Source organism: Triturus cristatus, chromosome 6 (genome assembly GCF_964204655.1).
Source record: "Triturus cristatus chromosome 6, aTriCri1.1, whole genome shotgun sequence".
Classification (NCBI taxonomy): domain Eukaryota; kingdom Metazoa; phylum Chordata; class Amphibia; order Caudata; family Salamandridae; genus Triturus; species Triturus cristatus.
This window is the reverse complement of record NC_140589.1, coordinates 1,759,352,176-1,759,496,354: the sequence shown is the minus strand read 5'-3', so window position 1 is coordinate 1,759,496,354 and position 144,179 is coordinate 1,759,352,176.

Below are 144,179 nucleotides of genomic sequence, written 5' to 3'. Positions count from 1 at the left end.
TCAATGGCGGTCAACATGTTTCTGCCTAAATGAATGTTCAACAGGCTTTCGTCAGGACCAGAGTGGGGGGGTGCAAAGTCCCGGTGGTGTGAGCGCGCTAAGGTTCACCCTACCGTGGACTACAGTGTGAAAAATATATACAGTGAAAAAGTCCGCCAAATATTATCGTGGTGGAGAGAAACGAGTTTATTTAAGAGGCATATCCATTTGAAGCCTCAGGGATCCCGGGAGGGGGGTGGGAGCAATATGGCACACCGCCCTCGCTGCTCGGCACCCGTTCAGAACCTAGAGCGCCTCTTGCAACCGGGTCCCCCCTTCGACCACGTTCCTCAGAGAATGAATCACTTTAAATTATGATATTTATAAAGTGCTACATCATATATATAAGCTTGTAGCAAGAGTATTGATCGCGTCAAGCTTGTAATACCTAACTCTAACAGAGAGTTCTTGATTAAAAAACCTCTAACATGTAACACCATGTACTGCGTGTATGCTCTGATCTGCCCCTCTAATAAGTTATATATAGGGAGCACAATACATCTTGTGAAGAAGAGAGTGTTAGAGCATATTCGTGCTATAAGACATAACAATAGACAGTATCCCATAACACGTCACGTTTACGTATTCCATTTCCAGGATGAGAAATTGCTGAGAATGGTTGTAATTGATGCAGTATCAACCAATGTTTTGGGTGGCAACCGCAAACTCTCATTATGTAAACCAGAATCTGGTATATGATTGATTTTGAGACCTCGATACCAAATGGTTTAAATTTTAGTGAAGAACTGGCTATCCATTTGAATACTTGAAGTATTTGACATATGTAATAATTTGTGCAGAATTCTGTTTTTAAGTAATTTTAATATTTGGTATTTTCTATTTTTCGTAGGTGTGGGCACTTTTTTCTTCAACTGTGGCAGCAACGTATGTGGAATTATTTTCTCTTAGTGTGTTTATATGAACTTGTGGGTTTGGCAATATTGACCGTTCAGTACATTTTGATTATTTATGCCCACTGGGGCAAGATTCAGGTCGAAATTGACTCAATATGTGCAATTGAAACCAACGCCTTGTATTAACTAAATCAGTGCATAGGCAGTTTGCCAACTAGGGTGGTATACTCTCAGAAGTTAGCCAAATATTATTTGTCTTCTGCATCTAGGAGCACGGATATATCCGGTGCTTAGCGCATGGGTCAAACAGCTGCTGCAGAACTGTTAATATCTGAATAATAAATTTACAATGTATTGGGGGTATATGATTATTATATGCTTTGGATCATGATATATTATGGCCACCCACAGGTCTAACAACATGACATGTAATATTGGTAAAGCATATTAAGGATTTTACATCGTCTTAAAATAGCCGCCGCAGTTAACACTGTTTTGTATATACCATATGGGTGTAGTCCCTCTTCTACTTTTAAAGGAAGTGGATATAATCGCAAATGATGAATCTGTGTAACTAAAAGCGTGAGCAAGGCGCAAGCCGAAACGCGTCATTTTTGAAGCCATTAAAACTTTATTAAGCATGCGGGAGTGTCCGAGTACTTTCTGCCAATAGCGGAGGATTTGGAGTACAAATTGGGGCCCCCAGTTGCCCGAACTCGGACCGCCCGTGTGACAGCCTCGCAAACCCAACTGGGACTGCAGTGGTGCTATCATATATATAATGTAGGTATTTTACATAAGTACATTTCATACCCTACATAATATAGGTAATTACATTTTATGTACTATATTATGTATAATTAAAATGGACATACCAGGGACCCTTAAGGCTGAACATCAGCCTTTCCATCCAAACTTGGGAAGGCACATTTAGGGTGTGAACTATACAGAAGTTAAAGAATTCAATAAGCTAGGAAGACAGCAAACTACCCCACTTTGTGCAATCTTAACATCTTTTGTAGCAATGCTGAGGGGAGTAAGTTGTGGTTCATTATATCAAGGGTCGTCTAAAAAGAAAACAGACTTTACAACACTGCTTTTACCACAAAATGACTTTACAAGCATCCTTTACCACGCATACCTTTGCCGCATAGGTAAGCTTTTGTCCCTTTATCACACATGCCCTTTACCACGCATGGTAAGTATTGATAAGGTAAAGTATATTTATGGGATGGGTAGTTGTAAAGGGTGGTAAGGGTATTTTTAGGGTTTAGATGTGGGTAGTGATAAAGGATGGAAGGATTGACAGTATGAGCAGTGGACAGGCCTGGATTATGTCTCTGGAAAAAAAGACACTCTTTGTGCATATTCCGAGTGATGGACACAGTCCAGCGTTCGGATAGAAGTTCAACTGGAAGTCATAGACAAGCTTGTGGAATTCCAGTTCTGTGAATAGTTGCTTGGTGATGACTGTCAAAAGGACCATGGTCAAACAAGCCAAGCCTTATATAGGTCTACAATTGCCTAGGAATGACCGGAACTGCAAAGGATTTCTTGGCAATCTCCGGAGGAAATGGTATTTCCAGGTTCTGGTCCAGTTACAAAGGAGGCATTTATGAGTGAGGTGATGAGCAGGTTAGAGTTAGCAGAACCAAAATGACAATCCTGGCATTATAGAAGTCAGAGGGGGGAGGTTGTTTAAAGGAAGGACACAATCGTGGTAACACTTGGCCTTGAATGGAAGAGGATCAGCAAACTGGCAATGAGGAGCCTTAAGGTTTCACTTCCATGCAATATTAGGTCACTCCACATTTTTGAAACAGGACAGATGGTCAAGCACATTGGGGGATGTCACCAGTTCAGTTATTTACTCTTCTTTCCAAAACAAGCATATGTGTGGCAGTTCTGAAAATCAGAGTTATATGTTGCATCACTAAAAGAGCATTATAGCCTGAGCTCCATCATTTTTCACCCTCAAGGTCATGTGTGCAGTCCCAGTAGGTCCTCATTTAAGTAAGCTTGAGGTTTCACCGCAGGACAAATGTAGGTCGTTCCTTGTCAAATAAATTGTTGGGTTCATGAAATGGCTCCATTCAGTCCAAATAAATCTTTGAGTTCATGAAATGGCAGTTCTTTATTTTCCAGTCTATACAAGAGATGTGGTGGCCCTTTAAATGGCTTCACCAATGACCCCAAAAGGGGTGGTTGTTCCTCCCTGCAGACCAGGCCTCCAGGAATGCTAAGAACCAGGGCAGCAATCTAAGACTTCCATCTTCCCTATGAATGTACATACTTACTTACTGCCTGCTATGCCAACTGGCATGTAGGGCAGCAATGAAGGACCTCCACTTCTGTCTGTCTTGGGCAAGTTTTTCTACTCTGTACGGTGCCCAGCTGAGGTTTAGGGTCCTCATTTCTGTTTCGACAGGTCGCCTCCAGACTTTTATTGGCCTTCCTCTCCTCTGTTTCTCTAATGGGGTCAGAGAGCTATTTTTGTGTTCTCTTCTGGTGTGTCCTATCCATCTCCATTTTCATCTACTAATGTTGGTGTTCATGCTCTCTTGCTGGCACCTGGTGAGTAGTTCCTGTTTGGAGATGGTTGGTGGACAGAAAATGCGCAAGATTCATCTCAGGTTACTGGTGTGGAGGGCTGACAATTTGGTGATGTCACTTTTCATTATCCACCAGCGTTCTGACCCACACAAGAGTGTTGACAGAACACAGCTCTGGTAATGCCTCAGCTTGGTGTTAGTGTTGTACTGAGATGACCTCCACACATTGTTCAGCAACCTGAAGGCATTCCTGGACTTGTTCAGTCTGCTTTTGAAGTCACTGCCTGCCCCTCCATCATGTCTGATACTACTGTACGTAGTGTGAACTCTTCAGTCATGGCTAGGCTCTCTCCCTCCACCTTGATTGGTGAAGGGTTTGGGATGTTGAGTGGCATGGCTTCTGATTTCTTCGTATTGATCTTTAGGCCTCCTTGCTGTGCATAAATATGGAGGCATATGCTGGTATGTGTGAGAGAGCAAGGCTAGGTCATCTACATAGTCAAGGTCCTTACAGTGTAGAGAATAAGGTTCATCTGATGCCTCTGGTTTGGTCATCAGTTGTCTGTTGCATCACCCAGTCGATGACTAGGTTAAAAAGCAACACTGACATCACATGTCCCTGTTTCACACTGGTCTTTGAAGCTATACTCACTATTTCCCACCTTCCAGGTAAAATTATCGTAGAAGCTCTTGAAGAAGAGAGCTACTTGCTGCTGCCATAGGCTCTCAGTATACTCCAGAGACTGTCACTGTAGATACTGTCAAAGGCTTTCTCAAAATCAATGAAGTTTATGTATACTTGTCTCTCACTCTCCGTGCACTGCTCTATGATGTTGCATAGAGTAATGATCTGATCAACACACCCTCTGCTTTGTGGAACCCAGTCTGTTCTCTTTTTAACGGCTTGTCCACGGCATCAGAAATGCACTGTATAAACATTTTCACTAGAATTTTATCCAGGATTGACAGAAGGGTGATTCCACTCTAGCTGTTACAGTTGGTTAAAATTCCCTTCCTTGGAATCATGATGATGATGCCTTGGTTCCAGTGATCTGATGCTTTTTCCTTCCCTCCCAAATCAATGTAAATAGTGGTTGGAGAATCGTGGCTGATGTTTCACGGTCTGCCTTGAATATTTCTGTATTCAAGTTGTTTTGCCCAGGAGCTTTTCTGTTCTTGAGCGATTGGGTGGTAGTGATGATTTCTCTTTTCTTTGGTGGAGCGGTGTTCACATCAAAGTCTGTCTCTCCTCCTTGGATGTTTACTTGCTTGTTTTTGTCTGCTCAAGACTTCTTTGAAGTGCTCGGCCAAGCGTGCTTCCTGATCTTTCTCTCTTGTAAGTAGGCTGCCTTGCTTTTCCATGATAGGGGTGTTGTTTGTTGCACCTGATTTACTACTGACTATCTTGCTGATCTTGAACACCTTCCCCGTTCTCCCCTACCGGCTGCCTCCTCTGCTTGGCTGATAAGGTCATCCATGTAGGCCTGTTTGTCTGCTCTTGACATTCTTTTGTCTCCTCTGTTTGCCTCTATGTACTGTTGCTCCTGCAGCCTCTTAGATTTGTCTACATGAGTTTCATTTTTGCTGACCTCCTGTCTTCGATACCTTGTCATGTGTCTCGTCTCATCCATTCTTTCCTCTTCCTTGTCTTTATCCCCAGGCATGTTTCACTGCTCTTCACATATATTGAAGAGACCTGTTCCTATTTCTTTTTGACTGTGTCTACAGTTGGCTTATTTTCCGTGCCTGCCAGAAGTTGGAATCTGTTTTTGATTTGTAAGACGAATGCCTTTTTAGTCTTGGGGTCCTATAATTTTGCCACATCAAAGTGATGTTTTCCTGATGTTTTGATGGTTGACTGGCTTCCCCTCAACAAGGCATTCCTCTGTCCTGTTGCTCAGGATCATGGCTTCTCCTTTCTGATGCTGGTCATCGTCCCTTTTCGAGTAAAGTACCATCTCTCCTGTGGTGTTTTCAATCTGCCAGGTCTGGTCTATGAACTTTGACTGACCCCCAAAATGTGTAGGTTGTAGTGCCTCATCTCAGATATTACTTAAGCCAGCTTTTCTGTGTCATACATAGTCCATACATTCTAAACTCAGATTTTTGTCTTGCACTTGGCACTCTGAACTTCCATCATTCTGTCAGTAGTTTCCTTGCAGCTTTGACTACTGTCAATCATGCAGAGACTCTGGCAGTCCCTTGTGCCTGTAATATTTAGTGGTTTTTTTGCTGCTGTTTCTGTAACAAAGACTTTTTATGGGACAAGGTTGTTAGCCTTGTGCCCAATCCCCACACTGGAGACCAGTGGCTCACACTTCATCTGGTCTCTACCCTTTGGCCTGCCTGGCTTGGGCGACCCCGCCGGGAGACTAAATCCCCACCAGCATAGCTATCCAGGTCACTGAGATGCGCAAGCCCCTCAACCAGTTCACGGTGGCGATCCACCGAGGAGTGCAGGCCTAGAGGCTGGAGTAAATGAGTTGTTTGTGTAGTAGTGGGTAATAATTTTAAACATAGCAGTTCTGCTTGTATTTTCTTAAAAAAGCCATTTAATGGTTATTCCATACAACACAGGCTTGCTTTTGTCCAGTTGTATATGGTATGTGTTATTTTAGCGTATATTTGAACTGAGACATTTCTTGCTTTTTCTGTTATATTTACCTGTCTTACCACGGCAACATCAGCCAGGCCAATATAATTTCAGTCAGGTGGCAACTCTAGTACCAACATGTGCCCAGGCTGAATAACAGAGAACAGTTTGCAACCCTGGGTGGGTAAGGCACAGGTTATGGCTGTTTTGGTGCATGTTGGGATCAATGCCATTCTCAGGGAGTGGCAGCATGTGCAGAAGGTGCGGCAATGTTTCACAGCACCATACACATTTAGAATTAGAGGTACAAGAGCAGGAACGGCTGGGCATAAGGCCAGTGCACCTCCCTTAACCCTTAAAGGAACCAGGAAGTGGAGTGACATGAGGATAACAGAACCCTGTAGGGAAGTGCTGGGGTCAACAGACAAGGAGCCCTGACTAGGGTTTAAGTAGGAAAACATTTACAGAGCCGCTGTCTCCCAACTCCAGAAACCAAAACATTCAGCTAGCTTCATCAGGCTGGTAAATGGAATTGAGGGCAGAGTAAGATGGTGCACCACCTGCCTCAAGAAGACAGTTGGGATGGGATACAATGGCACATGGAAGGGGTAGCAGAGATGGGTGCGGTGGATCCTGGGGCCTGGCGTTGGTAGGGAGAGTGTGCTTCTCCGAAAGGAAATGGGGGGCAAGAAGTCCAATATCTTGTGCCTGAAAAAGGAAGGAGGCGGACAAGACAAGAGCCTGAGGATCTATACACAAAAAAATGGCAGCAAGAAGGCTAGAGGTTTTCTGTGACAAGATGCATAAGAGATGTGGTGGAGAGGGAGCTAGCAAGGTAAATGAGCATACCCGACTGACATGGGTTATGGCATCTAATCCAGGGCCACCGTGTGTGGTGGGAAGTTCCTGGTTGGTAAAGTAGCTCTGTTCCAATAGTGAGAGTTAAGACAGCAAGAACAGTTGAATTTTGATGGCATGGCATGATAACGGGATGGTGAGGGATTTAGAATTCCACTTGGTGAAAAAATGTATTTGGCTCCCACTTTACAAAAAGGACCCATTCCTTCGGGCCATGGCGCTGCATCTGAGCACACATTCTGGATGAGCAGATCCTCCGCCTTGGACCCTGCTCGCTGGGGAATAGTTATGCTCCCATTTGACATTGCCAGAGGTAAGTCCAGTGGCCATTGCACCTGTTTTTGTTTTTCTTATTTATACTCAATATTTTGTCCTTTAAATAGTTCTTGATTGTATTGTTACTCAGCAAAGAAACCCAGATAGGTTCCCTGAGAGTGTGCCTTATATTTCCTTATATTTTCTCTCACACAAATTGGTGTCACACATGGGTGTCTCCAATTGTGGATTGTTTTCATAGTTGTAGCCATGGCTAAATAATAAGGTATGTTGTTTCCTTACCCATCGCTTAGTAGGACACTTGGCCATCGCTCCTTGACTCTAAAATTAGTATTATACCTGTTTGTTTTTTAGGACGTCCCCTTAGCATCTTGTCCTGATGAGACCCTTCATCTAACACGGGGTCGAAACGTCGTTGACATCAAACATACAAACAAGCCTAACCAAGCCTTACTCAGGAACAGGCTCAGAACTTAAAAGAATATTTTTGGGTTGCTTGTTGTCAGTGGAACACTCTTTTTGTTGTTTTGTTTTTATAATTGTCTTAAGGAGGTTCCGTTTCAAATGGGACACAATGCACTTCTTCGGTGTTGTTCTTTATGTAAACTGTATTTACTGCACAAAATGGTATTAAATCTGCAATCTGGAGTGATGGTCACATAGTTTGTAAAGAACATTAATTGTTTACAACCATTGTTGCTGGTCAGATCGATAATCTTGTAGTTAATGATGCCAATGAGAACTGCTGTTTTTTATATATTGTATACAAGGATTCCCATGGGAGTAAGGGTTACCCTTGTATGGTCAAGATACACAAGGAGCTAAGGCAACAGCATATGTTTAGGTGTAGGACTGTGTGTATTGTATTGTCTGGTTGCCGTTACTAAACACGCCCCCTATTGGAGCCGAGAGACTGAGCCATGTTGCCCCTTGCCCACCCCCTTCCACTCTTCACAGACCTCCACTGCAAGAATATTGCCAACGGTTATTGTTTGGGATCCGGTCATGGACTCAGATTGACATACTTTTCTCTGGTCCTCATCAGGTGGAGATTGGTCAACGGCGGCATGGACCAAGGCGTGTGAGCTTGACATTAAATTCATGTTTTCGCCGAGCGCAGGGTGCTGAGCTGGGGATGGAATAATTCTGTCAGTGACTAATAGACACAGAAGATTGCAATTATTGAGTTTGGATGTTGTATCTACATCACCAGGATCATGTTTGCCATGTGCGGGTTGCTTTTACGATTGGGAGCTATCTAAAATGTGTGGGTCGTATATAGGTACTGCACTACAATGTTGTTTTTCTGAGGGCAACATATAGGTGCCGATCACGATCCTGTAAAAACCGGGTACGAACCGTCGGTCGGAGCGTATTCTCCGTCCGACGCGTACCCGGTCGTCAAATTTTACAAACATGGAATTACGATTCGCACGGGAACACCATTTCCGTATGAATCGTAAAAAAGCCCGACCAAACAAAATAAACCTACAAATGCGATCCGGGAAAGCGCCGACGTGACGTCGGGACGCTCGCAGCCTGCCATTCACGAACCAGGAATTACGATTCGCACCGACGTCATCCCGCACGGTGAATATTTTCCGGCTGCCAAAAACTGCCGGGAAATCAGGACGACGCGAACAAGGACCACCAGTACGCGACGGACAGACAGGACGACGCGATCAAGGAGGACCAGTACGCGACGGACAGACAGGACGACGCGAACAAGGAGGACCAGTACGCGACAGGACGACGCAAACAAGGAGTACCAGTATGCGACGGACAGACAGGACGACGCGAACAAGGAGGACCCGTACGCGACGGACAGACATGGACCCGAACCTAAGTGTCATCCCGGCCCTCATAGCAGTCGACCTCCTCCACAGGTTCGGACGCAGACGCTGCAGAAGGTCAGAACAACTAAGGGAGGGGGGAAAGTGGGGTGGGGTGGGGGTGGCAGGACCAGGGCAGGCCACAAACCCCCCACCAAAGTCACACAGCACACATGCCCTGGACATGCCTGACTCCCATGCCCTGGTCACTACGAGGGGGTGGGGGCGTGTCCAGCTAAGCCAGCGACCGCCACAACGGAAGTCCGTCACGACGCGAACCGGCAACACATCCAGACAGGTACGTCCCGTACCCACGCCTGAAGAGCGTGGGTACGAGTCGTACCACGCCCACACCCACGTCACCCCAACAATGGCGGGACGGCTCGTACCCACGTGGCAAAGGCCTGGGTACGGCCCGCACAAGCATCACATAGCGTGGGGACGGATATGTACGGACCCTACCCCCACCCCGTATGCATGGAGCGTACCCCCACCCCAACAGTGTAAGTACGACCCGTACCCCCACCCGCGTACGTATGGAGCGTACCCCCACCCCAACAGTGTAAGTATGACCCGTACCCACACCCGCGTACGTATGGAGCGTACCCCCACACCAACAGTGTAAGTACGACCCGTACCCACACCCGCGTACGTATGGAGCGTACCCCCACCCCAACAGTGTAAGTACGACCCGTACCCCCACCCGCGTACGTATGGAGCGTACCCCCACCCCAACAGTGTAAGTACAACCCGTACCCACACACGCGTACGTATGGAGCGTACCCCCACCCCAACAGTGTAAGTACGACCCGTACCCACACCCACGTACGTATGGAGCGTACCCCCACCCCAACAGTGTAAGTACGACACGTACCCCCACCCGCGTACGTATGGAGCGTACCCCCACCCCAACAGTGTAAGTACGACCCGTACCCACACCTGCGTACGTATGGAGCGTACCCCCACCCCAACAGTGTAAGTACGACACGTACCCCCACCTCGAATGCATGGAGCGTACCCACATCCGTGTATGTCATGAGCGTACATATTGTGAAATTGGAGAGGTGGGTGCAGAGTCCTCCCAGCAGTGCCCTGAGACAGGAGGGGTGGGTGCAGAGTCCTCCCAGCAGTGCCCAGACACAGGAGGGGTGGGGGCCTATCACTCCCAGCAGTGCCCAGACACAGGAGGGGTGTGTGCAGAGTCCTCCCAGCAGTGCCCATAGGCAGGAGGGGTGTGTGCAGAGTCCTCCCAGCAGTGCCCAGAGGCAGGAGGGGTGTGTGCAGAGTCCTCCCAGCAGTGCCCAGACACAGGAGGGGTGTGTGCAGGGTCCTCCCAGCAGTGCCCAGAGGCAGGAGGGGTGGGTGCAGAGTCCTCCCAGCAGTGCCCAGACACAGGAGGGGTGTGTGCAGAGTCCTCCCAGCAGTGCCCAGAGGCAGGAGGGGTGGGTGCAGAGTCCTCCCAGCAGTGCCCAGACACAGGAGGGGTGTGTGCAGAGTCCTCCCAGCAGTGCCCAGAGGCAGGAGGGGTGGGTGCAGAGTCCTCCCAGCAGTGCCCTGAGACAGGAGGGGTGGGGGCCTATCACTCCCAGCAGTGCCCTGAGACAGGAGGGGTGGGTGCCTATCACTCCCAGCAGTGCCCTGAGACAGTAGGGGTGGGGGCCTATCACTCCCAGCAGTGCCCAGAGGCAGGAGGGGTGTGTGCAGAGTCCTCCCAGCAGTGCCCAGACACAGGAGGGGTGTGTGCAGAGTCCTCCCAGCAGTGCCCAGAGGCAGGAGGGGTGGGTGCAGAGTCCTCCCAGCAGTGCCCTGAGACAGGAGGGGTGGGTGCAGAGTCCTCCCAGCAGTGCCCAGACACAGGAGGGGTGGGTGCCTATCACTTCCAGCAGTGCCCTGAGACAGGAGGGGTGGGTGCAGAGTCCTCCCAGCAGTGCCCAGACACAGGAGGGGTGGGTGCCTATCACTTCCAGCAGTGCCCTGAGACAGGAGGGGTGGGTGCAGAGTCCTCCCAGCAGTGCCCAGACACAGGAGGGGTGGGTGCCTATCACTCCCAGCAGTGCCCAGAGACAGGAGGGGTGTGTGCAGAGTCCTCCCAGCAGTGCCCAGAGGCAGGAGGGGTGTGTGCAGAGTCCTCCCAGCAGTGCCCAGACACAGGAGGGGTGTGTGCAGAGTCCTCCCAGCAGTGCCCAGAGGCAGGAGGGGTGGGTGCAGAGTCCTCCCAGCAGTGCCCAGACACAGGAGGGGTGTGTGCAGAGTCCTCCCAGCAGTGCCCAGAGGCAGGAGGGGTGGGTGCAGAGTCCTCCCAGCAGTGCCCAGACACAGGAGGGGTGGGTGCAGAGTCCTCCCAGCAGTGCCCTGAGACAGGAGGGGTGGGTGCCTATCACTCCCAGCAGTGCCCAGAGGCAGGAGGGGTGTGTGCAGAGTCCTCCCAGCAGTGCCCAGACACAGGAGGGGTGGGTGCCTATCACTCCCAGCAGTGCCCAGAGCCAGGAGGGGTGTGTGCAGAGTCCTCCCAGCAGTGCCCAGACACAGGAGGGGTGGGTGCCTATCACTCCCAGCAGTGCCCTGAGACAGGAGGGGTGGGGGCCTATCACTCCCAGCAGTGCCCTGAGACAGGAGGGGTGTGTGCAGAGTCCTCCCAGCAGTGCCCAGAGGCAGGAGGGGTGGGTGCAGAGTCCTCCCAGCAGTGCCCCGCCGCAGGAGGGGTGGGTGCCCATCACTCCCAGCAGTGTCCATGGAACGCAAAGGGTGGAGTAGTCACAGATACCATGCCCACAAATGTCAGTCAGGTGCACAAAGACCCTGCAGTACATGTACCACATGTGTGCGAGGCTGGGAGTATACGCATGCATAGCGCAGAAAAGAAAACATGTCCACATGAAGTCATGTCAATAGGCCACATACACAAGTACAATGACTACCAAGGATGCCACGAATGATGCAGGTGGAGACATCGCTCAGCATGCATGTGCAAAGGTGAAGGACTACGTCACACACCCAGCTAATGGACACACAGCTCTGTGCTAAAGTCAGGGGACACCCTGCAGGGAAGAAGTCAGGGTACACAGAGGAAGGAATACACCTTGGGACAATTGCAACATGCAGCAACTGCTTAAATGAATGGAGAAAGGTAGCTAACACCGTGTGATGGCACACAGATCCCAGGGTCCCCCCATGAGCAGCACACCACTACATTACCCACACACCCAACACATGACCAACACCCACAACCATGTAGCAGCCCCACCAACAGCAATGCCAGCAATGCAGGAGTGTTCCAAGGCCAAAAAATAAATAGCTTTATTCAGCATGAGCAAAAAACTAGTATGACGTAAGTCCAAGATTAACAAAGGCCATAGGGCAGTCCAGGAGTCCCAGCTGGATGGGGGACACAGTGGGATGCGTGTCCCCTAGCTTGCCTGCACAGTTACAATCCGTTGTCTTCCACAGGGGTCAGGGCATCATGTGGGGGGGAAGAAACAGGCACCGCAGGGACAGGAGGGTGAAGGGTAGGCGTCGTGGGTGCAGGGATGGAGGACTCCACCACAGGGGGTGGGGCAGGGCCAAAGGTGGATTCTAGGAGCGCGCTGCAGACCTCGGCAAGGTCCTCCAGGGACTCCCCTGCACCCGAAGGAACCACAGGCCCCAAGGAGGGGGGGGGTCAGAGGGATGGGTCGCAGCACCACTGGGGGAGGGTGTGGACAGGGGGGGGGACTCAAGCACCCTGACCGGGGACCTCCTTGACCGCTTGCGGGGTGGTGTCACTGTGGGGCTCAGGGACAGAGCGGCCATGAAGGAGTCTTTGGGGGAGATGTGGCCAGGAGAGCTGAGGGGAGGGGATTTGGAGGGAGTGGATTGGGTGGAATGCGGACTCCCACTCTGGCTGCGTGTCACACGTTTGCCCCCCGACCCAGTGGGTGTGCCTACTGCACCCTGTGTGTGCGTGTCAGGAGGTGTGCGGCGGACCTTCCCTGCTGGTGTGGTGCCTGTGTCTGTTGTGGTGGGTGCATGCTTACGTCTGGGTGTATGTGGGACAGGCATGGGAGTGGGAATTGTGGAAGGAGCAGGGGTAGGGGGTGGGACGTAGCACTGCAGGAGACCCACTGCTGCAGTCAGTGTGGAGTCTATGGACCTCAGCAAGTTGCGTTGGTCAGCCTGCGATGAATGAATGCCCTCCAAGTATGCCTCCATGTTGTTGAGGACCTGGCTGTGGCCATGGAGGACATTAAGGATCGCAGGGGTTGCCCCTGCCCTGACCTACGGGACTCTGTTACACTTGCCGCTGGCCTTACCTGGTGCTCCTTGTGTTTTGTGCGCTTCGCTCTCCTGATCTTTCCGTCCCCCGCCGCCGCCCTTTACAACAGCGGCCGCTGTGTGGGGACGCTACAACCTGCACTGCACTACAACTCCCAGCAGCCCGAGAGGGGGAGAGTCCAGCCATCAGCGTTTCCCGCGCCAGGAGGCGCTTAAAGAACAGGCACCTCCTCGGCAGAGCGGGTTGCTCCTGCCCTGACCTACGGGACTCTGTTACACTTGCCGCTGGCCTTACCTGGTGCTCCTTGTGTTTTGTGCGCTTCGCTCTCCTGAGCTTTCCGTCCCCCGCCGCCGCCCTTTACAACAGCGGCCGCTGTGTGGGGACGCTACCACCTGCACTGCACTACAACTCCCAGCAGCCCGAGAGAGGGAGAGTCCAGCCATCAGCGTTTCCCGCGCCAGGAGGCGCTTAAAGAACAGGCACCTCCTTGGCAGAGCGGGTTCCTCCTGCCCTGACCTACGGGACTCTGTTACACTTGCCGCTGGCCTTACCTGGTGCTCCTTGTGTTTTGTGCGCTTCGCTCTCCTGAGCTTTCCGTCCCCCGCCGCCGCCCTTTACAACAGCGGACGCTGTGTGGGGACGCTACCACCTGCACTGCACTACAACTCCCAGCAGCCCGAGAGGGGGAGAGTCCAGCCATCAGCGTTTCCCGCGCCAGGAGGCGCTTAAAGCTTAAAGAACAGGCACCTCCTTGGCAGAGCGGGTTGCTCCTGCCCTGACCTACGGGACTCTGTTACACTTGCCGCTGGCCTTACCTGGTGATCCTTGTGTTTTGTGCGCTTCGCTCTCCTGAGCTTTCCGTCCCCCGCCACCGCCCTTTACAACAGCGGCCGCTGTGTGGGGACGCTACCACCTGCACTGCACTACAACTCCCAGCAGCCCGAGAGGGGGAGAGTCCAGCCATCAGCGTTTCCCGCGCCAGGAGGCGCTTAAAGAACAGGCACCTCCTCCGCGTCGCGGGACGCGCGCGGGCGGCGCCGGGCTAAGCCCGGGCAAAGGGCGGGCCGTCTGTGGCCGTCCGGGGCCGCAGGAGGCCGGGCTGGGCCGCACCTCTTAGCTGTGGATTTCGGGTCAGTCTGGACTAACCTTTAATGGTCATTGACATTTTTTTATGTATTTCTCAGTCTTAAGCCGTGCATAGAGTGTGTATTCTTTTATCCTATACTGTGTGGATTTTAGGTATTTGTGTTAGGGGTTCCCTATTGCAACATACTAGCTGCTAGGTCTCATTGGAACTATGGGGAAACATTCTAAAACTACAGCAAGTCGCCCTATGACTAGACAGCTAGCCAATTCCAACCCGCCGATCCCCAGTCTTACAACGATAGATAAAATGCTGTAGAAGACAATTGGGGTGGTGGCTACAGCCATAGAAAATACCGAAAGACGGTTGTCCATCACCCCGGCATTTACTATGGCCCCCCCTTCTGATGGATTGGCTGATTTATCTTCATACCAGGTGGATCCGGAAGCTATGTCTTCTATGTTGCCCTCGTTTACTCAATTACCGTGTGCTCAGGCACTATTAGATGAGCCTGAACAAGAGGAAGTTGGCCCATCATCATCTTCTTTCGTTTCTATAGTGGCCCCCATGAAGCAGGCAAAGCCAAGGAAAAAAAAACAGAAACCTAGAAAAAGGAGTTTTTTTCCAGCCCCCCCTGCAGACGGTCCTGCTCCATCGGCCTTGACCCATCACCCTCCTATTTCTAACCCTCCGACTTGGGTTACTATTTTATTAACAGACCTACAGTCACATATAGATCAGTCCCTAAACCTCCTTTTAAAAACCCTGTCATCCAAAATCGACAGGCTGGTATCTTTAGTTAATACCAAAGGTATTGGGAAGAAGCAGATAAATCATGATCTATTGCATAACTCGGGTAGCACGGAGGGTGCTGGTATCCAAGTAACGTCTAACAACCCTACCCCTCTAGGCCAGACAAATTTACCCTCGAACCATACTGCTCCGGTCACAGCCCAGCCTCCATTGGTGCAGCTAACTGCCCCGTCCCTCCCTGCTGGTCCCCATATGCCCCCGACTTTTCCCCGAGCCCCTATTGTGGTTTCATCACGGGAACAGTCCCATAGCTGCAGGGACTTAGCTCTACGGAGTCCTGACGGGGGTAGGACCCTTCCTTCTGGGGGGGGGAACAGAGCCCCACGGAGCCCGGACGGTTCCCTTCCTCTTGTACAGCTTCCCCCCGAGGCAGCACCTTATGTGACCGTGCTCACTGGAGTTCCCCCACTAACAAATGGTAAGGGGGAATCTTACTATGAATTAAAAAATAAAGTCATCCACTGGTTGTCCAAAAATAGACCACTGGAGGGAGCAGGGAGAGGGGAGATCCTCTTTGTTCGGAGGGTTAGCTGGCTAGGGACTCGCCCAAAGGACATTGGTGGGGATTGTGTCCTGATCAATTTTAGGGACCCTAGAGTAGTAGGTCATATTCTGGAGCTGGGTGGGCACCATAAACCAGGAGCTATTGACACATCGCATTTGGGGTATTTCTACTCCCTCCCCAATGTTTTGAATCCGGTGGAACTACCGTATTTTCATCAAGCCTCTCACAACACTTACTTTAATATTCCGGTCGAAAACCGTTTCGATGTGCTCAACTCCGTGGATTGACCATCACCCCTGAGGCTCAACAAGGGAAGGCATACGCTAATGGGGGGGAACCTGGGTAGGGACGATCCCGGTGCGGAGACGGGTCTCCCCATGGCCGCACTTGGTACGGAGAGTGGTCCTGAGCCCACCCCTTTTTCACCCTTGAACTCCAGCGACATGGAGGGACGTCCCGTGTTGGGCCCCCTTGAGCATTCTGCTTCCCACCGCTCCCCCTCCTCTCTACCTCTGGCCGTTAGTCCTCCCCGCACACTTACTCGAAGACCTCTAGTAGGGTCTTGGAATGTGGCTGGTTTGGAGTCCAAACTCTCTGACCCCGAGTGGGGAGAGCTAATGGACAATTACGACATCTGCATATTCCAAGAAACATGGTTACGGTCCATACCACGGAGGGTGGGCTATGCATCGTTTTCGGTCCCTGCAGTCCAAGGGGTGAGAGGCAGACCATCGGGGGGATTAGTAGTATGGGTTGCAACTCACTTGGGTTGCTCTGTAAAGTTATTAGACTCAAAGTCCTCCGACATTTTGTGTCTGATACTTACTTTCCCTGCTAGTTATTAGCTGGTAGTAATAAATGTCTACCTGCGTCCCCACCCGGTACAGTTGGGCCTGTCGATTTTGGGCGCCTTGGATGATGTTTTACATTCTCTTCCACCTGCGTCCCATAAATTAATAGGTGCAGATTTTAACTGTCATTTCGAACCCCTTCCTGGGATCCCCTCCCCCACCTGTGACGAGGATGAAAATTATGTAATCCCAGACCCTATTATCTATCCTGCCAAACGTCTCTCCCCTCTAGCCCTTGAGATCAATAAGCTTACCTTTGCACATTCCTTGAGGGCTTGCAATGGCAGACTCTGCCCGGACGTGCCGGGGTCTTTTACTTTTAATAGACCCGGGAGCTGTTCGACTATCGACTACCTTTTGGTGAACGTGGAATTTTGGGGCCATTTGGCAGCCTTCTCTGTTATTCCGCGGGTCGATAGTGATCACAACCTACTGTCACTGGAATTGGTAAACAAGATTGGTGGCAGTGGAATCCATAAGCACCTATCACTATTAAATAGCGAGAATCTGGTGCTAGCGGCAGGTGGTAGACGGATTAGGTGGGCAAGGGTTGCGACCGATGATCTAAAGCTTGCAGCTATATACAGCAGTGTGACCGCCTCTCTGGAGGCAGTCTCCCACCTTCTGAGCCCCAATGGGGACATTTCGCAGATCCGCCTCCTAGATTTCCAGAACATCCATGAGGATCTCCTTGACAGCCTGGCTGGCTTTTTTTATAGTCCTACTGCCTCAAAACCAAGGCCTCCTAGGCCTGAGCACTGGTTTAATGGTTCTTGTAGGCGGGCTAAGACTGCCCTGATAAAAGAGGTAAAAGAGGGCACCCAGTCTAGTATCCGGGCGGCGAGGGCCTCCTACAAAAATCTGATTAAGGAGGCAAAATCCGAGTGGGAGGATCAAAGGTGGCAAAATTTAATGCAAGCAATAGCAGACCGTGACTCGAGGGCGTTTTGGAACATTGTTCGAACGGGTACGGTAGCCAGCAGCCCTGCAATTATTCCTAATCTCAGCGAGGAGGTCTGGCTTGCCCACTTCCAACCCCTCTTTTCTGTCAGTAATTCCAGGGGAGGTCCCGATCCGGGCACCCCGCTGAATGATATTGCAATGGACCAGTTGGGCCAGGAAGAACCTGAGAGCCGATCCTTTTCCCTTTCAGAAATAGAATTGGCCCTCAACACCCTATCAGTAGGGAAAGCCCCGGGGCTTGACAGGATCCCTGGTGACCTGTACAGAAGTGATCCAAAAATTTGGGCCCCTTATATTTGTGTATATTTTAACGCCATTCTGCAGGGCCTTAGAATCCCGGAGACCTGGTTGGGTGCAGAAATTATACCCATTTATAAAAAATCTTCCCCTTTGGATCCAGCCAATTACCGCCCCATAAGCTTGATTGATGTTTTACAGAAGCTCTTTGCCCGTGTCCTTTTAACCAGATTGCAGTCCTGGATGGAGGATCACCAAATTCTAACCTCCCTCCAGGCGGGGTTCCGTGCAAAGGTTTCTACCATTGATCAATTATTTAGATTACAGCTGATTTACTGGAAGTCAGTCAGCATGGGTGCTGGTAATCTTTACTTGATTTTTGTGGACCTTCGGTCCGCTTTTGACATGGTCCAAAGGGAAAAATTATGGGCCCTTTTGTTAGAGATGGGTGTTCCCCCCTATCTTTGCCACTTATTCAAACGCCTCCATTCAGGCACCTATGCAAGGGTGAGATATGGGAGATGTGGGGAAATATCTGGGCCATTTCCGGTTGAAAAGGGTGTGAGGCAGGGCTGTGTCCTGGCCCCCACTCTTTTCTCCCTTTTCATCAATGGGTTGATTGAGTATCTCCTGTGCACCGCTAATTTGGACTCCCCTGTCCTGGCGGGGCGTAAGGTACCGGCCCTAATGTTCGCGGATGACACGCTTTTGTTGTCTAAATCTTACATGGGCATCCAGCGTACATTAGAGGCCTTCTGCTCCTTCTGTAAAAACAGGGATTTGGAACTGAATCTATCCAAAACAAAATTTATGGTTTTCGGCTCCAATTCATTTAACTGCCCCCACCCTAAGATGGGAGATGTAGAGCTGGATAGGGTTGCCACTTTTGAGTATCTGGGGGTGACCCTTAATGATAAAATGAAATGGGGGTCCCATTTGGCGAAGGCTAATTTGAAACTAGCTCAATCAGTGGGGGGTATCCTGAAGGTGTATAATAACACCTCTCTTAAACCTTTGGGCCCCCCCATGGAAATCTATAAATCTCAAGCTAGAGGAGGGGCGCTCTATGGCGCTGAACTATGGGGATATTCCATTCCCGCTTCCCTTTCTTCAATTGAGAATTCCTTTATTAGGAGACTGCTGAAACTACCTGTTAGCACTCCTTTAACTCCTTTGAGATGGGATCTGGGTCTGGTTCCCATAGAAGAGATTGCCCTGAATCGCCCTCTCCAGTTCTGGAGACGTCTTTGGTCAACGCCCGAGCTGGTAAGCTATAGGTATGATCTTGGTGATATATTGGCAAGGGGAAATTCGGATAAGATCCCTTGGCTTACCTATGTAAAGAACCTCTGCTACTCCATTGGGATGGGGAACCTATGGTCCGCCCCGGAAGAGACATGCCGTGCACTTTCGAAGAAATCATTGCGGGAGGTCTTGAAATCATATCGGAAGGGAATGTTATTCCACTCCTCTCTGGGTAGGCTTACCGACACCTTTTTGGATATTAAGTTTAGTCCCCAGTTTGAAGTTTTTCTGGACGTCATCCAACCACCTTTGGCAAAGAAACTCTACATACAGCTCAGACACGGCTCGCTACCGCTGAGGGATCTTACACATAGATGGTCCAATGTTTCGGATCCCGTAAGCACGTGTCCTTTATGTACTGCCACCTGCGAAACAGAGTTGCATGTTGTCCTTTTCTGCCCTTTATATATCACAGCAAGGAAAAAGTGGATCGTCCAGTTATGCAAGTCTAGGGGTCTCAGGGACCACAAGGAGGTGTTTAGAATTTTGAAATACGATACTACCCCAGTGATAGTGTTTGCAATGGCCAAATTTCTTCTCTCCATGTGGTTTACAAGGTCCAAATTTATGATTCCTGTCACACAACTCCCCTGATTTTAGTATTGCCATCATTGCTACCACAGAACTCTGAGGTGTAGCGAGTACATTTTTGGCCCCGGATACAATTTTTAATAATTTTGTTTTTGTGGAAAAACTCTGTTTCTTCATTGTGTAATTTCTTTTATGTAATAGTTTTAATGTTTTAATGGATTACACTCTATACAATGTCTATCTAATCATGTTTTAACGTAAATTACTATTTATGTCTTTTTATGGTATTTTACCGAAATAAAAGCTTTGACTGACTGGATCGCAGTCTGACCAATCTGCAACTGCCGCTGGATGTCCACAGACTCAGCATTGGCGGCAGCAGTGGAGACAGGGGCAGGGGGTGCGGTGCCTGGCAGGAAGGAGACATGTGGTGACCGGGCACGTTGGGAAGGGACACGAGCACGTGGGAGGCGGCTGATGCCAATGGAGGGGGCGGTGCCAGATGTAGGGCTGCTGTCAGATGGTGGTGCAGCCACCGCCCACTCGGAGAGATCATCCTCGGACCCGTCAGCTTCATACTCTGTTGTGCCAGTCGACAGGTCCCTGGGTTCACTCTCCTCCGCATCTGTCCCACTCGAAGTGCCAGCCCCGATGTCACCGCTGGCACTGGTGCTCAGTCCCTCCGCGCCGTCTGGGTCCATGTCTCCCTCCGTGTCCCCCGACGATGCTGTGGGCAGGGTGAAGAGACAGAAATTAATCATACACCTGTATACATATGTCACATGAGTACAATCTACGTAGGTTACAGTGCATAGCCTGAAACAAAGGATGAGTTACAACTACAAAACAAGGTACATACGTAGGCCCTGCAAGACACAGTTGTGTGACCCACCATGCCATGGAAAAACTATGGAGAGCATGACACAATTGCAAATGAGATGACATGCAATTCTGACTGAGGAGCAAGGCCCTGGGGACAATACAGCACTGCATCTGCACCACACAGCGTGGCAGGAAATTGGGATGAGCAGGGACCAAATCCAGGAACTAGAGGCACATGCAGCATAGCTAATACTGAGAACATGCCCACCCTGACTGGCACGCTGCACCTTGAGTGTATGTCCAGACAAACATCACACACTGGCCAGTCCGAGCAAGGAGATGACAGGTCTTGACATGTAGGCCATGGCCGCCCCACCCACCCCCTACATGAGACAAATCTGTGGAGACACAGGAAGCACTTACATCTCTTAGTCTGGGTGAAATACACATGGGATGCAATAATTCAAGATTGCACACCAAATACCCAAGGTGCGCCTGTCCAAAGAATCATGTACAAATGGGCATCATCAGATGATTGCTACAAGACACACAGGCAATGGCCACCGTGAGTATGTACTTGGAAAATCAGGTCAGGCTGGACAGTGGACACTTGTAATACATCTCACGTCAAGAAACATGGTGCCAGGGGACAATGGCACAGAGCACAACCTATGCTGTAGACACAGAGATTGTCGACATTCTCGGATTACACACATGATACCTAGGAAAAGATGCCCCTGGGGACAGTAGTGGCCACACAACTCCATGCTCCTGAATGGAAATGACTGCAACACACGCTAATATCCCTGCACTATGCGTAACGCACACTCATGCACATCATGTCACAGGCCACCACATGGCACATGCCTGATGGAAGGCCTCGCACTCAAGAGATTAACTCCCATGTCTGAAATCAGCATTAGTGCCAACTGACATGGAACCCACAAGTCCAGAACTGGACAGGGCACAGGCAAGGTCACTAAACCTGTTACACACCACACCCACACATGATGCTGCAGGCATTGTACACTTGGAGAAGGTGTCAGGCTACATAACTTTGTGATGGAGTGACTACACAGAGACCAGGGAACACATTGCAAGGTGGGGAAGGGAGGCAGGAGAGGCCTGCAACACTGTGGGTAACAGGATCTGCACAGCACCATAAACCCTGGAAGTGTATCCATGGAACAGTGCACTTACAAATGCTGGTGAAACACAACAAACACACACATGTACCTACCCCCTTCCGGCTGCTGCATGGCCTGTAGACGCCTGTCCAAGTCAGGAAAGACCACCGCCAGCACACGTTTCTGGATGTGGGAGAGACGGCGGCGCCCGCGGTTCTTGTGGCTCTCAGGTGAGTCCCCCAGCAGGAGCCGTGCGATCCTCCGCGTCCAGCACCGGATATCCTGCCAGCGTTTCCTCACCTGGGACAGGTGCCGCCTCCGACCATCCGCACTCCTCACGGCGCTGACGGCGTCCAGCCATATCTGCTCCTTGGCAGAGGCGTCTACCTGTGAGGATGAACAAGTGACACTACATCAATACACCTTGCACATGTCACGGGGACACAGATTAGGACACATTTGCTGTTTACAACAAGGCATAGTATGCATCCAACGCATTGCACCTTTGTCATAGGGACATGATCCTGTGGGGGAAGGCCAAAAGCAGTACGTGCCATTGAAAGGACACAGGTGGAATGAGGGCAACTACACAATCAATGATCCAGGCTCACACTGTGCATCACACCCACCCCTCCTGTCTCAGGGCACTGCTGGGAGTGATAGGCCCCCACCCCTCCTGTCTCAGGGCACTGCCGGGAGACATCAGGCATTCCCCCCCTTGGCTCCCCCCTACAATACATAGCATGTGTGTCACACCTGGACACAATGGCAGAAGTCACAGTCACTAAAAAGGGACACAGTCTGTGCCAGTGGACACTGAACTCACCTGATAACCTGGTCGGCCATACAGCATGGGGTACCGTGGGAGGATCACATCCACCAAAGCCATGTTCTCCTCCAGGGTGAATGGCTGTGACCTCTCCACAGCCCTTGACATGGTTCCAGGGAATCAGTAGCAGCAGCTGGGTCGTGGAATACAAAGATGTGCAGGCAAGTGCTCCCTCATGGGACCTGGCTGCCTTATATCTGCCTTGCTGGCCCATCTCATGCACAGGAGTACAGAGTGATTGGTCACTCACATTTGCATCCTATGTTTCCTCCAATCCCTTCAAACCTAGCAGTCTGTGTGTTCTCTATCGGTTTCATTCTCCTGCATGATGTCAGCCCCACAAACACATTGCAACAAAGTAGAATAATTCCAACTGACTTCTGCTGTGCACCTTCCAGGACAAATTCAAATTTTGAACTTGGTCTCCATGCCAACCAGCATGCATGTAGGCCTTAATACTTGTCCCTCATGTGTCCCCTATGGAATTTGGAGCTTCACACACAGGTACGGTGCGTTCCGGGGCCCTAGGGCACCCCAAATGCATTGCAACGGCCCGTACACGCGTGCCTACGTTCACTATCACTATGGGTGGCCTCGCGTATGCGTACTCGTAGTGGTACGGGCCGTACGCACGCCTGTACGCTCCCTATCACTATGGGTGTCCTCGCGTATGCGTACTCGTAGTGGTACGGGCCGTACGCACGCCTGTACGCTCCCTATCACTATGGGTGTCCTCGCGTATGCGTACTCGTAGTGGTACGGGCCGTACGCACGCCTGTACGCTCCCTATCACTATGGGTGTCCTCGCGTATGCGTACTCGTAGTGGTACGGGCCGTACGCACACCTGTACGCTCCCTATCACTATGGGTGTCCTGGCGTATGCGTACACGTTGTGATAGGGAGCGTACAGGCGTGCGTACGGCCCGTACCACTACGAGTACGCATACGCGAGGACACCCATAGTGATAGGGAGCGTACAGGCGTGCGTACGGCCCGTACCACTACGAGTACGCATACGCGAGGACACCCATAGTGATAGGGAGCGTACAGGCGTGCGTACGGCCCGTACCACTACGAGTACGCATACGCGAGGACACCCATAGTGATAGGGAGCGTACAGGCGTGCGTACGGCCCTACCACTATGGGTGTTGTTGCGTATGCCTACTCGTAGTGGTACGGGCCGTACACATGCCTGTACGCTCGCCATCACGATGGGTACACATCCGTAAGCACTCCCATAGTGATATGGGAACGTACACAGGCCCTCTTCGCAGCAGTACAGCGGTTTTCACACATCACAGTGGTGACAGGCGGCACACAGGTAGGGATAGGGCGGACATACTTGTCCATGGATGGACATACTTGTCCATGGATAGACATACTTGTCCATGGATGGACATACTTGTCCATGGATGGACATACTTGTCCATGGATGGACATACTTGTCCATGGATGGACATACTTGTCCATTAATTGACATCAAGGCATCGTCTGTGCATTACTACATGTGTGGGGCACAGGTGTGACGGCCTGTGATGTGGAACATTACTCCTGAGTAGAGAAGGCACCAGATGTATGATGAGATGTATACAGATGTACTGTGTGATGGTGCAATGTGTGCCAGGCATGCCCTTGACTCCTTTGACATGAGTGCATGTCGTACTCCACACTTGGGGTGAGCGTCACTGGCATGGCACGGACACCAACACACGGAAGTGTCCCCTGATGCCCGGTACAGGGGTTACCACACCTGACTTGTCACTACCCACGGTGCACAATGTGACTATGTCATGTATGTGTGGGGGCTTCCCATCAGGTTGATGTTGGAGCACCCTCAAAAGCTGCAGCCGTTGCAGCAACCAACATGTGTCTGTGTGTAGATTGTCATTGCACACTGTTCCGCACACCATGCCACATGTGGTATCGGATGTGAGGTGCACATGTATGCATGGGACACGGAGTACCGTGACAAGGACATGTCTGCATCCTCACAATGAATGTGTGGTGAGTCATGACATGTGCACCTTCATGGCAAGGTGTGTGGGCTGTCCTAGTGTAATGTCATGTGACCTGTGGCTCTAGTGTACCGCTACCAGTCTCTGCAATCGGCATCCTACTTCTGCTGATGTGTGGGCGTATGTCACTCCTGTCTTGCGTCTGGCTGTTCACTTGCACTGGGACACAGCTATTCCCATGGCATGGCATGGGGAGGTTCTCAATCTCCGTGTGTAGCTGGGTCTTGGTAGGAGTGTCACCTTGCATCCATACGTGTCCTGGGCATGTAGCACATACCTGACTCCCTATGTAGCATATGTGTATTGACAGATTAACATGTGCTCAGTACATATGAATAGTTGTCGTAGTGCACTCACTCTTCCTTGTCACTTCCAAATTACTGCAGAGCGCCGCCTCTTGCCCGACCAATTCCGGACTTGGCTGCCATGCGGGAGAATGACAGCATCCGGCTATACCGCTTCACCCAACCGTTGATTCTGGAGTTGACGGCGACACTGGCACCACACCTGCAACCGCAGCACAGGTATCCTATGGCACTGACACCCCAGCTGAAGGTAATGGCTGCCCTACATTTTCTTGCCACGGGTACCTTTCAAAATACCATAGCTCATGTTGGTGGCATGTCCCAGAGCATGTTCTGCCGTGTGCTGCATGATTTCTTAGAGGCCATGTTGATTCACCTGGATGACTTCATCAAGTTCCCCACCCCTGAACAGTTGACTGCGGTCAAGCGTGGATTCTATGCCCTGGGAGGGATGCCCCATGTCATTGGGTCCATAGATGGGACACATGTAGCTTTGGTACCACCACACGCACTGGAGGTGGCGTACCGCAATCGGAAGCACTACCACTCCATCAATGCCCTTGTGGTGTGTCAGTCCAACATGGTGATTTCACATGTCTGTGCTCGTTTTCCAGGATCAGCACACGATGCCTACATCATGAGGCGTAGCAGGATGCCTGAAATGATGATGCAGCTGCGCAACGAAAGAGCATGTGTTGTTGGTGGGTACAGTCTGTCTGTCCTGTAATTTGCATAGCCTACCAGCATGACCGCTTCACCAGTTCTAACGATGTCCATGTGCTTCCCATGTAGGGGACGCTGGCTATCCCAACATGTCATGGCTGCTCACACCTCTCCGCAACCCCATCACGCCGGCCCAGCTCCGCTACAACACCGCCCATGGCCGGACAAGGCGAGTGATAGAGAGGACGTTTGGCCTGCTGAAGAGCCGATTTAGGTGCCTACACAAGACCGGCGGCGCGCTCCCATATGCCCCTGCGAAGGTCTGCAAAATCTTCATGGTCTGCTGCATGCTGCACAACATGGCAGTTGAGAGAGCTGTGCCACTCATCCTGGATCAACATGACGAGGACCATCCACCCGTGGAGGACGAAGGGCTTGGCAATGGGGCTAGTGATGTGGAGGATGTGGAGCCGCAAGAGGACATCCGGACTCGGCTCATACGCGACTTCTTTGCTTAGTGGTGAGTACCAGTGTCTGAGTGTGCACGCATTGGTCCCCGTGTGGCATGTGTTGTGATGTGTGTCTCCACCTGAATGTATGGCACGTGAGTCAGAGGTGTGTGTGGGTGTGTCACTGGAGTGATGGTGGCAGTGATGGTTGTATTTCCCCAGTCATAATTGTGACCTAGCATGTTGTCATCCATACATGTGTCGAGTAAATGCACATGCAAGTGGCTGTGCTTTTTGTGGCTGACTTCTTGTGTGTCTCTCTTCCCCAGGTACTTGCGCATGCCGTCTGCTGGTTGCATTGTTGTGGCACTGCTATTCCTCATGGACACGTCATCGTGGGCTGACTCAGCGTTACAGGCACGGACACGTTTGGAAGTCTCCATAGGGTAAGGGATGCATCAGGGGTGTCTTGAGTGTGGCAGTTGTTCACGATGTATGCACACTGCCCCTGTCGATGTTTGGTTCCTCTGCAGCCATGTAGCATCACCATGGGACACGACATGCAGCTGTGTACACCTGAATAGATGGTCAGACTTGTTGACAGTCATCAGTGATGGGATAGTGGATTGTGATGATGGCATCAATGTGTGTAACACTGCCCTCGGACACATGTGGTTAGCATTGGCTTGACATGGTGTGGGACTTCCACATCAGCGGATCAATGGTGTGTGGCAGGCTCTCCGTGAGCAGCTGTGGGTGTTTAGCTGTTAGCCGACAATTGTGTGCCAGTTCAAAGGCTAACACGCATTTGTGCTGCAGAAGGGGGGTGCCAGTGTTGGACCCACATGTTACTCCACAAGATGTGTTCATGTGTACTTCAAGTTGCCTCTGCAATCCCGAAAACATGACTAATAAAGGTGTCCCTATGCCTCCAAGGTGCCTGGTGTGTTGCCACGGTGCATCCAGCATGTCTGGCATGGTTCTCCCTGATAGTGGCTATGTGTCGATGTGTCGAGTAGCAAGATGCAAGCTGTGTGTGTGGGCTGAGACTGTGTATTGGGCATGATGTCCATGACTGTGTGGGTATTGTGACATGTGCCATCCCCATGCATCCAACGTTGGCCAGGCCCCCATTCTCTGCATCCACCGGACTCAAGCTTGCAGGACATGGTTCTGCCACCTGTCTACACATACCTGGGTGCCCCCCAGGACACTGGACATGATCCCTGACCTCTGCGCATGACTGTTGCTGTACTCAATGTGTCTGTCAGCACGGTTGTGCGGCCACCCCCTCAGCTGGTTGGGCCCATCACGGGTGTGTATGGTGCTCCATGTCTGTCTTGACTAATACACTGTGACCCGTGTGTCCTGTGCCAGACTCAGGCCCCAGGGTGTGGATGGTTGGAGTCAAAAGAGAGCTCAGGCATGTTTAGACTTTACAACACACATGTAAGGTAATAATGCAACCAGCAGGCATCTTCTCTTCATGGTGTGAATTTTTATTTTGGGGGGGGGGGGATAAAGTGAGGGGCTTTCCGGGAGTTTGGAATCCAAAGTTCAGTAGGGGAGTTGGTGTCCTTGCCATTTGAAATCCTCAGAGTCCATGCCACAGTCTTTGTCAACATTGGTCAGACAGTGACCAGCAGGGCCATGTGGCAGAGAATGTCTCTTGATGCTGTGATGCTGTTGCTCCAGTGGGCTAGGTGCCAGGCCAGGTGTCCTGGGAGATGGTGATGTTGCGCCGACCCTCACGGTCTTTTACGTGGACGATCCGCCCTCCTGCGGGGACCCTCAGAAGCAGGCCGTGACGACGTCTGGGATGCTCCATCGGATGTTTCCTCCTCTTCCTCCTGCTCCCTCCCTGTGGGTGGTGATGTTCTCCGCCTTCTGGCACAGGGAGGGTCGGCCATGTTGTCGGCCATCCGATGGAGTGTATCGTGAATCCCCTTGAACACCGTCACTTGCTCAGCCTGTCTGTACTCCATCCTCCGTTGGTTTTGCAGTAGACAGGCATGTTGCTGGGCCTGCTGGGTCTTGATCCCCTCGAGGATGGACACAACCTGGGCCATGCCCGTGGTGTCCTGCCGGTATGTGTCCATGATGTTACGGACATGGGCAAATACCGGTTCCCCAGCCAACTGGTCAGGCTCGCGCCTCCGCCGTCCTCCACTCCCACCACCCCTGCCCACTTGCACCTGGCCTGCCCTTGTGGGTACATCGGGTCTCCGGGACCCCTGAGGGGTGGCATTGGCGTAGTCGCCTGCCTCCTCCTGGGTGCCCGGGACACCGTGTCCCTCCTGGCCGGCCTGGCTGCATTGTGGTGGTGGGGCAGGGATCCTGGGTGTCTCCTGGGATGTGGCAGGAGTGGGGGTGGTGGTTGGCACAGTTGTACCTGACGCAGGTGCTGCAGGTGGTTGGACACCAGAGGGGCCAGGTCGGTCGTGGTCGTCCACAGAGTGGTGAGAGTCTTCGCTGCCGGTGGGATCGGGCTCCCGCAGATCCGGGTCCTGTGAGTCTTCCCCCCCAGTGTTGGGGGGTGAACCACGTCGTTGACCTGTGTGTGAGAGAGACAATGTTAATTTTGGTCCATGCAACATCCATGTTTCATCAGTTTCAAAGTTGGCACTTTTCCTCTTGGAATTAGGATCTGTCTTGCATTCCACTCACAGTGCACTTGTGCATGGGTGTGTACCTTGGACACCACTTTGGCCCCTTTAAATATGTGTGGCACAGTCTAACTTGCTGCGTCAAGTGTGACTGCAGTCAGCAGTGGAGTGGGCAGGTGTGGCGAGCCATGCATTGGCGCCTTCCGTCTAGCACTGTACATGTGCACATGGAGTGGATCCACACACTTATATAATGCAGGTAGCTGTCGTTGTGCTCGTGACCAGGTTGTGACATGGGCCTGTGTTTTGCCATGGGGAAGAGGGGGGGTTCTGGCACTGGCCACCCTTGGCTACATGCACGCAGTCTACCTGCTGACGAGCAGACATTCCCACACACCACACGGCTGATTTGCTCTCCCTGTGTCTCCCTCCCTCTCTGTCCCCCTCTACCTCCCTCTGTGTGTCATCCTCCTCCCTCTGTCCGTGTCCCTGTGTCTCCCTCCCTCTCTGTCCCCCTCTCCCTCCCTCCGTGTGTCTGCCTCCTCCCTCTGTCCGTGTCCCTGTGTCTCCCTCCCTCTCTGTCCCCCTCTCCCTCCCTCTCTGTCCCCCTCTCCCTCCCTCCGTGGGTCTGCCTCCTCCCTCTGTCCGTGTCCCTGTGTCTCCCTCCCTCTCTGTCCCCCTCTCCCTCCCTCTCTGTCCCCCTCTCCCTCCCTCCATGGGTCTGCCTCCTCCCTCTGTCCGTGTCCCTGTGTCTCCCTCCCTCTCTGTCCCCCTCTCCCTCCCTCTCTGTCCCCCTCTCCCTCCCTCCGTGTGTCTGCCTCCTCCCTCTGTCCGTGTCCCTGTGTCTCCCTCCCTCTCTGTCCCCCTCTCCCTCCCTCTCTGTCCCCCTCTCCCTCCCTCCGTGGGTCTGCCTCCTCCCTCTGTCCGTGTCCCTGTGTCTCCCTCCCTCTCTGTCCCCCTCTCCCTCCCTCTCTGTCCCCCTCTCCCTCCCTCCATGGGTCTGCCTCCTCCCTCTGTCCGTGTCCCTGTGTCTCCCTCCCTCTCTGTCCCCCTCTCCCTCCCTCCGTGTGTCTGCCTCCTCCCTCTGTCCGTGTCCCTGTGTCTCGTGATTCCTCGGTCGGACTTCACCTTTCACATTTGTACGGTAAATCGTCCGAGGACGTGTCGGACACATTTTCCGACCCGTGGACGTGTGGGTAATCATTCCCGATGCGGTTCGTATGGACTTTTTACCATGCGAATCGTGATTGCCAGTTCGTAAGGCACTTGTACGATTCGTACGGTAAAAAGACCGGATACGAGTCGTACGGGAATTTTTTTTACCGGATCGTAATTGGCACCATAATGTCCCAGTGAATGTGGGGGACCGGTGACAATGTTTGAAATGCACTGTAGAAAAGTTGGGGGTGCTTTTTGCACTGGTTAGAGTGTGAAGCCCAATGTCTGCAAGACACTTGGCTTTGAGCTATGGTTGATCCGTTGGTGTCTGGGCTGGCAAGGATGTGCACAGCAAGCTCAATTACTTATCACATGTAGTGCTTGGGGAGTGAATGCTGCGAATAGCAGAACTGCAACAGAAGGGTGGCATGCTAACCTTGCATGCAAATGGAGGATGGGGAGAGAGTGGGGAGATTGGACATAGCAATGGAGTGAGGGGAGAGATTAACAGGCACATAGTATTTAGTGTAAGTGCATGGAGGACTTCTTTGTGGGACGATGAGGTTATTGTGGACTTGGTAGGACCATTTGTGCGGGGAATGGTGGGTTTGGGGTGGTGGCATGGCGCTGCAGTTTTGGAACTCTCTCTGGTCACCTGGACAATAGAATCTGTATGAGAGGGCTGGGTGACCTGAGGGCAACTTTAAGATGGATGAAACTCTAAGGGTAGAAGTGATCAGCAGTTCATAAACTATCTGAGTAGGATGCTATGATTCGGATGTAGTTGGTGGTCCTCTTCTTGCCAATGGTGGTTTTGTTTCAAGAAAGGTGCACACCATCCTGCATGTGCTGTTTTACAGTGCCTGAATAGCATAGTTTGGCCCTAACGGCAGGTTGGTGGGCAACCTATACCCGTAAAATAGGAGAGGAGTTGGGATTGAGAAGTCAATGGAATTGGCTGGCAAGGGAAATTTGGGGAGAAGAGGGTAGGAAGAATGGAAACAGGTGATAAAGATGCAGGAGAGTTTGAGGCAGTGGGACTTGCGGATGACTGTTGTTGCTAGCGATAGTGCAGATACATGGCTACAAGTTGGTGGCCATTGATGGGCTTGAAATAAAAGGGAACAAGTAAGTTACAGGTTTTTATGAGGCCACAGTTATCCAACTTAATGGTGACCTAGGCAATTAACTTATTAGGATGGGATGGAGTATCTTTGGGGCTTTTGCGGAATAGGCGATATATGCTGTGTTTGAATAATGTCTTGGGGTTTTGCTTTGGGGGACAGAGAGGGAAGAAAGAGCATCTCAGTGGAGGGTTTTCTGGTGATAAGGAGGGAGGAGCTCAGAATATGCAATATGTCAGGATAGGGGAAAGTTGAAGGCTAGAAAAAGGGAAGTTAGAACAGAGTTAGGAAGAAAATCAGAAGGCGGCCCTGGCGGAGGCAGGCTGCCATGAATTTTAGAAAAGTCTCAGAGCGGCGAGGATGCGTCAATCAAATTGAGCCATTAGGGCCAGTTGGGTTTGGTTGGTCTGGAGTACTAAGACAAAAGGAGTGGGTTGAAACCTATTGCTAAAACCGGAAGGGGTGGGTGTTAGAGTCAATAAATGGGTTGCGTTGGTTTAGAGAGAGGCTGGGAAATTAGTGCAAAAGTTTGACAGAGCATTGAAAGTTTGTACAGCTTAGTTGAAGAATGTGTTTGTGAGCTCAACCTGCTTCTGAAATAAAAGTGGCCTTCACCACATAGGAAAAGGAGTGAACGCACTTCCTTTTCCCCAAGATAGATCTTGGACAGCGCAAACAATTTCCTGACACATTGTAGATTCTACTGTTATTTTTATTTTCAACATTCCTTCTTTCTTTTTTTCATCAAATATGTAAAGTTGTCTCTACATATGATATGCAAAGGTCGAAATGGCTGAATGCTTGGAATCATATTGAGTGGTACAATCCAAAGAATACTACAAGAGCTTCTGTTTTGGGGAAGTCTAAAAGATTTTATTTTGCTGATGATAAAATGATTGTTTTTGAAGGTAGGTGATCTACCAACTATTACTTCCTAGGTCAAATGATTAAATATGTGTAGAGTTAGTGTCTCTCAATTTTGGCAAATTGTAGTATGTACGGTGCGGTCAGTATTTCTGTATTTAATGTTTGATTTAGATGCAGATAGTTTGTACAACTCATAAATAAACTATTTATTAAACTGAATGAACCAAATGCTGTCTAGTGATATGGAGTCAAGAAATGTGCCTGCCTTTTACAGAGTCTGCAGAGGTGGTATTTATACAATTCAGTTGTAAGTTAAATGAGGCATGAAAATCAACGAAGGACTTGGCAGGGGTAAATGATTTTAAACCTAAACTCCCCTCTTCCTGCTTCACTTCCGGATGGGAACTGTGATTTATTCACTTATTATTTAGCTCCCCGTCCTGGCAGGAAAGTAATATTACATTGGGCGAGGGAAACAGGATGCTTGCACGAAAGCCAAGGGGCCTTTGTACAAGAAGGAACTGAGCCACAGTGCTAATTATACACCGTGTTAGGAACAGAAATACAGCAGTACAATGGCATGCACTCTCAAGACAGCCATCGTTACCTGCTTGGCGCTCTGCCCTTCTGCTTGTAGAAAACGCATTCCACAGTTGGCAGAGATTGTGAGAGATGTTACAATGACTTGTTAGGCTCCGGGCCTAGGAGCTATATTCCAAAAACGTAGTTGTTTCACCCTCAGAAGCAGACCTGTCTCTACTGAATGAACGTCATTATTTTAATATCCCTCATATACATCACAGTTAGGGGCTGGTGCGGTGGGTCTAAGATTTAAAAGTCAATGTTACAGGAAAATACACTCCAAATGGGCGGACATTTTCTTAATCCAACCGAAGGAAATGGGCTTCATAGACTATTTTTCCGCCCGCCCGGGCAATTCCAGCTGCCACTCTATTGCTGCGCCAGGGCGAGGGGCGGCGTGTGATACCGCCCCTAAAGACCGGGTCACAAGGCGGTCAGGGTTCTTCAATCCCTACCCCATTGGCATGCATCCCCGGGAGACTTCCCTGTGCAACCTGCGAACAGAGCAGGAAAGGCTGTATGCCCCTGCTGCTCCTTGACACTGAATTTACATAGGCTTTTCAATAATTAAATTAGCCATATACTGATTTAATGCCCACGTATCACGCTTCTAAATGAGGCCATCCATATTTAAGGAAGCTAGGGCCAGATACACTAACCTATTTTGGGGTCACAGACACTCCGATGCACACAATAGGAGTGTTTACACCTGCAAAATAGGCTTTTCTTAAGTATGAATCCCATTTTAGAAGTTAGAATGGAATTCCGAATGCTTAATGGATCAGAATTTCTAAACTGCAATTAGGTAGCATGTGTATCAAGGATTAGCTATTGTAATTCCAGTCACAGACCATTGAAAAGTTACAGATTTCCAAGTTGACTACTTCCTCTTTTGTGCAGAAGGTTTCTTGGAATGTAAGCAGTGGTTCGGCGAACCACTTCTAACTTTACAAGTAGCCCCATTTCCATTCAGGTCATTGAGCTTATTAAAGAAAACAATTTTGTGTTTTTTAAAATTCAATCAGACATGGTAGTCTGTTCATCCTTGCAGGTCACCATCCCTGTGATGGTATCCAATCAGAGTGATTGACAATTTGCCTAATGAATATTAATTCAGTAGGTCGGATTGCAACCCATTCCTATTTGAAATTTTATTAAACAACCTACTGGTACAAAAATACTGCTAGCAAAGTGCGACCAGTTTTGGCAACCAATACAATGCTACATCTGGCCCATTGTTCCTCAAGAATGGAAGTCTTGGGGGAGGAGCCTAGCGCGCAACCAAGATGGACGCGTAGGCACAGAGCTCCCGAGACCCTCGCAGCCTCCCACGTCTATCCTGACCACTATCCTGTTATCTTGAAGGGGTAACACGGGCGAACTGATGCTGAGGTGACTCCCGTTCTCAGAATTTCGATCGGACTTCGGGAATTGTGCCTATATGGATTTCAAGATTGAGGCCAACACCGTGACGCTGCCCCGGACTCAGGTTGGCATTGTTCCCGAGTTGCAGTTGAACAACAACGGGCTTGGATCTTTGAGTTGGCTCGCCACTTTAGTTTCACTTTCGGTCTCGATTCTCCTCCGCGAGTCCGGTGGCGGATGTGCGCAGAGGGACTGTAACTGGACTGGACGGCGATTGCTGGCCTGCGGGGGCTGCCAACCACTGCCTGGTGCGGCCTCCCCAAGGAGATCCCAGCGCCTCACAGCCGCGCTGAATTTTGTGGACCCGCTGAGTAATGACAGGCCGGCCAGACAACGACATGCAAAGGTCTAGAGCGACCCGGAGAGGCGGCTATGTTCAAACTAACAACATGGATCGCTACGCACAACAGAAGGGATCCCCCGGTTTATCGAGTGGACCTCCAGACGGGGCCAAGTGAGGCTCGTCTTCCTCGACGGAATTGACATTACAGGACGTCATGGGTGCCATTGATGCCATGAAAGCTGCTGTCGGCCTACAATTTGATTCGTTGGCCCACAAACTGGACACTGTGTTGATCGATGTCAACCTGATTAGAGCGGACTTGTCGAAAACTAATGAGAAGGTCAAATCGCTGGATCTCATGACTTCAAGCCTGACTACTGATGTGTCTGGCCTCCAGACCGAGGTCCACAACCTACGTACCTTCAACGATCTCTTTGTCAAGAGACTGGAGGATTTTGAAAGTAGGGCTCGACGGAACAACGTGCGCATGATCGGTGTGCCGGAGCAATCGGAGGAGGAATCGACCGCTCTATTTGTGGAAGACCTGATTTTGAATAAACTTGCGCCGAAAGGACTGAGTAAATATTTTATGGTTGAACGGGCCCACAGAGTTCCGGGAGGTAAACCGAAGACCGCTCCACCGCGACCTATCATTGCCAGGATCTTTAACTTTAGGGACCGGGACGCAATTCTGCAGACCTCCCGTGTGAATGGCCCGACGAAGTACGAGAATGTGGATATTAGCTTTTATCCAGACTTCGCGCAATCGGTCCAAAAGCAAAGAATGGGCTTTCTGTCTGTTAAGCGGCGACTGAGGGACATGGGCTTAAAGTATTCTATGCTCTTCCCGGCCAAGTTGCGTGTTGAATTAGCAGAACGGACCTATTTTTTCGATCGGCCCGAGGCGGCTGGGGACTGGCTGGACACTCTGCAACGTCGCCGTAATAATGAGGAGCGGACCGCGGACGAGGGTGGCGGACCGGAAGGGATCGTGTTCACCTCAGACTTTGGTTTGATGTTTTTGTATTGTGTTCTCTTTCCTTCATAAATTTGGGGGCTGCGGGGTAACTGGTGAGACTCTTCCTCCTAGGGGGTTGTTCTTTTCGTAGAGTAGGTTTGATGTTGGGGCGACAGGCATACTGCAAGTTGGGGGGGCTGAATGGTCTTGTGCAGGGGTGCAGGGTGGGGGGGTGTGTGACGGGAGTTGGGTGGGTGGGGGTAGAGTTGTGGGATGGGGGTTGTCTCAGTTTAATACAAGGCAATTGGTTTTCTGTTTCGTGTTCTCGCTGTAGCTGGGGGAATCTTTGCATCGGGGATGGGGGTAGGGGATTACGTGTGTTGACGTGGAACGTCAACGGGTTAGGGGATCGATTGAAGCGGGGGGTGGTGCTGCAGTACTTGAAGCGTCTTTCGCCCGATGTAGTGTTACTGCAGGAAACGCATTTAATAGGACAGTCCTGCCAAGCCATGAATAGGAGGGGCTACCGTTTGGTCGCTCACTCTGGTTTCACTTCTGCTCTAGGGGAGTGGGTATTCTAGTTAGAGCTTCTCTCCCACTAGAAGTTGATGACATCATACACGATGAGCGGGGACGCTATGTTGCGTTGGTGGGCCGGTGGGAGGGGAAGGTCTTATTGCTGGTCTCTGTCTATATCCCCCCTGGGCTGCAAACTACCACCTTTGCCGATTTGGGGCGGTTGTTACTTGGACTCCCGGAGGGCCTCCTGCTTGTGGGTGGCGATTTCAATTCTGTGGTGTCGGGGAGAGAGGATCGGTATCCACCCAGGGACCTCCCCGGGGCACACTTTTGGTTGGGTGGCTTTCTCAGTACTATGGGGCTTATGGACTGTTGGAGGTTGCTGCACCCGGGGCTAACCCAATATACGTTTCATTCTGGTGCCCACGGCTCTTTATCTAGACTGGATTATGTGCTGATGCCGGCTGCCCAAGCTCAGATGATGAGGGAAGTTACACACCTTGCCCGAGGCATTGCAGATCACTCCCCACTGTTCTTACACCTGGAGGTTGCCTTGGGGGCGGCGGGGAGGGTGGCGCCGATAAACCCCTGGTATTTGCGAAACCCCAAAACTCGTGCTCTTTTGGTTAAGTCACTGGACCATTATTTTATAGAAAATCAGGGGTCGGTCACTTCGGCTGTAACCTTATGGGAAGCCTTCAAGACAGTCATACGTGGGCAGGCCCTCTCTTTGATTTCTTTAGCCAAGAAACGTAAAAATGAGGAGGTGGTACGCCTTGAATCTGACATAGCCGAGTTGGAAGAGGATCTTGGACGGGGTGTCACGCGTGACAAGCTCCATACCCTCCGCCTTAAGCCGTCGGACTATAGGGCGCTGGTTACTGATGCTGCTAAGCACATGAGCCGCGAACAACAGGGATGCCTGTATGATGTTGGCGATAAGGTCGGAAAGTTGATTGCGTGGCTGGACAGAAGGGAGAGTGCCAACCGAGTGGTTCCGGTGATTGTGCGTGCCGATGGTGTGAGTGTGACGGAACCTGCGGATATTGTGAATTGTTTTGCGGAGCACCTTCGTGAGGTGTACTCTCAGGTCTCTGATAGACCTGAAGAGGATTCTCACCTACTGCTGCGAGATATCGCGTTGCCGTGTCTCTCAGACGAGGATAGGGGTTTGATGGATGCCGCATTGACAAGTGATGAGATGGCTTTGGCGATTCGCTCTGTTCGCTCAGGTAAGGCTCTTGATCCCAATGGCCTTCCGATTGAACTTTATAAGCTTCGGCCTGATAAGTTGGCGCCGTATCTCCGGGAGATGTTTATTGCGTCCCGTGATGTTGGCTCCCTTCCCCGCGACCAACGCCTTGCCACTATTGTGGTGATTCATAAAGAGGGAAAGCCACGCGATCGCTGTGCGTCATATAGACCTATATCGCTTCTGAACGCTGAACCAAAGATTCTCGCCAAGGTGTTGGCTAATCGCCTGATTAAAGTTATCGGAGACTTGGTTCATCCGGATCAGTCTGGTTTCATTCCACATCGTAACACCGCTCTGAACTTGCGGCGCCACCATGGAGTTTTCGCGAGAGTGGATTATTTGCAGGAGCCTACCATTTTGGCGTCTTTGGATGCCACAATGGCGTTTGACACGCTGGAATGGTCTTATCTCTGGGCGGGGCTGGCTAAGTTTGGTTTCGGGCCTGGGTTCATCGGATGGGTGAAGTTGCTATATGAGGATCCGCTGGCGCAGGTGGTGGTGAACGGTAGAGTGTCTCACTCCTTTGTGCTTGGTAGAGGCACACGACAGGGCTGCCCCTTGTCCCCACTTCTTTTTGCTCTCGCGTTGGAACCCCTTGCAGCATGGTTGCGGTGGGAACCCTCTTTGAAGGGTATTCAATGGACACCGACCTTTGAGGATCGCGTGTCACTCTATGCAGACGACATTCTACTCTATCTTACATCCCCGCGGACGTCCTTGATTGTATTGTTTGATGTGTTAAACTCCTTTGGTCGCAATTCTGGGCTCATTATTAACTGGTTGAAATCCTGCGTTTATGTGCTTGTTGGCGATCCCCCTCTTCTCCCCCGCGGGTGTCCAATCCTGATATCGCATTCCGGATTCAAATATTTGGGCATCTATATGTCATTGAACCCTGCGGTTCGTTATGCTCGGAATCTATTGCCCCCGCTCCAACGGCTGAAGGCGGATGTTGCTCGCTGGCCGAAGCTTCAACTTTCGCCGCTCGGCCGGGCGGCCTTATTCAAGATGATGTCTCTTCCGCGTTTCTTGTATGCCTTACAGAATACGTTAGATGTGGTGCCTGCGCGGTATTTTAGTGAGGTAGAGAGTTTACAGAGACAGCTGATCTGGGGTGGAAGATCGCGGATTGCTCTCGCTAAATTGACCCTCCCGTGGTATGATGGGGGCATAGCTCTCCCGGACATCCGGAGGTACTACTGGGCGTCCCAGCTGGTGGCGGTGAATCATGGGACGTATGGCCCGACTATGAATCCTGCCTACGAGATGGATAAACTACTGTTGCCAGGCGGAGATTACAATAGAGCGCTTTATTCCACGTCTGGCGGTGTCAAGTTGACGGGTCCCACGAACTCAGCTGTACGTGCCTGGCACTGTGCCACTGCCGCTACTGGCTGGAAGGGCCGTCTGTCTCGTGCAACTCCACTATATGCTTCTGACAGGTTGGGCGGCCTGTGGCGGATGAAGGGTTTTGAGAAATGGGATATGATTGGCATTTCTCGGGTGAGTGATCTTTGGGCGAGGGGTGCTTTTAAGACGTTTGAAGAGCTTAAGATGGAATACAAGCTGCATGACAGGGAATTCTTTCGTTATGTGCAGATTCGCCATGCACTGCGTTCGGCCTTCCCGACTCCAGGGGATATCCCTGAATCCTCTCCGTTGGAGGACCGCATACTCGATGGTTATCTCCCTGATAGTACCATCTCCCTGATTTATAAAAAACTGATTAACACTCGTGCGGACCTCCTCACGCATCTGAGAGAGGTCTGGATCGCCGATGGTCTGGAACTAGATGATGAGGATTGGACCGCCGCTATAGCTTCACCGAGGGAGGTGGCCATACCGGCTCGCCTTCGATTTGTACAGTTGAAGATACTACACAGGGTCTATGTTACTGGCCCTCGATTGCTCCATATGGGGTATTCCGTTGATGGTTTGTGTAGACGCGGCTGTGGTCTTCCTGGTACTTTTCTTCACATCCTCTGGGAGTGCCCGATGGTCGCGCGTTTCTGGGCTGCGGCGCATGCATTAATGGAGGAGGTGACGGGGGTGGCGTTGTATCCCGAGGCTCGGCGATGTGTGTTGAATGTATGGGAGCCGACTGATTGCAGGGTGGAACAAGAGCGCTGGGTTACTCTGGGCAACATGATTGCTAAGAGGGACATTGCACAGTTGTGGGGCTCCCACAGGCCGCCCTCGGTGTCGAAATGGAAAGAAAATATGGACTGGTGTATGTTCCGAGAGAAGACGGTGTATGTGGCTAGAGGCAAACCTAAGGCATGGAGCAGGATGTGGGGCCCATGGAACTCCTATCGCGGGGACATTTGCGCCCCCCCCCTTGGAGGTCACATTAGACATACCATTGTCCCCCTAGCTGTGATGTTCCCGGTCCCTACTGAACTATACGATTGGTAGTTGGCCTTCTTCCTGCCCCCCCCCCCCGATTTCCTCGACGTGAGTTGGGGTATAGTATATTGCATCATTGTTAAAATCTGGTTTGCGATGTCAACATAATCAGCGCCACCTTGTCCCCTCTCAGGCCCGTACGCTCACTTAAGCAGTAGCCATTTTGAAAGCACCATGGCCCCTCTGCCCCTCGCCGATCACCAGCACGTTCCCTTGGCGCTGCAAACATCCCCCCATGCGCCGGCCACCCCCGCTCTCTCATACATGGGCCATAAACCCTCTCCTTCTGCGCGACCCTGCCATGGAACCACATCCCGCGCCTGACCAACACCTCCTTTCATCCCATACATGGTCATACGTCCTTTTGATAATCCCCTTCCTCTGCGCACGATTGTCCGAACCGACCCCAGGCCATCACCTAGCCCTGCGGATGCAGTTTATTGCCCCCACTGTAAGGGAAACACCTCACATCAAAGGGATTACAGTAGATCAAGGCCCCCACCCCCTGAGACCCGACCAGTCGCACACACCCCCGGGAATTGGCGGAATGTCCACCTGTGTGATAGCCATCTCTGGGTGGGGTGGGGACTTCCACTGTAGATATGTGTAGGAACAAGCTTGAAGTGGGGATTCCAAGGATGCCTTTCCGTACATCAAAGTCTTAACAAGAATGTGTCACGTGTAATAAAGCAATAAACCTGTGTATAAGAGGCCAGGCCTCAGAGATGTGGGTAGAGCACCTCGAGACGATACCTTGCTGTCCGATCTGACGTGTTCTGCACCGACGGAATAAAACTTTGTTTCCTGCCTTCCAGTCTCCGGCGCCTGCCTCTTTTGTTGGTTAATTATCGAATGGTATAAGAGGCGATTACCGCCGGGCAATACTTGAAGGTTATCGACAGAAGGTGCCGCTACCATTTAACAATTGGCGCCCAACGTAGGGCCCATCAGCGACACGTGGATCCAGTGGGAGAGGTCCTGACGACAAAGTGAACGACTGCAACGATCGGGAAGAGCTCCTGCCTGATAGACCCTCGTCTGGCAGCCGATCATCCGAACTTCACTGGTTCCGAACAGACCTCTCTCTCGAGTGATCTACGGTCCTGACTGGGAACCGTCAGGAGTGCCGCGGCAAATACGGAGAGTAGAGGACGATCGGGCGCTGGAGGCGGAAGACGAGAAACTGTCCATGCGGTCCGGGTAAGGTCGTGTAACACGACGAATTGCGAAACGATTGATTGATTGATTGAAAATACTAGTATTGCTTACTTGATTGTTCCTTTTGAGATATTCGCTGTCTACAAACGAGGAAGAGTAGAAATACTCTCTCTTCCTTTGCAGATAGTGAAGGGTAGGTAACGCAGACTTTTGTCCCCGTTGTAACCCGTCGTGCCTATTTTTTTCTCCCCACTGATTGATTGTCCGAACATTGATTGTTTTGAAGAATATTGGTTCTTTGAGATATTCTCTGTTTGCAAATAACGAAGAATAGAAATATTCTGTCTAAGTCTTTGCAAATAGTGAAGGGTAGGTAACGCAGACTTTTGTCCCCGTTGTAACCCGTCGTGCCTATCTCTTTCTCACCATTTGATTGATTGATTGTCCGAACATTGGTTGTTCGATATTGGTTCTTTGGAGGTATTCTCTACTTGCAAATAACGTAGAATAGAGATATTCTATCTAGTCTTTGCAAGCAGTGAAAAGATAGGTAGTGCAGACTTTTGTCCCCGTTGTAACCCGTCATGCCTATCTTCTCCCCACTGATTGGTAGTTGGTTATGCCCGGACCGCTTATTAGAGATGAACCATCCGGCTCCACTGGAATGCACCCCTAATAAGGACATGTTTACTAAATATGGACTAGTCGCTGTAGCTTATAGCAAACTATGGCATAAATATACAAAGAAGGACTCCGAGAGTCAGTGGCCACGGATGGGATCCTTTGATGACCATAAAATAGAAACGCTAGAAATAGCTCTACGTAGCAATAAAACGACGCCCACTATGCTCGACAGTATCGGCATGTGGCGCAAAGAAACAACGCAACGGAAAAAGAGAGAAGAAGTAAAGGCAGAAAAAGAACTACGAAAGGCAGCTCACCTTGTCGCTAGAAAGTTAGAAGAAGAAATAAAGGAGAGAAAGGAAGCTAAACAAAAACAAGAATCTGAAACATCAGGCCAGTGCCCTGTTAGGACCCCCTCTACGCTCTACCCTGAGTTGCCTTCCAAGCAGCGGGCGAACGATGAATTGCTATTAGGTCCTCCGATCACCTATATGCCCCCTCCATACGCTCCCTCCCAACCTATATATACCACACTCCAACAAAATAGTATGATTAAAACGCTTTAATAACTTGTAGGTATATGTAACACTCCAACAGGGTAAAACACGTTAAAACACAACTATTTACATGGCAGCCTGCTGCAACATCCATCCCAAGGCATTCACCGTCCGCGTAACACAGTCCCCGCCCCTCCTTCTTCGAAGTAGCAACATTGCTGTCTCTTAGTCGGCTTTGGGCTATAAAAAGGGCCTACAAAATCCATCCGCCTGTGAGACGGCATCAATGACGGTCCGTTGTGCGAAGAGGCCGGAGGCTACACGATGCGCCGATACCCGGACGGCATCGAGGTGGTGTCCAGCAAGATGTTGTGCCGGCCTGGCCGTCCTACAATGCAGCACCGAAAGACGGCGTGGGGTGCCCTGGGGGGGGAGGCGACGCGAACGGGCCTCCCCCGCCTCCCCAGGTGGAGGCTCACCAGTTGCAGTAGGGCACCCCTTGACGCTTCACTCACCGGTCAGCTGCAGCAGGGCAGCCATTAAACGTTTCACCTGCCGGACGACCACCCAGGCGGAAGTTCCTTTCTGCACCAAGTTTTCCACTAGCGTTCCACCCAAGAAGTGGGCCCCCGCAGTTGGTTGGTCGGGGGACCCACTCTGGTGGCCATGGTGGAGAACTGCTGCTGCCACAGGAGTCTCAAAAATGACGGCCGGCTCTTCAGATTCGGGCCTGGTCCACTAACATGGCTCTGGGCTACCTTGGAACTCGGAAGCTTGCCTGCTCGGGCGTGGGATTCTACGGGAGTCATGGGCCCTCGACTCCCGTGGACTTCCGGTGGGGACAACCGCCACTATCGCTCGATCATTCCACATTAACTTGCCTTTGCCCCGGGCGGCAGCCACCTTGTCCCCGTTTGGTGCCGTGAGAGAGACTGATTCAGGGTATCGGCGGAGAGACACGCCTGCTGTCCCGCTCTCCGAAAGGACCACGGCGTCGCTGCGAGATGGTGGTGCCCTCATGCTGACGCCAGTTTCTGTTTGAATTACCAGGAGACACTGTAGTCTACCAACCCGAATCAGTTCTGGTGGAACCTCAGCATGATCCGGTAGGAAACAACTTTGCTTTCCCCACCTTCGAGTCACGATTCATGCTGTCTGTTCTTTCTGTTGGCATTAATGGAAAATTTTTGGACTGCCGAAAGGGATTCTGGTCCGACCGTTAGCTAGTGGAAACATCTAGACTGTACACTGGACCCACCCGACCTCGCCCCAAAATGGCGCCGATGTAGGAGGGGCCTACAACTCCTTATGGCGTTCCAGGTTACTTGGCATTGATGTTAAGGGATACACGGTCTTTTTTTGCACATGACGGGCGGGGAACGAGGAGGGTACTGACTGGGCATGCGAACAACCTTATTTTATGCTGGTCTTCTCATTATTGATTATTTTTATTTTCGCATTAAGGTAGTATTGCTCATGATACTCGACGCCTCTTGCACCGTGGCCGGCCTATACGGTTGTAGGCCAGTATTTGTGTACTGACATTTCTTTTCAATAAAGGGTTTTCGAATGAATTATGGGATCAGCGTCATAGCAAATCATTAGGGTTGGCGAAAGTTTTTTAATAATGACCAATATTCCCAAACAATAGAAGACAGATAATACAGATCCTTTGCCTGAATTTTGGATTGATGAAAAATTTGTATCCATCACACCTGTCTTCTTTTTTCCCAGAGTTGTTAGAAAATGGTTGACTGTAGCTTAAGGTATCTGCCGAATGCAAGGTATGGTACTCTGTCCCGTAATATACGACTGATTGAGAAACAACTGCACGACGAGGGAACTCGAATTTAGGGACAAATAAAATGAAGCATCTTTGTATAGTAAAAAGGAAGGATATAGTAGATCTGTGGTATTAAACGCTCCTACAGCTAGCCTGGTACATGGTAAGTAGAACTTTTTCGTGTTTATGCGTGCTGACGTACTTTGAATGCTGCCCCCCCCCCCTTTTCTTTTCTTCCCTGTAGGCTACATCGGAGTTCCGACTGAAGAATGGAGTGGCCATGGACCGCACTATGCTCAAATGTAGGGAAAGACATAGACAAACATTGTGAGATGGTGCGTGGAGTGCAGACAACCACTGAGAACACGAAAAACTGTATTGTATGACTGTGCGTACGTGCCCTGATTGTACGGTATGAATGTGTATGTATTGCATATGCCTGGGTCGCTGAAGAGAACGTCTTTTGTATGACTGAAATGCTTGTCTACCGATCAAGGGGATGGGAAAATAAACCCGAATATGGTAACTCCTCGTTTGAAGGAAGGACTCTCCCTCTCTTTGGGCTGAGAAAGAAAGGACAGGTAAGAAGACTGATGTCTCCCAATCTGGCCCTTATCACGGGAACTATTTGTCAGTGGTTTTTGTTTTATGGCTCTAACGACTCCACCTCCCTCGCTCAGAATCGCCCCGCCCAATTGTACAGAAATAGAGCGTCTAAGCACCCCGTCCTCCCAGTATAGTCCCAGTCCTGTACTAGCCGTCCCTGGATATTTTAAGCAATACAACTGATGACCTTGTTTCTGAAGATACATCGCCTAAAACCGATAAAGGTTAACTATTGTCTCCAGCAAGAAAAAAAAAAAAAATGTTTAACTTGTGTTCCTCCCCGAAACAGATACTTGTGAGCCTATGACAGTAGCACCTCGCACTTTTTCATACACTTAGCAGTCCCTTGGGATAAATATGGATAGACAGGGCTTGTGTTAGAAGAACGAGTCTCTACCGGGGAAGCCGGTTCAAATTTTGCTAGACCAGGAAGTTATTGGATGTCAGACTTCTTGTAACACTTATAAGGTACAGGAATGAACACATAGCAGACCTAATGATGGAAATTTGCAATAACACTCACAAACCTGCATCACAGCAATGATTAAAGAGTTAAATAGACTTCCACCATAGAGCGACCGATAAACGTTTCACCGACCACTTGGGGTTGGGAGAGAGAGAATGAAGTGTGTAAATGTCTTCCCAACCAGTTCTCTAAGATTTTGTTTCTTGTACTCATTCAAAGATAACACGTGGTCATCAGAGAAGAGGGGTCGGACGTGACGCACAGCCTGGCTGCGGATCATGGAACATCTATGGCCTCGACCAAGGGGGAGCCACGGAGCAAAAAGAGGTGGGACGAGGCACCATTCTCAGCATGGAAAGCGATAAAAAGAAGGGCTATCCCGAAGCCCCCTGCTCACTGATCAGCTCATGCCTGAAGTCCCAGCCCGTCGAGCCCGATTGATGGGCTCAGTGCTAAAAGATTCTGCTCTCCTTGGTCCGCTTTTTGATCCGATCCCACCCCACCCCCTCTTCCCTCGGCCTCCCAAGGCACGTCCCTACTCCCCCCCCCTCTCTTTTCCATATGGGATTTTGAACTTGACTTGACGAAAAAGGAACGAAATGCGGGTACCCCGTCTCAAGGTACCTATGATAAGATCAGTTAAGGAACAGGACAAAACAGGACTGTGATCCGAGAGCAAAGAGTGGTCACACCCTGCAACATGAAAACCTGGATTTGAGCTGGACCTTAGCTCCACCGCCGGTGCTCAACAGTGCCAACGAAAGAAGAAGAACAATGAGAGCTTACCAGTGATGGCTCGCGGTAATAGGACACTGGAAAGAAGAACTCCCTTGTGGACATTACCCCCCCCCCCTTCTCTGACTGTAACTCATGTTGAGTTGAAATTCCTCTCCCAACCACCTTTGAATTGACTATCCTCCAATCAAGTTCCCAAGGTCTTTTATCGGTCACTTCCAACTGCACACTAATAGTTAAGAAACATTAACTTAGTATAACTGACAATTGTATAGCATCAGCCGTACACATGACTATGCTGTTTAGTTTGATCCACACGAAGTCTAGGCCTTAAGTAATGTACGTAATATTGCTTGTTTTGTCAGACCACTCTTTACGGTATCAGGTTTGTGTTTAAGCAAGCTTCCCTCCACCTATCTCCGGGTCTGACATATGACGCAGCTGATGTAACTCTGTATGCGCTACCTCCTCGCCTATCACATCAACTACATGTAATTATGTACAATTGTGTCAGATTATTCCTATCTGTTCTGAGACTCTGTACTTTGAAACAGGAACGCATGAAAGCATTTACGATGTCGTGGCTAAGAATTTAACGAAGATAGATGTCGGCTAGACAAGCTGGCTAGATATGTTGAAAAGGGAGGACTGTTAAAATCTGGTTTGCGATGTCAACATAATCAGCGCCACCTTGTCCCCTCTCAGGCCCGTACGCTCACTTAAGCAGTAGCCATTTTGAAAGCACCATGGCCCCTCTGCCCCTCGCCGATCACCAGCACGTTCCCTTGGCGCTGCAAACATCCCCCCGCGCGCCGGCCACCCCCGCTCTCTCATACATGGGCCATAAACCCTCTCCTTCTGCGCGACCCTGCCATTGAACCACATCCCGCGCCTGACCAACACCTCCTTTCATCCCATACATGGTCATACGTCCTTTTGATAACCCCCTTCCTCTGCGCACGATTGTCCGAACCGACCCCAGGCCATCACCTAGCCCTGCGGATGCAGTTTATTGCCCCCACTGTAAGGGAAACACCTCACATCAAAGGGATTACAGTAGATCAAGGCCCCCACCCCCTGAGACCCGACCAGTCGCACACACCCCCGGGAATTGGCGGAATGTCCACCTGTGTGATAGCCATCTCTTACTGTGGGTGGGGTGGGGACTTCCACTGTAGATATGTGTAGGAACAAGCTTGAAGTGGGGATTCCAAGGATGCCTTTCCGTACATCAAAGTCTTAACAAGAATGTGTCACGTGTAATAAAGCAATAAACCTGTGTATAAGAGGCCAGGCCTCAGAGATGTGGGTAGAGCACCTCGAGACGATACCTTGCTGTCCGATCTGACGTGTTCTGCTCCGACGGAATAAAACTTTGTTTCCTGCCTTCCAGTCTCCGGCGCCTGCCTCTTTTGTTGGTTAATTATCGAATGGTATAAGAGGCGATTACCGCCGGGCAATACTTGAAGGTTATCGACTGAAGGTGCCGCTACCATTTAACATCATTGTTACTGTCCCCCGCCTACGAGAGCACATGCTTGAGATAGCGGAATTTTTGCCTTGTTTCTGTTTAATTTTGTTTATTTTGTTTTAACAAACAGAAAACAAAACCTTCTTGTTGATCTGATGGGTATTGGGGACGTTCGTACCCTGTTCATGTATGACCCGCCCATGTCTTAATAACTGAACTTGATATGTAACTTGTGTCATTGGTAATCTTTTTACACTAGCGGCTGGCCCCTGTGGTTGTAGGCCCACGTTTGTACATATTTCTTGTGTTAAATAAAGGTTTTAAAAAAATTTAAAAAATTAAAATAAAAGAATGGAAGTCTTAGTCACTTTTAAACGTCTGAGCTCATGCTCCAATTTAGTGGGGCCCTCAGTTGAAATGAACATGAGCCTCAAATGTTCAAGATTAGAAAAACTGTTCATGGGTCTGATTCAGGAAAGCTTTGACGTGCTGAGATGAACGCAGGCATGCTGATGTCACACGCTTCCACTTCGCTGCAGTGGTTCCTGGCTCCCAGAATGCAGCTTTCAACTGAACCTGGCTCCCTGATCTTCTGGCCGAGACGAGCCAAGTGGATCCCAGCATAGCAGCGACTGGTTCTGAGCCCGGCACAGAGTAGTGTGGCTTTTCCTGCAAGGACCAGCGTGAGCAGTCACTGGCACCTGCAGGCCGTATAAGGGGTGCAGGTAAGGCTCTAGGGCCTGGGGTCCCTCTGAGTACATATGGAAGCAGCTGGCGTCAGGCTTGTGCGGCCTGCTCCTATGGAGGGCCTGCACATCACATTCCCTAACATTCACCACGTCCTTGCTTCTACCTTCCCTGAGCCCAAATTGAGCCCGCTCGTTTGGAAGATCTGGGAGACGTGAAAGACCTGGGTCCTAGGCAGGCTGAGTAGCTCACCTTGGTGCATCTGGCTTACTCAGTTTCTCTACCCAGGCACGGCCCTTCTGTTTAACAACGCACCATCAGCCAACCAACCAAGGATGACAAGACCACTGCTTACTAACACTCTGCCGGCAGCTCACCCTCTTGTCCTGCGACGCGCAGGGGTTGCCTCGAGCTACCTCCTTCTATTTGTGGAGTGCTACTCCTGGCCAAGTGTGCAGGAGGTGCATAATGTAATTCTTAGGGTCGAGCCAGGGGCAAGCAGAAGTGGCCCGCTAGGTCGGTGGCACGGCTTGCACTTCGCCTTGCACCCCCCCCTATACATTATGCTTGTGATCCTGCTTCTGAACAGCTTCAGGAACCACAAACAGGCCCTGCGGGCCCTCACTACTAGACATTACCCTAAAATCGCATAGTGGTAACTGGCAGTGGCTTCAATAAGCGACAATGCGCTCAGGCAAGATAAGGAACCGGCAACCAAAGGCGCCCTAATGCCTCAATAAAAACTAATTAAATGCCAGCGCTCACTTCACTCACAACAAGTTTTAATCCACAGAACAGGGGCTCCACCTCTTATCCTCCGCACAGGCTGCCTTGCCCCCAGCCTAACAGGCTAATCCCTGGAACAAATCTTAAAAAGCCAATGGATGCGCTGTTCTCTCATAATAAAGACGCCCCAGGTCTTCAAATGCCCATTCAGCCACAGCCACCCAGCTTCTTTGACCCGCCCCCGACAGATATTCACGGTAGCTCTGGGTCACAAAATCTAACAGAGCCAAAGGCACTCTAGTCAATGCTGAACCCTTCGCAAAAAGGAAGAGCTGCCAGGTCGCTGTTGAAGTATATAATCCTTTAACCTATGATCCTCTGGTCTCTTCCTCAGACAACCAAGAAAAGGTTGGATCCTTAACAGCAAATGCACCCTGGCTCACAGCTCAGTCAGTGATCAAAAACAAAGAAGCCAAAACCAGCCAAGAAGTAGATCATCTTCCCTCGAACTGCCAGATGAGGCTGTTCCTTCATCTCAGGCTGAGAGCCTGGTATTTCCAGACGTGTAGAGGATTACATTAGGCTCACATCTATCAATGAGTCCTGACATCACCCATCACAGCTGCCGATCGGATGACCTCCGAATTCCAACGTCCCAGCAAGAAGATGGGCCAACCGACACCTGGGTCATCCTGCTTCGCTCTTTCCAATCTGTTGTCAACACTCTAACATATCAGTCAAGCAAACTAGATTTGCAGGTGGACCTTCTCAATATTATGGCAGTTTATGTTACGGCTATCGGAGTCGAAATTTGGAGCATTAACGATACAGTGCGCCAAAGCAGGTCAATTAGCACCAACCTGCATAGGCTGCCCAGTCATTGACTAGATGGCAAGTCTCCCAGACACCTTAGACACATGTTCTAACAGAAATAAAGTTCCATCAGAAACCTGATTTATCATCTGCTCAAATACTCACGAGGCCTGATCAACTACCCCTCTAATGGACAACAGCAAATAATGTCTCAAATTTACATAGGCCTGCAGAGGAACATCAACACACAACCCACAGTAACTACTCAGCCAACCACGGCACACCCCAATGATGCTAGCCTACAACTGATGGGGGACTTAACAAATGACGTTCAATGGAGTAGCATACCCACTCAGCCTTCTTCTAGCATGCCCTTTCAGTTCTGGGCTAGAGATGAAGGTCGACCATCAAACCAGCTCAACTACTCAGCCTCTGCCCAGCAAGCCTGCTCCTAGCTTAGTACCTGGAACTACTCAACCTACAACAAGACAGCCCAAAAGGCTCATAAAAACTCACAACAATCAAAATGTTACAGGTCCTCCATCTGTGCAGCTCAACCAAGTCAATTCCGTCTTCAGATCAGCTTCTAAGACTATCGAAGCAGCCAACAATCTGCAAGAAGAGGTCAACTCGGAGTCCCCCAAATCCTATCTTCTAGCTCAACTAGGGCCTTCACCTACATTCGATACTCAGTCGCTGAAGCAGTCTCTCCCAGACGATTTAGTTTGAGATTTGAATATAGGTGAGGGAATTCACACAGCAACTACTGAAGCTATCCTGGTAAGTGCCTAGCTTTTTCAATCAGAGCATTAGCCACTCTCCGTGGAGGTAACAGGGATCAACTCTCCCTTCTGACCAATTAATAGATAAGGCCAGGCATCCAACCAACAGCCAATCCATCAATCTCTGGGCCCTTCCCTTGCTTCAGGCAACATTGCAAGACCTACTCATCAGTTTACTATAAAATTCCAACCTTCTACTGCTCCCAGCATGCTCCTAGCAAACGACCACCTCTGAAGGCTGGCAGTCACTCTGAAAGTCTTTGCAATCTCATCTTCATACCAAAATACAAATCACGGGGGCCATTTGATATAATCAACAGAGGTACAATGCTTCGCATGGTGCAGAAAAGTCCATCTTTAAGGCACATCAAGTGTCTCAAATATACATTTAAGCCCTCCAAACCCTGACAGGGAAGAAGCCACAGTCATCACCTGGGCAACCCCTCTCCTCATGGATCAGATGTGGGCGGAGAAACCAGCTTTTGTAAAATGGGGCATTAAGATCACCCGATATGAGGCTGAAGCCTATACCCAATTTCTAGCTCCTCATAGTCCCAGTAAAGGCCTCCACCCACTAGCCCATCCAGGAAATTGGGGCAAACAAAATCTATCTATGGGGTTAGATGCCACGAGCAATTCCAGCCAACGTCCATCCATAGAGGGGGCTAGGAGACACTTGGTATCAAATACAACCTTCCAAGACATCTATTCAAATGGCTACAACTAGGCTAATAGGCCACAAAGTCAACTCTATCATGACACAACTGATTGAGCTTGGCTCCAGGGCATCCTGTTACCTGACGCAAATAGGCGCAGGAGGTATTGACAAAGTACTCACCTAGTCGCCTGGAGCCCAAAGTATAAAGTTTCTCAATCTGTGCATGGAACACTGAGAGTTTAGCAGGTGAAATTGAGTGTGAGCACTTTCTAGCCTATATTAAGTCCTTCCACTTGGAGATATTCCAAGAAACTTGGGGGCATATTATCAAGGACGACGTTAAAATTATCTCCGGTTTAGCGGCAGAAAACTGCCGCTAAAGCAGCGATAATGGGCTTGATAATATGCCCTGGTGAATTCCAATAGAAGCCCATGTTGACACCATTGTAAATAACTCGACTGGCCCACAAGGATTAACCTTTGGGAGAAATTATTCCAATACCTCGACGAATCTTGTATCATTCGAGGTCAAATCAAACCGATTCCTACTGGACTAAGACGCCCCACGCACCCGTAGTGACTCTTGACATCCTGCGCAGGGCTACATACCTACCCCATCATCCTGAGGAAGACCCGCCGTGAAGCTTATTAAAAAAAAAAAATTTTAAAAATGTGCGCTCTACACTGGGTCGAAACGTCGACGCATACTATATGTCTACACAACGTTTCTGTTCACAAATTAACTTACGCAGGATCATGAAGCGTATGTGAACAATCACATGGACAAAATCAAAGACTGTACCCTCCCATTTTTTTTTATTTCTCTATCTGTCATATACTAAGTGTATCGTCTGTATTTACCACTACATGTCACTCCTTCTTCACAAAGTCTTTATTTGTATCACTGTAGCCTAGTGTATTCGTTATTCCCTTAAAAAAAACGATTGAAATTTTGGTGGGGTGTGTTTTATTTCCTTCCCTTTTTTTCCTGATTCATTGATATGTGTTACATGTAATGTATATATACTGTGAACACTCTAAAGCAATTGAAAATTTCCCGACAGAACCATTGTATCTATATAATAACCAGAACATGGGCTTATATTGGAATTCTCAAGGGCATATTATCAAGCCCATTGTCGCCGCTTTAGCGGCAGTTTTCTGCTGATAAAGCGGCGATAATTTTTAACGCCGTCCTTGATAATATGCCCTTGGGCACTAGAGGCTCTAGATCTTCCAGCATTTTTGGGATTCAGCAAACCGGCAATCAAAGCTCACATGCTAGGGTCCTCGGATGGGAGTCTCGTCATCTATGTAGCAGCAGAAATCATTGCCAAAATAGAAGAAACCAACATAGCAATCCATAAAGCTCTCAGGAATGCTTCTGAATTAGTGCTTTCTCCCTTAAGGTCATAAATGTCAACATCCGCCCTTCGCCTGCTAAGAAGAAAAAGACAATCAACATCTTGCTGGCTTTTATCACTGCCCAAACATCTTCAATCCCAGCTCCGCTCATTTTTATGACAGGCGACTGCAATATGAACTTATTGCAGGCTGCAATATGAACTTATTGCAGGCTGCAATATGAGACCAAGTCGTGGAAATACATGATCAGATCTGGCACATATCTGCATTTTAACCATTTATGTAAAGGAAGGACGCTAGGGGTCGGCTATTCACCAACGGCATGGAGTATCTGGGCCTGAGACCCTGAATGGTTGTATTGTCATGTAGTTCCTCTAAACCTATATAGAATCTGTGCGTTTAGACAACATACACTGTAGCATTGATGTATGGTCTGATTCCAGACACCCCCACCGGATATGGTTGCCTGTATACCAGCTAGCTCACAGTACCACTAGAAACCCCTCTTACCAAGGAGAGAATAGTTCTTGGCAACTATCGAACATGACAACCCTGATCCCTCACGATCGTGGAAACAGTTTGATACTTTTCGCTCAGTCTCTCATGCTTACTTGGTCTCAGTGAGATACACACAATAAACGGTGGGGACATTTTTCAATAAGCATTTATTGAACCAGCATCATTCTAGTGCAAAATTGGTGTGCTGAAACAACCATAAGACAGTAACAGATATAAATGATTACAAGCACCAACAAAGTAAAAGGATGGTAGATTTCTATCATAGTGCTAAAACAATGAATATAGGCAAGTATTAAAATACATGACAGTAAAATGGGTACTCCTACGATGCACCCCAAGCTAGATGTACCTAAGTGTACCTAGCATGTATGTAGGTGTAAAAGCCAAGAATTCCACTAAAATAAAGTCCACCCCATTACCTGAAGTGAGAGAGTGTGGGACCCCGTCTGGGTCTCGAGATGGACACCCCCGCAAGGGATGTCAGACCACTGTGAGCTGGAGTCTCTGCGTGCAGGAACCTCAGCATCTGCCATCAGTGTGTCGGCATGGAAGCTCTTTTCTCCTCTGACTATCTCAGTGAGATATGGTGTTTATATACCCAAAGTGGTACCCTCAGGGGTTTTACCTTGCTGTGTCATTTCGGACCTAGGATGACAGAAGGAATGACCCTTGTACATAGTTATTATGCAGGAGAAGGTAGTTCTGCTGAGTTTCCAAGAATCTTCATGCATAATGGATGAGGCTAGTTTTCAGGGAAAATTCCACGTCCTGTAAGCAGTACCGTAACTAGGTAAAAGGTCAGTCCCAAGAACCGTTATGTAGTCTAATGGTAGGGGAGAATATAGGTGAAAGGTTAGGTGACTACCTGAGCCTATATTGGGGTACCCATATGGAACATAACAGCATTAACTCAGAAACTCCAGCTCAGCCTACGTGTCACTTGGCAACCTCCAATTCAATCATCGATTATACCTTCATGTACCTCGCTCTATTTCACATGATTACCCACTATGAATTGGGAAGCCGACTAGTAAGCAATCATCAACCTCAAAGGATCTTGATACGTTTACACAGCTCAATACGTGACCAGGACCAGGCGGACATAGGAACAGTCAATGCCACTAGCTACAAAAGGCTTTATTGGTCAAAAGGCTTCATTGAGAGAGTGGAATGTAAAGGCAGGCACAACTGTGAGCTCCTGGCTCTGTTCCTGGATGAACAAGACCAACCCCATGGGGCAGTCAATGCTCCAGCTTCAGCACGGGCTCCGCCCAGGAGGGCTTTGGCTCCACCTATTACAGTTAAAAAGAAGTTAAACCATGCTCTACGGCTACTTCGAAATAATTCAAATCTGTCCTTACGGAGGGTGACTCTTCCCAAGTTGAGATCACTGTACAAACAAGTCACATGGGAGTCAGCTAAGTAAGAAGCAGATCGGTACTGATCTAAAATCTTTCTTGGGTTTCCAAAATAAATGACGCTAGAGAGTTCTGGAGATTGGTGAATCACGCCCCTGGCACTCGGCTGCCCACTTCCTCCACTTCAGAAGCCGCCTGGATCTCCTACTTCCAGGAAATGTATGGGGGTCCCAACTCATTACAGGGGCTCCACGAACTAGGCCCTTTAATCCCAGAGGAGACACACCCTAATTCCCCAATTTCATCGAGGGATGTGGAGAAAATAATCATCACCATATGTTGTGACGGTGCCCGGGCCCCAACGGCCTACCCCAGACGATCTTCAAACAGAATGCTCATTATTGGGCAAAACACCTGTCCACTCATGTACTTAGAGGGGCTTTGGCCTCTTTACCCAGTGGTGGTTCTCTGCTATGGCAGAGGACTGTTGCCCCCCTGCCAAAATGTAATAAATAAAACGATAATAAAAGGTGTTTATTATCTGTTTTTTCCCCTTTCCTGTTGCATCTTGTGGACAGGGCCATCGCGGGGAGTCAGTGCGCATGACGGTTTGGTCAGCTGCCTAAGAACGGCCAAACTGTCATGCGCACTGACATCACCCCAACCCGAGCTGCATTGTCGGGTGGAGAGAATAACAGGCTTCCCTTTCGAGCGGAAAACAAGCCCGCTAAGGCCAATCCCACCGCTTCTGTCATGCTGGTTCCTGCATGAGAGAAGCACAGGGACTGGCCACAGGGGAGTCTGAGAACCTCAGCAGAAAGGAGAAGAGCAGCGATTGGAGAGGAGAACGTAAGTTATATTTTTCTTTATTTTTGTCGTCCGTCCGTCCTCCCACCTCACCCCCTCTCTCCTGTCAACCACTCTTCCATGAGAGCAGCCGCTACTGCCTTGACCATTGGTCTTTTCTACTGCCATTCCCCCCGGCACTACTAAGAAAAAAATCTAAAATGGATCGTCTGATCAACTCCATTTGCGACCTAATCGGCAAGTACGGAAGTACACCATGCATCATCTCGGGTGATTTCAACACTAATTTATTTTGCAACCATGTAGATGATACATGCCCGGATCCCCCAAGAACCCCCTCACATTTTCTACCTCAGGTAATCCCCGTTGGGAGCAAATCATCAATATTGGGGGAATACGTGGGAACACAGTTCAACAACTTGGGATATACTTTATTAAATGGGCGTTTCTCTTCTGATACCCCGCCTGCTTGGACTTGGTCAAACGGCAGATACAATTCGTTTTTGGACTTTACTTTAGGGAGCAGAGAATTACTGCCTTGGATTAAGAGCTATCAAATTGCCCAACAGGGAGATAGTGATCATCGGGCTCAAATAATAACATTATCCATTGGCGACTCATATCATCAGGAATTGGCTCACACCCATTTAGGTAGCCATTCAGAGGATCTTAAGCGGTTAAAGTGGTCAGATTCCATGGCTCCATCTTTGATGGAAAAAAGTAGAGCTTTGTTACATCAATCTCGAGATTCAAACACCCATGTGGTCAGTGGTTGGGCCTCCCTTATAAATCTTCTTCTCAATGAACTTCCCATAAGGAGGGGCCCGAGAAACCAAACCTCTCAATTTTTCATCTCAAAAGCCACAAGGAAATTAAGAACTGAGAGGAACCGAGCACTCCGTCTTTCAAGAAGGTTCCCTAGTAACAAAATCCACTTTAACAATTACAAGCAAACGCAAGTTTCTTTCAGAACCGCCATCCAAAAAGAAAAATTAAAGGCCTCGGATCAATTCTGGCTGAAGCTCATCCATGAAAGTAAAAATCCTAATCCGAAGCATTTCTGGTCCCTTGTGAATAGGAGGAATCAAAGTGTAACTGGGCATGGCAGCGCAAACATCAGTGAAGCAGACTGGAGCAAGTTTTTATCTCTTCATTTTGGAGACACTCATGACAACAAAGTTGGTCTCGATTCTGCCAGCCCAGTAAGCTTTAAGTTCCTTTTCTCGGGTCCAGAGAGCCAGAGGAGGGTTTGGCCCGAAAGCACCCCATTAGATGACCCGACAAAAAAGGACCCTATGGAACGGAATGACATCCTACCAGAGCCTACGGTGTTGCCAGCAGTATTAAAAAATAAGATTTCAAATCACATAAGGAAAGCAAGAGCTGATGGAGCCCCGGGTCCGAATGGCCTCCCCCAAGCAATGTTTAAATCTGACATCAATTTATGGTCAGATTATTTGACCCCGCTGTTCTATTATTGCAGATTAAACAACACGGTCCCAGAATCTTGGCGAGGAGCAATCATTCACCCGATTTATAAAGGCGGAAAGAGAAACGAGCCAAAAAATTATCGAATGATTGCACTTCTTGACGTGGAGTCCAAGTATTTTGCAAACATCTTACTAGAGGAGCTACAGGCCTGGGCTGAAACAACTGCGTGTCTCCCCTTCAATCAGACGGGCTTCGTAGCCAACACCGGGACAATAATCAATTTGCTAACATTAACAGTTTTGATGGATAAAGCAGCACGCCAACACATACAGCTGCACTGCTGCTTCGTAGACTTCAAAGCAGCCTTCGACCGTGTGCCCAGAAGCCTGTTATGGCAGAAATTAAAATCATGGGGAATCCCACAGTCTCTTCTTCAGGCAATAATTCAGCTTCATACCGAAACATGGATTAAAATCAAGCTGGGCGAAGGCCGTCATGTCTCCAGGAAGATCAAAACTGTAACTGGTGTTAAACAGGGATGTGTATTGGCTCCACTCCTGTTTAACCTATTCATATCAGACCTTTCCCCAGCACTTGATAGAGTAAATTGTCACCCTCCTAAACTTGATGGGACCCGCATTACCAACTTACTTTATGCCGATGACCTGGTGCTACTAAGCCACACAAAAGTGGGTCTACAGAGGTTATTGGACGAATTGTTGTCATACTCGACAAAAAACCATCTAGAACTGAACTTGTCAAAAACCAAAACTATCTCCTTTGGGAAGCAAAAAAGGACAATAGAAAGGTGGTACTTTAATAAAAACAAAGCTGGACTCAACTCCCAGTTATAAATATCTGGGCATCTTTCTGGAGGCAAGTGGCTCCTTTGGTAAGCACAAGGAAGCATTACAAATAAAAGCACTTTCATTAGAGGTGGCCGCCGCAAAATTGACAAACCAGCTATTAGGTCCCAGCCTTACACCTATGCTGAAAGTAATGAAAGCCAAAGTAATTAACTCATTGACATATGGTCACGAGATCACCAAGGGCTCAACCAGTACATTAATAAATAAATTAATTACAAAAATCTTCAAATGAGCCTTTCGGCTGCCAAAATCTGCATCGCCAGCCCAGGTGAGACTAGAACTGGGACTTCAAGATCACCTCGGCGTGGAGGCAGGTACTTTTGTTAAATTGTGCCACAGACTGCGCCAGGCCAGGGAGGGTTCTTTGGAGGCCCGACTCTGGCAGGAAATACAGAAAAAGCCTACAAGTCAAAAGCACCGACAACTCTTGGATTACAGTTTACAGCTGTTAGGCGTAAAAGACCTATGGGACTCAAATCCCTCTCCATCGGTGTTAAAATCTGTTATAAAGAAATCTGTTAGGTTGTGGTCCTTCCACTCAGACAGGGCAACACTATCAAAGAGGGGACATGCCTGGGCGGTAATTGCCAATTACGAAGTGGGTGTCCAGTTGCCCTACCTGTCTAGCACATATGCACTTTATTGGAAACGTAAGTTTTTAGCCTTGAGGATGGGAGAATGGCCCTTTTTGAAGAATCTCCCGGTATGGCGCCGGTCGGGCAGTAGCATTGCATGCAGGCTGTGCGGTTATCATACTGAATCAATGGAACATATTGTTTGTGCATGCCCAGCATTACTTCAAGCCAGACGGCAGTTGCTGAGAGGCCAATGTATCATGTTGGGTGTACGCTCCTGCCGTCAAGCAATAATGGCTGCCCTCAACCCTGTTAACACTAAATATTGGGCTTGCGAAATTTGTTCATAAAGCGTCAAGACTTCTTGAAGCCAAACTTTCATTCTAGCCAGAGTAGAGATTTTGAACTAAAAGACGATTTATCCAAATCAGAAACTACATGAAATCCAGGGTGATGTATTGTATTAGAATATTACCAGACTTTTACGATCATTGAATTTTATCTTATTGATTAATTGTTTTAAAACTTTTATCATAGTTAACTTGATTATTCAATTTTTAGCATGTTGTTGTAAATGGTTTTTTAAACCAAACAATAAAGAGTTATTATTACTGCCATTCACATTTTGCTTCCGCCCACTACATCATACAGCTTGGAGCAACGGGTTAGCCCACTTAAGCCGCTTGCTCTTGTACCCTGTGACTGACAGCATTTTGCTCTTGTACTGTAAAATCCTCCTAAAAGAAGTACGCTTTAGTACCTGAGCTAGTGGGCTAATACTTAACTTTGCCAATGCTTTTTATTTCCATTTTTTATCTTTTTTTATGGATCATTGTGTTTTTAGGTCTCGCCTGAGCGCTAGTGCATTCATTAGCTCAGGCGAGACCATTAGTAAGCGGGTTTTCGAAGTGCTACCAGAGAGGCTTTTGCTGGCCTAAAGCTTGCATGCATGTGAGCGTGAACGTGCACAGGCCTCTCCTTTCACGCGCACCACTCGCGTGGTTTTTTTTTTGGGCGTGTGCGCGCGCACACAACTCCCGGGCTTGTTTCTCGCACTTCTTGATAGGTATGTTCCCCTGAATGATACTTTAGCGGGCCAAGGAAAACAAACTTTTAATAGCTGGGCCGTTTGTGCGCCAAATTCCTCCGCCACGCCGCGTTTGATTAATAACTTAAGGACGGGCATCCGCACCAGACATTTAAGGGCTAGAAATGCCAAGACAGTGCGAGGTACTTGGCAGGCAGAGCACACGCAGCTCTTACACTCATTCCTTTGTGGACTGATGCACAGACGGTGGTTTTACAGCCTCTGGCAGGGCCCACCCCTCATTGCTTCCCTCCGCTAATTAGTGCCACAGCCCACAAGAGACCTCGAGGAAACTAGCGACGCCAGGATTCCACATTAGAACTCTCAAAAGTGTGCATCGTAAGAAGTGAAGTCAGCCCTCAAGGACGTAATTTCCGCTTCTAGAGGCCCAGTTATGCCTTCTGATCTAATAGGAGATTACAGTTTTAAATGGTATTCTCCAGTAGCCCGGACTCAACCCCTACTGCTTACCCGAAAGGAGTGTGCCAGCCAGCATAGACGTCAGTGTGTTCAGAGGTGGCCAAGTGAGGTACTCTACCTCACCATCCCTACCCAAGATAGCGTCTGCTTGGAATACTGGGATGCATTAAAAGCCTGGCCTTTGTCATTTGGAGATTCCATCGTAGGCTACTGGCTCTGCAATGCCAGTAGCGCTGGAGGTGAGTCATGCGAGAGCCTGATGATTAATCGAATGCACTCTCCAGATGTTAGCATGCTAGACAGACATAGGGCTATAGGGTAAGTGAATGTGTGGGATGTCTGCTGACTCTATTCATTGTATAGTTTTGACCTCTGACTTTAACCATGGTTCTAGTTCCCTCCAAAATCCAGCTTGACTTGTGTGATCCAAACATAGATCTTACATTCGGGCCCTTCTCATACACATCAATCTGTAGGTTGGCTCGACTCAAGTCTTGTGTATGAAGGGCCATTTCAGGAAGAGATGGTTAACAATGCTATGTCTATATATGTTGTTTGTGGAGCTGACACTGTAAATGAATTGCTTCAAGGCGCTATTCCATGCAGCGATAGCCATACATATGAGACAGGGTTAAATATATTTACTTATGCCATGGCAGTACAAATAAATACAGCCACGTAAAATGTTATTTAGAGCAGTTGTACTATTATGCACTCACACATTAATTACTGTAGTGCAAAGGTCAAATTTGAGTTTATTACCACTGTACAGCAAAAGTGACTTGATAAAAACACGGTATTGTCTCACAGATAATGCATAACAATTAATTTACAGTAGAAACAACTCTCAGAGTTGTCATCATTGCTGTATATATATACACACACACACACACACACTCACTCTAGGTCAGTCACCATGACACAGCATCTTGACTTTCAGTCTACTGTGCTAAAACAACCACAGCCAGCAAAAACCAACAGGGGGTATGTGGGTACCAAGGACACAAAGCACAACTCTCCATCGTCTTCATCGATGTCTTCGTACGTACAGCCACAAGCTCGCTGCAATATTGATGAAGCACCCTCCAACTTCATTCGCAACAGCAAAACTCAAAGAATGCAAAGTCTATACATCCTGACACTTCCAAACACACACAATGGACTGTGTAGCATCTTAGTCAAAAAAGATAAGTGCACTCAAAATACAACCACCTCGCTTCACTGCACACTTAATAGCTGGAGTAGCCTTTTACTAACCCATTCGGAAGCGTTTCATTGCCTCGCGAGAGGCGTAAGGCGTTATACTATTACCACAGTGCAACACAATCAGGGTCGGCGACACTAGTTGACCGTATCTTCCCACTCCCTGTGGGATGCTGTTAGTGTCATTGACACAGGTATGGTTGTACCTGCAGGAGGGTTGTGTGTGGTGCCACACCCACCCTCAGATGCGCTTGCTTGGGTTTAAGTCAGTCCCGGGACTCTGATTCAGGTGTGGCTCTGTTTGGCTTTAGGCTTCACCTTGAACCAGCAGCACACATGGCACAGACTTGCTTCCGCCAACCCACTCAACTTCACCTCTCACAACAGAGAGGGGGAAAAGGAGTGATTGAGTTACACCAAGCTTTTGTTGATGACACAGTAGCTAGCTTTTGTAGACCAATACTTAACATTTCTAAAACCAAGTTTCTCCTCTTTCCTGACCCAAAAGGTTTTCATTAGTGTATATATTTTTTTTTAACTTATTTTACATTTTGGCTGTGTAAATAGTTACATTTTTATCAGCCACTTGAAGGTTCACAGACATATGTAGTCAAATTGTCGTAGCTTTAATAAGTTCATGTCACCCATTATGGCACTTGTATGTTTTATTGTGGAAGAATGAAATGTACTAAATCGCTCTGTATGCTTGTATAGTTTTTATATACTTTTTAAAATTATTTTTTTGCCATTTTATATAGCGCAAACTCGACCCGAAGGTATTGGAGCGCTTTACATGAGCACCAGTTATGTTGCACAAGGATACATGCATTTTTTGGTAGGCAAGGGGAGATTACATGATTTGTCCAGAATCACAGGATGTTGAGCTGAGGCTCGAACCTGGTTCCCCAGTCGGCAGCTCTGACTGTTACACCACATTTTCTGCCTTATGCCACATCTTGCTACCAGAAGCCACCCTATTTCCCAAGAGGGTCCTGACTACCAGATCTACATGTTAGCAAGTGTTTAAGAGTTGTACTTATTTCTTCTTAAAAAATAATTCTGTTGTTAAGCACCTTTTTCTGTGGTTGGGTAGTGACGCAGGTATAGGACGGGGATATGAGGCCAGAAATGAGTGTAATTTAGGTTCCCAATTGAGGCAGCTGGGATTAATAGGGCACCAAAAGCCCAACATATCATGTTGGAGGCAAAATATTAAAGCGAGAGGATTGAAAAGTGAGGTTGGCTAAACAAGCTGTGTTTGGGCTATTGTGTGAAAAGTATTTCGATTTTATGCCCGAAACAAGACTAGTTTTATTTTTAAATGCTTTGAACATTTGCAACTAGTAAAATACCAAAATTCAGCATAGGTTGAAAAATAGCCTGTGTTTGACCAATAAATCAGCCAGAATAGCTGTGATATAACATTTTCCCTTGTTCATTTATTTGCCCCAGATTTTGATAAAGTAATGCATATCTGGTGGCTGACTGCAATGTATGATTTCCTTTCAGCAATGCCCACATAAGTAAATATTGTGCGAGAAAGTACAAAAAAACACTTTTTTTGTAAAATCTTACATCACCTAAATATTCTGTGGAAATGGGTTTGCAGTTTTACCAATGTAATTAAAACAAAAAACTTTGGGATGCATGGTAGAAGACTATTTAAGCACTATTTGCTCATGAGTTCTATGTGGGAAGATGTAAGCAGTCCTCTAAAAGATACAGGGTCACAGCTTAATTTCTGCCAGTGGTTGAGGGTGGGGGGCTGAGGGTGGGGGGCACTGACCGTCATTTTTTGGGACTGTAACTTGTTTTTCGTCGTTAGACTTTGACCACTAGCAAAAGAAAGAGAATGGAAGAAAGAAAGAGGAAGACAAATAGAACAAGCATTGGCATAGCCAATAGGTCTCGCCTTTGGGGCCTTATAAGTGTTTAACCATGCAACAGTTAATGTTGTTGCACCAAGGATATTGTGCTGCATAACTAAATACTTATAAGGTCCCAAAAGCGAGAGCTATTGGCTATGCCAATGCTTGTTAAAGTATGTCTTCTGGTTACAGTACTTAACAAGCATTGGCAAAGCTAATAGATCTCGCGTTTGTGACCTATTGGCTCTGCCAATGGTTTTTTGCCACACTGCACAGAAACCGTGTTGCTGTGCAGCATGCCTAAAATTTCAAAACAAACAAACAAAAGTCTTTGATGTGGCCGCCACGTCATTTCGTAGGCGCAGGCATCACTCTTGTGCTTACCTACATAATGACGCAGGTGCTTTTTTTTTCTTTTTAGTTAAAGGTCCGAGTTGGATTGGTAAGTTAAAAGAAAAGAAAATGTGGAAAAGCATTTTTTATTTTTAAAGTGGGCAGGTGGGGATGGTTTCCGAAACAACACAGGGCAGGGTCGGTGGAACACTGAAGAATAAACACAAGAGGGGATTTGAAAGCAACAGGGGGTTAGGCGGAAGAAAATGAAAAAGCAGCAGGGGAGAGAGTTGGGGCGAAAGCAACATGGGGTTTGGAGGAATGCAACATGGAGGGCTCGAATGGGGGGGGGGAACAATGGGGAGAAGCACATGGGTAAGCACAAGAGGGAAAGAGTTCAGGAGAAGCAGTCGCGCAACTGACAGGAACACAAATTGCAGGGGAGAGATGTACAAGAGGGGGGTGGCTCGAAAAACACACACACTAAAATGGAGTGCTTAATATAAAAAAGTGTTGCTTGAAAAGCAGTCAGCGGAAGCAACAAAGCCAACCAATCAAAGAGCTAGTAAAGAGGCAATGTTCCATGGGAGGAACAAAACCAAGATTGACAAACTGGGGCATAGGCAAGAAGCCGTCAAATTATCACCACCCCCCAAAAGAAAGCCAACTAATTGTAAGCAATGTGTAGGCTCCAAGCTCCTCTATGATTTTGGTAAGCTACAATATACGTTGTCTGTTGCAAGGAATATTTTAATATTAAGAAGAGTTTTTATGACTGTTGTAAGTACACCTGCCTGCTAGGAAGCACCTGGACCTGTTCTATTAAAATTAAATTCAACAGCTATTCCTTTTTTAAGTAAAATATTTTATTGCATACATCTTTAGGAATCACACGTAGTTTTTATTCTTTTTATTTTTGTGCCATGTACTTGCAATAAAAAATAAAATATAAAAAATTAAACCAGTTTGCCAATCTGTTAAAAAGGCGAGACATATTGCCAGTAGCAATGTTTTTTGCATTAATCTCATACTGGGTTCTGAAGGTTCGAGAACCCTGACACCATATTGGAGCAGTCGAATGTTACACCAATACTTCTGAAGCTTAGGGTGTCTTTTGTCTTTGCAAGCAGTTACTTACAAACTCACGCCTGATGGTTGGTTGTCTGTTCAGCTAAAGGAAGCCGCAAAAGCTGGTTTGGATACAAAATAATATAAAATATGGATTATGTGTCAACATATTAAGTGGTCCTAATGAAGTCAGTGGATTATATGGTGAATGTTCTGTAGAAGACGTGCATTGAAAAGTACTAACATTGGTTGTTAAATTGCAATGGGGGTTCCGGTGGCTCAGAACTTTAATTTAGTGCAACACTTGAGCATCTGTGAGAAAGTCGTTTTTAGAAACACCACGCAAACTTTAATGCCCATGGCCATGTTACAACGTGTAACAAGAAACGTTCGAGAATTGAAAATGTGACAGAAGGAGGACCCATGGTTTTGTTAGCGCCTTCCTTTGGAAAAAGGCGCTTAATTACATTGAAACATTGCCGTGGAGAAAAAGAAAGAGAAGGTGTGATGGTTCTTCCTACTGTGTGCCATAAATGTGGCTCCAGGGCTCACACTCTTTTCATATCCATGTTGTGGACTCGACTAGAAGGACTGGTGCAGCACACTAGTGTGGTTCATCGAACCGTTTCCGGTGGCAATTATTAGCAACACTTTGCAAGAGACCCTCACACAGACTCAAACATGCTCCATGCAGCTGTGACTTCCAGCTGTAGGGCCATTCCTGCAGAAAGAGTTGCCTATTTAGGGCCATGAAAGGGCAGACCGCATGGGTTTAGTTTACAACTCTCAATGCAAGTCACAACTATTGGCTTTACCAATGCCTATTGTTTTTCACATGCTGGACATGTGCTGGACATGTACTGCCCAGTGCGCCGCAACACATATGCTGCACCAGGATCCAGACAAAACCCCTGCAGCCGGCCAGCTGTTTGTCCCCCAAGCCGAGCTGCATTGTGTTGTCATTCGACTGAAGAACTCCCTTTCCACCTTCCGACGAGTTATAAATGGAGAGATATTTAATTTTAGAGGCAGTGCACGGGCAGACCTCCACTCTGCACGGAATAGCTGCAGATATTATTAGGGTTTCCTGTGGAGCTGATAAAGGGCTGCTTTCGGGGAGCCGCCTTCCCTCGCCTCAGGAAACAACAGAACTCAGTTCTTGATAAACGTGAACTCGTTGACAGTGTCAGCAAAGGGCAGGGAGGGTTCTCCCGCCAAAACACGAATAAATCAATTGGAATGCATTTGGTGATGATGTTTACAAGGAGACATATTGCCGTCTAGGGAGAATATTTATATACTCGACATCTCTTCATTGACTCCAACCGAGGCCCGGCCCTTACCTTTGGCCGCTTAGCTGAGTTCAAGATTGCATCCTGGATACATATTTTTCTTTAGTTTTTATGAATAGCTGCCTGACTCAAACCACAGATGTGGATTAGGGCTGGTGAGGGTCAGTAGCTACTAAAGGTGCCTTAGCCTTTGGAAGGCTTACGAACCCTGGTCCCAGGGGTCATGAAGGCAACAACAGGAACAGAGAGTAAATAGTTTACTTCTGTAATTAGCAGGCGCTTGTCCTTTCCTCAGGCCCTCACCAGCAAATAGGAAGTTGTCGAAGGGTTAAGGAAGGGGCAGACCCGTGAAGCTGATAGGTAGGCTAAACACGGCTTGATGACGTCACTTCCGCCCATCCTGCCATTTTGGTGAATCAACTTCCAAAGCAAAAGCCAACTGTTTATTATGTTGCAAAATTACAATTGGGCTACATGTTTTTAATGTGTTTGATAGAGCTCTACGGGAAACAATTCATATTATGTTGCATTTGTTCAGAAACCCTTTGCGGTATTCGTGAGTATACGTAAAAATGTGTAATGTGTATCTGATAATAATAATCTGTCTAAAAAAAGTGCTGATTTATGAAGCGCTTTTTATTTCGCAAAAACATTAGTTCCACTAGAACAAATGGTTCTCTACCATTTGCATAGCTGGCCTAAGTCCATTATGAAAGAATATATTCTGAATAGGGGGAGGAGTAACACCAAGGCCCTCTTTACAAGTTGGGCAGAATAGGGTAGGATATTTACCACACTGGATAAATACCAACCCCAGGGTAAGGCATTTACAGTGTGCGGTAAATGGCTCCTATTCAAAGTTTTCAAATTTAAAATGAGGCATAACAGGCAGTATTGGTTTTTACAGGTCAAATTCTGCATTATTTGTGATTTTTCCAGGCCCTTTCCCTAGATAAGATTCAACAAGATTGATCTGCCTGTATCTATCAGGAGAAAACTGCAGGGTGTAATAACTTTTACACAGAGGGTCTTTTATGTAGGTTCTCGTATTGCTTTTTTTTAATGTACAGCACTGAAAAGAACACTACAACTCCCATAATCCCATCCTCTGGGCAGGAACTCATTAGCACACAGAAAGGACATCCCCACCTATAATTACCAGTAGTCCATACATAATTCCTCTTTTCTTGCTGCTAGAGATAAATTCATTACAAAGCAGTGTTTCCTAGCATTGCATTGTGATTTACTGCAGAGTGATATATTGTTTGTATGGTGTTTAAACTGAAGTTTTGATTTTATTAGGTCAATTTTACACAGGGGCCTGCTTTCAAGGCTCTGTGTGAAATGTATCCTCTAAGGCTTGCTGGGAGATTGTTACTTTGTTTTAGTGCACTGTGGTTGGTTTGTTTATTTAAGGTTGAATCGCCTGCTTTCAAGGCCCACAAGTGAATAATTACTTTGCAGCAGTGCAATGCTGCAGGGGAGTTCTGCCTATATTTATGTCATGGCCAGAAATGTTGCATTATTTGTTGCAGGCAGAATCTTGCCTGTGGAGGTGCTTATGAAAGCAGCTGTCTGGAGATGTGTGAGTGCAATTTAAAGGCACCATCTTTTGTCTGTGAGCTTGTTTTAATGTATTTGATAAAAGGAGTTCAAAACAATATTGTGGGGGGTTTCAAATCCCTGCTGTTTGCGGATTACAATGGTTGGCCGCTGTGTTAATAATAAGGAAGGTGAGGGGTTTAATAAAAACCTTAGTGAAGTTTTGGACAATTCAGTTTCTAATTCTATTTATAAAGTGGTCTCTTCATCATTTAGAAGTGGGCCACTGATTTAGGAAATTCAGTGGTGAATGCCATTACAAGCTCTTTAATTCCTGTGGATGGCAGGTTGCACTCCCAGCAAGGGGAATTATGTAGCCATGGCGGAAAAAGAGTAATGAAGAAAAATTGTATCCGCTTGTGGGTATGAGGGAGGTGAATTTGATGTCAGTTCAATTCCACACAGAGATAATGACTTGATGTCACTATGTCAAAAACGTATTTGGGGCAAACCCCGGAGACGCAAATAAGAGGCCCTTAGAAGATTTATAACATCATAGGGGCAGCATAATAGAGCCTCCTGTCTTGTAATAAAATTGCAGATTCTCCTTCAAAATATTGAAGGAGAGTCCTGATTTTATTAAAGACAAAGGAGGTGACTATTATCCCACCTCTGGTATTTGTTGGCCCTCGCTATGAATGATGGTAATTTCCGCTGAATATTTCTAGTGTCAATCTCTACTGGCCAAGCAATGGGTTCAAGCAACTCACCATAATCTGGCTGGAAACGGCTTGCAATGTAAGTTGAACATTTGTCCGGGGAGGAGGATAACCAAGGGAAAGAGGTTCTTTCGGTGTTTCCTTCTCTTCCCGTTTATGATTTTTTGCTATTTATAGGTGTGGATGTCCTTGTTTGTTTTATTAAACTCCTGATATGAAGACAAAACCCTTCTTCCTGCACCCCATAAATGTTCCTCATAGATTAACATCCTTCACATAACTTTGTAAGAGGAGGAAAGAACCAGTAACACAATCTGGTTCCAGTGGGGTGTATAATTGCTAAAACTACGCAACTCCAATATGGTGCTCATGGACGCCTCAGCCAGACTCATCCTCGACATCCCACGAACCAGCCACATCTCCGGACATCTGAGAGACCTCCACTGGCCCCCCGTCAGCAAGAGAGTCACCTTCCGCCTCCTCACCCACGCACACAAAGCCCTACACGACCAAGGCCCGAGCTACCTCAACAGCCGAGTCAACTTCTACGCTCCCAAACGCCACCTCCGATCTGCCAGCCACGCCCTCGCCGCCGTCCCCCGCATCCGAAGAGCGACTACAGGAGGAAGGTCCTTCTCCTACCTGGCCGCCAAGACCTGGAACTCCCTCCCGACCGACCTGCGCCTGACCCAAGACCACCTCTCCTTCAGGAAGAAGCTGAAGACCTGGCTGTTCGAGCAGTAGCGGCACCCCCCCCCCCCCAGCGCCTTGAGACCCTACGGGTATGTAGCGCGCTCTAGAAATGTCTTTGATTGATTGATTGATTTGAAGGTAGTCAGGGGTCGCAGCTGAGACATCAAGCTTGCTCCCTGCTACTCCTGGCACTTCCTTTGCGACACCTGGCCTATGAGGGCACAAAACATCTGCCTCCTCTGAGGCCAGGGGTCGCACAGGAAGTGCCAGGAGTAGCATTGAGCAAGCTAGAGGTCTCAGCTGCGACCCCTGACTACCTCCAAATGCCATCCATGATGGTGCTGTGCTATTGAGGATCACAGGAGTTGCCTGATGTAAGCAACCACCATAGACTGATTTAAATATTTTATCTCAGTCGGTTACGCTTTCAGCATCAGCGAAACTGGTTTATTTTCAGAAAGGTAAAATCAAAACCCCAAATAAAAATCTTTCGCAAAAGGGGAAAAGGAAGGAAAAATAGGATTTGGAAGACCCTCAGAAGAGAAACGAGAGGGATAGAAGTCCACACTCAAAGGTCACTTAACCACACAGTAAAAATGCATTCAGAGGACTGAAAGGGATACGCGTTCTGTGGCCATGCATCAATCCATGTTGCAAACCCATTCTCAGTGCCTAGGTGGTATTGGGCAACTATTAGGCCAAGTTTACACATAGTTTCTGGTCTGGTTTCCCTAATCCCCAGCAGAACCGCTGATGCTCTAGTCTTCCTTTATTACATCATTTACGATTTAAAGGACTTGAGTACAATATAGAATTAGCACAGGACATTTCCATAGAGTGTGTATAAATGAGCATCTGAGATCACAGCCCTGCTGGCAGATTTTGATCGTGATGCGATTCGAACGTTGACGTTGTACTGTAGTTATATATATTTAAGGCTCCCGGTTTTGTGGTATTTTTTTTTTAGCATTTCCGTCTGTATTTATCCATATTTATTTTTTGTTTTGCGGATAAATAAAGTGGCAAACCTGTATATTTCCATATTTATTTAAATTTTAGACGTGCACTCATACTTTGATGTCTGTCTGTTTTAGCTATTTCAGATGCCAATTATTATATAACAAAACATCCACTGGTAAATATTAGCATTATACCACCAATGTTTGTCGACACATGGCATTATTTAATGGAATTCCATCCTGTTTTTTTTATTTCCCTTGCTGTCCATCTGCTCAGCTGTTGGCCTATAATTCATGAAAGACAGCACAGAGTCACTTAAAAGAAGCCATATTTTCTGTATTTATCCACTTTTAGATATAAATGTAGACAGAAAACACATTGTTTTCTGTCTGTATTTATCTGTAAAAATCCGTAAAAACTGAAAACCGGGAGCCTTATATATATTCCATGTAGTCTTGGTAAGTGGACCAGAGAAAAGCTTCATCCTACCAACAATTCTCTTAGGTGCATCAGGGCTTCTACCCAATCGCCCTCTTCCATCTTTTCCGCGTCTACCTCCAGTGTGATATGTTCTGTTTTGGGTATTATTCATTAACATGGTGTGACTTTAGGGGATCAATAATCTACTTTCCAGTAGAGACTTGTCAGTGATAACTGATCTTTTTGCAGAGCATGATCACAGCACATGTTGGAGCTGCATGCATTTAAAATGTTTGTTATGTATCTAGTGAAAATTCAGCCTGCACTTGTGTGCCCTGGATCCATGTCAGATTTCTCCTATAGTGCATATGCCAACATTTATTTTGAGAAAACACAAGAATATTTATCCCTCGTAATCTAAAATCTGTCCAGGTTTTACTCCCCTTCTTCTTTCACATTTTTGATACCCTAGTGACTGGTAGTAATCTTGCCCTTCATTTTCCCCCATTTCTACATGCACACATCCTTTTTAGCTACTCCCCTTGATCCAGAAGGGTGCCATTTGGCAGAATTGTTTGTATTTCTAATGACAATGACTATTGAGGAAAAAAATATTGTGTGGACAAAATATCATGGCAAGAATATCATGAAGGTAAGTTTCTATGGGAAAGCAAAGATCTACTCTACTTAACTCCACATATACGTACCTTGATGTCAAACACCTATATATATTTTTTTTTTGTCATCGATATTCTATCAGACATCCATGACAATAAAATGGCAGTTGTTGCCTAATAGACTTACATTCTGTGAAAATACATTTTTTGATCCTTGTCTGAATGGCCATTTTTGCACCCTGCCTATTTTACTCTTTTTACCTAGGCCGTTAACTTTCCATGACAAGTTAAGTCAACCGTCTTGCCATGTAGATGCTTTTGTTACACTCGAACGACAGCAGGAGAAGAACGTGAACATGCGGAAGGCAGAAGAATTTGAAAAGAAACGATTGAAATTTAAAAACAACCCGACAGTTGACTGCCCAGCCTCCATGTATGTGCGAGTTCGCGATGCCTCACCAAGCGTGGTGAACGCGCCGCGCATAAGAAAGCTTCAAGGAGTATTAGGAAATTAAATAGAATTGAGAGTGTCACTTCCAGTCTTCAGCCATAGACACAATGTCCATAAAACGCAACACTTAAGAAGCACAAAGAGTGCATCTAATTTTTCAGTAATTTAAGGCACCTATAATTCAGGCAGGCTTATTTAATGTCCTGAAGATGATCCACACATTTGTCTCCTGGATCGAAACGCCGTTGCAACCCTAAAATACGGATGTATGACGTTACAACGCACACTTTTACAACGCATGCACTTACAACGCATTTTTTACAACGCATAATCCATTACAACGCATGACATTACAACGCATGACACTACAACGCATTTTTAAAAAATACCTTTACAACGCACTACCATTACAACGCATACTACCTTTACAACGCATACCATTACAACGCATAATATTAAATTACATTTAAGGTAAGTATTAGATAGTATAGGGGTAAAAATTACTATTCTAACTCCAGGGGGTGCAACAGTAGGGTAAGTGTTGGATAGTGTAGGGGTAAAAATTACTATTCTAACTCCAGGGGGTGCAACAGTAGGGTAAGTGTTGGATAGTGTAGGGGTAAAAATTACTATTCTAACTCCAGGGGGTGCAACAGTAGGGTAAGTGTTGGATAGTGTAGGGGTAAAAATTACTATTCTAACTCCAGGGGGTGCAACAGTAGGGAAAGTGTTGGATAGTATAGGGGTAAAAATTACTATTCTAACTCCAGGGGGTGCAACAGTAGGGTAAGTGTTGGATAGTATAGGGGTAAAAATTACTATTCTAACTCCAGGGGGTGCATCAGTAGGGTAAGTGTTGGATAGTATAGGGGTAAAAATTACTATTCTAACTCCAGGGGGTGCATCAGTAGGGTAAGTGTTGGATAGTATAGGGGTAAAATTACTATTCTAACTCCAGGGGGTGCATCAGTAGGGTAAGTGCTGGATAGTATAGGGGTAAAAATTACTATTCTAACTCCAGGGGGTGCATCAGTAGGGTAAGTGTTGGATAGTATAGGGGTAAAAATTACTATTCTAACTCCAGGGGGTGCATCAGTAGGGTAAGTGTTGGATAGTATAGGGGTAAAAATTACTATTCTAACTCCAGGGGGTGCATCAGTAGGGTAAGTGTTGGATAGTATAGTGTAATATTATGCGTTGTAATGGTATGCGTTGTAATGGTAGTATGCGTTGTAATGGAATGCGTTGTAAAGGTAGTTTTTAAAAATGCGTTGTAGTGTCATGCGTTGTAATATCATGCGTTGTAATGGATTATGCGTTGTAAAAAATGCGTTGTAATGGTAGTGCGTTGTAAAAGTTGCGTTGTAAAGGTTGTTCCCCCTAAAATACCTCATACATACACTATGATGTTACTATTTGTCATGTAGAGGTGTTCCTTGCGATTTGTTTACCTATAACTGTGAATTTTTCTCCTGAGAACAAACCGTGAGTGTTGCCTGAGCCTTGCTTAAATGTTTCCCAGACTATATGTTTTGTATGTTTCTACGTCTCTGTAGTGGAATGCAGGCTTGTGTCCCACTCTCAGTATATTGTCTTGTACATATCTCCAAGAATTGCTGAAAAATTAAACATTGAACCTCTGTCCGGCTGGACATGTTTAACCAATACAGCACTGACTGGGTCTGTATTTATCAGTTTTGTTCACCCTTTCCTAGGGACCATTGTTGCTTAGAATAAATGTAGCTGCTTGATGGCATATTTCACCTTGTTGGACTTTGTCAATTCAATATGTGTCTCTTCCTATCACACTACTATATTTCAAGTTCCGATTACAGCTAAAACACTCAACTACTCCCCCCCCAAACAATCATAGGGTGAGTCTCAAACGTCCACCAAAATGCATGGTGTGCCTTTTGCTCCAACACAGGGAACAGTAACTAATCTAGAGGGATGGACAAAAGACTGTAACATTAGTAGCTAATGGTGTTTGTGTTGTAAAGGTGGGGGGCAATCCCTTCCCTCTCCCCCATCTGAATCCCGTGGCGTTCAGTTTGTAAATGTTAATAGTATATCATATCGCCATACAAAATCTTATCTTAATCGAACGTATCCATGAGACATCCCTTTTTCTGTTTAACTGATCTCTGACTGAAGTGTCATTGCATTTTCTCAATCTCACTATGGCCCAGAGGAAAGAGTTGATCTGTTTCTCCATTCTGACATCATCTAATATGTTAATTAGGCAGCTGTTGAACCTCCGCCTTCTTCACTTATACGTTCACTTACTTTTCTAGGTCTCTGGTGAAAGGTTTTAAGTAACATCACAGAGCTGTTTTATTTTTAGAGGCATTATATAAATACCACTCGGTTGATTCCTTATTGCTCAATGAGAAGCAAACTGAGGTATGGACCAAATTACCAAATCAGAACTGAAAGAACAGACCAGTTACCCACATGTTTCCCTCAACCTACCTGGGGATAATGTGTGTTAGGGATGTGACAATGCCAGAGACTGTAAGGAATATTTATTTATTGTTTTTGTAATTTCTGCACAAGAACACACACAAGACTTCCACACTGTTATACTTAAAAGGCTTTACTGTGCACCAATTGTAGTGCAAAATGAATAAGGCAAATTAATAATTGCAGTAATCACTAGATTTATAGACAGAACGTAAATGCAGAATGCACATATTATGAAACCAGGCAACATAAAATATGCAATGCATTTTTTAACAATCCCTACATGTCCAGTCCTTAACCATCAAATGTATTGCCATAGTGAGGGATAAAGTATTTTGGTAGAATCAACACACTTTAATTCCTGAACTTCACATGTTTGACCAGTTGGTTGGCCTGTCTGGGAGACAAGGCTAGGCTACGTCTCTTCTGAAAAACTTTTATGAGACAAAACAGCCCAGATGGCATTGGTGGGGCTCAGTTCAAAATTGCACTGCTCTGCTGTCTGAAATGTTGTTGAAGACCAGATCTCTCTGTTGAGGAAAGGGCTGTGAACAGCTATTATCTACTATCTAAGCCATTTACTTTCAGATAAATAAAACTTGTGATTGTGATGTAAGGTGACAGAAATATTGAGGCAATCCCTTGCACCCTCATGTAAAAGCTAAAGCTATTAAGTTTTCTCCTTAGCACTAGCTATTCAAATGAATGCATGAATATATGAACTTAAACATACTATCAAATCAAACCATAAATGTAACTTACATCGTTGTACAATATTGAAAATAAATTCATGAGCTATTGCAAAAACAAATAATGACATATGTGGCCTAAGCAAATCAGCGAATGCACAATTTAGGTGGGCCCTGTAAAAGAAATGTAAGGCAAATATATGAAAGTACAGTGTCTGAGCCTCTTGGTGTTTGCCATAAGGTCAGCCACATAATTAAACCTTCACTGCAAATCATTATGTTTACATGTGTCTTTAGAGGTTTTCTTTGTCCAAGGAAAAACTGTTTTCTGGCTTCACTTATTTTCTACTATTTACCAGCCTTCCAACCAGTCTCAAGCTTTCTCTGGGAACATGAAGTGCCACGTTTTTCCTTCCACAGTGACCTTAAAGTGAGCAGGAAACATACTTTATTTGATTCCTTTATCACTGAAGATCTTTAAAACACATTCTTTGTTTCTGCACTATTAGGATGAAATCTAGGAATAGCAGTATCATGGCATTCACATACAGGATCTGGCCCTTTGTCTTGCTGCTTCTAATAGGTGTCTCTGTCAATGTCATTTAGGGGGTGAGCTATGATCACTGTTTTTAGAGCTCCTACTCTTGGAGAGGACACTAGAGCCCTATGTGGTTGAGCACTTTTGTAATCCATTCCGTAATGAACATTTCCACACTATGTTTTTCAGCTATTTTCTGAACTCCCAAGATCCACATGTTGTTCCTTCTTGATCTTCGCTCCACATCCTTAGACTGGCATATTAGGTCTCGCCTGGCGTAGGCTGCGCGCATGCGCAGTCTCGCTGGCGAGATTTAATGAGATGTGGTATTTTCTGTTAAGGGGCATTAAGCCCCGCCCCTCTTTTCCATTGGCTGGCATCACCGTTTATGCTAAACGTTGGCTAGCCATTTGAAAAGAGGTGTCGGTGACGTCTTTGGTCGGCTTTCTGAGCCGTCCCATTTGGACGGCCTCGCCTGCTTTGCGTTCGTCGCAAAAGGTTTCTTATCTTTATGGGGCTAAACACATGGCCCCATAAAGACAAGAAACCTTTTGGCAGGCGAGGCTGTCCAAGTGGGACAGCAGAAAAAGCCGAGCAACTACGTCACGGTGAACGCTTGTGTAGGCATGGTCCCATAACCAATCAGTAACTTTTTAAACTTTGAATCTGAGCGCGGCGCCGCTTCACGGACACCACGCTCGGTTTTCTTTATATATTTCTTAACTTTCACGACGTGCTTGTTATGTAAATATTTCTGCATTGCAGTCTGCTCGCAGTGACCATAGACGCGGGCAGTGTGGGAGCGGGGTGCTCATGGCTCAGTGAGCCCGGCTCCGGCTGGGCAATCCTTGGCATGGCAAAGGTCTGGGGATACAAGGAGACGGCACAGCAGGGGCAGCATCTGGCTGCGTTTTCAGAAAGGCTGTAGGGCGAGAAGGCATTGCGGCAAAGAAAATCAAATGCTGTGTGCACTGACTGCATCGAAAGGGCTCCCGGCTGCTCCTCGCATTCCACGTGTCACCCTGGGCAATTTGTGTACATCTCGCAGAATCTGTAGTGGGTGTACTGTATTTTATTGTAGAAATCCTTTACAAAAATGGTTGAAGGGCTTTGTTGTGTGCAAGGGCTGGTGACACGACGCCTGCCCCTTACACAGCAGGCACATGGCCGTTGTATCAGCAGTGGCAGAGGGATAGCTCATTGAGGCCCAAAAGGCGCCGACGGCGCGCTAGTCTGCCCCATCTCGAGAGCGCTGTTTGCTCAGCTGCCCTAAAGCGGGCCTGCCAGATTTATGGTGTGTCCACGGGCCGTGAGTGCCTTTCAGCCGGCCATGCGCCCCTGCAATGCTGCCTTCTGCCGAAAGGATGCTTCCGAGGCCTGGGAAAAGCAAACTGTGTCCTCGGCTGCACAAACAACCGCTGCCCGCTCTCTGCGAGGGGCTGCAAGGGGCACCTGAAGAGGCACTGCTCGGCCCCGCGTTTAGCGCTAGGCTGGGTAAAGTGGGGTCTGTGGAGGGGAGAGGGGGGATGTTGCTTAGGAAGCTTGCCTGGCTTCTGCTACCCAAGCTGGGCCTGCCCTGCATGGGTGAGGCTCGCCCTGCCACCCTTACCAGTGCTGCGCCTGCCCGGGTGAAGCTCGGCCTGCCACTCTTGCCCGTGCTGCACCTGTCCTGCGTAGGTGAGGATTGTTCTGTGGCCCATGCGGTGCCTTCCCTGGTTGCATTAAACGTGCCCTGCCAGTACCCACCTTGTGCCGGCACAAGTTAAGGACGCCTACACCTCTGTTGGCTATGTTGTTCAGAGTCTCTGTGCCCACACCCTGGCAGAGGGTTTGCTCTGTATCCCCCTAAGCCACTTACTGTATGTATATCCAGACTCGGCACCCACACCCTGGCAGCGGTGGGCTTCGTGTCCCCCTAGCCTCCTGTATGTATATACAGACTCTGTGCCACACCCTGGGAGCTGGTATTGACTAGTCTGTGTGCAGTTGAAGCTTCACCCATGTGACCCACGCAGTACGTGTGCCAGTTCTGTGGAACTGATGCTCCCGGACCCCATCTCTGCTCTCGCTGGCTTTGTTGTCACCTTCCACCAGCACTAAATTCGTTTTATACACAAGGCCAGCCCTTGGCGGATGCCTCTTTGTCCCCCGGGAAGTTTGTAACTTTTTATCGGCTTGTAAACCAATCAATCAATCAATCAATCAAGATATTTGTATAGCCCGCTACTCACCCGGAGGGTCTCAAGGCGCTTGGGGGGGGGGTCCACTACTGCTCGAACAGCCAGGTCTTGAGTTGCTTCCTGAAGGAGAGGTGGTCTTGGGTCAGGCAGAGGTGGATGGGGAGGGAGTTCCAAGATTTGGCTGCCAGGTAGGAGAAGGATATTACTCCCATGGTGGCTCTTCGAATGCGTGGAACGGTGGCGAGGGCGTGGTTGGTCGATCGTAGCTGGCGGGTGGGAGTGTAGAAGGTCAGGCGGTTGTTGAGGTACCTGGGGCCCAGGTCGTGGAGGGCCTTGTGCGCGTGGGTGAGGAGTCGGAACGTGATTCTCTTCCTGACGGCGGAGCCAGTGCAGGTCTCTCAGGTGTCCGGAGATGTGGCTGTGTCGGGGAATGTCCAGGATGAGTCGTGGAGAGGCGTTCTGGATGCGTTGGAGTCTTTTCTGTAGTTTGGCTGTGGTTCAGGTGTAAAGGGTGTTTCCGTAGTCCAGTCGGCTGGTGACGAGTGCCTGGGTGGCCGTCTTCCTGGTTTCGGTGGGGATCCATCGGAAGATCTTTCGGAGCATGCGTAGGATGTTGAAGCATGATGATGAGACGGCGTTGACTTGTCTGGTCATCGAGAGGGAGGAGTCCAGGATGAAGCCCAGGTTGCGTGCGTGGTCCGTTGGTTTGGGTGCGCTGCCCAGGGCAGGGGGCCACCAGGAGTCGTCCCAGGCAGAGGGTGTTGATCCAAGGATGAGGACTTCCGTTTTGTCTGAGTTCAGTTTCAGGCGGCTGTTCGTCATCCACTCGGCTACGTCTTTCATCCCTTCGTGTAGGTTGTTTCTGGCGGTGGCTGGGTCATTGGTGAGGGAGAGGATCAGCTGGGTGTCGTCGGCGTAGGAGATGATGTTGAGGTTGTGTTGGCGTGCGATGGCTGCGAGGGGGCTCATGTAGACGTTGAAGAGGGTGGGTCTGAGTGATGATCCTTGTGGTACGCTGCAGATGACTTCGGTGGCCTCGGATCTGAACGGGGGGAGGCGGACTCTCTGGGTTCTCCCGGCGAGGAATGAGATGATCCACTCTAGTGCCTTCTCTTGGATTCCGACGTTGCTGAGGCGTTGCACTAGGGTACGGTGGCAGACAGTATCGAACGCTGCGGAGAGGTCCAGGAGGATGAGGGCCGCTGTTTCTCCGTTGTCGAGCAGGGCTCGGATGTCGTAAGTGGCTGCGATGAGGGCGATTTCGGTGCTGTGGTTGGCTCGAAAGCCGGACTGCGAGTGGTCGAGGGATCTGTTCATCTCGAGGAAGGCGGCAAGCTGTCTGTTGACGGTCTTCTCGATGACTTTGGCAGGAAACGGGAGGAGCGAGATGGGGCGGTAGTTCTTGAGGTCGGTGGGGTCTGCTGATGGCTTCTTCAGGAGGGCGCTGAGTTCGGCATGCTTCCAGCTCTCTCCGAGAAGGTGGCGGTGTTGAAGGAGCAGTTCATAATGTCCCGGAGTTGGGGTGCGATGACTGAGTCGGCCTTGTTGAAGACGTGGTGGGGGCATGGGTCGGTAGGCGATCCGGAGTGGATGGTGTTCATCGTGTGGATGGTGTCTTCGGTGCTGACCGGGGTCCAAGCGCGGAGGGTGGTGGTGGGGGGCGTCGGTTCGGTGGTTGGGTGCGTGGTTTGTGCGCCGAAGCTGTTGTGTATGTCGGCGATCTTGCTATGGAAGAACGAGGCGAGTGAGTCGCAGAGGTCTTGTGATGGAGTGATGTCGTTGTTTCCGGTGCTGGGGTTGGAGAGCTCTTTCACGATGCTGAAGAGTTCCTTGCTGTTGTGTGCGTTGTTGTCTATTCGTTTCTTGAATGCTGTCTTCTTGGTGGTGTGGATCAGCTGGTGGTGTTTGCGGGTTGCGTGCTTGAGGGCGGTCATGTTGTCTGTAGTCGGGTCTTTTCGCCAGGCGTTCTCTGCAGTGAGGCAGTTCTTGGAGTTCTTGAGGTCGTTGTTGAACCAGGAGGCTGTCTTGCTACCGGTCCTGCTGGGATGGTTTTTCAGTGGTGCGAGGTCGTCAGCGCAGTTGGTGATCCACCGTGTGAGGTTGTTGGCTGCTTCATTGGGGTCCGTTGAGCTGGCGGGAGGGTTCTGGCTCAGTGATGTGGTGAGCTGGTCGGTGGTGATCTTGTTCCAGCTCCTGCGGGGCACTTGTTGTGGGTGGTGGTGAGTCGTGGTCCATCTGAAGGTGAAGTGGACGCAGCTGTGGTTTGTCCAGTGGAGTCCGGTGGAGTGGCTGAAGGAGATGTACTTGCTGGAGGAGAAGACTGGGTCAAGCGGTTGTCCGGCGTAGTGGGTGGGGGTGTTCACCAGTTGCTTGAGTCCGAGGTTGGCGAGGTTGTCCAGCAGGGTGGTGGTGTTGTTGTCGTTGTTGTTCTCCAGGTGGAAGTTGAGGTCCCCTAGGAGGATGAAGTCAGTGGAGGGGAGGGCGTGTGGGCTGATGAAGTCTGCGATGTCTTCGCTGAATTGAGTGCGTGGTCCCGGGGGTCTATAGATGAGGGTGCCTCTGAGGGTCGTCTTGGGGTCGGTGTGTATCTGGAAGTGGAGGTGTTCGGCGGCGGTGAGGGTGTCGTCGGAGTTGGTCGTGATTCGGATGGTGTTCTTGTGTACGATGGCCAATTATTATATAACAAAACATCCACTGGTAAATATTAGCATTATACCACCAATGTTTGTCGACACATGGCATTATTTAATGGAATTCCATCCTGTTTTTTTTATTTCCCTTGCTGTCCATCTGCTCAGCTGTTGGCCTATAATTCATGAAAGACAGCACAGAGTCACTTAAAAGAAGCCATATTTTCTGTATTTATCCACTTTTAGATATAAATGTAGACAGAAAACACATTGTTTTCTGTCTGTATTTATCTGTAAAAATCCGTAAAAACTGAAAACCGGGAGCCTTATATATATTCCATGTAGTCTTGGTAAGTGGACCAGAGAAAAGCTTCATCCTACCAACAATTCTCTTAGGTGCATCAGGGCTTCTACCCAATCGCCCTCTTCCATCTTTTCCGCGTCTACCTCCAGTGTGATATGTTCTGTTTTGGGTATTATTCATTAACATGGTGTGACTTTAGGGGATCAATAATCTACTTTCCAGTAGAGACTTGTCAGTGATAACTGATCTTTTTGCAGAGCATGATCACAGCACATGTTGGAGCTGCATGCATTTAAAATGTTTGTTATGTATCTAGTGAAAATTCAGCCTGCACTTGTGTGCCCTGGATCCATGTCAGATTTCTCCTATAGTGCATATGCCAACATTTATTTTGAGAAAACACAAGAATATTTATCCCTCGTAATCTAAAATCTGTCCAGGTTTTACTCCCCTTCTTCTTTCACATTTTTGATACCCTAGTGACTGGTAGTAATCTTGCCCTTCATTTTCCCCCATTTCTACATGCACACATCCTTTTTAGCTACTCCCCTTGATCCAGAAGGGTGCCATTTGGCAGAATTGTTTGTATTTCTAATGACAATGACTATTGAGGAAAAAAATATTGTGTGGACAAAATATCATGGCAAGAATATCATGAAGGTAAGTTTCTATGGGAAAGCAAAGATCTACTCTACTTAACTCCACATATACGTACCTTGATGTCAAACACCTATATATATTTTTTTTTTGTCATCGATATTCTATCAGACATCCATGACAATAAAATGGCAGTTGTTGCCTAATAGACTTACATTCTGTGAAAATACATTTTTTGATCCTTGTCTGAATGGCCATTTTTGCACCCTGCCTATTTTACTCTTTTTACCTAGGCCGTTAACTTTCCATGACAAGTTAAGTCAACCGTCTTGCCATGTAGATGCTTTTGTTACACTCGAACGACAGCAGGAGAAGAACGTGAACATGCGGAAGGCAGAAGAATTTGAAAAGAAACGATTGAAATTTAAAAACAACCCGACAGTTGACTGCCCAGCCTCCATGTATGTGCGAGTTCGCGATGCCTCACCAAGCGTGGTGAACGCGCCGCGCATAAGAAAGCTTCAAGGAGTATTAGGAAATTAAATAGAATTGAGAGTGTCACTTCCAGTCTTCAGCCATAGACACAATGTCCATAAAACGCAACACTTAAGAAGCACAAAGAGTGCATCTAATTTTTCAGTAATTTAAGGCACCTATAATTCAGGCAGGCTTATTTAATGTCCTGAAGATGATCCACACATTTGTCTCCTGGATCGAAACGCCGTTGCAACCCTAAAATACGGATGTATGACGTTACAACGCACACTTTTACAACGCATGCACTTACAACGCATTTTTTACAACGCATAATCCATTACAACGCATGACATTACAACGCATGACACTACAACGCATTTTTAAAAAATACCTTTACAACGCACTACCATTACAACGCATACTACCTTTACAACGCATACCATTACAACGCATAATATTAAATTACATTTAAGGTAAGTATTAGATAGTATAGGGGTAAAAATTACTATTCTAACTCCAGGGGGTGCAACAGTAGGGTAAGTGTTGGATAGTGTAGGGGTAAAAATTACTATTCTAACTCCAGGGGGTGCAACAGTAGGGTAAGTGTTGGATAGTGTAGGGGTAAAAATTACTATTCTAACTCCAGGGGGTGCAACAGTAGGGTAAGTGTTGGATAGTGTAGGGGTAAAAATTACTATTCTAACTCCAGGGGGTGCAACAGTAGGGAAAGTGTTGGATAGTATAGGGGTAAAAATTACTATTCTAACTCCAGGGGGTGCAACAGTAGGGTAAGTGTTGGATAGTATAGGGGTAAAAATTACTATTCTAACTCCAGGGGGTGCATCAGTAGGGTAAGTGTTGGATAGTATAGGGGTAAAAATTACTATTCTAACTCCAGGGGGTGCATCAGTAGGGTAAGTGTTGGATAGTATAGGGGTAAAATTACTATTCTAACTCCAGGGGGTGCATCAGTAGGGTAAGTGCTGGATAGTATAGGGGTAAAAATTACTATTCTAACTCCAGGGGGTGCATCAGTAGGGTAAGTGTTGGATAGTATAGGGGTAAAAATTACTATTCTAACTCCAGGGGGTGCATCAGTAGGGTAAGTGTTGGATAGTATAGGGGTAAAAATTACTATTCTAACTCCAGGGGGTGCATCAGTAGGGTAAGTGTTGGATAGTATAGTGTAATATTATGCGTTGTAATGGTATGCGTTGTAATGGTAGTATGCGTTGTAATGGAATGCGTTGTAAAGGTAGTTTTTAAAAATGCGTTGTAGTGTCATGCGTTGTAATATCATGCGTTGTAATGGATTATGCGTTGTAAAAAATGCGTTGTAATGGTAGTGCGTTGTAAAAGTTGCGTTGTAAAGGTTGTTCCCCCTAAAATACCTCATACATACACTATGATGTTACTATTTGTCATGTAGAGGTGTTCCTTGCGATTTGTTTACCTATAACTGTGAATTTTTCTCCTGAGAACAAACCGTGAGTGTTGCCTGAGCCTTGCTTAAATGTTTCCCAGACTATATGTTTTGTATGTTTCTACGTCTCTGTAGTGGAATGCAGGCTTGTGTCCCACTCTCAGTATATTGTCTTGTACATATCTCCAAGAATTGCTGAAAAATTAAACATTGAACCTCTGTCCGGCTGGACATGTTTAACCAATACAGCACTGACTGGGTCTGTATTTATCAGTTTTGTTCACCCTTTCCTAGGGACCATTGTTGCTTAGAATAAATGTAGCTGCTTGATGGCATATTTCACCTTGTTGGACTTTGTCAATTCAATATGTGTCTCTTCCTATCACACTACTATATTTCAAGTTCCGATTACAGCTAAAACACTCAACTACTCCCCCCCCAAACAATCATAGGGTGAGTCTCAAACGTCCACCAAAATGCATGGTGTGCCTTTTGCTCCAACACAGGGAACAGTAACTAATCTAGAGGGATGGACAAAAGACTGTAACATTAGTAGCTAATGGTGTTTGTGTTGTAAAGGTGGGGGGCAATCCCTTCCCTCTCCCCAATCTGAATCCCGTGGCGTTCAGTTTGTAAATGTTAATAGTATATCATATCGCCATACAAAATCTTATCTTAATCGAACGTATCCATGAGACATCCCTTTTTCTGTTTAACTGATCTCTGACTGAAGTGTCATTGCATTTTCTCAATCTCACTATGGCCCAGAGGAAAGAGTTGATCTGTTTCTCCATTCTGACATCATCTAATATGTTAATTAGGCAGCTGTTGAACCTCCGCCTTCTTCACTTATACGTTCACTTACTTTTCTAGGTCTCTGGTGAAAGGTTTTAAGTAACATCACAGAGCTGTTTTATTTTTAGAGGCATTATATAAATACCACTCGGTTGATTCCTTATTGCTCAATGAGAAGCAAACTGAGGTATGGACCAAATTACCAAATCAGAACTGAAAGAACAGACCAGTTACCCACATGTTTCCCTCAACCTACCTGGGGATAATGTGTGTTAGGGATGTGACAATGCCAGAGACTGTAAGGAATATTTATTTATTGTTTTTGTAATTTCTGCACAAGAACACACACAAGACTTCCACACTGTTATACTTAAAAGGCTTTACTGTGCACCAATTGTAGTGCAAAATGAATAAGGCAAATTAATAATTGCAGTAATCACTAGATTTATAGACAGAACGTAAATGCAGAATGCACATATTATGAAACCAGGCAACATAAAATATGCAATGCATTTTTTAACAATCCCTACATGTCCAGTCCTTAACCATCAAATGTATTGCCATAGTGAGGGATAAAGTATTTTGGTAGAATCAACACACTTTAATTCCTGAACTTCACATGTTTGACCAGTTGGTTGGCCTGTCTGGGAGACAAGGCTAGGCTACGTCTCTTCTGAAAAACTTTTATGAGACAAAACAGCCCAGATGGCATTGGTGGGGCTCAGTTCAAAATTGCACTGCTCTGCTGTCTGAAATGTTGTTGAAGACCAGATCTCTCTGTTGAGGAAAGGGCTGTGAACAGCTATTATCTACTATCTAAGCCATTTACTTTCAGATAAATAAAACTTGTGATTGTGATGTAAGGTGACAGAAATATTGAGGCAATCCCTTGCACCCTCATGTAAAAGCTAAAGCTATTAAGTTTTCTCCTTAGCACTAGCTATTCAAATGAATGCATGAATATATGAACTTAAACATACTATCAAATCAAACCATAAATGTAACTTACATCGTTGTACAATATTGAAAATAAATTCATGAGCTATTGCAAAAACAAATAATGACATATGTGGCCTAAGCAAATCAGCGAATGCACAATTTAGGTGGGCCCTGTAAAAGAAATGTAAGGCAAATATATGAAAGTACAGTGTCTGAGCCTCTTGGTGTTTGCCATAAGGTCAGCCACATAATTAAACCTTCACTGCAAATCATTATGTTTACATGTGTCTTTAGAGGTTTTCTTTGTCCAAGGAAAAACTGTTTTCTGGCTTCACTTATTTTCTACTATTTACCAGCCTTCCAACCAGTCTCAAGCTTTCTCTGGGAACATGAAGTGCCACGTTTTTCCTTCCACAGTGACCTTAAAGTGAGCAGGAAACATACTTTATTTGATTCCTTTATCACTGAAGATCTTTAAAACACATTCTTTGTTTCTGCACTATTAGGATGAAATCTAGGAATAGCAGTATCATGGCATTCACATACAGGATCTGGCCCTTTGTCTTGCTGCTTCTAATAGGTGTCTCTGTCAATGTCATTTAGGGGGTGAGCTATGATCACTGTTTTTAGAGCTCCTACTCTTGGAGAGGACACTAGAGCCCTATGTGGTTGAGCACTTTTGTAATCCATTCCGTAATGAACATTTCCACACTATGTTTTTCAGCTATTTTCTGAACTCCCAAGATCCACATGTTGTTCCTTCTTGATCTTCGCTCCACATCCTTAGACTGGCATATTAGGTCTCGCCTGGCGTAGGCTGCGCGCATGCGCAGTCTCGCTGGCGAGATTTAATGAGATGTGGTATTTTCTGTTAAGGGGCATTAAGCCCCGCCCCTCTTTTCCATTGGCTGGCATCACCGTTTATGCTAAACGTTGGCTAGCCATTTGAAAAGAGGTGTCGGTGACGTCTTTGGTCGGCTTTCTGAGCCGTCCCATTTGGACGGCCTCGCCTGCTTTGCGTTCGTCGCAAAAGGTTTCTTATCTTTATGGGGCTAAACACATGGCCCCATAAAGACAAGAAACCTTTTGGCAGGCGAGGCTGTCCAAGTGGGACAGCAGAAAAAGCCGAGCAACTACGTCACGGTGAACGCTTGTGTAGGCATGGTCCCATAACCAATCAGTAACTTTTTAAACTTTGAATCTGAGCGCGGCGCCGCTTCACGGACACCACGCTCGGTTTTCTTTATATATTTCTTAACTTTCACGACGTGCTTGTTATGTAAATATTTCTGCATTGCAGTCTGCTCGCAGTGACCATAGACGCGGGCAGTGTGGGAGCGGGGTGCTCATGGCTCAGTGAGCCCGGCTCCGGCTGGGCAATCCTTGGCATGGCAAAGGTCTGGGGATACAAGGAGACGGCACAGCAGGGGCAGCATCTGGCTGCGTTTTCAGAAAGGCTGTAGGGCGAGAAGGCATTGCGGCAAAGAAAATCAAATGCTGTGTGCACTGACTGCATCGAAAGGGCTCCCGGCTGCTCCTCGCATTCCACGTGTCACCCTGGGCAATTTGTGTACATCTCGCAGAATCTGTAGTGGGTGTACTGTATTTTATTGTAGAAATCCTTTACAAAAATGGTTGAAGGGCTTTGTTGTGTGCAAGGGCTGGTGACACGACGCCTGCCCCTTACACAGCAGGCACATGGCCGTTGTATCAGCAGTGGCAGAGGGATAGCTCATTGAGGCCCAAAAGGCGCCGACGGCGCGCTAGTCTGCCCCATCTCGAGAGCGCTGTTTGCTCAGCTGCCCTAAAGCGGGCCTGCCAGATTTATGGTGTGTCCACGGGCCGTGAGTGCCTTTCAGCCGGCCATGCGCCCCTGCAATGCTGCCTTCTGCCGAAAGGATGCTTCCGAGGCCTGGGAAAAGCAAACTGTGTCCTCGGCTGCACAAACAACCGCTGCCCGCTCTCTGCGAGGGGCTGCAAGGGGCACCTGAAGAGGCACTGCTCGGCCCCGCGTTTAGCGCTAGGCTGGGTAAAGTGGGGTCTGTGGAGGGGAGAGGGGGGATGTTGCTTAGGAAGCTTGCCTGGCTTCTGCTACCCAAGCTGGGCCTGCCCTGCATGGGTGAGGCTCGCCCTGCCACCCTTACCAGTGCTGCGCCTGCCCGGGTGAAGCTCGGCCTGCCACTCTTGCCCGTGCTGCACCTGTCCTGCGTAGGTGAGGATTGTTCTGTGGCCCATGCGGTGCCTTCCCTGGTTGCATTAAACGTGCCCTGCCAGTACCCACCTTGTGCCGGCACAAGTTAAGGACGCCTACACCTCTGTTGGCTATGTTGTTCAGAGTCTCTGTGCCCACACCCTGGCAGAGGGTTTGCTCTGTATCCCCCTAAGCCACTTACTGTATGTATATCCAGACTCGGCACCCACACCCTGGCAGCGGTGGGCTTCGTGTCCCCCTAGCCTCCTGTATGTATATACAGACTCTGTGCCACACCCTGGGAGCTGGTATTGACTAGTCTGTGTGCAGTTGAAGCTTCACCCATGTGACCCACGCAGTACGTGTGCCAGTTCTGTGGAACTGATGCTCCCGGACCCCATCTCTGCTCTCGCTGGCTTTGTTGTCACCTTCCACCAGCACTAAATTCGTTTTATACACAAGGCCAGCCCTTGGCGGATGCCTCTTTGTCCCCCGGGAAGTTTGTAACTTTTTATCGGCTTGTAAACCAATCAATCAATCAATCAATCAAGATATTTGTATAGCCCGCTACTCACCCGGAGGGTCTCAAGGCGCTTGGGGGGGGGGTCCACTACTGCTCGAACAGCCAGGTCTTGAGTTGCTTCCTGAAGGAGAGGTGGTCTTGGGTCAGGCAGAGGTGGATGGGGAGGGAGTTCCAAGATTTGGCTGCCAGGTAGGAGAAGGATATTACTCCCATGGTGGCTCTTCGAATGCGTGGAACGGTGGCGAGGGCGTGGTTGGTCGATCGTAGCTGGCGGGTGGGAGTGTAGAAGGTCAGGCGGTTGTTGAGGTACCTGGGGCCCAGGTCGTGGAGGGCCTTGTGCGCGTGGGTGAGGAGTCGGAACGTGATTCTCTTCCTGACGGCGGAGCCAGTGCAGGTCTCTCAGGTGTCCGGAGATGTGGCTGTGTCGGGGAATGTCCAGGATGAGTCGTGGAGAGGCGTTCTGGATGCGTTGGAGTCTTTTCTGTAGTTTGGCTGTGGTTCAGGTGTAAAGGGTGTTTCCGTAGTCCAGTCGGCTGGTGACGAGTGCCTGGGTGGCCGTCTTCCTGGTTTCGGTGGGGATCCATCGGAAGATCTTTCGGAGCATGCGTAGGATGTTGAAGCATGATGATGAGACGGCGTTGACTTGTCTGGTCATCGAGAGGGAGGAGTCCAGGATGAAGCCCAGGTTGCGTGCGTGGTCCGTTGGTTTGGGTGCGCTGCCCAGGGCAGGGGGCCACCAGGAGTCGTCCCAGGCAGAGGGTGTTGATCCAAGGATGAGGACTTCCGTTTTGTCTGAGTTCAGTTTCAGGCGGCTGTTCGTCATCCACTCGGCTACGTCTTTCATCCCTTCGTGTAGGTTGTTTCTGGCGGTGGCTGGGTCATTGGTGAGGGAGAGGATCAGCTGGGTGTCGTCGGCGTAGGAGATGATGTTGAGGTTGTGTTGGCGTGCGATGGCTGCGAGGGGGCTCATGTAGACGTTGAAGAGGGTGGGTCTGAGTGATGATCCTTGTGGTACGCTGCAGATGACTTCGGTGGCCTCGGATCTGAACGGGGGGAGGCGGACTCTCTGGGTTCTCCCGGCGAGGAATGAGATGATCCACTCTAGTGCCTTCTCTTGGATTCCGACGTTGCTGAGGCGTTGCACTAGGGTACGGTGGCAGACAGTATCGAACGCTGCGGAGAGGTCCAGGAGGATGAGGGCCGCTGTTTCTCCGTTGTCGAGCAGGGCTCGGATGTCGTAAGTGGCTGCGATGAGGGCGATTTCGGTGCTGTGGTTGGCTCGAAAGCCGGACTGCGAGTGGTCGAGGGATCTGTTCATCTCGAGGAAGGCGGCAAGCTGTCTGTTGACGGTCTTCTCGATGACTTTGGCAGGAAACGGGAGGAGCGAGATGGGGCGGTAGTTCTTGAGGTCGGTGGGGTCTGCTGATGGCTTCTTCAGGAGGGCGCTGAGTTCGGCATGCTTCCAGCTCTCTCCGAGAAGGTGGCGGTGTTGAAGGAGCAGTTCATAATGTCCCGGAGTTGGGGTGCGATGACTGAGTCGGCCTTGTTGAAGACGTGGTGGGGGCATGGGTCGGTAGGCGATCCGGAGTGGATGGTGTTCATCGTGTGGATGGTGTCTTCGGTGCTGACCGGGGTCCAAGCGCGGAGGGTGGTGGTGGGGGGCGTCGGTTCGGTGGTTGGGTGCGTGGTTTGTGCGCCGAAGCTGTTGTGTATGTCGGCGATCTTGCTATGGAAGAACGAGGCGAGTGAGTCGCAGAGGTCTTGTGATGGAGTGATGTCGTTGTTTCCGGTGCTGGGGTTGGAGAGCTCTTTCACGATGCTGAAGAGTTCCTTGCTGTTGTGTGCGTTGTTGTCTATTCGTTTCTTGAATGCTGTCTTCTTGGTGGTGTGGATCAGCTGGTGGTGTTTGCGGGTTGCGTGCTTGAGGGCGGTCATGTTGTCTGTAGTCGGGTCTTTTCGCCAGGCGTTCTCTGCAGTGAGGCAGTTCTTGGAGTTCTTGAGGTCGTTGTTGAACCAGGAGGCTGTCTTGCTACCGGTCCTGCTGGGATGGTTTTTCAGTGGTGCGAGGTCGTCAGCGCAGTTGGTGATCCACCGTGTGAGGTTGTTGGCTGCTTCATTGGGGTCCGTTGAGCTGGCGGGAGGGTTCTGGCTCAGTGATGTGGTGAGCTGGTCGGTGGTGATCTTGTTCCAGCTCCTGCGGGGCACTTGTTGTGGGTGGTGGTGAGTCGTGGTCCATCTGAAGGTGAAGTGGACGCAGCTGTGGTTTGTCCAGTGGAGTCCGGTGGAGTGGCTGAAGGAGATGTACTTGCTGGAGGAGAAGACTGGGTCAAGCGGTTGTCCGGCGTAGTGGGTGGGGGTGTTCACCAGTTGCTTGAGTCCGAGGTTGGCGAGGTTGTCCAGCAGGGTGGTGGTGTTGTTGTCGTTGTTGTTCTCCAGGTGGAAGTTGAGGTCCCCTAGGAGGATGAAGTCAGTGGAGGGGAGGGCGTGTGGGCTGATGAAGTCTGCGATGTCTTCGCTGAATTGAGTGCGTGGTCCCGGGGGTCTATAGATGAGGGTGCCTCTGAGGGTCGTCTTGGGGTCGGTGTGTATCTGGAAGTGGAGGTGTTCGGCGGCGGTGAGGGTGTCGTCGGAGTTGGTCGTGATTCGGATGGTGTTCTTGTGTACGATGGCGATGCCTCCTCCTGTCTGGTTGACGCGGTCCCTCCGGGTGATCTTGTATCCGTCCGGGATGGCGATGGCGATGGCGGGCGCTGAGGAGGCGTTCATCCAGGTTTCCGTGAGGAAGGCGACGTCTGGAGATGTGGTGTCGAGCAGGTTCCAGAGTTCAACGGCGTGTCTGTGGACGGAGCGGGTGTTGAGCAGGATGCACTTCAGGTGGTTGCTGCTGGTGCTCGGCTTGGCGGGTGAGGTGCCGGTCCGGATGCAGGAGAACTTGCAGGATTGGCAGGTGAAGGGTCCGTGGGTGCGTCTTGGGGTGGCTCGGTGGCAGCTGGGGATCCGGCCGGTGTTGAGTGCGATGAGGGTGGCGGCGTCGTAAGTCCAGCGGGTGGGCTGGCATCTGCGGGGGCCAGGGGGTCTGGCGCTGGGCGCGGTCCAGGCGCGGACGGGCACAGACGGGCTTGCGTTTGGCGCGCCTTAGGCGCGCATAGGGCGCGCCCGCTGCGCGTGAACACTGCGCGCATGCGCTGACTATGCCATAAATGGAGAGTGGAGGGGGCGGAGCGAGGGAGGAGCAGCTGGGAGGCGGGAGCGGGGCGACGAATGGGGATCAGGGATGAGGAAGGGGGCGGGGCCGCAGGGGAGCAGCAGCGGGGGTCGGGAAGTGCAGAAACAGCGGGAAGAAGAGCGGAGGTGGCGGCAAGGGGGGAAGGCCTGAGGGCGAAGTCCCTGGAGGCAGCGGCGGCAATGAGCAGGAGCAGCAGTGGAGACCTAGGACACACGGGGGCCGTGCGGTAGGTGGAGCGACCTGGGGGGGTCACAGCTCACTGCCGTGCGGTCCCAGCTATATGTGGCCAACTGGGAGGGAGGAGCAGCTGGGAGGCGGGAGCGGGGCAGCGAATGGGGATCGCGGACGAGGAAGGGGGCGGGGCCGCAGGGGAGCAGCGGCGGGGGTCGGGAAGTGCAGAAACGGCTGGAAGAAGAGCGGAGGTGGCGGCGAGGGGGGAAGGCCTGAGGGCGGAGTCCCTGGAGGAAGCGGCGGCAATGAGCAGGAGCAGCAGTGGAGACCTAGGACACACGGGGGCCGTGCGGTAGGTGGAGCGACCTGGGGGGGTAAAGCGCTGGGGGCGGCTGCTTGGGCGCTGCGTGGGGCTCCTTGGTTACTGTCCGGGGACGAGGGATGCTCCGGAGGTGGCAGCGTTTGGATCGAAGCATCCGGGGGCACAGAGCCAGCCCCGACACATGGAACCCCATCTTTGCGATAAGTACGGCCTGGTAGGGCGTCAGGGCATGGCTCCAGCTTGAGGCACTCCGCCACTCTCCCTTGACGTTCATTGTTCCAGGCCCTTTTATGAGAGCAGAAAATCAATGAACATTGGCAAATCCAATAGGCTTGTCCTTGTGTTCCGACGGTGGACTTTGTTCAATGCAGGTTTTGCTTTGCCATGGATTTAGCAAAACATTGTTGGGGAATCTGCGAGGCCCTCACTCTAAAACCTGGGCACACCCAAACATTTTTTCAGGAGCAAAACGAAGTCCGGAGTGTGCCCGAAGGCCGCTCTTGTGCTGTGGCATCCCCATGAGACCTGGTAGAAAGGGAAAACACAGTTTCAAAAGATGAGTAGAAAATTATTTCCTTCAGATATTTTTGCACATTTTGCAGCAGCCTCTCTTATTTGTTTAGCCTTTGCATTTTTTTGTTTACCTGTGTAGCCTATTTTTTTTAATGCTTGTGATATATTTATAAACCAATGACTTGCCTATTCACACTACTTACTGTCACAGGATGGAAACTCTTAGCGCTAAAAATACACAACTATTCACCCAGTGTACCAACTCGGATGTAACTCGGTGACCCTCCATTTACACACATAGGCAGCTGAGTTCTCTAGTGATCATACTGACCAACTGGTCATTAGAGTGCTTTAAAAGAACACATAACATGAGTTTATCTTGCATTCATCTTTCATTAAAGGTGTTGCTACCTCATTTTGTATTCCATGGAGAGGTAGGTGAAAGAACAACAAATTGGTTACAGAATATTTTAATATTTTTCGCTACCAGTCTGAACTTCCCTCCGCGCCACTGACCGTGCCCCATTGTACTCCCAGATACCATACTTTTGTCTGCAGTTCCGCAGTCCACTCGGGTGTCCTTTCACCTAGGAGTAGCTTCCTTGCTGAAATTGGCTGTAGAAATAAAGACAAGCCCCAGAATAGCACAACACACGTGCCCTTGCAACACCGTTTTTTGTTTGGGGAGTTTGGGCAGGCTGACTGGAACTTTGGAATTCCAAGTGGCATCTAGCCATCTGTGTTCTGCAGTGTTCTTAGCAGTCTTTACTGCATGTTGAGACAAAGGGCGTTGCAGTCATTGATTTTCGATGGTACTAAGGTAATGGCCACAGTTAATTGAAGCTGATGGGGAATAAAAATAAGATTATTTTGTAATTGTTCTTAGGATGTTGAATGTGGAGGAAGTGAACGCAGTGCTCCGAAAGTCAGTTTGTAGTCGAATAGGACGCCCAGGGTTTTGACCTTCTTAACAGCAGTTGGGAGGGTCCCCAGATTATGTGGCCACCAGATGGGACCAAAAAGTGTTATTGTTGCCAAAAAGAAGGACCTCGGTCTTGCCTTAATTTAGCTTCAGGCACTTTTCTCATCCATCTTCCTACCTCTTCCATGCATTTGTGAAATCTCGCGGTGGTTTCCAGCATCTCATTGGAGCGTGAGATGATGATTTGTGACTCATAGGCATATGACACCAGGAAGAAACCCAGGGGCCACATGTACGACCGTTGAAAGCAGTTGCAGGTACAGATTTGAGCCTTTAACTGCCACTAACAAGCATTTGCAAAACAATAGGTCTCGCATTTACGCGAGTTTAAGCTATTGCCATTGTAAATGACAATGCCTTTTATTTATATTTTAAAAACCAAAATAAAAGGCAGAGCCATTTATAATGCCAATAGCTCTTGCGTAACTGCGAGACATATTGCATTGCAAATGCTTGTATCTCCTTTGTTTCTGATTGTAGCTTCTCTATCAATGATTAGATACATCTGACTTCTGATGATAGGTCTATAAATCCTTGGTAATCCTGGTCCACTCTTTCGCTAATTTTCCAGACATCAACATTAATTTCAACAAACCCATTTCAACTTTTGTTTGTAGGAAAGACTTTCACAACCATAATTACATCCTTCAGCATGGCTTTAGGTGTAGATGTGGGTAACCAAGTTTCTGTTTTACATATCCAACGTTATACCTTTTAAGTACATAATATGCTTAGCAGGTTCCGGCAATCTCTAATAATGATAAATATCTCTCAACTGAGGTCTGCCAAATTCTGAACCACGTACCACACCCAAATGTACCCCACGCATGCTTTAGGGGTTGCACAGGGACAGTTGGATGGAGCAGAATATAAAAAAGCCCCCTTCATGAGTCAGGTGGAACAGTATGCCCAGTCAGTTTAACACTCCGCCAGACTATGAATCTCTCTGTGTTCCTGACCTTGGGATTACTATGGGCTTAATTACGAGTCTGGTGGTCCACAGACCTCCAGACTCTTGGGAGCGCGGCGGCGGTGGTGGTCTTCTGACCGCTCTATTACAATAATGTTGGTTGGACTTCCAATGCCCTGCCGCAGCCGCCAGGGAACCGCCATTCCCCGGCGGAGTAGAGGTGGTGTCGAGGCATCAGTATGCTTGGCAGGATCACCGCGGTCCCGCCAAACATATTAGGAGTTCCTCACTCCATGAAAACCTTGGCGGAGAGGAAACAAAGGGGGCCCTATAGGGCCGTCTTGTGCCTCACGAGCTGTTTATGAACACTGGGGCACAACATGTGACCATCAGTGTGCTAAAAGCAGATGGCACAACTGACCAGATTGTCTTCGAAATCAGTGATAATCATGCAGAAAAGGACCCAGTATTCCCATGTCTGTAGGGGTATTTCCAATTATGGTAAGAAAAACTTCTGATGGCTGGATTTAGGTCTAAAAAGAACACCCACAATGGGCATTTCCAGCCATGATATCGCTGTGACCTAAATGCAGCCATCTTGGGGATAAGTACAGATTCTGGTTCCTTTCCGGGAATGCGATAATAGCACTGTTCTGTAGTATCTAGTAAATTGCTGTACACATGTATGCTTTGCTAGCAGGAACGAGATGACTTACCTGTCAAGTCAGTCAGCGGTATGGTCTTTGCCACTCAACCGAGTACCAAGGTTGAGCCTTCATTGGAAGTTTTAGATTCTGATGACTCAAAATCAGATGGGCATCTCAAAGTTACAGTTGCAATCGTTAAACACATAGTGGGGAGCCAGTGCCTCTCTAGTCCAGACACTGCTGCTGTGGGACACAGTGTTGAGGTGAGCTGGACGGCACTAACAGTTGCAGCAGTAATGTGAAGGGTCAAGCATGCATTAGATGACTGACTCTCTGGACTGTGGTCACAGACTGTAGCAGTGTGAACAATCAAAGTGGTCACTCCAGTTCGCAGGCGTCAGTCACTACAATTCAATGTTGCATGTTTGCTTACATTACACAAGACTGCCCAAAAGTGATGGGAGGAGAGAGAGGCAATGAGAGAATAGCTCTGGCATCTGTCTCTCTCCACAGATTAGTTGCACTTTTTCTGAGAACCTTGTAGACCCTATGCAGCAGCACTCACCTGTGCTCTTGGCAATAGTTCACTAGTTGACGTTACTATCAGCAGCACACTGAAAACCTGGACTTGGGGCTCTAGAATGAACTGAGGAAAGGTCTCCACATACCAGTCAGTCACCCTCATCTCTTGTTCAGGCTGCAACAGCAACAAGTCTTGGGCTCCCTTTGAAGAATATTCCCTACTTTTTCAGAGCAGGAAGACAATCCTTACTCTTGAATCAACTGCACTCTGCACTGGTGTACGGTGCTCTCTCAAGTTAAATGGTGAAGTCTGAATTGTCCTAAATGGCAAGCTTATCTTCAGAAAACAGTGCAGTTAGGCTTAAGCCAAGTGGCCACTCATATTGAAAGTTGTTCCCAAACTTTTGGCACTCATAGGGAGTCTACTGCAAAAATAACAAGGTAATGAAAGTGATGCTTTAATTAATATCAGCTATTGGAAATCGCTTGATGCTGCATTCCAGACCATTATGTTTCGTCCACTGTGACATTCTAGGTGGAGACCCACCTCAAGTAAACTAGTCTTGGTGATGCTCCATTAAGATAATCCAACCTGAACTGCCAGGCTAGTTTGCCTCGAGACAGGAACACCTGCAACACTAGACTGGTTTCAACCTACTTAGTTTACATCAGTGCGGTATAGCTTGAGTCCTGTGGCATAGTGAGCATGGAACCCACATCTGGCCACACCCACCGCACTTAGGGCATCAACTACAAAACAATATGGTGATGGAAAAATACTTGAATGAGTGCTTAAATGAGGAATACCTACGTGCCACAGATATGACCAGATGTGGGTCCGTGCTCACTGTGCCACTGGAGCCAAGCTGCATCGTACTGAAGGCGCTCAAATAGGATGGACCCAGTCTAGGGTTGCTTTGTTTCTGGTTCGGATGGATCTGGCATAGCAGTTTTCACTGGACTTTACCTATTGGAGCAGGTCCAAGTCTGATTTGCATATGGCTGGGTCCTGTCTGAACTGGCAGAGGGGGGCAAAAAACGATGGATTGAGATACAGCTCCAAGTAATTACCAGAGGCTGTGATTAATTTAAGCATTTCACTATCACATTTTTGTATTTCACTGAGCTCTTACTCTTCAGAAGCTCAGGTCACATTGCATGGGGGATAAGCAGGCAGTCCCCTTCTATTACTTGGCAACCCAGTAGGCAGTCACCTCGCTGGGGTGCATGTGCAATATATCTGGTTATACATGAGCTGCCACCAACTGATAGTCATGTGATGTCACACAGGAAAATAGGTGTGCCACTTCTGATATACTCTTATCGCCCAACAGAGTTTAGCACTCTGTTTGCAAGAAGCTTCCAAAAACCTGCAGAGCACTGGGCAGTAGAGGCGTTGACATTACTCTCCTTTGCGGGATAACACACAGGGTCATCAGAATTCAAAAATGAGGAGCAGGATAGCACCTGGCTACAGCACCAGAGACCTTTCACTGCACACATCATCATGCGCCAGAAGACGTTTTGTTGATAAAGTATGATCGTCAAGAGCAGTAAATTCTCTAATCTGGACCAGAAGCACCAAATATCATCTAGCACCTGCTGCCAAATGGTGTCACATGTCCATTTCCAGATTATTTATTCAGCAAATAATTTATGCTGGATTTTTGGAAACTGTGAAAAACTGGGTTGTTGGTTGAGGGAGGTGTGAGCCTTTCTCAAGCAACAGCCACAATTTTTGTCAGGGTGAGCCACAAAAAGTGACTAAATCAACCTGTGCTTCAGCCTCTGGTGGCTTAGCACAAAAGCAGTCATGCTTAACTTAGAGGCAATGTGTAAAGTATTTATGCAGCACTAAAACAGAAATAAAGTGAAAACACAACACAAATAAAATCCCACACCAATTTAGAAAAATAGACTGACATTTAAATTTATTTTTGACATCAAAATGAAAAAAAATCCAACCAGTAGAATCAGATATATGCTGTTTCAAAGATTTAAGTATAGTGCCTAAAAGCACAAAGCGCAACTGGCCGTTATCTCGTTGTGCAAGACTGGGTGAAAGTCACAAGTTCACATTAACCATGATGGAGCACGGGGTGGATACAGGGACCAGGGACCCTGCGTTCAGATTTGAGTGTGTCGAGGTGGATTATGTTCGGGCTGATCCGCCAGAGTCTTTCTACAGCTCTTAATTGACTTCTTTCGGAATCTAGGTCCGTATTGAACCAAGATCTTGGGGGAATGGACCAGGCTTTTTTTTTTCAAGGGGGCAATTTGGTCGAGAATTGAGGTCATTGTTCCACTGTAGTGTGAGGTAAGTTTTGTTATCGAAAGGTCACATGCGGTGGCGGGAAGGAGTGAGCTTACCCGTTCTTCCAGGTCAGCAAGGAGAATCTGTTTTAGATTTCTCACCCAGTGGGGGAGTTCCTGTGTACGGGGTAGGTGGTGGATCCTCTGGTTGATGTGGAATAGCATGATATGGTGGTCTGACCAGTCAAAAGGAAGGATGTGGTCAATAGTGATTGTATCTTTGTGAGCTATGATGGCATCTAGAATTGCGCCCCTGTTATGGGTTTGCTCGGTGCAGTGTTGGGTAAGATTGTTGTTGCGTAGAAGTTCTTTCAGGGATTGGATCAAGGAGTTGTTTTCATCATTCCAATGTAGGTTGAGGTCATGTAATATTATGTTGTTGGAGTCTAAGAGAGAGCAGTGGGTTATCCGGTCGGAGAGGTGTTCTCCGAATGAAGGGGTACTGCCTGGGGGATGGTAGAGGAGATGGCAGTATAGTGTTTTGTTGTCACTCGTCTTAATGGTGGCGGTTAGATACTCAAAAGTGTTATATTTGAAGGAGTCTGATTCCGTTACGGAGATGTTGCTCTTGTGGATGATTGCAATACCCTCGCCTCGGTGTTTCGTTCTGTCTTTATTGATGATTGAGAACCCCGGGGGGACGAGCATGTCCATGATTGGGGAGAAGGACTCATTTAACCAAGTTTCTGTAATGAATGTGATGTCTATGTCATTGGAGAGGATGGTTTCTGCCAGTTCTGTTGCATGCTTGGTGGCCGAACTACAATTCATGAACATGCAGCTGGTCGTCCCCTTGTTTTCAAGTTTCGCCGTTGGGGGAGCCATTGGGATGTTAGTGAGGAAGGTTGGAGGCCATGACATTCTAGGTGGGGTGTGGTCTCTTCCAAATCCCGTGATGACCTGGATATTGGAGCAGGGGTTGGCCGTTGAAGGTGTGTCGTAAGAGTTGGCAAGATCCCTCGGCTCTCTCATCGACATTGCTGCACTTGTTCTTTTGGGTCTCAGTGGCTCATTCAGGAGGGGGATTGTGTTCCCGCTGTGCCATTGAGCCTTGGGAGGCTTTGTGAGTTTAGTGTTAGTAGCTGTGGATGTGGGGAGACGGCGTTAGGTAGGCTCCAGAGGTGAGGAGAGGTACCATAGGATATTGTTGATGCCCTGTATTACAATCTCTAGTTGGCTTTCCAATATCGCCATAATTGAAGAGGAGGAGGTAGTGGAATTAAGGTTCAGGCTGTCCCGAGTGGGGATGTCTAGAGATGGAGAGAGCTTGTCCGTGAGAGAGTGGTTCACAATGTAAGTGTTGCCTGAGTTGCCCTTGAGGGTGATCGTGGACATGTGGCGTGGAAAATCATGTTGTGATTCAAGCGTCCGTTTCTTGAGTGCCAGTGATAGGTGATAGTTGGGAGTCAATGACTTAGGGTCAGTGACGCTAGTTGCTTGTTGGGAATAGAATCGTGGAGCGGGGGACAGGTGGAGTTTGTTGGGGGTTGCAGAGTCTCGGCTGGGACGTACTCCAGATTCGTTCTGGATGAGAGGTATGTGTTGTGCGAGTCAGGGGAGGTGGAGGTGGGGAGAGGGTAGCATCAGGGAAGTTGAGGTGATAGGTGCCATTTTGTCTCAGTTAGCAAGGTCGATTGCCCCTAGGTCTCTCCCCAGTCAATTGGTATTAGAGGGGTGGAACTGGGAGGTGGTGTTGAATCTCTCTCTTCTCTTGTTAATCGAGCTAATGAGGGGCTGAGCCTCTCACTTGGGTTAGGCTTGTGGTTCTTCCAGTGAGTGGGTGTTTTGATCTTTTCTCCATCTAGTATAGGATTGTTCCCCAGGAGAGGTCAGGCCAAGTACTGAGTTTGTGCTGCGGATCCATTGCTGCCTTGAAGAGGTGTCAGGTGGGTTTACACCCGCCCTCCTTTGGTAACCTGGTGAGCCACCATCTAAGGGAATTGTGAGGCAGGATGATTATCAGGCTATCCTTCTGGCTTTTTAATTCGGTAGTCCAGAAAGGCATATGAGAAGGATAGATGAATCAACGTATGCAAGCGTAAGTATTATCAAATGTCATGCTTCCGCATCATCAGCTCTTCTTCTCCATGTGGTCCCTTCAGCTAGGACACACTGCCACCAACCTGAGGGACCTATGTCAATTTTTGTTTGTAGGAAAGACTTTCATAGCCATAATTACATCCTTCAGCATGGCTTTAGGTGTAGATGTGGGTAACTAAATTTCAGTTTTACCCCTCAATGTTTGCCACTCTTTGATGGTTGCTATGTTTCAGGAAGGTGTATTTATTCAGTCTATGTTGTTGTGCTTATTTCATAGTTTGTACTTCAAGGTTAATAGATGTCGAGTTAAGTATAGTAAATCTATAAACCTATATTTACCTCTAGGCACTTACTTTATAATATTTTGGTTATCTATATGTAAGCTTCGATATGTTGCCCCCACAATATGTTTGTCCTCAAAGTCATACGACTGCTTATCCGTGATGGTTGGTTGTGGGTAGAACATTTAGTCGGCACATATATATCTCAGAATAACTTGATTGTCAAGTGCCATGTCTGTTTTTTAACACATATCCAACTTTATACATTTTAAGTACATAATATGCTTAGCAGGTTCTTGCAATCTCTCATAATGATAAATATCTCTCAGCTGAGGTCTGCCAAATTCTGATTCACCTGCCACACCCAAATGTACCCTACGCATGCTTTGAGGGTTGCACAGGGACAGTTGGATGGGGCAGAATATTAAAAAGCCCCCTTCGAAGTCAGGTGGAGCAGTATACCCAGTCAGTTTAACACACCGTCAGACTATGAATTTCTCTGTATTCCTGACTTTGGGATTACTGTGGGCTTAATTACGAGCCTGGTGATGCACAGACCTCCAGACTCTTGGGGATGCGGTGGTGGTGGTCTCCTGACCGCCCTATTACAATAATGTTGGTTGGACTTCCATTGCCCTGCCGCAGCCGCCAGGGAACCGCCATTCCCTGGCGGTGTAGTGGCAGTGTAGAGGAATCAGTATGCTTGGCAGGACCACCGCTGTCCCGCCAAGCATATTAGGAGTTTCCTCACTTCCCCGGTTTTGATGGCGGTTCCGCCTTCATGAAAACCTTGGCAGAGAGGAAACAAAGGGGGCCCTATAGGGCCGCCTGGTGCCTCACGCACAGTGGATGACCCCTGGTTTGCTAAAAGCAGATGGTGAAACTGACCAGATTGTCTTCGAAATCAGTGATAATCATGCAGAAAAGGACCCAGTATTCCCATGTCTGTAGGGGTATTTCCCATTATGGTAAGAAAAACTTCTGATGGCTGGATTTAGGTCTAAAAGAACACCCACAATGGGCATTTCCAGCCACGATATCGCTGTGACCTAAATGCAGCCATCTTGGGGATAAGTACAGATTCTGGTTCCTTTCCGGGAATGCGATAATAGCACTGTTCTGTAGTATCTAGTAAATTGCTGTACACATGTATGCTTTGCTAGCAGGAGCGAGATGACTTACCTGTCAAGTCAGTCAGCGGTATGGTCTTTGCCACTCAACCGGGTACCAAGGTCGAGCCTTCATTGGAAGTTGGAGATTCTGGTGACTCAAATTCAGATGGGCATCTCAAAGTTACAGTTGCAATCGTTAAACACATAGTGGGGAGCCAGTGCCTCTCAAGTCCAGACTGTTGCTGTGGGACACAGAGTTGAGGTGAGCTGGACGGCACTCACAGTTGCAGCAGTAATGTGAAGGGTCAAGCATGCATTAGATGACTGACTCTCTGGACTGTGGTCACAGACTGTAGCAGTGTGAACAATCAAAGTGGTCACTCCGGTTCGCAGAAGTCAGTCACTACAATTCAATATGTTGCATGTTTGACTGCCCTAAAGTGACCAGAGGAGAGAGAGAGAGAGAGGCAATGAGAGAATAGCTCTGGCATCTGTCTCTCGCCACAAATTAGTTGCACTTTTTCTGAGAACCTTGTCCACCCTATGCAGCAGCACTCACCTGTGCTCTTGGCAATAGTTCACTAGTTGACGTTACTATCAGCAGCACATTAAATACTTGGACTTGGGGCTCTAGAATGAACTGAGGAAAGGTCTCCACATACCAGGCAGTCACCCTCATCTCTTGTTCAGGCTGCAACAGCAACAAGTGTTGTGCTCCCTCCTGAAGAATATTCCCTACTTTTTCAGAGCAGGAAGACAATCCTTACTCTTGAATCAACTGCACTGTGCACTGGTGTACGGTGCTCTCTCAAGTTAAATGGTGAAGTCTGAATTGTCCAAAATGGCAAGCTTATCTTCAGAAAACAGTGCAGTTAGGCTTAAGCCAAGTGGCCACTCATATTGAAAGTTGTTCCCAAACTTTTGGCACTCATAGGGAGTCTACTGCAAAAATAACAAGGTAATGAAAGTGATGCTTTAATTAATATCAGCTATTGGAAATCGCTTGATGCTGCATTCCAGACCATTATGTTTCGTCCACTGTGACATTCTAGGTGGAGACCCACCTCAAGTAACCCAGTCTTGGTGATGCTCCAATAAGATAACCCAACCTGAACTGCCAGGCTAGTTTGCCATGAGACAGGAACACCTGCAACACTAGACTGGTTTCAACCTACTTAGATCACATCAGTGAGGCATGGCTTGAGTCCTGTGGTATAGTGAGCATGGAACCCACATCTGGCCACACCCACCGCACTTAGGGCATCAACTACAAATCAATATGGTGATGGAAAAAATACTTGGATGAGTGCTTAAATGAGGAATACCTATGTGCCACAGATATGACCAGATGTGGGTCCGTGCTCACTGTGCCACTGGAGCCAAGCTGCATCGTACTGAAGGCGCTCAAATAGGATGGAACCAGTCTAGGGCTGCTTTGTTTCTGGTTCAGATGGATCTGGCATAGCAGTTTTGACTGGACTTTACCTATTGGAGCAGGTCCAAGTCTGATTTTCATATGGCTGGGTCCTGTCTGAAGTGGCAGAGGGGGGCAAAAAACGATGGATTGAGATACAGCTCCAAGTAAGTACCAGAGGCTGTGATTAATTTAAGCATTTCACTATCACATTTTTGTATTTCTCTGAGCTCTTACTCTTCAGAAGCTCAGGTCACATTGCATGGGGGATAAGCAGGCAGTCCCCTTCTATTACTTGGCAACCCAGTAGGCAGTCACCTCGCTGGGGTGCATGTACAAAATATCTGGTTATACATGAGCTGCCACCAACTGATAGTCATGTGATGTCATGGAGGCAGTGGTCACACAGGAAAATAGGTGTGCCACTTCTGATATACTCTTATCGCCCAACAGAGTTTAGCACTCTTGTGGAAAACGTGTAATATTTTACTTGGCATAAGCTGCAGCCATTTTGGCTGTGGCGTCCATTTAAGTTTCCTTCATAATTCTTTCGTCTTTTCGCTCTGCTTGTGCTATCTAATTTTGTTGACTTCCTTACTCAGCTAAAAGCAATGTACGTGCTGAGAGTTTGTAGCTGCCAGTACACCTGTTAACTGTCAATCATTTACTGCTGCCATAAGTACTCCTGCTCCCCCTCCCACTTTGCTGACCAAGTGGTTATTCATCTGCCCTTGTTTGCAGAAAACTACTTCCAAAACTTGCTCTTCCTATTTCTGTTCTCGTCCTTACACTGCACAAACCCTGTATAAAAGGGCACTGGTTTGTGAAGCCAGAGTACTTCCTCCTCCAGCACTTGAAGGCGCTGTGTGGACGTGGTCCCACTCATGAGTGATTAATAAACTTGTTATTTATTCCAACTCCAGTTCTGATCTCTACTTTGTAGGTTTTTGAACCCGAGGACAAAAGGGTGGCCCTGCAACAGTGTACCCCAAATAAGGTATATTTCCACACTCTGCAAGAAGCTTCCAAAAACCTGCAGAGCACTGGTCAATAGAGGTGTTGACATTACTCTCCTGTGCAGGATTACACACTGGGCCTTCAGAATTCAAAAATGAGGAGCAGGATAGCACCTGGCTACTACACCAGAAACCTTTGACTGCACACATAATCATGCGCCAGAAGACTTTTTGTTGATAAAGTATGATCGTCATGAGCAGTAAATTCTCTAATCTGGACCAGAAGCACCAAATATCATCTAGCACCTGCTGCCAAATGGTGTCACATGTCCATTTCCAGATTATTTATTCAGCAAATAATTTACGCTGGATTTTTGGAAACTGTGAAAAACTGGGTTGTTGGTTGAAGGAGGTGTGAGCCTTTCTCAAACAGCAGCCACAATTCTTGTTAGGGTGAGCCACAAAAAGTGACTAAATCAACCTGTGCTTAAACCGCTGGTAGCTTAGCACAAAAGCAGTCATGCTTAACTTAGAGGCACTGTGTAAAGTATTTATGCAGCACTCAAACAGAAATAAAGTGAAACCACAACACAAGAAAACTCCCACACCAATGTAGAAAAGTAGTGACATTTAAATATATTTTTGACATAAAAATAAAAAAATCAAATCAGTAGAATCAGATATATGCTGTTCCAAAGATTTAAGTAGAGTGCCAAAAACCACAAAGTGTAACGCGTAGTTATATCATCATGCAAGACTGGGTGAAAGTCACAAGTTCACACTTAACACGGTGGAGCACGGGCTGGATACAGGGACCAGGTTAGCCCTGCTGAAAAAGTTACCTTCCAAAGTGCAGTCAAATAGTTCAGTTCACAGTAGGGGAGGCCGCGAGGAGGAGGGAGAGCATGGCGAATGGTCAACGTGGGCTGTTGATGCTGTAGTGCGAAGTGCAGATCTCCCATTGCTGGTCGCTGTAGCTCGAAGAGTTAGGTCCACCGGATCTTCGCATTGCCGGTATGTGCGGGCAGCAAGATCTTGGCACAAACCGGCCTGGTCAAAAAAAGCCCCAAAATTCTGGATTTCCACTTTATATGAAGGAGGTAATAGTAGCTCTGCTGATGGAAAGGGACTCGCTCTCCAAGGCATCACAGCACGATAAAAAGAGGGATAAGGAGGGATAGGGTGGCGACGCCACAGCCATAGAAGGAATAGGTGGCCCACGGACTGGGTCAGAGTTACTGGAGGGGGCAGGCAGGGTTATTTTCAACTCAGACAAAAAACAGATATCAGCTATGGTACCACCCCGAGGCCGAATGTAAAGGTGGTAAAACTGGTGTGGGCAGAGAACAGGTGTTTAGGGAAGTGGTACCAGTTTCCCCAAAAAGAAAAGTGATAAAAACTTGGGGGGGAGACTAAAACGGTGTGATGATAAGGCAACGCAAATTTTGATTAAACCTGCCCCGTCCCTTAGCTCTTATTTTAAAATAATGGAGCATGTTGCAGCGCCTAAGGGAGGAGGAAATAAGGTCACCCAGGTAAATTCGGCCCCCCTGCAGTTGGAAAATCGATTCGCTCCATTAGTAAGTGAACAAGGTGGGGATGGCCAGTGTGAAACTCAGGGGGCAGGTAGAAATGAAGATTCCCTCTCTACCACCTTCACCTCTTCCACTGTGTTAACCTCAGGTGTCAGCCAATCTCAATGTAGTGGCAGTACCTTGGAGGGGGTAAATATGGAAAATATGCAAGGAGTAGAGGGGACAAAGAGTCAGGTTGAACTGATGTTTTTGAGCTTGAGACAAGATATCCTCTCGAAATTTGAGATCTCTGAGATAAATCAGAAAGGGATTCATGATAAATGTGAAGTCCTGGAAGAAAAGCTGGATGACATTGCATTGCGAACTGGGTCTTTGGAGAGCGAGGTGAAGATTTTGTCAGAAGTAGTTTCAGAGAACACCAAAGACTTAGAAAAATGAAACGCACAGAACAGAACCCTGCAAGAGGATATGGAGAGGCTCGAGATGCAGGCCAGACTAAACAACCTAAGAGTCCTTAAAGTTTCGGAGGGTGCAGTAGGAGGAGATATTAAGGCTTACATATGTAAAATGTTGAAAGAAGGAATTTTGAAGGACAGACTGGATACAGAGCTGGGGAAAGAGATCCAGAGAGTCCACAGAGACCCTTTCAAGTTAAACCCGGCCAGAAAGGTGCTGAGGAAAATATGGATAAACTTCCTCACGTATGCAGTAAAAGAGCTAGTACTGGGGAGAGCCCTGAAAGAGGCATCCTTAAAATAAGAGTCATTCAGCTACCAAATTAGATCAGATCTTGGGAAAAGAATGGCTCAGAGGTGGTGCTGAAGATGTTCAAGACTCTGGTGCCTCCTTCCCTGAACTCGGCGGGAGTCCAGAGGTACCGACGGACAGGTCAGTGTATGCCTAATTGAGTGGTATTGACTTAGTTACGTAGCGCAACAGATACGTATCCTCGAAGGTCCTTGTATGTAGCGGTCTCGGAGCCGTAGCCGAGTGAGAATATATGCTAGAATAGATGTTGGAATGAGGACATTTATCTCGCCCTTGTCCGGCATAAGTGAAGTATTTAGACGTAGATTTAATGAACACCATGCTGTTTTTGATGTCTAAGTGTGGTGTTGAGCCCATTAAGCCACTAAATACTAACGGGTTAGCCATGAAGTTCTAGAGGCTTACAAGAAGCACATAGCTAGTAGAGTCTGTGACTGTGCTTTCTTCGCATAACATTAGTCTCTATGATCAAAATAGGTCTATGACATCTGGCAGGTCTACTTGTTTTAAAGAGTGTAAAAGAGGGAAGGATAATTGATATATAACCTGGCTGGACCCTATACTTGAGATGGGGTTTTCCTTGGTTGTTTGAGTCTGAGGTTGGCTGCAGAGCCCATCTTCTTTTATTTTCCCCTGTTTTATTATAGAGCGGGGCCTCATCTACACCCGAGGAAGGTTCCAGGGAGGTGAGGTTTGGACCTTGACCAATCAGGGTAAGCGGATACATCAGAGCCATTTGGGACATAACATTATGCCTGCTGGTTTCTAGTTTCCTAAATAGCACAAAGTATGATAATTGATTTATCTTCTTGTAGGTGATGATTGCATCCTGCATATGAAGGCTTCGCACCAAGCGAGGTTGTATGGTTCTTCTTTTTTATAGTGTTTAGAAGTTGCGTTGGTTAATATGCAGTAGCTGTTAGTTGGTCCTGATGAAAGCCTGGATCACTTCCACTTAGGCTGAAACATGTTGACCTCATATAAGGAGTTATAGTGCTCTACTATGAATCAATAGCGGGAGCTTGATTTAACTCCTTAAGGTTTTACTAGGTGTGAGGAAAGAGATATTGTTAATAACATCTTTTCACATAACCTTTTTATTTTTCACTGCACTGCATCACATAGTTTTTTTCATAGTTTTTTCTATGTTGTTTTGCACACTTTGCGGCATGAATTGTTTGCCTTGGTGGGGAATGGCATCCACGGAGAGCATATGAGCTCGCCACGGAGGAGACCCTTACGATCTAACGGTCATCCCCATGGATGTGGCAGATTACCACGTGATAACAATGACTTACAGGGCTTGACAATTTAGCTCTATCACATGATATAATTTGATGGCAATCATGCTCAGCTCGGATTGCCAGGGATAAAAGAAGACCTTCCGTTAGCATATACATCACTTACTGTGTTTCTTTTTAGACCCCCGGTCCCTTTTTTGTAGTTGCATCAGTTTGGAATAGGGGATTTGGACTTGGGGAGGTCTTTAAATTATTTTCCCTTAGACCCTCCTTTCACTTGTTGTATTGATGTTCTTGAGCAGCTGTTTGGCTGCGGGTCTGTTTTCAAAACTACACTAGTTGGTAGTTACATTCCACATCAGGTTAGTGGGATTTTCTATTATTTCTCTCACCTCTTTATCGTCTCTTTAGACTTTCTCCTGCTCGGGTGTCTTAGGACGCGTTCACTTTGACTTATAAAGATGGCAGAATTCAGTGGCTTAGCATACGATGACACAGTATATCAGGCGATCTTGGACAATATGCCAAGTATTTTGGACATAGCTAGTACTTCCTTGCCGGATGCTAGTAATGACTGGGGAAAAGTTTTGTTTTTGAAAAAATCTCATTCACGGGCCTCTATACATGGCGCAATAATGGCGGAATATTTACGAGCCAATTGTGCCCCTCCAGGCTTGATAGTAAATAATGCACCAAGACTTTTCCTAGAGGACAAAACCTTTCGAAAGGATTGGTCGTTAATAGCTTGGCGGTGTACTAGAGATTGGCTAATCTTAATAATCAGTACCGCCAAACGAGTTGCAGACTCTATCCTCGTAGAGATACAAGTATTGGAGGCACAAATAAAAACCACTGTGACAGCAACCCTTTTTAAAAAAACCTAGAGGAATCGAATAAGAACAATAAAGAGTTCAAAGACTCGATATTAATGGCCAAAATTGAAAAGTTTAAAAAAGACTTAGCGAAATTCAAACATGAGAAAGTCTATCCTTATACGAGTGAAGATTACTCACCACCAGAATTTAAGAGCAATGGCAAAAGATATGGATCAACTTACTCTGGATCCAGCTCTGATGATCTCTCGAGTGATACTGAGGAACCCACCAATCAGCGCCAGAGAGTGAGAGGTAGAGGGCGGGGTTTGCGACCGTTTAATCAACGAGGTCCTTATAATCCACATTTCCAACAATGGTGGCAACCACCACCTCCTTGGGGTTTTCAAACACCAATGTTCCCTACCCCCATGACACCCTACCAAGCGACATACGAGGACCAGTCTTTTTTAGGCTATGGCCCTCCAAGACCAAGAGGCAAAAGAAGAAACCCACAGGCTCAGGTTCATTGGGAGCCAAGCACTGGCCCACACACAGGGACCAGGAGCAACACAAGGAGGAACTCAGCTCAGACAGGCCCATAGTAGAACCTAACCTAGTAGTGAATTTGAGTAGACATACCCTAGCCAAAGATGAAGAACGGGTGCTAAACAGAGGTCTGGGTTTCGTCACAACATCTGATGGCGATCCTTTCCAAATACAATGTGAGCTTGCTAAGTTTTTCAGAAAAATCAGGCTGCACTACTTCTTCCAGGGAAAAGAGATGACCACAACAGAGGATATTGAACGGAACACTGGTTTAAGAACAAAATCTACGTTCAACCCTCCTAGTCATGCGGTCCCACCACAAGTTTTAGTCTTTGAAAATACAGTCAGAAGTGAGATCAGTGATCTATGCACTCAACGCAACAACAGTTACAAGAACTTACCCCGATCGGAACAGCTGGCTCTCCAAACTTTAGCTAAACACGAAGATATTGTCATTAAGCCGGCGGATAAGGGCGGGGCTATAGTCATCTTAAATGCTGATGACTATAGAACTGAATGCCTCCGCCAATTACACAATGTGAACTCCTACAGGCTTTTGCATGATGACCCTACGAATAGATTAAAGACCACTATTCTAGAATGTAGTGAAGAGGCGCTCAATGAGGGATGGATCACAGCACAGGAAGCTCAATTTTTAAGAACTTCATTTCCTGTCATTCCCTATTTTTACATCCTCCCGAAGATACACAAAGAGCAAAGACCTCCGCCCGGAAGACCTATTATCTCGGGCCAGGGCTCTATTTTAGAGCCTCTGTCCACTTTTGTGGATTTTTTCTTGAGGCCCATAGTACAACAGATGCCGACGTATCTTCAGGATACCAAAGATGTACTGAGACTATTACCAACAATTGAATTCGATGAGGAAAAGGACTACTTGGTCTCTTTTGACGTAGAGTCCCTCTATACTTCGATTCCCCAGGATGAAACCTTGGAGACCATCATGTCTATTTTAGAGGGCACTGATCTGCATTCCATAACCCCGGTTCATTTCATTATGACACTGGCACGCTTGGCCATGAAAGAAAACTTTTTTAAATACGAAGACTCCTTATACTTGCAGACCTCCGGGACAAGTATGGGAAGTGTCTTCGCGCCCAGCTTGGCGAATTTATATGTGCATGCATTCGAACAGGAACACGTCCTAGCTCCCACTAATCCATTTTTTACATCGATTCGCTTGTGGAAGCGATATATTGACGATGTCCTGGTCGTTTGGCGTGGAGACCTCGATTCCATCTCTGAGTTCCATCAATGGTTAAATGCACAAAACGAATTCCTCAAATTCACAGTGGAAGCGAGTAAGACCAGATTGTCATTTCTTGACCTGTCCATTTTTGTAACATCTCATGGCCTAGAGAGCGAGATCTATAGAAAGCCTATGGCGAGGAACTCGCTCCTCAGATATGACAGCCAGCACCCAAAGGCACTCAGAGACAACTTACCTTACGGACAATTTCTTCGAGTGCGGAGAAATTGTTCAACAACGGAGGGTTTCAAAACTCATACCCAGTTGCTGACTACCAATCTTTTGGAAAGACATTACCCTCAGAGTCTGATAAGACGCGCCCGCAAGAGAGCTGCCAACAATCACCGTGAGTCCCTTTTAGAGCTTCCAACGCAAAAGCCTCTTGCAGATAGACTCACCTTTGTACATACTTTTAGTACACTCTCAAACCAAGTACAGAAGTGTATTAGACACCATTGGCGTTTATTGAATTCAAGCAAAGACAAGATTCCTCTTCCCTTGTTTGCATTTAAAAGAGGCAGTAATATCAAGGACAAATTGGTTCATACACGCCCTAAGACACCGTTACCGAGACAATTGGGTACGCTCTGGGGATTACCGGCGGCCACTGGCCACCATCCCTGTGGCGAATGCTCTATCTGTCCACAGACTTCACATTCAACGACCATTGATATAGGAACCAATAAACCTTGGATTCAGTATCATTTTACTAATTGCAACAGCAGTAATCTGATTTATTTGATCACTTGCCCGTGTAGAACTAACTATGTCGGGATGACCACTCGAAAAGTTAAGGCACGTATGTTGGAGCACAAAAGCACTTTTAGATGCAAGAAGCTCACTACAAAACTCATGAGACATTTCAATGAACATCATGGACCTGAAGAGTTTAAATGGACTGTTCTTGAAAAACCCATTATACCCTCATCTGTCAGTGACATATCTAGATATCTATTTGTGAAAGAGCAGAAATGGGTGTACAGACTACATAGTGACACTCTAGGCTTGAATGATGACATTCCCTGGGTTAGCCTTTAATTTATAGGCAGGCCCAACTGAGTCTCAGAAGGGACTACAGAACCTATCAGTGGCAAGCCTTTGATAAGAAACACATGGTGACATCATTGGGGAGAAGGCTCACACCAGGCGCAGAATTTCATTTCCCTTTTTCAGTGCTGGATAACTCAGTATGAGGATCAGGGATGTGAGGACTATCACACTGACCCAGTGTTAACTACACACACTATGTTTTCTTTACATTTAGTGACATGTGGAGACGAACACGTATTGTAATTTGGCTTACTCCCTGAGACAGGATTTGGAGTCTGGGGTGATCTATACTGAAATGGCAACACAAAGCAGGGCATGCTTCTTCTATCATCATAAGTTGACCAGGGGCGCTTTGATACTAATGACTGCCCAAGAAAATAGCCTTTCCCTCCATTCTTACTGGTATTGGGAAGATAATTGAGCACTATCACCTTTTCTAAAAAACATCTTTGAGATTATAGTGCACCTTTAGGTCTAACGCGATTTATCTGTGCTTGATTGAGGTGTTAGACGACAAACAGAACTACAGGGCAACTACGCGTGACGTCATTCTGTAGTCTAGCGGCGCCACGTTGAGTGATACTGAGCGCGCGCTTCTTTAAACTACAAAAGAGACGCGTGTGACGTCATTATGTAGTTTAGCGTTGCTACTCCGCCGCTAACAAGAGCGCACGCTTTTTCAAAACCGGATGTAGACCTATCACAACAGAGGGTATTTAAATTGAAGATGTTCAAGACTCTGGTGCCTCCTTCCCTGAACTCGGCGGGAGTCTAGAGGTACCGACGGACAGGTCAGTGTATGCCTAATTGAGTGGTATTGACTTAGTTACGTAGCGCAACAGATACGTATCCTCGAAGGTCCTTGTATGTAGCGGTCTCGGAGCCGTAGCCGAGTGAGAATATATGCTAGAATAGATGTTGGAATGAGGACATTTATCTCGCCCTTGTCCGGCATAAGTGAAGTATTTAGACGTAGATTTAATGAACACCATGCTGTTTTTGATGTCTAAGTGTGGTGTTGAGCCCATTAAGCCACTAAATACTAACGGGTTAGCCATGAAGTTCTAGAGGCTTACAAGAAGCACATAGCTAGTAGAGTCTGTGACTGTGCTTTCTTCGCATAACATTAGTCTCTATGATCAAAATAGGTCTATGACATCTGGCAGGTCTACTTGTTTTAAAGAGTGTAAAAGAGGGAAGGATAATTGATATATAACCTGGCTGGACCCTATACTTGAGATGGGGTTTTCCTTGGTTGTTTGAGTCTGAGGTTGGCTGCAGAGCCCATCTTCTTTTATTTTCCCCTGTTTTATTATAGAGCGGGGCCTCATCTACACCCGAGGAAGGTTCCAGGGAGGTGAGGTTTGGACCTTGACCAATCAGGGTAAGCGGATACATCAGAGCCATTTGGGACATAACATTATGCCTGCTGGTTTCTAGTTTCCTAAATAGCACAAAGTATGATAATTGATTTATCTTCTTGTAGGTGATGATTGCATCCTGCATATGAAGGCTTCGCACCAAGCGAGGTTGTATGGTTCTTCTTTTTTATAGTGTTTAGAAGTTGCGTTGGTTAATATGCAGTAGCTGTTAGTTGGTCCTGATGAAAGCCTGGATCACTTCCACTTAGGCTGAAACATGTTGACCTCATATAAGGAGTTATAGTGCTCTACTATGAATCAATAGCGGGAGCTTGATTTAACTCCTTAAGGTTTTACTAGGTGTGAGGAAAGAGATATTGTTAATAACATCTTTTCACATAACCTTTTTATTTTTCACTGCACTGCATCACATAGTTTTTTTCATAGTTTTTTCTATGTTGTTTTGCACACTTTGCGGCATGAATTGTTTGCCTTGGTGGGGAATGGCATCCACGGAGAGCATATGAGCTCGCCACGGAGGAGACCCTTACGATCTAACGGTCATCCCCATGGATGTGGCAGATTACCACGTGATAACAATGACTTACAGGGCTTGACAATTTAGCTCTATCACATGATATAATTTGATGGCAATCATGCTCAGCTCGGATTGCCAGGGATAAAAGAAGACCTTCCGTTAGCATATACATCACTTACTGTGTTTCTTTTTAGACCCCCGGTCCCTTTTTTGTAGTTGCATCAGTTTGGAATAGGGGATTTGGACTTGGGGAGGTCTTTAAATTATTTTCCCTTAGACCCTCCTTTCACTTGTTGTATTGAGGGTTATTTTCAACTCAGACAAAAAACAGATATCAGCTATGGTACCACCCCGAGGCCGAATGTAAAGGTGGTAAAACTGGTGTGGGCAGAGAACAGGTGTTTAGGGAAGTGGTACCAGTTTCCCCAAAAAGAAAAGTGATAAAAACTTGGGGGGGAGACTAAAACGGTGTGATGATAAGGCAACGCAAATTTTGATTAAACCTGCCCCGTCCCTTAGCTCCTATTTTAAAATAATGGAGCATGTTGCAGCGCCTAAGGGAGGAGGAAATAAGGTCACCCAGGTAAATTCGGCCCCCCTGCAGTTGGAAAATCGATTCGCTCCATTAGTAAGTGAACAAGGTGGGGATGGCCAGTGTGAAACTCAGGGGGCAGGTAGAAATGAAGATTCCCTCTCTACCACCTTCACCTCTTCCACTGTGTTAACCTCAGGTGTCAGCCAATCTCAATGTAGTGGCAGTACCTTGGAGGGGGTAAATATGGAAAATATGCAAGGAGTAGAGGGGACAAAGAGTCAGGTTGAACTGATGTTTTTGAGCTTGAGACAAGATATCCTCTCGAAATTTGAGATCTCTGAGATAAATCAGAAAGGGATTCATGATAAATGTGAAGTCCTGGAAGAAAAGCTGGATGACATTGCATTGCGAACTGGGTCTTTGGAGAGCGAGGTGAAGATTTTGTCAGAAGTAGTTTCAGAGAACACCAAAGACTTAGAAAAATGAAACGCACAGAACAGAACCCTGCAAGAGGATATGGAGAGGCTCGAGATGCAGGCCAGACTAAACAACCTAAGAGTCCTTAAAGTTTCGGAGGGTGCAGTAGGAGGAGATATTAAGGCTTACATATGTAAAATGTTGAAAGAAGGAATTTTGAAGGACAGACTGGATACAGAGCTGGGGAAAGAGATCCAGAGAGTCCACAGAGACCCTTTCAAGTTAAACCCGGCCAGAAAGGTGCTGAGGAAAATATGGATAAACTTCCTCACGTATGCAGTAAAAGAGCTAGTACTGGGGAGAGCCCTGAAAGAGGCATCCTTAAAATAAGAGTCATTCAGCTACCAAATTAGATCAGATCTTGGGAAAAGAATGGCTCAGAGGTGGTGGGAGCTGGGGACCAGAATGATTGAGCTGCGAAGGAGGGGTGCTCAGGTCCAAATGAAATTCCCAGCCATGTTAAAAATAATGTGGCAAAATAAAATACATAACATCAGTAGTCCAGAGGAAGTAGACACTTTCTTGGCTCAGATGGAGAGATGAGTCTTATAAAGGCATATGAGGTTAGAAAGGGGAATTTGTTAGAGATTAAGATATTGTGTTTATTTAACGGAGAAAAATAAGCAGTTTCTTCATCTTTGTGTTAATGCTTCCTGCTGGGATGGGAGGGTCACGAATGGCGGTTAGAACCGCCAAAGGAGAAAAAAGGGGGTTTCCTGGGGGAGGGGTGGGAAGCACAGGGTGTGGGGAGCAAAGGGAAAAAAATAAAATAATTAGTCCTTATGGCTGAGTTGGGCCTAAGATTGGAGAAGTCAGGAGGCTACAAGGATAATGGCTCTAAATATAGATAGGTCAAACAATTAACATGGAATGTGAATGGGCTGAGGAATAGGAGAAAGATGTCTCGGGTAATAGAATTTTTAAAGAGTAGTGAGGCACACATTATTGTTTTACAAGAGACTCATTTGGAAGCACAAGAATGTAGACATGGCTATAGTAAAGTAAGATGGGTCCAGGAGGTGCTCTGTTCTAAGCAAAGAGGAAGTACAAGGGGAGTTGCCCTAGTTATAAGAAGCAATGCAGGAATAAAAGTAGTTAAGTACGAGACAGATCAATCAGGGAGATGGTTGGTGGCTACCATATTGATTCAGGACAGACCCTTGATGTGTGCAGTATATTATGGGCCGAATGAAGATAATCCGGGAGCACTTTCAAAACTTGAAGTTTGCTTGTTAAATACAACAGCACCAATTGTTATGGGAGGTGATTTTAATTTAGTTCTAAATAAAGAAATAGACCACACCTCGAAAGTAAAATATAATAGTCCCCCAAAAACATATGCAAGTTTAAATAATATGATGAGAGAATTAAATTTGTTGGACATTAGGCGTCGCAAGATGGGGGAAACTAGAGATTTAACTTTTTATAGAAAAAACTACAGACACCATTCACGGATAGATTACTTCCTTATAGATCAGGAGCTGTATACAGCGGTGGAGACAATAAATCATATCCCCGCGATATTATCGGATCACTCAGCAGTGGCCATGACTCTGAGGTTTCAGCAAAAAGAGGGGCAGAGTAGGTGGACAATAGATAGGATGATTTTATTAAACGAAGAAGTGATCTGTGATTTGGGGGGAAAAACGGATTAGTATTTTCAATTCAATATGGGTACAGCTAAGGATCAGATAGTTTGGGATGCTTTCAAAGCATATTTAAGGGGGATAATCAGGTCCATAACGTGGGGGGAGGAGAAAAGCTACGGAACAATATGAAGAGAGAAAAATCAGTGAGATTAAGGAAAAAGAAGGAGAACTGCAGAAAGCATCAAAGGAAGGCCTAGGTAAAGTACCAGTATTAGCGAAAGAGTTGGAGGGTCTGCAGGCTGAGTTTCAGGCACAGTTAGTTAAGAAGCTTTTAGATAGATGGAATCAAGTAAGCTACAGCATTTTACATATGGGGAGAAGTGCAGTTCCTTCCTGGGTGGAAAGCCAAGGTAGATAGTGGTGCAGATTCGGGTTCCTCAACTCCCCTCTACTCCCACGGACAGAGCGATTTCACAGTCACACCCACACACACACATCATATGCTGGTGGGGCCCATAACACCAACATTCATCCTTATCAATCTGTCCGTACTCAAACAGAGGAAAATACAGGCTCCGAACCTGCCAGTTCTTCCCTTGCGGAAGAATTACACTCCCTGAATCACCCTAGCGCCTCCTTCCATCAAGGGAAAAAAACAGGTCGATGAATCATTTAGTTGAATTTTAGTTCAATGACTCCTTAACACTCTAAAATTATTCAAAAATACATTTCAAGGAAATAACAACCCGACACATGAATTCAATTAATATTTCTTTATCTAAATCAAATGCAGGTTAAATCCTAACAATTCAATGTTATCTTTTGTCATATTTACCTAGTCTGACTAATTGTTGGTCTCTAAGTCAGAATCCAGTCTTCTGTAAAATCGTCAAAGTTCTGTTCTATCATGCAGAGTCACCGTCCTCTCCGTCAGCATAACATCAGGATACTGGCAATGACGACGTCACGACGAACCACCCTTACCTCTCTAGTCTACCATTATTTATACTAAAATTTACATTCCAAATGTTGCAACTGACAATTTCAGAGCTTCTCATTGGTTAATTGAAATACATTTTGGTGCATCAGGAAACATTCGATGTCTTTCCCATGCATTTAAAGTTCCAAAACGAATGTATGGGAATATTAGCAATCCATAGTTCATGTTGCAACAATTTTGTTGAAGGGTTGGCCTTTCGCCCAGAGCAACCTTGATGGGCACAGTGATGACAGTTCACCGGCAGGTCGCGGCTGCTGAAGTCTGCGCAGGCGCATTTCTCCTCTACCTTCATTGATGTCACTCGTAATTTGTCTGACTCGGTCGGCGGCCATGTTATGGCAGGCCCAAATGGTCAACTTAAGCAATGAAACACAAAACCGTAATTAACACATTGAAATGGTAAAAACAGTGTTAACCCCTTGCTAATACCCATATGTGTGTGCATTTATCTAGCCATATGCAACATTCAAAGCCATTAATACTTGTTTATTTAAGCGAAAATCACTATAAACATCACATAAGCAACGATTATCATATTAATATGCATACAAACTTAGTTCACATATTATTTTAGCCATGCAAATGCATTTCCCCGTATATTCTTTCTTGTTAATAAGGTGGATTAATTCACAATACTACAAACTATTAGTTATTATAATTAAATATTAATCGTTTTAGTATAAACATACAGAAATGGATTGGGTACATAAAAAGAAAACATATTACCCGCTCCATCAATAGGGCCAGGAATACGATAAGGAATTTAATAAAAAGAGGGCCAGGAGAAATCATTCAAGCGGACATAGATATTCATGAAGAAGCTCGAAGTTTTATGAGCGAACTGTATAGTGAAGATACAACACCAGGACGAGAGAATATAGAGAACTGGTTAAAAATGATAACACTTCCCCATTTGACGGAAGAACAGAAGACATTTTTAGAAGCAGGCATTACAGAAGAAGAAGTAAGGGTACAGTGTAAAAAAATGGCAAGGTGAGAAGGCTGCAGGACCGGATGGTCTGCCAGTAGAGCTGTATCTATGCATTCTGGATAATGTGGTGCCAATTCTAAGAACTATGTTTAATAAAATAGATATAGATGGGGAAAATCCACCTAGCTCATGGGCAGAAGCCACAGTTACACAAATCTTAAAACCGATTAAAGATCCGCAGACGATTGATTCGTATAGACCCATATCCTTATTAGATATAGATTATAAGGTATTCTCAGGAATAGTGGCATCACGGGTGGCAAAGGTTATAAAGGGGGTTGTCCACTCTTACCAGAGGGGCTTTATACCAGGGAGACAGCTCAACGAATTAACATTCCAGATAATGGAGGCTATAGATATGGCAGAAGTTAGAAAAGTCCTATTAACCATAATGGCAATAGATGCTGCCAAAGCTTTCGACCAAGTCAACTGGGCATATCTGTGGGAGACCGTAAAAAGCTTTGGCTTACAAAGAAACCTGGTCAAGGCGGTGAAAAATGTATACCTTAGCCCCAAGGCAAAGGTGCTGGTGAATGGTGATCTAACAGATTGGTTTAGTATTACAAGAGGCACAAGACAGGGGTGTCGCATGTCCCCGCTCTTGTTCGATTTGTATATTGAGCCTTTTGCTAATTGGCTTAGGGCAGACACCGCAATTTCTCCTTTTAGTTTTGGCAAGTTAGAAATCAAACTAGCCTTATATGCAGATGACCTGCTTCTTTACATGGCAAACTCTCAAGAAGCAATCCTTAGTCTAATGGAGAAGACGGAGAGATTTGGTGAGATTTTGGGGTATAAGGTCAATAGGGGAAAAAACAGAAATAATGTAGTGGAATCAGGGGGTGAGAAGCCAGGGGGTCAAAAATCAAATGAGATACCTGGGTGTACAACTAGCTCAAAAACTAGAGGATATTCCTGTAGTGAACTGGAAGAGAGTCAGTAAGGGGGTAATGAGTTTACTTTCACGATGGGCAAACCTCCCTCTAAACATCTATGGAAGGGTAAACCTCGTAAAAATGATTATCTTACCTAAAATTACTTTTCTTTATAACTCTATCCCCATATCTTTCAGGAAAGAAGATATAGCTAAGCTACAGGGAAAAATAGGTAGCTTCATTTGGTCCGCGAAAGGTCCAAGAATAGCTTGGAAAAAGCTTAGAAGAGGGCTCGATGTGGGAGGATTGGCGCTACCGGCTTTACTTACTTACTGTTATGCCTCCCATTTTAAAGAGTTTCGTATGTTGGCTAGTAAGACCGATAGATCATCATTGGGATTACTATTTGATGCCTTGTTAGAAGATGTGTGTCAATGTCAGCAACATTTTCTCTTTAAATATGGAGATCCAAAGTTTTTTAAGAAAGTAAGGCTAAAGATTTTAAGGGCGGCCCTAGAAACATGGGTCTTCTTAAGAAAGAGAATGAAGATTCCATACTACGCAGCACAGGCTCCTATCTGGGAATCTCCAGGCACTCCTGAATGCTTGACAGATCACCTTAGCCAGCCTTTGAGAATGGGAGTTATAAATTATTGGGCAGATCTAAAAAAGGAATTCAGTTTGGAAAGCTGGGAAGTGCTCAATAACCTTACAAGACGGACATTAACTAGGTTTAAATATTATCAGTTGTGTTCTTGGTGGGCGACCCAAAACTGGCCCCAGGAGGAGGAAAACTCGAAACTGGATCAAGTGACAAGAACAGATAAGTGGAAGAAAGAAATATCTTTTTGGTATTGGGCCCTTTTGGAAGCTGAGGATAATGTAGAAACCGAAATTACAAATTTATGGGGTAGAGAATACGGAGATGAAGACATCAACAAACTCTGGTTTGATTTGTGTGGCATGTTACAGGCAGTAAAACCTGGATCACTTAAGAGGACCCACTTGTATACGGTCTACAGAGTTTACTGGTCTCCACAAAAGTTATCTAAAGTCACAGGTAATACGTATAACTGTCCAAGGTGCAAGTATCCCGCAGCAGATGGCATACATTTGTTTATGGAGTGCCCAAGAATTAAACCTTATGGGACAGGGGTGTGCAATTTTTGGGAAGAAGTTCTGGGGATACCAGTGGAAGTAAGTACCAGTTTGATATTTTTTAGACTTACGAATGACTATCAGTTGAATGCACATTGTTCTAAGTTTACGTTCTATATGATAATATTGGCGAGACGAGAGATATGTAGGCTGTGGAAATCAGAAGCTCCCCCCATCCTTTGTTGATTGCTTAAAGAACTTTATCTATAGCAGTGAATCAGATATGGCATGCGACCGAAGAAGCAGAGATAAGATTTGGTCTGCACTGGTGGATTGGAGGGAGAAGACAAGCGAGTCCAATGATTAAGCCAAGCATGTTGTTGGTCCTGACCTCCCTAGTAACACTCCGAGGGCCCCCATAAGTGAACAGGAGAATTAAAAAAAAAAAAAAAAAGAACAGGTGGTCACACATCTGACCCTTGGAGTCACTTCAGCCTGGGATGAAGGGTGCAGGTCCAGTCTTCCTTCTCAGCAAGCAGGGCAGGCCACAAGTAGCAGTGCAGCAGGGTGTCCTTCTTTTGTAGTATCCACAGGTCCAGGAATGAATTGAAGGGTGGCTCTGATGGTCCTCTTTTTATAGCTGGTGTCCACTTTGAAATGGGAGACGTTTCTGGAGTTTCCCCCCTATGGAGGTTTCCTGTCTCCCTACCCCGGTTCCAGTCTGTCTGGTGGCACAATAGGTCATTGTGAAGTCCTTTATGAGCATGCTGGGCCAGTGCCTTTGAAGTGCAAGTGTGGTAGGTGACTGCTTCGCCCCCCATTAAGCCAGGATAGCCCATCCTGCCAACACCCAGATCCTTTATACTGACACTGTCTGGGAGGAATACACAAAGGACAGCTACATTGATTCATGTGACCCAGGAAACAGGCTGCAGACACTAAATGGCCAGGGCAAGAAAATGCCAACTTTCGAAAAGTGTCAGTTTCAGAATTCTGACTGATAATCTGACTTTACCATTGGAGAGGTTTTAAAATTTCAATTCCTCAAACACCAAACATGACTTTTCCACCGGTTCCCAACCAAAAGTTACCACTTATTAAAAGTAATACGGTTACCCTATGTTATCCTATGGAAGAGATAGGCCTTGCAGTAGTGAAAAAGAATTTAGGGGTGTTCTCTACCAGGAAATGTAAAAATTAAAAGTACATGTCCAACTTTTTAAATACAATGCACCCCTAGGGGTAACTTATATGTATTAAAAAGGAAGGTTTAAGCCTGGCAAAAAAATTATTTTGCCAGGTCGAAATTGCAGTTTAAAACTGCACATACAGGCTGCAATGGCAGACCTGAGACATGGGTAAAAGGGCTACTTATGTGAGTGGCACAATAAGTGCTGCAGGCCCACTAGAAGCATTTACTTTATAGGCCCTGGGTACCTTTAGTATCACTTTACAAGGGGCTTATAAGTAAATTAAAGGTGTCAACTGGGTGTAAGCCAAATTTACCATTCTTAAAGGAGGGAGCACAAGCATTTTACCACTGGTTAGAAGTAGTAAAGTGCACAGGGCTAAAGTGCTTAGAATCCTAAAAGCCAACAATAATTAATTACAAAAAATAGGAGGGGTGAGATTTTTTTTATATTTCATCAGTTTTCCTTTCTTCACTCAAAATATTCACAACACGTTTCCAACTCCAACACAAAGACTAGGGCAACATATCAATGTATCCACACAATATTACTAAAAGGATTATAAGGCACCAAGTATACATATATACAACATATACAGGATATATCTTTGCAACACCCTTTACCTACACATCTTCAAATTCACAGGCCCAGTTAACACGCACAAACTAATAATATACCCACATGTGGTAAGTGTTATGAGTGTCATAAAAATAGACTTCAGTCTGGAGGCAAAGGACATCTTTCTAGGACCAGAACAGTCACTCAAACCAGGGCCTGCTGTTACTGTCAAAAGACCCAGGTGTGCCATGACACGTATCTCCCATACAACAACCAGAACCTGCAGCTGTAGCACGTGTTTCTAAAAGCATGTGGACTGAATAAGCAAAAGAAGTTCTATGTTTAGGAGGCCTTTCTGATTAAAAGACTGCCGCCTTCAGCTCATGGTGTTTTCAACTGCATTGTGAAAATGGGTTAGGTCCTAATGCCACAGGACATGTTTGAAGCCCCTTACTGCATCAATGGTACTTCACTGCGTGGCATTAGAAGGGAAATGAAAGTGCAGTGAGCTACACATTAGAGAAACAGGGGTCAAAGTGAGTGAGGCATGACTTGCCCATACTTTTTTTTAATTAAACAACAATTCCCCTACTTTTTGTTAAAAGGCAACCATCCTGTGGCAGTTAACTCTGACAGTTAAGATTCCTAAGATACCTTGAGGGCCTTGACAAACAGGATCTTGTTGGCATAGCCACAGTGGGGGACATATGGCAGGGCACCACATGAAATCCTTTCAAGACCTTCAGGCTGAATTCCATTGACACAAATCTCAGTTCCACCTTTACTTATAATTGCGTCATGCTCTCATATCCCATCCAGAAGTCCTTGGTGATCTTCCTGAATTTAGCCCACTTGAAAGAAAGATCCTTATGGGCCCTACTGGAAAAGGAGGGATTTCCCAGATATATATATATGTCCCTAGTGCTTAAGTTCCCAGACGTTTTGACGCTTGTAGCGCGAAGGGAGGAGGGGTTGGGTATACTGGATGCTTCTGACTGGAGAGATGCATTTATGTCCCCAAGAGTACTGGCTCTCTCCTCACAACTCTGACTCATTCAGCTTAAATATATACACATGGCCTTTTTAACACATGTGAGTGTCGTAGTGGAATAGAGTATCGGCAGCCGCTTGTTTACCCTGCCCTTAGAAGCAGGGGCACTTTTTCCTAATGGGTTTAGAATGACCTTGCAGAGTATATTCAGTGCTCTCTCAAGGGTTCTGGTGGGACTAGTGGAACCATCCCCGCAGACTGCATAGTTGGGCATTGTTGAAGATTTTGAGGAAAGTCGTGGTGATTGAGCCTTTATTGGAATTGGACCTTTGCTCATCAAAAGGTGGAACTCTCTGACTCTCCCATCCATGGCCAGCAGGTAGTCGGCGATATACTATTGTGCAAAACAAGAAGATCTCATTACAAATCCAGAGGTTAACCACAAAAGCACAAGAAAGTTTGGAGCAAATGGTAGGCTTATCAGGTCTTGCCAAAACTGTAACTGGATGTCCTTGGTGTTTAATGTAATGTAATCTAATGTGATGAGGTGCTTATATAGCGCTCTATCACCCGACGGGTATCCTGGCGCTTAAAAAGGAGAGTCCCCACCAGAAGTTAATAGGGGCAGCCGAGGTGTGACACAGGAAGGGAGGAAAAGAGAGATAATATCAGAAGGAAAAATTACTCCAGCCTAGGGAATAAAAACGTTTTCAACTTTTTCCTGAAATCCATAAGACTTTGGACCTGACATAGATCCAAAGGGAGAGTGTTCCATAGCCGAGAAGCAATGGCAGAGAAGGATCTGCCACCTGTTCTGGACCGCCTGAACCTGACTACATTCATCAGAAATGCAGAAGCAGAACGAAGGTTTCTAGATGGAGAATACCACCGAATTTTCTTTGCAGGTTCTTAGGGCCCATTCCATGAGCTGCCCTAAAGACAGTGCATAGAGCTTTGAATTGAATTTGCTGGTGGATCGGCAGCCAATGCAAATCTCGCAAGGCTAATGTGGTTGAGGTGCCTCGCTGCCTATTTAAAGCGAGTTCCGCTGCAATGGCCTGTATTCTGTACAGCTTCCCGATAAGGGTGTTAGGCGCACCCAGATATAGAGAGTTGCAGTAATCAAGTCTGCTGAGAATTACCCATCTCACAACCTGCGTTCTAGCAGAGTTAGGCAAAAAAGGGAGGATCTTTCTCAGCACCCGGATTAGCGAGAAGCAAGTGCCAACCATTTTGTTAACCTGAGAATTCAGTTGGAGATCCTGATCCACCACCCCCAGATTGCGTACTGTGCTAGAAGGGGTATAGGTGCGCCAGTAGGGGACAGCTGAAAGACGGGTAAAACAGGCTGATCAGATCTTCTGGAAGAACACAGGACCACTTCTGTTTTAGAGCTGTTAAATTGTAACCAGTTCTTCTTAAGCCACTTCGTGGTGCTAGTCATACACTCGTGAAACCTTTCCAAGGAAATGGAATCATTCCCTTTCAAGGAAAACACGAGCTGGGTATCATCCGCGTAATTCACCACCTCCACTCCAAAAAAACTAATAAGCGGAATGAGAGGCTGCAAATAGATGTTAAAGAGCACAGGACTAATCCCTGAGCCCTGCGGGACCCCCTGTCGTAAGGAAGACTTGTTAGCGGAGAACGGCTGAAGGCACACTGTCTGTGTCCTGTCTGTTAGATAAGAACAAAGCCAGTCAAGGGCGCGACCGGTCACACCCTGGTCTTTAAGTCTCTCCAACAGTATACCGTGGTTTACAGTGTCAAAAGCCGCTGACATGTCCAACAGCACCAAGATCACTGACTGGCCACTGTCCGCCCGCATCCTCATATAATCAAGCACGGTAACAAGTGCTGTTTCAGTACCGTGCTTGGGCCGAAAGCCAAATTGCATCTCGTCAAGGAGCGAATACTCCTCAAGATACTGGGATAGAGACTTACTGATGATGCGTTCCAGAATTTTAACAGGATATGGCAATAAAGAAACTGGCCGATAGTTGGCCACACACCCCGTGTCAAGTGTGGTTTTTTTTAGAAGAGGGGTCACAACTGCTTCCTTCCAGTTTTTAGGGACCTCCCCCGTAGTCAAGGATAGACCACAGATCTGTCGTAAATAGGGAAAGAGCTTGGCCCCGTAGCCTTCCAAATTCTGTGGGAAGGGGGTCCAGGGGGGACCCAGAGGAGACACCCCTGGCTAAGGTATCAAATGTTTCCTCGTCCGGAATGCGTAAGCAATCCAGAGTATGCTGGCAGTGTTTTAAAATGGCAGGGTTGCTGGACTTAGAGTCTGGTGATGGCAGAGAACATTGCTCAGCATTGGACAACTGAGGATCAGGTTCTTCCACCGCTGTTGGTGGATCAAAATCCCTAACTATCTTGTCGATTTTATCCTCCAGATAGGAAGCTAACTCATCGCATAAAGCTTGAGTAACAGGAATTTTGTTATTAGCACAGTCAGGTTTAGACAGACTCTTTACTAAGCTGAATATAGCTTTGGTGCTATTAGCTGCTAGAAGAAAGGTATTAGCAAAATACTCAGCTTTAGTTTTCGCTATAGTGTTTTTGTACAGATTAAGTTGCTTCTTAAAAGCATTTTTATCTGAATCACTATATCCTTTTCTCCAGGCTTTTTCGGCCACTTTACAACCCATCCTGAGTGCTCGCAATTCCTCGTTAAACCAGGGGGCTGAGGGTTTCTCTCTCTTTTTTAGCTTCTTTGCAGGAATATGCTTATCAAGCCTGTGTCGGGTCTGCACATAGTGGAATTGGTAATTCCAGTCCACCGACCTACTGGGGTCCAGGCTGTCTAAGTCATTCAAATGCAAGGAAGTTTTAAGCTTACTCAATGTGGCCCATTCTCTGCCCAGCCGATATTGTCTCTGATGATAGATTTTACAACATACATTAGGCAGAGTAAGCCTAAAATTTACCAGATTATGATCAGTCCAGCACAGTGGTAGAACATCTGTAATTATAGCCATGTTGGAATTAGCAAACAGTAGATCTAAAATATGTCCACCCTGGTGCGTAGGTTGCAACACCAGCTGGAGCATATCGAAGCTTGCGCAAGCTTCCGACAATTCCTTAAACGCCGTGTCCAGCGGGCCATCAGCCCACAAGTTGAAATCACCCAGGATGATCAGTTTAGAGTGTGTCAAGGCCAGGTTACACACCACATCAATCAGGGCAAAGCACTTCGAGTTAGGTCCTCCTGGGGGTCTGTAACAAAGCATACCGGTTAATAGATGACCGTAAGCTTCCCTTAGGACAAAACCCCAGGAGTTCGAACCCTTCGGCCTCATCTAATTAAAGAGGGGTGAAGTTCCATTTATCTTTGACGATTACTCCCAACCCTCCTCCTCTCCCTGATATACGGGGTTTGTGAAAAATATTATACCCAGGGGGGCAAGCAAGTCCTAGTTCAACTAAAGAATAAGTGCGGGTCCAGGTTTCTAAGATAAAAAGTACGTCCAGGTCGTGACATTCCAGCAGAATGTGTATTTCCTGAAAGTGTTTAACTAGAGACCTGGCATTCAAAAGACCGCACATTACCTCAATCAGCGAGCCATCAGTACGCAAGGCCTGGTCCCCCTCCCTCCCAGCCTTAACCCTTACCTCGGACTTCTGCCCACCAAGCCTCAGAAGTTGGTCCTCGGAATAGCAAACACTAGCAGGGCGTGGGGGCTGGGAGCGATCCGGCAGCATGACTGGCACTGTGCACGGTCAGTGCGCGGACGAGCGCAGACGGGCTTGCCTCCGGCACGCCATCGGCGCGCTCGCTGCGCGCTTGCATGGGTCTTTCTTTTAAAGAGGGAAGGATCGTTATTGCGCTAGAATGCTAGAGCGCCACAGGGATCGCGCACACTCAAGACAATGGCAGGTACATTTTAAAAGCAGCATAAAAAACGATTCCCAGCAGCAGTCCCCCCAAAGTAGTGCAAATAGCAAAAATAAGATCAGCAAGTAAAAATTTTGTTTTTTAAAAGGCAATGAACAGAATTTCACGCACACAACCAGCAAGTAAAAATTTCATTTTTAGGTCTCGGCTAGCGAAGGCTGCGCTTGCGCAGTCTCGCTCGCGAGATTTAATGACTCGAACCCGCCCCTCTTCTCTCCTCTTCTCCATTGGCTGGCCTCTTGAATGCTGGCTAGCCATTGGAGAAGAGGTTTGTCACTCCGAACAGGCCCCGTCCTTTTCGGATTTGGGGGCGTTTTTTTTTTTATACTTTTCGCTGGGCATGTTTAAACGCCCCCGAATCCGAAAACACGCCCCCGAACCTGAAAACGCCGCTGCCTTTCTCCGAGGCATTTCTGCTTCACCTCGGAGAAAGGCAGTGGTGTGCTTGTTTTCTGCCATGGCTGCTTTCGGTTCACCGGTCAGGCACCGCCTCCACCGAAAATTATCTTCTGAATGGTTCCGCACTCGCAGTAGTGTCTAGTGAAGCGATAATGAAAAGCCGGCACCCTACCTATTCTGATGTCTATCGCTAAACAGCAGGGAAAATGACGGACGGGACATTTCCACTCGCTTATGGTTACCTCGTCCGTGTCGGAGAGGCTATTAAGTAACTAATCTTCCCGTGTGCAGGGATTGCACAGAGGAAGGGGTGGGGGGGGGTGCTGAATTATTCATGGTGCAAGGGAGGCTGCCCTATTAGCATGCACCAGACATGCTGTTTGTCTGTTTGCTTACATTCCTCATTCAGGACTTGTTAACTGTCAGACGAGCTTAACACTCTCCCGCTCGCTGCCTGCCCCTCCCCCCGACACCACCTCCCGTGCCACCAAGCCCCTCGCCGCCTTTTGTGGCTGCTGGCAGCCAAGGGGTGGCATCGGCGGGGCGAGGCCAGGATCCTGTTTCTCAATAAGCCCCGCCCCCTCACGCTCCCAGGGCCTGCTGCCCGCACTAGCCCAGACCTTGAAGGGATGCCTGAGAGCCGAGCCTGCTCTTTCACGGGAGGCTGCGGAGCTGCAAGGTGAAGCTTCCGCCCCTGCGAGGGCCGCTTCGCGCCGCTACTGAGGTGAGTGTCCCTATAACGTGTGCCACTGCATGCTTATTTATACACGCATACGGGGCTGTGCCGTCTAGCTCGCTGTTTGGAAAACTGGTGTACTTTTAGTTGCATATATCGGTCTGCATTTATTTTGTAGCGCGCATCCTATACATTAATTCGCGCCTTGTGCTGTTCGGTGCAGCAGCAGAGGTCAACCAGGCGTATCATGTCTAAATACTTTTATTAATGTATTTGGCAGTTGCTGACATAGTCACATGCCAGGAAACCTATTTGTTCATATATTTTAATACTTTCTGCGTGAATATGTGTATGCCAGCATGTGTGCGCGCGGACTTTCCTGGTTTTGCTTTTTGCACTTTTCACATTTTACATTGCATCTTTAACATTTAGCGTTGGTTGTGCCCAACAAAGAAGTTAGATGTCAAATGGCGATTCTTATGATCCAGAGGCCTCTCTCCGTCCCTGCTCACTCGCAACACATGGTCAGTATTAGAGTAGGGCCTACTCCGTCGTTACAAGGGCCATTACATACGTCATATGACATCACTAAACCCCATGACTGCAAGTAGCACCAGAATTTAAGAACCACGCTCCAGCGAATGCGAGGTAGGCAGATGCTTGCTTTTTTGTGTGCTTGTTTTTGCATAAAACGAGTTGGTCCCATATTGACTGATTCCCCAAAAAGCCCACCCCTTGCCTACGACCAGACTATATTGTGGACTTGATTTTTCCTTTAAGTGTTTATGCTGTCTCTTATTCTGTTTTGTTGCTGCTGCTGGCATAGTTCATCAAATGTATGGTTTCCGTGTAGATACACTACAGTTATAAGTGACCAGATCATGTCAAGTCTCAGCCGACTTTAGTAGGCGCAGTGGTAGCATGGACACCTGTTTACTGTGTTGTGAAAGCCGATCATGTTAGATAATACGTGTTTCATCACACTGCTCAGAGCTCAAGGCAAATCGTGCAGGTATTGTTAATTGATGGATGCTAAAGAAAGGCACCAATTACATTTTCGAAATTGTCTATTTAAGTATATCGTGTATACTTTGGTTACTGTTGCAGAGAGCCTTCCAAACTGTTTTGCAAAATGCACATTGGAACTAAACATGGTATAACATATAGTGGTTTTAAATGGCTGCAGTTAGAACCCTCCCCCACTCTTTCATTCCTCCCTTTCTGTCTGTCTAGCAGTTCTTCTCTTACTGAAGTTCACCTCCAGTCTTGCTAGCAGGCCTATGAAGCAGCACAGCCAAGAACAACAGTGACTCTGTCACTTAGGTCACAGGACCCTTGAGAAGGGCCAGCTCTAGGGCAGTGCAACCGGTGAGACCCGGCGCTGACTTTGGGTGGAGACATTATGTTTGCAATTAAATTAAGGTTTTAAATACGCTTGATGCCTCCTTCCTGGCCTCCAGCTATTTTCGGCAACAATAAAAATGTCATGATGACTCTGGTGTTTAATGTTCTTCCTAGAGAGAGATCGGAGTTTTGTCTAGTGGAAGTTTTGACTCCTGGAAAGGTAGCACATAGGGTTATGTGCCTGCAGCAAAGAACATGTACCATGCAGATCACAAAGTGCACATAATGTAAATAGGTCAGTGGGCTACTGCGTGTGTGTGTGTAGCTGGCTCTATTTGTGTGTGGGTTGCTTTATGTGAGTGGCTCTGTGGGTGGCTCTGTGTGTGTGGGTGGCTTTGTGTGTGTGGGTGCAAATGCAATAGGTCTCGCATTTGAGAGTGATTAAGCTGTTGACATTGTTAATAACAATGCCGTTTCTTTAAATGTTTTAAAAACAAAAACATAAACAAAAATAATGTCATGAGCAATGCCAATAGCTCTAACTTTAACAATGCCGAGACCGTTGCATTGTAAATGCTTGTTTAAAAAGCAAGGAACAGAGTTTCACACACACAGCCAGCAGGCAAAAATTACGTTTTTTATAAAGCAAGGAGCAGAGTTTCGCACACACAACCGGGCTCTCAATTTGATCTGAGGTGCGCTTGCATTGGTCTCCCTTTTAAAGAGGGAAGGATCATTATTGCGTTAGAATGCTAGAGCGCCAACCAAAATGGCGCTCATCTGGTGTCTCAACAGGAAGTGAGGGAAAGAAGACACACCGGCTAGAGTGTCTACAGGAAGTGAGGGAAAGAAGACACACCGGCTAGAGCGTCTACAGGGTTCGAGCACACTCAAGACAATGGCAGGTAAATTTTAAAAGCAGCATAAAAACGATTCCCAGCAGCGGTCCCCCCAAAGTAGTGCAAATAGCGAAAATAGGATCAGTAAGTAAAAATTTTGTTTTTTAAAAGGCAATGAACAGAGTTTCACGCACACAACCAGCAAGTAAAAATTTCGTTTTTTAAAAAGCAAGGAACAGAGTTTCACACACACAACCAGCAAGTAAAAATTACGTTTTTTTAAAAGCAAGGAACAGAGTTTCACACACACAACCGGGCTCTCAATTTGATCTGATTCTGATTCATCATAGATATTCCATTATTATGATGGCAATATGTCTAATGAGTCGCTATTGATTCCCTTTAAAACAATAAAATGTGATATTAAAATAAATGTGCACAAAGGTAGGTACAGTCTGCATATTTGACTACAATCTATATTTTGCCCGCCTTTTTTTATCTGATACCTACATTTTTTGGCGCATTTTGTCAGTGGCGTAGCTAGACCTACTGCCTCCCGGGGAGGTCCCTAAGTTTGTCACCCGGCGGTGCTGGTAAGAAGGGGGGGCGGCGGCCAAAGGACACATTTTTCCAGGGGCGTGGGGGGTGGCAGCTGACAGACGACTTGTTCTCGGGGCAGGGGAGGTGGTAGTAGTCGACAGACACGACTTGCTCACTTCCGCCACCCCCAAAAAGAGTGTCACCCGTGGAGGACCCTTCCCCCAGCTACGCCACTGCATTTTGTGGCAGGCAATTTTATATGGTGTGTAATGCAAGTTTAAAATAATGACTTAATATTCACTGTGCTTTCTGTTACAGGTTGGGACCTCGTAGCATAAAAACATGCAAAATCGTCACTAATCACCATTGGACCAACCAAGATTCACTTCTGCGGCTCTTGGTTACACACAGACATCTGGGGTTATCACATTAAACAATGGAGGTTTCATAAGTCAAATGCACTTCGTTTTGATCAGTTTAACTTGCATTTATTTTTCAATTAAGGTGTCGTGATTTATTTATTTTTTGGGGAGCTAGAGGGCGCACGAGCAAGATGGCCACACTTGCGTGAAGCTCTTGCGGCTCAGGACTAATAAGCACAAGCATCCTGTCCAAATGCCCGAAACCTATTGAAAACGACGTGGGGGCAGCAATTGGAACGCTGGTGGCAGTCCAAGAGTGAAACAGATTTGCCCGTAACAGCCGTGGAACAGCGGAATAGAAACCGAGACATGGAGCTCCGGACTGCTCTTAAAATGGCAACCGCGCTGTGAGCCTAGCTGCATTCACTGCCGCTAAGAGAGAGGAAGGGCTGCCGTAAGGAGGAGCGCTGCCTATCAGGAGACGACCTGCGGAGAGCACCGCAAAAGAAAAGGAAGGGCTGCCCCAAATAGAAAAGGAGAGCCGGGAGCTACGATACCAAAGACACCGAGATTCACCGCCTTTGACAGCTGCTGAACCATGAGTAACGGGCCGAATGTGGTGGCAGCGACGAACAAACTGAACGACACAAGACTCCCTCCACAAGTGCTGCTGACTGAGGGCCCAGAGAGCAGGCACCGCGTGGGTAGATAAGGGGTGAGAGGCATTGAGGAGCTACAACTGTTAGCGAGTAGACCTTCCACCGCCAGTGAGGCAGCCCGAGAGCCTGGAGTGAACGGGCATATTATCAACAGGCCGGAGAGCACGGCGGCCCTGGGGCTAAACATTGAGAACTAACAGTGGCGGCCAGCACATAACAGGTGGAAAGGGAGGCTGATATAACAGGGCCCCCACACGAGACACTGGGGGAGTGGAAAAGGCCTTAATCTGGTGAAAAGAGGTGTCTCATCACAATTCATGGTGGTGAAGGCGCCAAGCCAGCGTATGGGCGACCACACCAAACAGCACATGAACAGGGCAGACAAACAGGGAACCTAACTCAAATGCCACAATTATTGAGAAAGTAAGGAAAACTTGGTGAGAGAACCACACATATGAGGCCCAAGCAACTCCCCCATCAGATCATAGTGTGAAAGCATAGACTGAGGGGCGAAGAGACAGCAGCATGGGCAAAGCAGATGGTAAACAAACCAAACTTCCATTTCAAGCCCAAAAGTTCACTCGAGCGCACGGAGATCCTGAACTAACAACGGCAGAAGGGCCAAGTTCAGGCAATCAAACCTCAACAGAAGACCTTAAAGACCTCCTATTCACCATGAAAAGCAGTCTCACCTCAATAGAGACTAAAATGGACTCTATGTGCCCACGTATGGATAATATAACACAGAAAATTGACCAGGATGATGAGTGCATTAAAGAGGTGGAACAACGTATCTCTGACCTAGAGGACACGTCTGAAGGGCGCAAAGGACAACTACATAACATGGAGCCCCTCCTAAAAGTCAAAGGAGCCAAAAATGAGGACCTAGAATCGAGATCACGCCGAAATAACATATGTATTTTAGGCATACCGGAGACCCCGAACACCGGAAGAATGGAGGACTACGTGGAACGCCTACTCACGACAGTGTTTGAGAGGAGCGCCTTTTCTACGATGCTTATAGTAGAGAGAGCACACCGATTCCTGGCTAATTGACCACCGCCTGGAGCCCCTACGAAACCGATCATTGCAAGATTGCTAAATTATCGAGATCAGGACACTGCTCTGCACCTAGCATGGGAGAGATAGAAACTTCCCTTCAAAGGCACCGAGTTGGCGATATACCCAGACTTCACTATGGTGGTCCAAGAGGCTTGCAAAAAATTCATGCCGGTTAAGAAGAAACTACAACAGGTAAATATTGCCTACGCCACGCTTTTACCAGCACGCCTCCGGATTACGCGTCAAGGCAAGCAACATTTTTTCACAAACCCCCAACACAGAGCGGAATTCCTGAAAACCGCAGTTAAGCGATCACCCCGTAACGAAACAGCCTCTAGCCCATCCAGATCCACAGCTGCCTTATCAGACATAGAATAATGTGGGAGGAAAACATTACTCTTACGCCGAATACCAACAGGAAAAAGAAGACAAAACTGTGAACGTGGACCGCAACAACACAATTAGCCCACCGAGATAGATGCCGCTGATCCCCGGAGAGCAACAAAGCACTGGGCCTGAACGAGACACTGGAACAGAATGCCACCGGCGCTACCCCCAGATACACAACTAGAATAATCGGACACATGAGACACTAAATTTTGTTCCGAGTACCCTCGAACATACGAGGGAGAACTTCTTTTAATTCAGGTACCCGTTTGGGACATACTTACTGTTTGAAATGGCCCTTTTTGAAGGGTTATCCCCAAACTTTTTGATTCTTCCTCCTATTTTTTCCTGACCTGTGTTTGTTGGCTTTAGGACTCTGGGCACTTTACCACTGCTGATCAGTGCTAAAGTGCATATGCTCTCTGTGTAAATTGTGTGTAAATTGTTATTGTGATTGGTTACCAATGATTGACATATTTGTTTTACCAGTAGGGCCCTAGTAAAGTTCACTGAGTGTGCCAGGGCTGGTAAATCAAATGCTACTAGTGGGCCTGCAACACTGATTATGCCACCCACAGGAGTAGCCCTGAAAAGATGTCTCAGGCCTGCCACTGCGGTGCCTGCACGCAGTTTGTTAACTGCCATGTCAACTTGGCAAGTGCACCCACTTGCTTGGCCCTAACCTTCCCTTTTCTTATATAGAGAACACCCCAATGGTAGGCCCAAGATACCCCCCTCCGGTAGGGTGCAGTGTATGTGAAAGCTAGGACATGTACTGGTGTGTGTAACATGTCCTGATATTGAAATACTGCCAATTTAATTTTTCACTATTAAAAGACTATCTTGCCACACAGGAGAATGCTTTGTAACATTTGACAAGCATATCTTCCCATAGGGATAAGATAGAAACATTGAGTTTGGTATCCCTGAACTCAGGATTTAATAACATCTTTTAGTAACTATGGTTTTTAAATTGTGTGTTTGAAAATACCATTTTTAGAAAGTGGCTATTTTCTTGTTCAACCATCCTGTGTGCCTCTGCCTGTTTGTGGATTGACTGTCTGGCTTTGGAGTGACAGGGGCTGGGGAGGTGCAGTGGCTCCAGGAGTCTGGATGAGTCAGCACTAGGCTGAATAGGCCTGATCTGCATTTGTTTGGTGGGGGGAAGTCACCTGTACCTGAATAGGGCTGTGCCTGCCTTCCACAATGCTGGCTCCGCGCCCCTGTGGTGTGTCTGGAGCCAAGGCTCACACTGACAATGGATGTTGTTGTGCACTTGCAGTCTGCCCCCCAGAACTGGTTTGAACGGGGCTCAGAGCCCCTTGCACAAAGAGCAACAAAGACATTTTGGGGTATAAGTATCACACCCAAAACCCCAGACTTTTAGATCATTCCTGGAATTCAAGAGGAACCTTTGCCAAGGAGAAGAGCTGGAGAGACTGAGGAGAAGTACTGCCCTTGTTGTGTGTCTGGGGTTATCCTGCAGTTGCTGTCTCTGCCAAGGAAAGGAGAAGGGCTTTGCTGTGTGCTGTGTCCCCTGCTTGAAGGAGATCTCCAAGGTCCTGAAGTGTGTTGGCCTCCTGTTTTGAAGTCTCAGGGACACAAAAAACTTCCTGCAAATCTGCTGGTGCGGCTGGACTCGGCCATCTGTGAGTCCTACCCTTGCCAGAGATGCCTCCTTCCAGTTACAGGACCTCAGAGGTGGATTTTGCAGCTAATCTCTGCAAGAACCGGCGCAAAGCATTGCAAAGTCTCTCGGAACCGGCGCCGCGCGACACTTAGCCTCGCCGAGTCTCGCCGTGCGACGCGTAGTCTCACCGCACAGCCCCCAGCACCGCCACCGGATGGTGCGAAGCCTCGCAGAGCAACGCATTATCTCTGGTGTGTCACGCATCGTACCTGTGCACCGAGTTTTTCTACTCATCACCCGCAGACCAGAATCACCTTGGATTTCAATGCCTCACTTCCCCTACAGTCCGGATTCGACGAATCACTGCTCCTGTGTTGCAGCAGAACTGTCGCCTCGCCTCCCCAAGGACTCAGGAACTGACGCATCGCTCTGTTTTCCAATGCTTCCTTTCCCTGCGGCTGTTTGGCCTTGTGAATTTTGATGCATCTTCAGGTACTCTGTGTAAAAGTCACACATCCATAGTTTTCTATGGTACAAGTTCTTGAAACCTTTTGAAAGTCATATTTTTAACTGTGTATGTTGGATTTTTGTCGTTTTGGGTCTTGTTTAGTTTAAATAAAGATATTTTATTTTTCTAAACTGGTGTGGTGTCCTTTTGTGGTGTTTTCACTATGTTACTGTGAGTGTTGATACAAATATTTTACACATTGCCTTTGAGATAAGCCTGTCTGCTTCTGCAAAGCTACCAAGGGGGTGAGCAGGGTTTATCTAAAGTGTGTATCCCCTTACCCTGCCTAGAAGCAAGGGTCCCTATTTGGACAAAGGTACCTACCTCTGCCAACTAGAAACCCCCATTTCTAACACTTACCATGTTGAAGGGAGGGGAGGTGGGGCAATACAACATGGCAGGATTGGGCTGCTGATGTGGGAGGGGCGAAGAGGTGGGGAACGTTAACGGCACACATGATTTCCACGAATATAGGAATTGTTATATTTTACTGTGGTACCCTGACATGTTATCCTGAGATCACGCTTGCTACACACCTTAAGACATACGCACCAAATGAGTCACTTAGACCCCCCTAGCTATAACTTCGCCACATGGAACGTAAGAGGCCTGGGTAACACCCGGAAGCGACGCCAAGTCCTAGCATACTTGGACAGACATAATATACACTGTGCCATGCTACAGGAAACACACCTTGGCCCTTCTGCCCTGACTACTTTTGCGGCTCGATGGGCTGCGTGTCGAAGTTTCTCTGCATACTCAACGTTTGCCCGAGGCACGGTCATCCTCATAAAGAACAACGCACCATATGTAGACATAGGCTCAACCACAGACCGACAGGGCCACTATTGTCCCATGTGGGGGAAACTGGCATCCCAATCCATAACATTTGTCTGCTGCTATGGAACCAACACTGACAACCCCGAATTCTTTAACATACTGTGGGGGAAAATATTAGATTCAGGCTCCACCCATGTGGTATGGAGGGGAGACTTCAATGTCACCCTGATCCCCACAATGGACCGCTCGCACCCACAGGCCCACCATTACACTAACGCCCAACGCCAACTGAGAGAAATAGTATCTGAGCATGGACTGTTAGATGCCTGGCGAGATCTACACCCAGCTGAGAAGGAGGGCACATGTTACTCTATTGTACACTCCTTGTGTCGCGTATAGATGACTGGCTATTATCTCGAGGACTGAAAACATGGCTAACAAGGTCGAGCCATTTACCACGCACATATTCGGACCACTCACCTGTACTGATGACACTTACCCCCCTTGCACAACAACGCCTCATCAGTTCTGAAGGCTGCCAACGCACGCTCTGTTGGACATCCCGTTCCGGACGGAACTAGAGCAGGAAATCGTAGAGTTTTTTCCTTGTAACGCTAACACAGTGCCCCTTTCAAAGTCACTATTCAGGGGATGTGTATAGCGAAAGGGGGAGGGATTCTAAGAGATATACGCAATACACTCCAGAAACTAGAAATTGAGCTCAAACAACTAGAAACTCAATTACAATCTGATCCCACTGCAGACTTACAATGGAGACTCAGAGAAACGCTGATGGAATACCAAGAGACGGCAGACAGGGAATGCCTGTTTCGAGGGAAATCTCATCAAGCCCGGCAATATGGGGAGGGGGAGAAAGCCCTGGCAGAGCTGACCCGCAAACCAAGATTCTCCAATACTGTCCTGGAAGTCACCGACACAAACGGGAAAATAAGTAGGGACACCCCAGACATACTGAAGACCTTTCACACATTCTACAACACCCTTTACACAACACACAGATCGATGCCTTTGGAGTTCGAACCATACTTTGAGAATATAGCACTGGGGTGGCTGGGGGATACCCAAAGAGAATTTCTATTGGCTGACTTTGAGGAAGATGAAATACGCACTGCAATTATGCTGCTTCGCTCTGGACAGGCCCCTGGCCCGGACGGCTCACTGTAGAACTTTACAAATCATTCAGTGATTCCCTCATTCTGATCCTTCAAAATGTTTACGAGGAGGCACGAGAGAACGGTACTCTCCCTCAAACAATGTGCGAGGTACTTATCATATTCATAATTAAACCCGAGAAACCGGGAGACAAATGCAACTCATACAGACCGTTATCACCCATAATCTGCAATGCAAAAATCCTGGCAAAGAAACTCGCAAATCGAATCAGTCTCCTTATGAGCACCTTGGTGCTGCCTGACCAGTCGGGATTTGTGCCAGGGAGAGCGACCTCACACAATTTACGCACCCTCTTTGCCCTCATGCAAAATATTGATCCAGACCTAGCCATGGTGGCGGTCTTCTTAGATGCCACCAAGGCATTTGATTCCCTGGAGTGGGACTATCTAGCCAGAGTCCTGCGGCGCATGGGCTTCCCTCTTCTTTTTTTATCCTAGATTCAATTGTTCTATACAAAGTCATAGGCCAAAGTACTAATCAACGCAGTGTGCTCCCCCAGCTTCCAGATCACAACAGTGACACAGCAGGGGTGGCCGTTATCTCCTCTCCTTTTTGTGCTGGCCATGGAGCCATTGGCAGCTAAACTTCGGCATCATCATCAGGAATATGCTCTCCAACACCCTGAAAGGCAAATCTTAATATCAAATGAGGGTGCGCCAGGTAATGAAGTACAATAGACAGTAAGTAGTGTCAGTAAATCCTTTACTTCAAATTCAGTTTTCGTCTTTTCATATGAACAAACAACGTGTTACATTCCCTCAAGGGGAACTTCATCAGGGCTCGTAGACTCGTCACGTTATATCCCAGGGTGATATGTTCCCTTGTCAATACTCCTTAGTGATGATTCAAGAAATGTAAGAATTCTTTCCAGTTTACTGCGCCGGAAACCCTTCAAGTTGTCGCACGTATAATATGGCCTGTTTGCTGCAGACCAGCAAGACATTAGGCCGGTTGAGTCTAAAGTTGGTACCGACAGAATTTATACAATTCGAGATTTAATATTAATTGGGGAAAGTCCCAGATTTTCCCTCTTACCGATTCGGTCAAATGATACAACCCTGACTACCCCTTGACCTGGAGTGATAATGAAATACCTGGGGATTGTGATAACTAGGGACAGGGCAGAACTTAGGGGACCCAACTATGGCCAAGCGCTCGAAACATTGACTGATTCCATCACCAGATGGATTGCTATGCCTCTCTCATTAGCTGGCCGGGTGTCACTAATCAAAATAGTGCTATATCCTAAGCTACTCTACCTCTTCATTAAAATTCCCTATACACCCAGCAAACTTTTTTTCAAAACTCTCTAATCTCAACTCATCCGTCTGACTTGGGGGGCAAACAACCTAGATTAAAATGGGAGAAAATGACTCAACCATTTGCTAAGGGGGGATTTGAGATACCAGATCTGGAACTGTATTTTTGGTGCGCCCAGGCACACGTTGCAGCATACTGGATACACCCACCACCGTACATGCCGCATTTGGCTGTGGAGAAGGGATATATGACACCAGTACCCTATATAGTTTACTTAAGCTCACCGGTTAATCCTAGTAGTAAAGACCTGACTACTGTTGAATGCACAAATAGAGCATGGCGTGGCATAGCTAAACGTTTGCAAATAGGTACGCTCTACTTCCCCTACTGATACTGCAGGGCAGCCTAGATCTTCCAGGCACACAGGAAGTGAGCTGTCAACAGATGCTTCGCAAATTTGAAGCATTGACCTGGGGGGACATGTATGAGGAAGAGAAATTCCGCACTTGAGAGGCATTCTTCAAGGACTGTCTGCCTACCCCAATGGAGCTTTTTATATACGTCAGGCTCTGCCAAGATGTTAAGACTGCTACTCCCGAATTTCCAGCTGAGCCCCCTGACCTGTCCCCATTGCATGCCTTGCTTCAAAGGTCTACTCCTGCACATGTGGTCTCTATGCTCTATTGGACCACTCAAGCCGATAGTCTATGCACTGCTCCAACAGCGCAAGCGCGCTGGGACGAGGACCTGGGAAACCCCCTTAGCGACGATTAATGGACATTTTGTGGTCAACAAACTGGACGTGTATCAGCCAGCATACACTTTAAATATCTACACCGCCTATATTACACTCCTGCAAAGTTACTTTGCTTACAGCTCAGGGAAAATGATAAATGTGACAGGTGTGGGAGAGCTGACTTTCTACACCTGGCAGGAGAATGCGGCTCCATTCAGACATACTGGAGCACAGTACTGGAAGCATTAGACCAGATGACTGGTTCCCACATACCTAATACCCCACTTACCACACTATTAGGATACACAAAAGAACTCGAGGCCTCCATCAGAAAGTACGTGTTGCTGGGCCTACTCCTACTCCTAGCTAAACGCAGGGTGGCCTGCAGATGGGGTAGGGGGTGTGCACCCAAATTTAAGGAATGGCTAAAGGACCATATATTTTGCCAGGAGCATTGACGGAACAGGGGGCGAGAATACTAGAGACTCAGGGACGACATAGGAATAAACACAACAGGTGCGGGGAGGTCGTGGGAGTATCGAGACCGAAATATCGTGAGTGATCAAGTTCGCACAAACTACTCATATTGGAGGAGCCTAGCGCGCAACCAAGATGGCCGCGTAGGTGCGAGGCTCCCGAGGACCTCCGCAACCTCCTATGTTTATCCTGTCTTCATCCTGAATCGGTTGAGGGGACTGTGTCGGTGAACCTGAGCCGAGGTGGTACCCGTTTTCCTTTTTTGAATCGGACCCCGGGTGCCGTGATGAGCATCGACTGAAGTTTGCGGCCTGCTCCTCTCCTGACCCCAGACTTGAGTTTGGGGGTGATCCAGTGGAGAAGTGAATAACAACGGCGGGACGAGCCTGGCGAGCCGCGTACCCCACACTTTCACTTTCGCTTTTGAGTCCCCTTGCCGTCATCACGAGTGGGATCACGGCGTTTCTTTGTGTGGTGGTTGCCTCGCTGGGGGATCCTGACTGCCTGCGGGGACCTGCTCCGCCTTCCTGAGGTGACCTCCGGGGTCCTTGGCCTCGATTGCTCGTTCTCCGCTGCATGACTCGTGGGGGTGCGAGATACAAGACGATGGTCACGAAGCAGGATGGAGATCGGCTGAAGGCCAAATCGACCCGGCGTGGCGCCGCACTTCAAGTCAACATTATGGATCGCTACACCCTACCAAAAGGTTCTCCCGGCGGGTCGCATAAGTCTTCCGAGTGCCCTCCGGATGCCCCGGATTTGCCGACGGATCTGACTTTGCAGGACGTCATGGGCGCCATAGCTGAGATGAAGACCTCGGTGGGTCAACAATTCGACACCCTGGCGCACAAACTCGACGCGGTCCTCATCGATGTCAACCTTGTTAGAGCAGATCTATTCAAGACAAATGACCGGGTTGACTCTTTGGCCCATACCGCGTCGGGCCTCACGACTGAGGTGGCGGCCCTCCAGACGGAGGTGCGCCGGCTCCGGCAGGCCAGTGCGCTCACGGATCGGCGACTGGAGGACTCCGAGAGCAGGGCCCGGAGGAATAACGTTCGCATTATCGGAGTGCCTGAGGGACTGGAGGATTCGGCGGCGGATCTCTTTGTGGAGGATCTGATTTCTACTCATCTCCAGCCTCGAGGACTGAGTAAATTCTTTGCGGTGGAAAGGGCCCATAGAGTTCCTGGCGGCAAGCCGAAGGTCGGAGCTCCCCCGCGGCCTCTTATTGCCCGTATCTTCAACTTTCGGGACAGGGATGCGATTTTACCAGCTTCCAGACTGCGGGGGCCGCTTAAGCTGGAGAACATGGAGGTGAACTTTTATCCTGATTTCACGCAGGCGGTCCAGAAGCAGAGACTGAGTTTCATGGGCGTCAAGCGGCAGCTTCGAGATATGAACTTAAAATACGCAATGCTTTTCCCGGCCAGGCTGCGTGTGGAGTCTGATGGTCGCACTCACTTTTTTGACCGTCCTGAGACGGCCGGGGACTGGTTGGACACTTTGTCTGGGGGACATGATCGGGATGGGATGGGGGCAGCGGGAGGAGAGTGCCCACCGGACCGTGTATGAGCTATTGACACTGGGGCTCATTCCTGATGATGCCACTTTTCGGCCAAGCTCAGGGTTTCTTGACTGTTGTATCTCGTTCCCCCTCCATTGGAGGTTGTGCTGTGTCTTGAGGGGGTTCTCTTTCCTCCTCTAGGGGGTCTTTGTAGTTTAGTTCACACAGGGGCGACAGGCACACTGCAAGTTGGGGGGGCTGTCTGGGCTCATGCAGGGGTGCAGGGAGGGGGAGTTTTGTTTGGGATGTTGGGTTGGGGTTGGGTATTGTTTATTTGTACCACAAGGCAGAAGTATTGTTGTGCTATATCTAAAGTGCTCTCTGGGGGGAGACTGATCGGTTTTGGCTGTGATGGGGGGTAGGGGACTGAGACTTCTGTCCTGGAATGTTAATGGACTGGGGGACAGGAAAAAACGGGGGGTGGTCCTGCAGTTCTTAAAACGGATTTCGCCTGATATTGTATTTCTGCAGGAAACACACCTTATTGGCAATTCCTTTCGTGCCATGAACAGGCGGGGCTATCGTCTTGTAGCCCACTCGGGCTTCACCTCTGGTTCGAGGGGTGTGGGCATTATGGTTAAAACCTCGCTCCCGTTGGAGGTTGATGAGGTGCTCCATGATGATAGGGGACGGTATACGGCTCTAGTGGGTAGATTGGAGGGTAGAGTGATTGTTTTGGTTTCTGTTTATGTCCCGCCGGGGTTGCAGATGACTACTTTCGCGGATTTGGGGCGCCTTCTTCTTGGACTGCCGGAGGGGACTCTAGTGGTTGGGGGGGATTTTAACGCTGTAATTTCCGGAACTGAGGATCGTCACCCACCCAGGGATCTCCCCCGCGCCCAAGCTTGGTTGTCTGGCCTCTTGGATACCCTGGGACTGGTGGATTGTTGGAGGCTGAAACACCCTACGCAGGTACAATACACCTTTCATTCCGGGGCTCATGGCAGTCTTTCGAGGCTTGACTATGTTCTGATGCCAGCAGCACAGGCGGGGAGGGTTGGGGAGGTGCGGCATCTAGCTCGGGGTATTTCCGACCACTCCCCGCTCTTGTTGCACTTCGATATTGTCCCGAGGGGGGAGGGGAGGGTGGTCCCGATCAACCCCTGGTACCTGCGTAACCCCACAATTCGCGCAGATTTGGTTAAATCCCTTGAGCAATATTTTGGAGATAATGTGGGATCTGTGTCGTCTGCTGTTTCTCTGTGGGAGGCGTTCAAGACGGTAATCCGGGGGGAGGCCCTATCCCTCATTTCCCATTCCAGGAGGCGCGAGCGGGAGGAGGTGACCCGTATCGGATCTGAGATAACTGAGTTGGAGGGTGATCTGGATTGTGGTGTCACAGACGACAAACTGCATGCTCTCAGACTCAAACAAGCGGACTACAAGGCCCTAGTCACAGAGGCGGCCAGGGGCCTGAGTAGAGAGCAACAGGGGCGACTGTATGATGTGGGTGATAAGGCTGGTAAACTGATTGCGTGGCTGGATAAAAAGGAGAGAGCGAGTCGAGTTGTCCCGTCGGTTGAGAGACTGGATGGTGTGTGTGTCACTGAGCCGGAGGAAATTGTTGATTGCTTCGCTGAGTATTTTCGCGGGGTGTATTCCCCGGTATCTTCCCGCCCGGAAGAGGATTCCCATGACCTGCTTAAAGATATTGCGCTGCCTTCCCTTTCGGAGGAGGATAAATTGTTGATGGACGCGGCTCCGACATCTGAGGAGATTGCCATCGCCATACGTTCGGTCGCCTCTGGCAAGGCCATGGGTCCTAATGGCCTTCCCTACCAGCGTCTTGCCACTATTGTGGTTATTCATAAGGAGGGGAGGCCGCGGGATCGGGTCACGTCTTACAGGCCCATTTCGTTGTTGAATGCGGAGACGAAAATACTGGCCAAGGTGCTGGCTAATCGGCTGGTCAGCGTGGTGTGCGATCTGATCCATCAGGACCAGTCCGGCTTTATCCCTCATCGCAACACCGCGCTTAACCTGCGGCGTCTGCATGGGGTGCTCGCGAGGGTCCCGTTCATACGTGAGCCAGCCATTTTGGCGTCGTTGGACGCCACTATGGCGTTCGACACGCTCGAGTGGCCGTATATCTGGGCGACGCTGGCGAAGTTTGGGTTTGGCCCGGGATTTATTGGCTGGGTGAAATTGTTGTATTCCGGACCGCTGGCGCAGGTGGTGGTGAATGGTAGAGTATCGGCTCCTTTTGAATTGGGCAGGGGCACGCGGCAGGGCTGCCCGCTGTCGCCGCTCCTCTTTGCGCTCGCCTTGGAGCCCCTGGCGGAGTGGCTGCGGTGGCACCCTTCGATTCGTGGTCTCCGATGGACTCCTGAGTATGAGGATCGCGTCTCCCTTTACGCGGACGATATTCTTTTGTACCTTGCTTCCCCGCGTGAATCGTTGATTGTGTTAGTGGATGTATTGTGTTCATTTGGCCGCAACTCCGGCCTAGTCATCAACTGGGCTAAATCCTGTGTATATGTCCTCTCAGGGGAGGCTCCTATCCTTCCGCGGGGTTGTCCTATCCAGGTTGCTCCGCAGGGATTTAAGTATCTGGGTATCTTTATTACCCTGGACTCTGCGGCCCGATATAAACAGAACCTGCTCCCCCCCCTCCAACGCCTGAAGGAGGATGTGGCGCGTTGGAGGCGCTTGCCGCTCTCGCCACTCGGCCGTGCGGCGCTGTTTAAGATGATGTCGTTGCCACGTTTCTTATACGCTCTACAGAACGGCTCGCTACTTTCGGGAGGTGGAGGGTCTGCAGCGCCAACTGTTTTGGGACGGGAGGCCGCGTATCGCCCTCGCGAAGCTGACGCTCCCGTGGTATGACGGGGGGGTGGCCCTCCCAGACATCAAACGGTATTACTGGGCCTCCCAGCTGGCTGCGATAAACTACGGGCTTTACGGGCCCGCCCTTAACCCGGCTTTTGAAATGGACAAATTGTTGTTGCCGGGTGGCGACTACAATCGTGCGCTTTACTCTAGATCGCTCGACGCACGTTTGACGGGTCCTACACGGGTCGCGGTACGGGTGTGGCACGCGGCAAACTTGGTGATGGGGTGGAAGGATAGGTTGACCCGGGCGACGCCCTTGTATGCATCTGAGCGATTGGGCTGCTTGTGGACCACGAAAGGCTTTGATAAGTGGGACACGATTGGCATCAGCAGGGTGGGCGATCTCTGGACGAGGGGGGGATTTAAAACGTTTGATGTGCTACAGACGGAATTCCAGTTGCAGGACAGGGAGTACTTCCGGTATATACAGGTTCGTCACGCGCTGTGTTCTGTATTCCCGGATGTGGCGTCCATCCCGGAGTGCTCCCCTCTGGAAGATAGAGTGCTAGACGGGCATGTACCGGATGGCACTATCTCATTGATTTACAAAAAGCTCATCAACGATCGCTCGGGACTGCTGACTGGCCTTCGTGAGGCATGGGTTGCCGATGGATTGGAGCTGGATGACGAGGACTGGGTATCTGCGGTGGCCTCCCCGAAGGAGGAGGCCATACCGGCCCGCCTTTGTTTCGTCCAGCTCAAAATACTCCACAGGGTATACGTTATGGGGCCGGGTCTGATGCGTATGGGATATGCCGTGGATGGGATGTGTAAGCGTGGGTGTGGTTTGTTAGGGACCTTCTTCCATACTCTGTGGGAATGCCCGGAGGTGGCGCGATTCTGGCGTGGTGTACATGCGGTGTTGCAAGCGGTCACGCATGTGACGCTGTTTCCCGAGGCTAGGAGATGTCTGTTGAATGTGTGGGAACCGACTGATTACACGGTGCCGCAAACGTGGTGGGTGACACTGGGATATATGGTGGCCAAGCGTGACATAGCACAATTGTGGGGCTCCCAGAGGTCACCAACGGTTTCGGTATGGAAGGACAACATGGATTGGTGTATGTTTCGGGAGAAGGTAGTGTATGTGGCGAGAGGTAAGCCTGGGAAATGGGTGAAAGTGTGGGGCCCCTGGAACTCCTATTGTGGCGGGATTTGTACCCCGCCACTGATGCCTGACTTGGCAGCGGCCCAGTCTCCCTAGTCTGCTTGTTACCTTGATTCTGTGTCTTCCTGCCCACTTTGTTTCTGTCCCCGTTCGTCCCCCCCCCTATTCCTGTGGATCGGTAGGGTCCTCCCGAGGGGAGCACATAATGCTGCTTAGACTTTTGCTGCCTTGTGGGTTTGTTTGTAGTTTTTCATTTAAAAATGGAACCGCCATTTGGGGGGTCTGGACGGTGTGGCCGCAAACTCTTCCTTCGACTCCGGGGACCTTTACCACTTGCCGCTTGTGTTTTATAACTGTGTTTTATGATCCCACTGTTTGCTAGCGGCCGGCCTGAAGGTTGTAGGCCCATACTTGTATATCTATTGCATTCTGTAATAAAGGTTTAAAAAAAAACAAAAAAAAAAAAAACTACTCATATTGCTTAAATTAAATACGTTTTGTTGCTAGACCTATGAAAATGCAGATGTACACAGTGTTTATGAACCTTTGTGGCTATCATGGCCATTTCAGATATGTCAATAATGTGTTGTGATGTTAGACTGAACTGAAGCCTTTTCATGCTGGTTTTACAGATGTAAAATCAATAAAAAGATTTTTGTTTGAAAGGTGTTGTGTTCAATTGTTTCATCATACTCAGATCGTTTCTTTTGATTTGGCTGCTACTTCTTTCAACTTACCTCTTACTTTTCGAACCAAGTATTTGTTGTTGACACACGCATTACAACAGGCCTACGATGCCCATCTTGCTGTACCTCCTTCATCAACTCATGCACCCTCTGATACATCCTCACTGAATTCTCTACTTCTTAAGCATTCTAAAGCTTCCAAGATATATGCCTTCCTTAACACTCTATCCTCCCCCCGCATTAAAACCACGATAGAGAATGACTGGGAAAAAGATCTTACAACCTCTTGGCCTATTGAGTTATGGGACAAGTTGTGGTTGAAGATTCGTAGATCCTCCAGAGCTGCTAATACTACTCAGACACTATTTTTTTATTTATAATCGTCTATTGTTTTCACCACTCACTCTCAGTACTCATTTCCCAGATGCCTCTGGCAAGTGTTGGTCTTGCTCCTCCTCATATGCAGATCTTTTTCACATGCTTTTTGGTTGTCACCTTGTTCTTAGTTTCTGGAAGCAGGTTTGGTCTCAAATTAATACCATTTTTTCTTCCACTCACCCTTTTTCTTTTTCTCACATTTTTTTAGGGAGTCTTTCTCCCATCTGGGATCACTGCACTTGCAGCGATAGAATAATTGACTTACTATTAGCAGTAGCGTTTCAGCAAATAACTAAAAATTGGAAGGATTCCACCAAATTATCTTATAAGGCTTGGTGGTATGCAGTTTGCTACAATCACAGACTAGACATGACCTTCGTTTACCCCTTAACCTTAGCTTTTAAGCGAAGAGAACTATGGGGTCCAGTTACAGCTTTTTTTGATTTGACTGCTCGTACCTCTCTGTCAGTATCCCCGTTACAGCAAGAAGTCCTTAAACCTCCATGACTTTCCGTCCTTTGTTAAACAAGGTACTTCTGTTTCTTTCTTTTTTAACTTTTACTTATGATTGTAATGTATATCTCATTATCCTTTTTCATACCCTATTGTATGCCAAATGCCAGTTTTTGCTCCTAATTGTTCTCAATTGTTGATACCTTTGATTATAGCCTATGCCATTGCCATTACTTAACCTGATGTACGCTTTTATTTATTTTTCTTATTTTTTTTGTCTTATTTTGTATCATTCGAGCATTTTCTTTCAATAAACTTTTTTTTTTTAACTAAAAGGTGTCGTGATTTTAGATCCAGCTACCTGAAGGTGAAAGACCAACAACATCATAGTTAAATGTTTTTTTGTTTTGTATAGCCACGCCTTTGACTTTGCTACCACGTACACCGACTTCGCCCCCGTCGCAATCAGACTCACAATTCCCATACTTTTTAATGCACTCTGACCAATATAGAGAAACAAATACATTACAAAGCAGTGTGTGCTATTTGCACATTTGTTTTTTATGACATGTACAAGCAATTTAACCGAGTGCTTTTTTATTCTTACTAAAAACGTGTTTATAAAAAAAAAAACACGGCATGCTTATACCATGTGCGTTAAACACAGGAAGCTTATTTAAGATGTACCAAGATTGAAGAGAGATATTAAAGCTACAACAATTAGGGCCAATCTCTTGCCAACTGGCAGGAGCAGATGAAACTTCATCTTAGCAAAACAGCGACAAGGCCCATATCAGGAAAACGATCAGACTTGCCAGTAAATTGTTCTCACAGGGAGCAAGGAAAATGCGGACAATTCCAGCTCTCCCGCCAGCCCTCAGTTTCAAGTCAGGCAGCGCAGTGACACAGATGAACTCTCGGTTCACCTAAAGTACAAATCCATCCGCCCGACCTCTGGCCTTGGCGACTGTCCCCCCTCCCAGAGCCTTGGATACATCACCCGCGCAGCACCTTAGACACAACACCTTAGAAAAATAAACATAAAAAAGCCACACCGCCCGCGTGTTCTCCGGGGACTTCGAGAGCGCGAGCGGTGCGCTTACAGTCACATAACAGGAACTTGTTATCAGCTTGGCAGGAAGGTGTGCTGCTGTGCGGAAGTACTCGTTTTAGGGCCGTTTCTCCTCTCAGCGACTGGCCTGCTGTGATTTATAGTAAAAGGAGGGCGTCAGGACTCGGCGGCAGGAGGGGCAGGCCGAAGATTGTAGGGAAAAA